The sequence below is a fragment of the Esox lucius genome, chromosome 20 (genome assembly GCF_011004845.1).
Source record: "Esox lucius isolate fEsoLuc1 chromosome 20, fEsoLuc1.pri, whole genome shotgun sequence".
NCBI lineage: Eukaryota > Metazoa > Chordata > Actinopteri > Esociformes > Esocidae > Esox > Esox lucius.
Window position 1 is genome coordinate 36041614 of NC_047588.1, and position 109441 is coordinate 36151054.

The following is a 109441-nucleotide window of genomic DNA, read 5'->3' on the forward strand; positions in this document are numbered from 1 at the left end:
ACATGTTAAGTTTAGGGATAAGGTTAGTAGGTAGTTAATATATTATTGGTAGTCAGTAGATAATCTGTAGAACATTTGCTTATGTGTTTTGGTGCAACTATTTCAATCCCATATCTCAGGCAATTACCAGGATGAGGAATAACATACAGACACAAACAGAGAAAAGGAAACTATGAAAAGTACTTGTGCTCTGGAAATATAAAAATACTTTGATCGTTTGATACACTGAATACAGTGACTTTGGCTGGGATTCACTTAAACACCCATACCAGTGTTTGCCCAGTGTCTTTATTTACACTATTCATTCTGTGCCCACATACTTCTAATTCTGAAATGGAAAAGCATACCTGAGGTGGGTTGCCCTGGTAGTAGTTGTCAGTTTTAAACCAGAACTCAAGGCCAGTTTGTGAGTGAATTTGACCTACAGAAAAAGAGAGAATGCTGAAATATTACAATGCGGGATTGACTGTACTGAGCCATACGTTTCAGTAAAAAGACCAAAACCACGTGTTCAAACCATTCCATTGATATCCACTGTTTTATATTGCAGGCGCACAAGGCTTGGTGGGGGTTATCTATTTTTGAAACACACAGAAATCTACGAAGAGTGCTCCTAAATGTGGGCGACATGATCCGTCATTCTGATGCAAACACATTTGTGTAAACCTTATTTTATGCCACTTGTGTTGACCGCAGCTTGAAGGGAATTTATAGGCCAGGTTAGTCATTGTTGGTATGACTCATTCCCATTGTAATGCAGACAGTATCCCACTGTTGAATAAAGAGCAGGGAACCAGCAGGCATTTCTGGAGCAGCTCATAAAATGGATAACACAGCTTTGACACCTTTTATAATTCTGACAATTTATTATACAAACACTTGGTGTAAATATTGTTTACTGTACACCTCTGCACTGGGACCATTATTTAGTTGATGTTTGCATTGTATGAAAGCCTGCTTTAATTTAGACTTACTTTATTCATCATGTGTGATAACATGGAGTTTAACTATGATCTTGTGAAATATGTTTTAAATTATTAATATATGTACAGTGTCTTCAGGAAATATTCACACCCTTCACGTGCTCCTTAAAATGTTTTTTAATAGATTTAATTTATAACTGATAAATTCAGTATTTTTCCCGACCATCTATATATTATACCCCGTAATAATATAATGAAAATACATCTTTAGTATGATTTGAAATGATATGACATTTGAAACTGAAAGAACTTGATTAGTGTCAACCTGTGTCCGAATCAGTTGATTAAACACACCTGTCTAAATAACGTGCCGCAGTTCACAATGCATGTCAGAGCAAAAACCAAGCTATGTGCAAGGAACTCTACATAGACCTCAGAGAATTGAGTTGAAGCACAGATCTGTGGTAAGTTGTGAAACAAACATAGTGAAATCATTGAAAGTACTCTGGAGCACAGTGGGCACCATCACTGTGTATATGAAGAGGCTTGGAGCCACAAAGACTTCCAATAGCTGGCTGTCTGGCCAAACTAACTAACCATGCTCATCAACTGGCTAATATCATCACTACGGTGTACCCTATGGATATCTGGTGGTGGGAGCATCATGCTGTGGGTATGCTTCTCAACATCAGGGACTGGACAACTGGTCAGGATTGAGAGATTGAGGGTAAGATTAACTGAGCAATATAAATAGAGGTGCCTGTGCAACTGAAATGCAGGGATAGCAGCAGTGAGGTTCCCGAGGTAGACATGTACCTGTAACTACTGAAAACCATTATCAGACTATACAAGGCAGTGTCAGAGTCCAGTGGTACAAAGGGAGTAGTGCAACAAGGTCCCTGAGAGGTGGTTGTGGTGGAAGTGGGGGTTGGTTGGTTAGTGATTGGTCAGAGTTCAGCACGGTTGCAGTAGATGGAAAGAAACTGTTCCTGAGCCTGATCTAGAGCACACAGGACCTCAGACTGGGATGACGATTTTGGTATTTCAGCTTTTTTCCCCAGTAATTTTCCCCACATTTCTGAAATAACATTCTTCTTCAATTTGTTATTGTGGGGTGTGTAGATTGATAATTTAAATGAATTATAATTTAAGTCTATAACAAAAGAGAATGAGGAGAAAGCAAAGTGTTTTGAATACTTTCCGATAGCACTCTACATACTACATATTGAGAAGGACCGCAAAACTAGATTGCAGGTATGCATGACACGTGGATGAAACAGGGTTTGCTTGTACAGAACTTTCAAGTATGGCCTTTAAATTGGACACCAGCTGGTTAAAGCCTGTGTCCAAACCAACTCCACTGACCTGACAATACAAACAGCAACATTAACCTGGAAATAACATCACAATATGACAAGACTGCAATATTACCATACCCCAAAAGATCCATCAAATCCAGAGCCATTCAACGAAGACCACAGCTGAAGGACTCCAATTCAATGTTCAATCCCTCCAGAATTTTCTAGGAAATGTTGCATAACAAGATATCACACTAAAGTTAACAAGATGTTCTTAGAGGGGGGATGATTTAAGACGCTCCATCATCTACCCTTTAGAATATCCTTTGGGACAGTTTAAAAGGTGAACTGATGTTTTATTCAGTTCTTCCCATTGTTCAGTTTGCTTTGGCTCTGTTGAAACTGGGTTAGTCTCTATGAGGACAAACAGCTGCAGTCTCCTTTTGCGCTGTGCTCCCCATTAATTTAATATTAGCATCTTAATTGCCTTCATTTCCGAGCTTAGGGCAGCAGGGCAAGTGGACAATTGTAAGTAATCCCTCCCTTGTTTATGGAAAGCTATTATCTAATATACATGCAGGATATTGCATATTAGACTCATATGTTGTTGAGGTTGTTGTTAGTCTCCAGGCACTTGAGAAAATTTGAACTTGTCTCAATAAACCTAGAATATAAACACATTTTATTCAAGCAAAGGTTTGTCGACATATTTTCTCAATCACATGCAAGAGTTTCTTGGAACAATGTTGCACATTTTCAAAACGGCATTATTGAAACAGAATGTGTGTGGCATTTGCACAACAGTAAATGCCTTTTCAAAATCTCTGAACATAAATACATTATGCAAATTAAATGACACCACTGAAATACAGTCAAAAAGGAACATGACTATAAAAAAAATACATACATCTTTTAACTGAAGCAAACAACATCAAGTTTATCTGCCTTTTTTCATCCAGGTATATCTGTACGTTGCTTAATTATGATAAACAATTTACAAAATAATATGAAATGCTTGAGACTTTAAAATTATGTTTAAAAGAAAATTATTCCTTTTAAACATAATTTGACCAATAATTTAAAAAACAACAAATCCACTTAAATAAAAAATGGAAAACAAACACTTTCTGTGCAGGAATCATTCATCAATGTCACCTTAATCCATTTTGATCTATTCAATATAAATAGGCTGGTCTGCTGTTATGTTTGTAGACTTTCCATCATGAAACTGAAACACTAGGTGAATACAATGGAGGAGCACACCTGACTTTAAAGGAATGATGGATTGTTTGATTAGCATTGGCATGCCAAGTCTTGCAAAGAACTGAGACCACAAACCACATCCTGTTGATTTTCTTATTTACATATCATTTCAAATGACATACTTGTCAAGTCAGTATTATGCTGTTAGGATATGTTTTGATTACAATGGACCGCAATAGTACAGTAGACAGCGGAAGAATTTATACTCTTTGAAAAATTTGCATGGGGCAGTTTTTTTTCTATCGTATAGCCTCAAGACATGATTGACCTTTATAAGAGTCTATAGGGAGGACATAGCCTGATGAACGTAAGTGAAGACAAACAACAGCTCACCGGTGATTTCCCACAATCACCGGAAGATTTCCTATATGGCTGTCGACCCCATCACTTCGTAGTGTTGACTGACCTACACTGATATTTCCTCATAGTGCAAGTCACCATTGTTACTGGCAATCAGTCCATTGGCTACGCATACATGTCAAGTACTGACTTTCCCCTGGTTTTCTCAGAGTAATCACAGCAAATGGTGCTGTCCACGTCGTTGTAAGACATCACAGTTAAACCATGCGCTTGGAATTATCTACACTGCTCCAAAAAATGTAGGGGACTCTTAAATTAAATAAAGATACATACAGTGGGTATAGGATTTAATTTGTGTCTGTCTTCATTTCACGCTGCAAAGCAACAAAATGTGATTATTTTAAAGGGGGGTGATTCTTTTCTATACCCACTGTATAAAATAAAGATCAAAATCTTTACTCTACATTGTGTAGTTGTAAAGATTTGACAAAATGATGCAACAACAGTCAATGAAAACCAAAATCACCAACCGACTGAGGGCTGGATTCAAACTCACACTGAAAATCTGAGTTAACAACTGGAATCACAGGCTGTTCCAACTTGTGTGAATTTCATCACGGCAACTCATGATGACTCAGCAGTGTGTATGGTGCCCACGTGCCTGTATGCACTCCCAACAACGTCTGGGGCATGCTCCTGATGAGACGGTGGATGGTGTCCTGGGGGATCTCCTCCCAGACCTGGATCAGGGCATCAGTGAGCTCCTGGACAGTCTGTGGCGCTACTTGGCGGTGTCGGATGCACCAATACATAACGTGAAAGAGGTTCTGGGGAACGTGAGGGGCTGTCAATGGAATCAATGCCATCCAGGAACTGCCTACACAATCTGGCCACATGAGGCTAGGCATTGTCCTGCACCAGGAGGAACCCAGGGCCCACTGCACCAGCGTAATGTCTGAGGATGTGTCTGAGGATTTCATCCCGGTACCTAACAGCAGTCATGGTACCTTTGGCTAGCACGTGGAGGTCTGTGTGACCCTCCAAGGATATGCCTCCCCAGACCGTCACTGACCCACTGCCAAACCGGCCATGCTGGATGACGTTGCAGGCAGCATAACGTTCACCATGGCATCTCCAGACTCTTTCACTCTGTCACATGTGCTCAGTGTGAACCTGCTCTCATCTGTGAAGAGAACGGTGTGCCAATGGCGGACTTGCCAATTGGTGTTTTCTGGTGAATGCCATTCGAGCTGCACTGTGCTGGGCTGAGAGTACCGGTCCCACTAGAGGACGTTGGGCACTCATGCCACCCTGATGGAATCTTTTTCTGACAGTTTGGAGGTCATTTTGTAGGGCTCTGGCAGGGCTTTCTGTTCCTCCTCACACAAAGGAGTAGATACCTGTCCTGCTGCTGGGTTGATGCTCTTCTGCGGCCCTGTCCCATCTCCTGATATCTCCTCCATGCTCTTGGGACTGTACTTGGAGACACAGCAAACCTTCTTGCGACAGCATGTATGGATGTTCCATCCTGGAGGAGCTGGACTACCTGTGCAACCTGAATGGGGTGCAGGTATGCGACCAGTAGTGACAAGGACCCTCATGCTACCAGTAGTGACAAGGACTCTCGTGCTACCAGTAGTGACAAGGACACTAGCAAAATGCAAAACTAGAGAAGAATCAGTCAGGAAGGATAAGGAGAGAGCAATTGTCTGTGGCCACCACCTGCAAAACCATTCCCTTTTTTGGGGTCATTGTGCTGTTCCCTCTCCAGTGCACCTGTTGTCACTTTAATTTGCACCAGAACAGGTGATATTGATTCACAATCCCTTATGCTTCCTAACTGGACAGATTGATATCCCTGTAGTTTCATCGACTATGGATCCCTAGGAGGATCCATCACTTATACCAGAAATGCATTGAATTACCCAGTACCATCTACAGCCATACAGTCCGGTGCAGGTGAACTCTGTAAATATATTCATCCAGTGCGACGCATTCACATACTGATATGTGATCCACTGACTTATGTGTAGAGGAGTTACCGAAGTATTCTGATAGATATTTTACAAGGAGGCGCAGACATGAGAATTATTGTTTGGAAAAAGACTGACGCAGGAAATGGAACAGGAGCCGTTGGTGTCAAGCTCATTGAGCTCTCTGATTTCCCGGGCCGCCGTCTTCATGACTACTGAGTCAGTAACTCTGCAACGCAGTGGGATGACCCGTGATGACTGAGGTTTAAGTTTGTGTTATCATCCTTCTCACTTTACATGAAAGCATTCCCAGTGGTTTGGTCGGTCACAGAAAGTGTCTGGTCGATTGGAACACAACCGTGTGTTAACTCTTTGGTTTGGGATCGTCTTTCATGATGCGTAAGTCTAAGCTGATGTCTAAGTCAACAACTTACATTCAGTGGCAGTCTCAATTATACCCTTATTTTCTGAGGACGACACACGCACACGCACACATGCGCGCTCACACACACACACACACACAGCTCAGGTTATCCACACGCAAGAGAAATCTCCTGACATCCTTCTCTTTTCAATTTGAAGCCTCTGCATACACCTGTCTTCTTTCTGTTAACGGAGCCTGCATTACGATACACCCGTCTTCTCTCTGCCAATCCTTTCAGGCTGACAAAAGTTGGCCGATGCTTTGGAACATCTCTGGGTTGGATCTCGAAAAAGGCTTTTGGCACGGGTGATTCATGCATATAGGATTAGACTTGGTGATAAAGGGCCTCGTTAGTCACAAATTATTCCCGTGACAGTCCAGGTCACACACACTGCCTGTGGAACACAGAACTATTCAGGACACAGTGGTTGTTGGCTTCCAGGTCTAATCCTCCATAGATATCCCATTCCTGTTCCCTCTCATAATAGGACAGACGGGCGGTGTGTTGTTTGGAAGCCAAAGCCATTAAAGAGGAATTGCTGTTGATCGCTCAGCAACCAGCCTCACTGGGTTTCGTTCTCAAGGCTCCTTTTCTACCTGTGTCCATTCTGTCGCTGATATGTATTAATGGAACTCTTTTAAACTCTGGGGACGAGGCGAGCGGTCAGGCCTGACCTTGTCGCTGCCATGTTTCCAGTGCCGGGGGGATTCAGTCGACCAGTTGCATTAGTGAAACTGTCTCTGGTTGTGGAGTTGTAGTCTTTCAGGCGGATGACACTGTCTCTGGTTGTGGAGTTGTAGTCTTTCAGGCGGATGACACTGTCTCTGGTTGTGGAGTTGTAGTCTTTCAGGCGAATGACACTGTCTCTGGTTGTGGAGTTGTAGTCTTTCAGGCGGATGACACTGTCTCAGGTTGAGGAGTTGTAGTCTTTCAGGCGGATGACACTGTCTCTGGTTGAGGAGTTGCAGTCTTTCAGGCGGATGACACTGTCTCTGGTTGAGGAGTTGTAGTCTTTCAGGCGGATGACACTGTCTCTGGTTGTGGAGTTGTAGTCTTTCAGGCGGATGACACTGTCTCTGGTTGAGGAGTTGTAGTCTTTCAGGCGGATGTCACTGTCTCTGGTTGAGGAGTTGTAGTCTTTCAGGCGGATGACACTGCGCTGATAATTAACGGGCCTATTCAGAACTCTCCAGCAGCCATTGTAATTACAAACATCACTTGTGATATGACAACCCTTGTATCAGCTAGTGATATAAAGTGAACCTGTTTCGCACAGCGGGAAAATAATAATTCAGTGAACGGAAATGTGAATTACTGCGTGCATCATTTTTTCTAATGGTTAATACAAGGGCAAATCAATTCTGATCGGGTAAATAGACATTTTTAAATATTCTGTACAGTATAGATTTGCATTTCCTGCAATTCTACACCTTATCTGTATTACATGCATCAATGTCCAGAAGAGTCTAGCTACTGTATATTGGTAATTCAGTACCTATTTAAAGGGCACTGCAAAATAATGACAATGCACATTGGTTCAGATAACATATAGGGTTAGAATAGCAAATAAATAAAATTGACAAATAAACAGCGCACTGCCTTGGGTCACTTCACACCAAAGACCTCTTGGGTGTGTCTACAGGCATGGAAAGAAAAGACACCCACCGATCGGACACTTCCCTGCAGCTGTGACCCCTATAAACGGACAGAGGGTGACAACCAAACACACTCTCAAATAGCAGCACCTGTCTCTGTTGTGTTTCTGGGGCATCCTGAGAAGGCAAAGAGTGAGTGGGAGATTGAAAGATGGATGGAGAGAGAAAGTGAGATGAGCATGCCCTGCTGCTCCTAGAAGGTCAACCAATGAACAATCCCCAAGAGTGTCCCCCCAAATTCAGGCCTATCTCAGGCTATTGTCACCGTGCTATGTGTCACCGTGCTATGTTGGACATTTTTAGAGTTTGTGTTGTTTTATGTTGTAAATGTTATTGCCGTTCTCTTCAGTGACACAAAAATGCCAAGTGACAATGGAGTGAAGCACTGGAAGATGTGTCCAGTATTATAGAGGAAAATGTTGCATTGTAATGAACAGCACCCAATCAATCCCTTTTAACTGAGACCCTTTTAATGTGCTTGTCAGTATGTGCTTTCCTACTTTCTGCCAAACTGTTTTAAGTTGGATGCAGTAAGTATGGGTTTTTGTCCTTTCAAAACAAATTAGCTAAGCTGAAAAAAGAGTGAATTATCAAAGAATTGTACAAAAACTTAAACAGCCCTTTCACAAGTTTCTACAGTAATAGTAACCTCTCATCCCTGCTTGTGTTATGGCCAGAACGGCCAATCAAAACAATCCCAGCATAATCTAACAATCCCCAAAGTTCAGTTGCACTCAAGCGCTCTCTCGCTGTTTTTGATCAAAATGACTGATTCGGTTTACTGTTTATTTTGCAGATAGCCATTTCTAAGTTCGGCAAATAAACAGACAATGTCTCTCAAAGAAAAGTTGGCTCACTTCCTAAGGATACACTGGAGCTATCAGCACAGCGCCTTTGTAATGGTTTTTATTGAGCACAGACCCACCCTTTGTCCCATTTCCTCTGCTATCATAGAGGGGGGTGATTAGATAGAAAAAGCACATGAGTTGGCGCCGTCCCTGTGTAGCCTGCCCTGAAGCTCTCCAGAGCCTGAGTGGGTCAGGAACTCTGAGTTGCGTTGCATACATTTCAACTCAGACTTCATCCTTTGTATTCCTCTGTATCAAGGGATTTCCCAAAATTTGACAAAGAACATTAAGTACAACGTGTCTTCGGCAGGGGGTTTGGTTGGGGTCCTTCTTATTCAGTGTCAGGAGTGATTGATGGCCCATTTCTGAACGTTTCCCCACTCTTCGATATGTTTTGTTATCCTAGGGCTTGGTAATGTTGGACCTCCATTATCCCCACTTAAGTGGTGCCAGACCTACAAACACTGGGTCTTCCTGTCCGTGCTGTGATGGTGTTGTCCGATTGTTGATGGAAGAAATTAGCGGTTGGTTCTCATGAGATCATGTGTTTGCTTTGGCCAATTGTCAACAGGTGAACATCTGTCAGGCCAGAATTCGCTGAAGTGTCAATCTATCATTAATCGTTATTTATTTAGCTGAACATATTTTTTATTCAGACCTATTTTCAGCTTGGAAAATAGAAGCTGTCTAAAGAATGCAATCAGCATCTCAAGCTCCTCAGTGAACATACCTGGGTGGTGGTGGGGTCAGCAGTGCCATAAAGGTCAAAGCCGGCCGCCACAAAACATCTTTCCTGTCACTGTTCCCCTTCTCTAATGTCTCCATACCTCTACCTCCCTCCCTCTCCCCCACTCCTCCTCTCCACCTTGTTAGTGAGCCATGGAAGAATCAGAGCACTGGTCCGAGCAGGGGGGCACTGTGGTGCCCTGGCCCATTTTAGTGGCACCCGTACTAGAATGAGAACAGCCTGAGAGTAACAGGTCAGTTGCGACAGTAAGGGCACTATTGCATAGCTGTTCTGGTGCATTGTGGGTGAACGCAGTTTTAGCGACCGTTTAAGCGCATGTTTTGCTTCGGGTTTCGCAGCACTTCGTGTATAAGTGACAGTTGCGTTAATGATTAGGGAATCAACTGAAAAAGACCTGCACTGCAGTACTGGCGCAGAGGCTCTTTTTTTTTTACTGAACCTACCTGCCTTTGGTGTGTTTTGCGGGCAGGAAGTAATCTACAGTGACCCTGCGGTCGAAATCTGTGAAACACGTGTTACCGTCATATTTTGAAGTTAAGCTCAGGTGACAGTGGCTCTCAAGCCACCCTGTCCTTTTCCAACACACCTCATCAGTGATGAAGCAGACTTGGTATATTCAGGTTATACCAAGATGACACCAGGTCCATTAGACAGGCATAAAAGCACAGTCTCTAAGGAAATATAATGTGGAAATGGACTCAAACAATGTGTTGTGCAAGGTTGTTTTTCTCTCTCTTCTTACCTTTTAAAAATAAAAGGTCTACAAACCTACCCTATTGGACTGGTATGAACACGTGACTCTTGAATAATGCCTTAGCTAACCATGCGGAAATACAACTTGCAAAGGGTAATTTGAAATTCCAGCCGCCAACTCCGGATAGCTGCAGCCAGTCAAGCAGCAGTAACCCAGATGAACAGGAGAGTTATAATTGGATAATGTGATTTTGAAATGGGTTGCTGGTGAATACCCCTCCTTTGGAATTTCGGAACAATATCCCTAAAATACAGTGGTACAGTGGCAAACCTGGGTTTAAATATTAATTTAAATATTTCAGCAGTTGCTTTTGCCTTTTAGGGGAGTCATTGTGATTTGGAGACTGTTCTTTCGGTTCTGAAGACACGCAGAAATTGAAACGATTTAAAATATTTTCTGAACCCAGGTCTTGCCAGAAGAGTGTTGAACTGTTGAACCCCCTTAGAGACTATTTGTGTCATGAAGAGAGATTAACACATTCTAGCACCTTGTCAGAAACTATTCGGTTTTTAGACGTCTTGGGTGGATTCAATGTAACTACATGTGACAATTGTTTTCCAATGATTTTAACTGTAAGACCTAGTATTTTTGCCACCTGTGTGGTGGCTTCTTTCCAACCCCCTGGGAAGACAGGCCAGCTCAAGGTGCGATAACTTTTGTTATAATCCCCCTTTAGCCAGAGCTTTGCTTCTTTTATACTACAAACAATGTTGTGGAGTGTTTGACATTATTATTTCCTGCCAAGTCAATCCGAAGGTCTATTTCTGGTTGTAAAACAAACTTCAATTGAGAAGTTTTGTGCTTTGTCTTTTTCTCCGCTCGGTTGCTTCCACCCAAGGCAAAACCGAATGGAAAGAAAGAAACAGCTAAACGGTACACAGTAAGCACTAATGACAGTGGAGCTGAGCGTCATGCCCAATACACTTTTGGATAACAATATTTCCCTGAAGCATTTCCTGATGCCTTTGGATAGAGCCACAAGAATGCACATGGTACCAAAAGTTAGGAAATTAAGAAAGGAATAGGAAAGGACTATTAGCATTTATTGCTGGAACAACATTCATCTATTCACCTCTGTCTATTGTGGTGGGTCTCATTCATTGGGTAGGGCAGAGGCTTTTTTATTGGACAATGACAGACCCATTTGACTTTATTTCAAAGTTTCCTCCTATTTTGCATAATGAACCTGGCAATGGTTGTGGGTTTCATTCCTATTGGGGGAAGGGCCAGTACAACAACATTATGCACTATGTATGTCTGTCAAATAACTCAGAATGTGGACTAGACCAAATGATAGATGTCAGCACAATGTATAAACAAGGCTGCAAACATTTGGACAAAATAAGGACAGTAAAGGACACATTTAAAAACCAGGTATGAATGGGACACAGATTGACCTCAAACCATGGGTCTGGATTGGTTAATGTAATACGTTAGCATATGTACGCTTCAAATCTTCCCTGTTGCTTTTGGCACAGTCCAATGCTACGTGCACTATAATACGTGGAACTCATAAAAACATCCATTGAACACATTGAGGCGATTATAGGTTCTGTTTCTCAGAACAGTTTGTCAGAACTGCATGTTCACAGGAGAGTTAGACAAATCTTTTTTTTTTATAAACAATGATTCTGTTTGAGAGAGTGACGCATGCCGGAGTTGTTGAAGCCCCCACAATGCCTTTAGTTGCAACATAAACATGTGGTGAGACAACTGCATGTGGGCAGTGGGCAAGGCACTCATTCCATATTCGTCGAGTGCTCTCTGAGTGCTCTCCGTTTTGGATGCATGTAGAATTGCATCCAAATGCTCCTTGAACCCACCCCGATATTTTCAATAGGGACTGACTTCTATCAGCGTGTTTAAAAAAATATACATTGATAACCAATTAATTGATTAATTGAGCACCGGGGATGAAACCAAAAGCAGGGGATGAAACCAAAAGCAGCAAGCCTAGTTCAGCCGGCCTGCAATAGAAAGGGTTGTCATCTTGGGATTCCAACCCTGGTAGCCCATGTGAAAGGCTGTGTTGTTTAACACTACTGCACCAAGCTGTACATCTGCAGGGTATCAATTTAACCTCTTGTCTCTATCAGGAAAAAAAAAACGCTATTTAACAAGGGGTAGTCAGTCTGTCAGAACAGTTCTTGAACAGTTCACCTACTCCACAGTCTAGCAATAGCATATCGTTATTTATCTGCTGCTCCCTTCCAGATTTGATGGGATAAGAGAACAGAAGGCAGCTTCTGAAACAGATGTTTCTCTACTTTGGCCTGACACCAAACCACAAGTTGTTCCCAGGGCTGACCCTATCCATTTGAGGGCACCAGGCCAGATTTGTTTTAATACCCCCCCCCCCCCCCACTCTTTGTGTAATTTAGAAAAAGATGCCATTAGTTATGAATGATCTCTTGCAACACTGACTAACAAAATCAGCCTGGACGGTAGGTCCCCTGGGCAACTGCCCTGTGTGCTTTGTGGGTATGGTCACAATTCGAGGTGCTGGTTAGACCAACCACCAATCTAAAAACTGTTATCTGACATGGTTCATTGAGTCACTGTCAGACATAACAGGATGAAAACTGCTGATGCACAACCCAAATTCTGCCTCAATATTGTGTAATTAGTCAAAATAGTAAGTTGGGACTTAAAAAACACACCTGCATTGAATTTAAATGTAAATGATGACGAGCCATCTGTTACATCCATAAACGCACATCTGTTTTGTTTTGCAGCTTACTAGTTGTGTTCTTAAGCGCTCTGTAATTCAAAGCTGCATGGTAATGTCAGGTTTATTAGAAGAACAAGGGGAATAGGAGATCTCAAAAGGAAACCAATTTCTTAAATGTGTCTAGCTTAAATGACACAAAAAGCACTGAAGCCTAGATATTCTAGAATGTAATGTTTGGGGAGCCAGTTTTTCTCTATATGTTATTGCTCCATTCCGTATACCCTGAGATTCTGTACAATGGCGTAGGTTTGTATTGCCTACTGGGGGGTCAGAGTCAATGGATCCTGGGATTTTCAGTCTATTGCTGGTGGTCAAACTGACCTGTCTGGAATATTGGGAGGTCATGACCCCTCCCAATCTACACCCTTGTTTCTGTGCATTTGCTCCTACCACTCTATCTACACTCTGACCTAAACTAGGAAGACGTTGTTTAAATGTTTCGTAGTTTGGTTAACGATCACTTGAGAACTGACATTTTGGAGTTTGACAGTTGTGGTGTCCTTTTACGGGAACCCTGTCCAGAATTTGGCAGCGGAACTAAGCTCTCATGAGCCGTGTCCAGGGAGGAGATGTTAGGCAAGGTCAGCTTTGAAACATGCGACAAAAACATTCATCATACAAATGTATACAGCACGGACCACAATCAGCTGGGATTCACGTTGTGTTTACCCAAAGACGGAACATTTGGGTTTCACGTAGACATTGTATTTCTGGCGACCAGTACAACCACATGTGCTAGCACAGCCCTGCTCTCCATGAGCCAGAGAGTTGCATGAACAGGGAGACCGTCCAACAGGTTTTTCTCATAATTCATGAGCCTACAGAAATGTTAGTTTTTTTGTCGTTACTCCCCTCTAAAGTGTGGAATAAGAATACAGTCTTGCCTGTATCTGGGTCACCAGTCAAGAGGATGAGCAAGAACCGCGAATGAAAGAGGTACAGCTAGGGGAAACCGCGCTTTGGCTGTCAAGAGGGAAGGAGAGAGCAGGCGTCTGTGTCTTGCGGCCGCCAGACAAGTGGGAACTCGGCGAAAGGTTTCCAGGATGCGTGCAATTTCTAGAGGCAGCTACGGAGCTTTTAAACAAACGTATGTTACCGCAGTGACCAAACCACCAGTGCCTGTGTCCTGAGGGAGGGTCTTCACTCTGTATACTACAACAGTTTCAGTTCATCACTTACAGACCACACTGGGGTAGAAAAAAGAACTGTTATGTGGAGTTGTTCCCGAACAGTTTTGTTCAATATTTTTTAATGAAATTTGAATTTGAAGGTTCAAATAGGATTAGAGGTTTGATTTTGAAGAAAGGTTATAAAGGAAATTAACCAAGGTTTATTTTGAAAAGTCTGAAACAATAATAGCTGAATTTGAATTGGTTTAGAACAAGGAGAATTATATCAATAGATATGCCAATTAGATTATAATTGGTTTTGGAAGATTGATTTACAAAGAACATTATGCTTTGGGGGTGTTTTTCTGAAGTTGTGGACAGGACAACTTCACCCCATCAAAGGGATGATGGACAGGGTCATGTACTGTCAAATCTTGGGTGAGAACCTCATTCCCATTGAAAATGGGTTGAGAATGGGTAGTCCAGCATGACAATGACCCAAAACACAAAGCCAAGGCAACAAAGGAGTGGCTCAAGAAGAAGCACATTAAGGTCCTGGAGTGGCCCAGCCAGTCTCCAGACCTTAATCCCATAGAAAAGGGGAGGGAGCTGTAGGTTCCAGTTGCCAAACGTCAGCCTCTAAACCTTAATGACTTGGAGAAGATCTGCAAAGAGGAGTTGGACAAAATCCCTCCTGAGATGTGTGCAAACCTGGTGGCCAACTACAAGAAACGTCTGAACTCTGTGATTGCCAACAAGGGTTTTGCCACCAAGTGCTAAGTCATGTTTTGCAGAGGGGTCAAATACTTATTTCACTCATTAAAATGCAAATAAATGTATAACATTTTTGACACGCGTTTTTCTGGATTATTTTGTTGTTATTTTGTCTCTCACTATTCAAATAAACCTACTACTAAAATTATAGATGTGATAATTTCTTTGTCAATGGGCAAACGTAAAAAAATCAGCAGGGGATTTTCCCTCACTATTTTCCCTTGACCTGTTACACAAACTGAACTAGTGTGTATATATATATATATATATATGTGTACATCGCTGTGGGATGCAGGAGTGAGGTAGCTCCCCATGATGTAAACGTAACATCGGCACAAGTTGTCTGTTTTTCGGTCGGCGAGACTGATGTCATTTCGTCCGACGAGAAATGGTTTATGCTCTAGACTGACGCATGGTATTACTGCCAACAGACACGTTTCTTCTGTGCGTTCGATATCCCTTCAAATCCACCACGCAAACAAAAGGTGTCAGCAACCCATGCACATATAGCTCTGAAAACCCTTACCAACTAAAGAACAAAACTCAAAAAATCTGATAAAACAAAGACTTTGCTAGTAATTTAGTACAATCTAATAGAAATTCATGAACAATAGGAAAGAAAAATGCATTTTACACAAATATATATATTTTCACATCCAAAGAATAAATCACATAGAAATTACATTCATACAGTAGAGTGTAGTCAGGATATACAGCTCTGGAAAAAATTAAGAGACCACTGCTCCTTTTTCTTTCCTTTCCAAAAAAAAGTTGAAAAGGAAAGTTTTTATAGAGGAACAGAAGCGTTCAATTGTAACTCCTCACTCAAAACCTTCCGTTTTTACTTTTTTGGAAGGGAAAGAAAAAGGTGCAGTGGTCCCTTAATTTTTTCCTGTGTTGTGTGTGTGTGTGTGTATATATATATACACAGTACAGTTGTAACATACAATACAGACATTGGCTTTGAAAATACTTTCCTACATAGCAAATGCTTTTCCAAATGTCAGTCATCCAATCTGAATAAACCAAAAACTTTGAAAACAGTTTTAAAATACGATTAAGTTCTTTAGTGAGAAACTGTCCGGCAGTCCGCGTCACATTTTGACATGTTACGAAACAGCAGGCATGGAATAGACTTGCCATTAGTACAGGCAGCTAATACACAGCTATATCTGACAGTTGGTACCGACATGTTGACTTGTCCATATGTCAAAAACATACAAAAACACACACAGTAGGATTAGGAGCTGTACAGTATGATTGAGAGATTCCGGTTCCTCATCCGACAATTAAAACCACTCGAGTCCTTCATGGGAAATATACTGATGCCATATAGGCCCCATCCACTCTTCATCAGACAAGGTGAGGAAGTGGCTTTGTACAGTTGTGCAAAGCCAGCAGAAATTGTACACAGATCCTTCACTTGAATGTCAGTTCAATTGGTATGGCCAGTATGCTTGAGATCACGCTTCCTTTAACATCAGCAAAAGCATTGCAAACGGTACGAACTAAAAACGTCCACATGGACAACTTCCGACACTCTTCTACATACCACAGTTGCTTTGTGTTTGAATACGTCAGGTACACGCACGGCTACTTTTTAAATATAAAAAATGAATAGATGAAGCACTAGTGCCCCAGCCTGCTCCCTCTTCAGAATGCAAGATTTACAATGTATTTACATATGATGGGAGATGTTTCCAGCATTTGGATGAAAAATGTGTAATCCAAGGTGATTCACGATTCCAATATTGATGAGCTGAAATAAAAAAAATGTAGGCAGTTCAAGATTCCCTGGTTTTTCCAGATACAAATCAGGTTATACAGGTATGCAGTTAGAGGTGAAAGTAAAGTTGATTATTTACTCATTCACAAGATTTTAAACAGTGCCAGAACTAAACTTTATAATTTAAGAAACATGCAGTTGTACAGGGTAGATATTGGCATAAATGAGAATAGTGGATTAAGACAAGAACCATTCACATGTTGTTAATGATCAAAAAGTACTACAGTATATCTCAGTATCTTTGTTTAAAAGGTAACTTAGCTTTTGAGCTTAACTTCAGCTTGAGAGACACAGATGCCAGCCTAAGAGAGTGTTGTGTTCTTAATGGCATGGATCGTTTGTGTATAAAACCAGAAAAGTGCTTTCCTTGTTTGGCAGCTAGGGTGTTGCACATACATTTCTATTGGCAAACAGAGAAATATAATTACTAAACAACTGCGTAATATTTGAATACATTAAGAGGAATTAACATAATCTACTGGACACTGTATATTAAGCGCCTTCAAAAAGCAGCAGAGCAGCTTTGAGGATGGCTACTTGAAAAGGGGTGGCTAAATGTTATTCTCAAGAAGCGGATAAAACATCTAGGTCCTTATTGAAAGTAGCAAAAATTAAAACCCCTCCCCCCCAAATCTGTGATTATGCAGGAAAAACTGTGTGGACAGTTCAGTTCTCCAACCATTGGACAGTAAACCGGTAACCATAGTAACAAAGCCATTGCATTCTTCCCCTCCATCGCCAGGCGCGTTGCCGTGTTACTCGGAGACAGCTCTTCTCAGGCGAACGGGTTGTCAGGTTTTATGATGGAGGTCTCAATGTCAAGGCAGCCCCCCTTGCCGTTCAAGTGTTCTGTGTGGCTGTCAATGCTGTAGCAGCCCTGGACCTCGGTGATGGAGGAGGCTGTATATGACGCAGATCGCATGGCGTCCGAGTGGGAGAAGGAGCTCCCGAACTGGATACGGTACTGGTTCCAGTGTCTCCTCAGAACTCCCTGCACCTGCCGGGACATTGTGGGGGACTATGAGATTCAGCGCACAGAGCGAATCAATGTAATTAGACGTGAGAAGGAATTTCATCAATGACTGTTAATGAACCCTAACTGCAGTGCTGTATCCTCATGCAACATTTACTCAGATATTTATTCCGCAATCCCAATTTTCATCTTAACTGCTGAACGATTCATATTTTACGTAAGCCTAATGACACAACCCCCCCCCCCCCCTCCCCCCCCCCAAAAAAAAAAACCAAATTTGCAACAAAACCAGGCGCAGCTGAACTCACTGTGGACTTTCACTTGACTCACTTTATTCTGACACAATCCTTCAGAGGTCAACAAGTTCGCATGCCATGTTCTGGAAGGTCAACAACCCCCAGTCCCTGGCTGTACCAGGGACTGTGCTTAATGCTGGTCAGAGGGTCAAAATCTTACCTCTCCGTTGAAGAAGCAGAAGATGGTGGCCACTAGCAGCCCCTAAAAAGAATGCAAAGAATCAGTCAAGTGAGGGCTTATCAGTGATAAATGCATTGCTTAAATGATAGCTCAAGCTCTCCGACACCTAAACCAGTTGAAGCATTGAGCAGAATGCTGAGTGTGCTACTTTGATGCAATCTGGCAGCCCTCTCGAGGAGAATTTAAAATGAGGGTGAGAGAGACAGTTCCAACAAGGATAAACAGTGAGGAGAGAGAGCGAAGGGTGAGAGAGAGTGAAGATGGAGAAAGAGAGTGAAGAAGGGGAGAGAAAATGAAGAGGGAGAGAGCACGGGGGAGGAGGGGACAGGGGGGGGGGGGGTTGTGACTGAGTAAGTGCCTGTGCAATGTAGGATTTATTGAGCTGATTCAGCCTGGCCCCACAAGGCAGTAACCATCGCGTCGTAAGTTGCAGCCTCCAACCCTCCTCCCCAGACCCTCGTTACTCATGTTCTCCTTCCTTCTGTTTCTCCACAGGCCATGGGAAAAAGACGCACAAGTCAAAGGCAAAAACAGCGTTGACCTGGTCTTAAAGAAAACTTACAAGCCAATGACAGACTGTAACGTTCTACTGTGGCACTGGCAATATCGCCACAGTTCTTACTGAGTAGTACGTCACTCTGGGCAACAGCATTTGCCAGATGACTATTGCGCAACATACAAAACGTATGCTAATCTTGATGGTTTTTTAAATTTTTTTAAGACAAATCTCTGTAAGCTTAGAAATGTATCATTATATATACATTATATATCTGAGCTAAGGTGACTAGACCTTAACAGTCTTATGTTCTTTATTTAGCAGTTATTTAACCTGGTAAGTTGATTAAGAACATGGCCAAAGACATTCGGTTTTATTTATTTCAATAAGAAACACAGTTTCTTGTCTTCACACAGTGGACACAGTATACGAAATATACATGTAACACTCTCCAGGTTTCCATACACGTCATGTACAATAAGAGCATGTCTGACGTGCCACTCTGGACCAGACCACCTGGTCTGCAGACTGTTCCATAAGTAAGGAGCGTAGCAGGAAAAGGCAGTCATACCCAATTCTGTGGAGATTGCAGAGGCTTCGAGTGTAATCCAGGCCTGAGATCTGGTTTCGTGAGTTACCTTTCTAAGGTTGATAATTGATGATAAATAAGAAGGTAGTTTATTTAGAAAGGCTTTATAGACAAACATGAGAGCATCTTGTTCTTGTCTCAAGGCCAGCGAAGTTGATCCCACCCTTTGATATGAACTACGGTGGTGAGTTCAGTAGCTAGCCCCCGTAATAAACCTAAGTGCATAATGATAAGAAGCATCCAGTGGTTTAAGTTTTAAGATACCGTAGCATGAATTGAGATAATATCCTCATAGTCTATAACCAACATAAAAGTAGCTTGCACAATTTGTTTTCTATTTGTGTAGGACAAACACGTTCTGTTTCTAGAAATGAAGCCTATGTTGACCTTTTGCCTTTTACATCAGCATGTATTTTAAAAGACTGTTTATCATCCAGCCAAATCTGTAAGTATTTATATACAGAGACTTGATTATTTCGAGAACCATCTAAGCATTTGAGTGCAAGTGTTTTTCAGCCAGCTTTTTGGACCTATTAAAAATCACAATATTTGTCTTCTTTGCATTTAAAACCAGTTTAAGTTGTAGAAAGGACCCTTAAAGACCTTTCAAATCTGTCTCCAGCTACAATAATTCTTGGTCAGCCGTCTAGGCAGTAGAGAGAGTGTCGTCAGTGTTTAGATTAATTCTACTCTTCCTTATCTCATCATCTATATTGTTTATGTTGAGAGTGAACAGTTATGGACCAAGTATAGAGCCTTTTGGGACCTTTTTAACCAACTCCAGTGGCTTCGACTGGATGCCATCTACTCTAACAGTCTGACTTCTTTCCCTAACACAGTCATGAAACCAACGACAAGCATGCAGTCCCAGTCCTATTGACGACATCTTACTCAAAGGCTTTAGACAATCAGCTGCAAGATGAGCAATGACACACCGGACAGCATTAAGTAAAAAATAAATAAATAACGGCATTCAGCAGTTTTTGAAAGGCAGGGCAGGACTGGCCTATAACAGTCAGGGTCAAGTGTTTTGTCCGCTTGAAGTAAAGAGGAATGACGGCAGCAGCATATAGGTAAAATATAGATGAAGACATAATCGAAGAGGCTAGCAGATTTGTAAAGGGTCCAGATTAAGCAACTTCTTATTCGTACCTGATAATGCATCAGGATGTTCATGATGTAGTCGTAGATCTCAGAAGAAGCCCGTCCCGCTGGTTTATAGGGCAACAGCACATACTGAATCCCCAGGAGAGGGACAAGAATCAAGGTGGCACGCACTGCTTTCATGTACAAGCTGGACTCAGCCTGGTGGGTCACCTTCAGCTTGGTAATCAGGACTCGCACAATGTTCAACAGGAAGAACAGGTTTACCTTGAAGGAGAGACAGAGAGAGAGAGAGAGCACATTTCAGAATACAACCTTTAGAGCACGTTTATACTTCAATAACCATTCAGAAATATATTATATACAGTGGGGAGAACAAGTATTTGATACACTTGCCGATTTTGCAGGTTTTCCCACTTACAAAGCATGTAGAAGTCTATAATTTTTATCATAGGTACTCTTCAACTGTGAGTGACGGAATCTAAAACAGAAATCCAGAAAATCACATTGTATGATTTTTAAGTAATTAATTTGCATTTAATTGCATGACATAAGTATTTGAGAAAAGCAGAACTTAATATTTGGTACAGAAACCTTTGTTTGCAATTACAGAGATCATATGTTTCTTGTAGTTCTTGACCAGGTTTGCACACACTGCAGCAGGGATTTTGGCCCACTCCTCCATACAGACCTTCTCCAGATCCTTCAGGTTTCGGGGCTGTCGCTGAGCAATACGGACTTTCAGCTCCCTCCAAAGATTTTCTATTGGGTTCAGGTCTGGAGACTGGCTAGGCCACTCCAGGACATTGAGATGCTTCTTACGCAGCCACTCCTTAGTTGCCCTGGCTGTGTGTTTTGGGTCATTGTCATGCTGGAAGAGCCAGTCACGACCCATCTTCAATGCTCTTAATGAGGGAAGGAGGTTGTTGGCCAAGATCTCGCGATACATGGCCCCATCTATCCTCCCCTCAATACGGTGCAGTCGTCCTGTCCCCTTTGCAGAAAAGCATCCCCGAAGAATGATGTTTCCACCTCCATGCTTCATGGTTGGGATGGTGTTCTTGGGGTTGTACTCATCCTTCTTCTTCCTCAAAACACGCTGAGTGGAGTTTAGACCAAAAAGCTACATTTTTGTCTCATCAGACCACATGACCTTCTCCCATTCCTCCTCTGGATCATCCAGATGGTCATTGGCAAACTTCAGACGGGCCTGGACATGCGCTGGCTTGAGCAGGGGGACCTTGTGTGCGCTGCAGAATTTTAATTAATGACGGTGTAGTGTGTTACTAATGTTTTTTTTAGACTGTGGTCCCAGCTCTCTTCAGGTCATTGACCAGGTCCTGCCATGTAGTTCTGGGCTGATCCCTCACCTTCCTCATGATCATTGATGCCCCACGAGGTGAGATCTTGAATGGAGCCCCAGACCAAGGGAGATAGATCGTCATCTTGAACTTCTTCCATTTTCTAATAATTGTGCCAACAGTTGTTGCCTTCTCACCAAGCTGCTTGCCTATTGTCCTGTAGCCCATCCCAGCCTTGTGCAGGTCAACAATTTTATCCCTGATGTCCTTACACAGCTCTCTGGACAGCTCTCTATAGTCTGTTTGATTGAGTGTGTGGACAGGTGTCTTTTATACAGGTAACAAGTTCAAACAGGTGCAGTTAATACAGGTAATGAGTGGAAAACAGGAGGGCTTCTTAAAGAGTCTGTAATCATTTTTTATTATTTAAAAATCAAAATTGTGATTTTCTGGTATTTTTTTTTTAGAATTTGTCTCTCAAAGTTGAAGTGTACCTATGATAAAAATTACAGACCTCTACATACTTTGTAAGTAGGAAAACCTGCAAAATCGGCAGTGTATCAAATACTTGTTCTCCCCACTGTATAATATATACTGTCCATAAGATTTATCATGTCAGAAATTGTATATCACAGGTAATCGCTACTGTTTCATATAATAACATTACAATTTCTGAATTACGGTTTTACTTGTGAACTTTTGTCCAGTCAGAATTGACTTAACATGCAGGCCAAAACTTTCATTGTTGGCCAAAAGACACCAAACATTAAATACATGATCATTCTTTGACCAAGACGGCGGCGCGTGTACATCGCAAGGCTTAGCATCTACCCAGTTTTGGGGACCTCATTGCTACTATCCCTGCATCCTGGTTGCACATGCTACGTTCTTCAATTTACCTCGACTGCACATCTAGAATGCCAATTAGAACTGCCATTTGTACCCGCTTAACGATGACCTATGAAGATAGAATGTCACTTAATAGCATGAATATCCATGAACAAAATGTGTTTTTTGTACCTTTTTTAATTTAGTCTGAATTCAATGATGTTGTATATACACAAAATACAAATAAAATACACCAAGCTCCGTAAAAACAAAGCAATGTCAAAAATGTATTTTACACACATTATACTGTATACAGTACGGTGATACTGACATACAATGTGGTATGGCATTGTAAGTTATCTATATTTAAACTTATATATTTAAACAATATTCTTATTATTGATGCCACAGTTGCCCGGCCCTTCTCATGGACAGGCCGTGATTGACAACATGGTCAATAATTAGGGCACACATTTCAGGTAAATCAATAGTCCTTTGTATTCCACTTTCAGCTGCTCTACAATCACACATCTGAACACCTCAACCCCTGCCTTTGCTTTGTCCTCTCTTGCAAAAAACTCAAAGGTGACCTCTTATGCATGAATAAAGACAGACTGCAGATTGAAACATTTTGCAAATATTTTTGTATATGTAAAGATTGTAAAACATTCAAGAAAGTTGTTTGTATCAGCTGTGACCAAATGTTTTAATTTTGTTTGACTTCATTCACTCAACTGAGTTTTGAATCTTCTGTAAAGAGTTGTATTTATTGTTTTGCAGTAAAGATGTTTTTAGCATTTGTAATTTGTAAGAAATGCCAAACTGTTCTGCAACAAAGAATATTAATGTGTTCATTGGGACCCACGTTTCATTGAAATGAGCTTAGCAATCAAGAAAAACTTTTGAACAAGGAGCCAACTGGCATATTTCCTGAAGAAAAAGAAAGATTTGCATATCTGGATGCAGACAGTCCGAATTGAACCCACAAAATTATGCTTAATTGGCCTGTTTTCTGTGAAGTTTGACCAATACGTTTTGTCAGTTTATTGCTAAAATGCCCAAAGAAGTTATTGTACTAAATGAAAGTTCAGGCAAATTTCTATTCTGGATATGTCTTTCCTTGATTAAAAAAGTGTGGACATCAGTCTTTTCTTGTCCATAGGGTGCTTTCAAGTTAAGGACACAAATCTCTAAACATTTAATTTTACTGAACTATCAGTTTAAGTTAAAACATAAAAACATTATTTTATAGTGCATCCACTTTCCACTTTGTTTGCACTAAAGAGAAGCAAGAATATAGGTCTAATTAGCATGTAACTATATTTTGGACTCACCAAAAGGGCAGCACAGATGGGCCCATGGATAATATACAGGAGGGAAGTGTTGGAGCTTATCCAACAACTGTAGGAGGCAAGAGATATTTTCACCATTCATGGTATGTCACATTATTTTGCAGTTTCAATATGCTTTCCTGCTTACAGATGAAAATTAGTAATAAAATATTAAATAAGGCCTTGGAAGTGTGTATTATTGTAATGGATACATTCAATGGAATTATTTTAGCTGTAAAAATAAACTCAATACAGAAAATGTCTTATGCGGCATAAATAGCTGCAATAAGAAATAAACTGAAAACAAATGTGTAAGAAAGAAATCTGAGCTCACTTGTCGTTGTAGTAGTAACTTCGAGCAATTGCATGTATAGATGCTGGAATTAGAGGAAAACCTGGACAACAACAGACATATTTTGTGTTACTGACAAACAATGTGACATGACATGTTTTTTTTAAAACATTGATTTAAAAAAAATAATAATCAGTTAAGTTGACTGGTACATCATTCTCATTCACACCAACCAGCCAGACAACAACTGCCAGGAAGAGGAATGGGGATAAATGAGCACTGAGAGGAACAACTTCAGCCAAAACCTACCCCAGCCGAGAAGGTAGTACCACATCAAGTGCTGTTTCTCGGCAAACACGGCAACGACGATGAGGGTGTGCAGGTATATCCCCTCGCACAGCATCCAGAAATAGTTGCAGCCGAAAAGATAAAGATGGACGAACTGGAACACTTTGCAGCTTGTCTGGAAAGAGAACACAGGACAGATCTAAGGGAGAGAAAAACTTCAGACGTGATATTCTGGGCTAACAACACAATATTTAATGGCTGTAACATCCACGCGGACACCCGCCCACACTTTACATCTACGAAAACACCCCTGCACACCAATACATCCAAAACACCCATCCCATCCATACATGCACCAACAAACCCCCACCCACCAATACGTCCAAAACACCCACCCACCAATACATCCAATACGTCCAAAACCCCCACCCACCAATAGGTCCAAAACCCCCACCCACCAATAGGTCCAAAACCCCCACCCACCAATAGGTCCAAAACACCCACCCACCAATAGGTCCAAAACACCCACCCACCAATATGTCCAAAACACCCATTCCATCCATACGTCCACCAACAAACTCCCACGCACCAATAGGTCCAAAACACCCACCCACCAATATGTCCAAAACCCCCTACATTCACCCAACGACCCACTTACAGGGTTCCTTTGTACCAGCTCCTGGTTATTAGCAACAGCTGTCAGCGAAATGATGGTTATGACTGAGTTGAGAACAAAGGAGAAGAAGAGGTTTTTGTGGAGGGTGATCCTCTGGCAACTTAGACTCCTATACACAAGGGGAAAGGGAGTGGACGTTGTCATCACGCCGATGATGGGAAAAAAGTCATTTCAACTGCTTGCGTATAATAACATTACGAGGAACACAGCCTTGGTATAGTCAATTAGTTATATTGATTGGTTTGTTTATACTTACTTGAAATGGAAAAATATACCGAGGGATATAAATAAGGCTGTCAGTGACAAGCCATGTCCGATCAGGGCCAGGTAGAATAAATTCATGGCAGTCTGAAAGAATTAGACACAGTAAGCCTTCCATTGTGCTAGCATATGTTTTCTGAATTCCCAAAGCCTAGTTAACAAACCTGTTTCCCTACATCATGGCAATACGCTGAAGGGTCAATACAAACTGCCTTTAGGTATATTATATAGGTATATTATATAGGACAATAGTGGAATGTGAAGTGCTATATATGAATTGAATAGAAATCTGGAGGTTTCGGCAAAGATGAGATGAGAAGACGATATTCCTCACATGCAGAAAGCAATGGTGTTGAACAGTGCCTGCATTGGCCTAAAATAGTTCAGGAATTGCCAAATCACACATTAGAATATGTCTATTCAAATGTATTTGCTAATATGACTCGTTCCAATAAGGCTTGCTCTTTTGCCTAAAAAAGTTAATGGAACGTTGTTTGCTTAAAATTAGAAGTACTGGAACGCCGTTCTGGCCCATTCCGGCCTAAGTCAAGCACTGATGTTGAATAACTACAACCTTAATTTTACATGATTTCAAGCCTAGGTTTAATTCATTTAGAACAAAATCAGAAGAGTAATAAAAGATAGTGCAGGGCAGAACAGTGTTATTTCACTGACATCCTGGTTTGAGGGAATAGAGCAAATATTTTCAGAAAACAGTACCATTCGGCCTTCCTTTGTGTGCTCATTGCATCGTGTGTAGTTAGTCCATGTTCTGTTGCTCTCAGGATGCAGAAACCAGTGGCCATTGTCACTGCAGATTTTTGTAACCATTTCTGAAGAACATTATATCAAAATGTAAGCATAAACACAGTAAATACAGGCTTCAAAATGTAAGCACATGAAGCTCTAAAGTAAAAACATCAAATAAAGTCTGAAAATTGCAATCAGATAACACTACATGAACCACATCAAATGGAGGATTCAAAATGCAATCTGATGATATTCCACAGGAAACTAACCAATTACAGGCTTCAAAATGCAAAGGAATCAGATCACAGCAATATCGTCTTGGTTGAAGAAAATCGTACCAAACCCCCCACAAAAAACTATTATAAAAAAGAGCATGAGATATCAGAAATACCTTGGATAATTGATCTCGATTGAGCTGATGGGAGATGAAGGTTCAAATAAAAAGAAACCTGCGCAAACTGTGGCCCCCAAGAGTTCCCAGGAACTCAAGCCCATGTTGCTGGGATTCAGGGAGCTCACCTGAGGGGTCAAAGTCCTGGAAGTACTCTGGACAGTGTTGCTCCGTAGTGAAGCCAGCCTCTGTATCATCCCAGCACAGCCAGCCATCCCAGGTCCGGTTACACACGGGCCCTGCGGCACAGAAACCATCAGAGAAGAAACTGGTCAGAATAAAGCAGGAGCAATAAGTTCCTATACAGAAGTTATTATACACATTAATTCATCTATCCATCTGCTTCCGCTTATCCGGGGCCGGGTCGCGGGGGCAGCAGTCTAAGCAGAGATGCCCAGACTTCCCTCTCCCTAGACACTTCCTCTAGCTTTTCCGGGGGGACACCGAGGCGTTCCCAGGCCAGCTGGGAGACATAGTCCCTCCAGCGTGTCCTAGGTCCTCCCGGTGGGACGGGCCCGGAACACCTTCCCGGGAAGGCGTTCAGGAGGCATCCGGAACAGATGCCCAAGCCACCTCAGCTGACCCCTCTCGATGTGGAGGAGCAGCGGCTCTACTCTGAGCTCCTCCCGGGTGACCGAGCTATTCACTCTAAGGGATCGCCCAGCTACCCGGCGGAGTGCCGCCTGTATCCGGGATCTTGTCCTTTCGGTCATGACCCAAAGCTCATGACCATAGGTGAGAGTAGGAACGTAGATTGACCGGTAAATCGAGAGCTTCGCCTTGGGACTCAGCTCTTTCTTCACCACGACAGACCGATACATCGACCGCATTACTGCAGAAGCTGCACCAATCCGTCTGTCAATCTCCTGTTCCATCCTTCCCTCACTCGTGAACAAGACCCCTAGATACTTAAACTCCTCCACTTGAGGCAGGCACTCTCCACCAACCTGAAGTGGGCAAGCCACCCTTTTCCCGACTGAGGACCATGGCCTCGGATTTGGAGATACTGATTTTGATCCCCACCGCTTCACACTCGGCTACAAACCGTCCCAGTGCATGCTGAAGGTCCTGGTTTGAAAGGGGCAACACAACAACATCATCCGCAAAGAGCAGAGATGAAATCGTGTGGTCCCCAAACCTTGACACCCTCTGGCCCCTGGCTGTGCCTAGAAATTCTGTCCAAAAAAATTACCAACATGCACCGGGAACAAGTCTGACTTACTGCCGGCAATGCGGACCAAGCTCCTGCTTCGGTCGTACAGGGTCCTGACAGCCCTTAGCAAAGGACCCAGAACCCCAAATTCCCGAAGCACCCTCCACAAGATGCAGCGAGGGACACAGTCGAATGCCTTCTCCAAATCCACAAAAAACATGTGGATTGGTTGGGCAAACTCCCATGAACCCTCCAGTAGAGGGTATAGAGCTGGTCCAGTGTTCCACGGCCCGGACGAAAACCACACTGTTCCTCCTGAATCCGAGGTTCTACTATCAGCCGTATTCTCCTCTCCAGTACCCTGGCATAGACTTTCCCGGGGAGGCTGAGAAGTGTGATCCCCCTGTAGTTGGAACACGCCCTCCGGTCCCCCTTCTTAAAAAGAGGGACCACCACCTCGGTCTGCCATCCCAGAGGCACTGTCCCCAACCGCCATGCGATGTTGCACCGGCGTGTCAACCAAGACAGCCTCACAACATCCAGAGACTTGAGGTACTCAGGGCGGATAACATCCACTCCCGGTGCGTTGCCACCGAGGAGTTTCTTGACTACCTCTGTGACTTCAGCCCGGGTGATGGACGAGTCCACCTCTGAGCCCTCATCCTCTGCTTCCTCAATGGAAGACATGATGGCGGGATTGAGGAGATCCTTGAAGTACTCTTTCCACCGCCCGACGACATCCCCAGTTGAGGTCAACAGCTGACCACCTCTACTGTAAACAGCTTTGGTAGGGCACTGTTTCCCTCTCCTGAGGCGCTGGACGGTTTACCAGAATCTCTTCGAGGCCAGTCGATAGTCCTTCTCCATGGCCTCACCGAACTCCTCCCAGGCCCGAGTTTTTGCCTCCACAACCACCCGGGCTGCAGTCCGCTTGGCCTGTCGGTACCCGTCAGCTGCCTCAGGAGTCCCACAAGCCAACCAGGTCTGATAGGACTCCTTCTTCAGCTTGACGGCATCCCTTACTTCCGGTGTCCACCACCGGGTTCGGGGATTGCCGCCTCGACAGGCACTGGAGACCTTACGGCCACAGCTCAGAGCGGCCGCTTCGACAATGACAATTAATTAATCTAAATTAATCTAAAGTTAATTTATTTAGTTAGTTTTTGTCTTCAAATTAAGTTGTGGGGTGAATTGCTGTAAATTATACCTCAGATGCTTTGGTCATTTCAGTGAGACATTACTGTGGAGAACCCAAACATCACACCACATCAGTTAAATTTCTAAAAATAGAACTGCTTCCGGATTATGTTTTCTATTCATCATAACAGTCTGTTGACTATCATCAGTCAAGTGAAGCATTCTATCAGAGGGCAATGTAAATGTGGTTGAACTTTAAAAGAAAAACATTGCCCTGTTCTCAACACTTACTCCCTCTACAATTCATGTAGTAGTTGAGTGTTTAAAACAGGATGGGCTTTTTAAAGCTTTAAATTAAATTCCCCTGGCTTCCTGGGAATTCCCAATCCCCTGGATTGCTGTGAAAAGGTCGGAATTGGAAAGTGGGGAAAAGAAATACAATAATTTGGCCTTGTACCGAAAGAAATGAGCATGACACACTTCCAGGGGCATCCTCCCAATCAAACATATATACATACATATGTTATTATTGTAACACCAAAGTTAAAATAATTATATCTAATTTTTGCACTTCTCAATGTTGAGTCAAAAGCAAAGTTTTGATATTGCACTAAAATTAATAACTGATTGTGTGATAGTAACGTTAATTAGCCAAGACGCCAATCTAACAACCCCGTATCTGATTGCAAGTGCGACTAAAAAGCTAATCAGGCACAGCACTAGCGGATTAGCAACCAAATGAGAAGGTTACAGCAGCAGCTTCTGTAAAATACACCAAATAACTGCAGCAGTGATATATTGGCTTTCTTCTCAGTCCCCTTGCCCTTCTTTTCTCTTGAGGATTAAAGCAATAAGAGAAAGAGACTTTCCCCCACACCGATTCCAAATATGCCAATGACAGTGGGGAAAACGGGATGCACCTCTTGTTGTTTTACCTATCTTGTTGACGCTGTTATCCTTCATGATCTTCTGGTAGCACTCAAACTGGGCCGTCACGATCTTGTTCCGGGTGACTCCTATATCATTATAGACATTCAACTCTCCGTGCTCCTGGGTGCCGTTAACCTCTGGGCTAGCTGTAACGAAGAACTGCAAGCACAATGGAATAATTGGAATGCATGCACATATGTAATCTGATACATAATAAATACAACAGCATCACTAGACAAAATTCTGAATAAACAAAGGCAAAACCAAGGGCAAAACCAGGGGAACAGTAACAACAGATAAACATAAATCTTAAATTAATGATGTATAATTTGTTTTGCCGTAGTCACAGCATATAATTACCTTATTTATATTTGATAATTAATTTAGAATTTTATGGAACATTATTATTTTCACTTGCCCTAATTACTATGTAACCAACAGTAATAACTGTGTCTACATAGTAGTTAAAAGTGATCCATTCACATGTAAAGCTAAATTAAGTGGAAGGTTTATAATTTTGTCAGTTATGAGTTTGACACATTTAAATGAAAACAAATAGCTAATCAACACAGGTTAATATAACAAAAATATAAAATGTTCTGTATTTGAACAGCATGGGTACAGATTAGAACCATGCGCTCATTCACAATTTCCTTATTTAGGAGACAGGAAGGGACAGTACTGTAGAGAGGAACGGCTCCCTTTAAATCCTTGTGATCTCCATGGGAGTTAAACAAACAACTAAACAAAAATAAACCTCCTCCGTGCTGCAGGATCATTAGGTGACCACCAACGCCAAACAAAACAAAAGCATGGAAAAACTGCTCTCTATTAAATGTGTTTTTTGCTTTATCTTGTAAATCAATTCCCCACACAGCTGAATTGGCATACTGAAAAGTGACAAAAAGCTATTCAATGAAAAAAATATAAACACATATTTCTTGAGCTGAAATAAGAGGTCACAGATACAATATGCAAATATTTTTTGTTGTTGTTGTCTTTACGTAATTTATTATTGACTTGCTGATTGAATGAACGTCCACCAGAACTGTTGTCAGAGAACTTAATGTTAATATATCTATCATACAAGTAATTTTTGGGAATTTAGCCTTAAAAACTCAGACCAGGTGTAATGAAACCAACCACACAGTGAATGGGATATTTCTTTTTTTTATATATATATATTTGCAAAAACATTCATGAACCTGGTTTTGCTTTGTCGTTATGGGGTATTGTGGATAGGTTAAGGAGAAAAGAAATCGACTGAATACATTTTAGAATGAGCCTGTAACATAACAAAAGTGGAAAAGGTGAAGGGGTCTGAATACTTTCCAAAAGCACTGCATCATACTGACCACTTCAGTATTCAGTATCATCAAACTGACATTCAGTATTAACCGTAATGTACAATGGCTGGTGAGGGGCAAATAAGATAACATAATATGAACATTAAGGATAAAATATTAAGGATTTACAGTTGAAATGTAGATAAATATTTCTATGTTCTACATGTAATTTATTGAATATTAATCAATCCACATAAATGTATATTCAGTAATGTCTTGGAGTTGTTCTTTATAGAAAATTATCTGGATGAAAAAAAAGATCAGATAAAAAAATTGCAGAGTATTTATTTGTTTATCTATTTGTTTTACTAGCAGAGTACTCCGTTAGGTCACATATTTTACAGTGTAGAAACTTACGGTGGATAGAAAAAGTCTACACACCCCTGTTACCCCAGTTCTTGTGATGTAAAAGATAAATCATGTCAAAACTTTTTCCACCGTTAATGTGACCTATAACGTGAACAACTCAATTGAAAAACAAATAACCTGGTTGCATAAGTGTGCACACCCTTAAACTAATACTTTGTTGAAGCACCTTTTGATTTTATTACAGCACGCAGTCTTTTTGGGTAGGAGTCTATTAGCATGGCACATCTTGACATGGCAATATTTGCCCACTCTTCTTTGCAAAAGCGCTCCAAATCTGTCAGATTGCGAGTACATCTCCTGTGCACAGCCCTCTTCAGATCACCCCACAGATGTTCAATTGGATTCAGGTCTGGGGTCTGGCTGGGCCATTCCAAAATGTTAATCTTCTTCTGGTGAAGCCATGCTTTTGTGTATTTGGATGTGTGCTTTGGGTCATTGTCGTGCTGAAAGGTGAACTTCCTCTTCATCTTAATCTTTCTAACGGACGTCTGAAGGTTTTATGCCAAAATTGCCTAGTATTTGGAACTGTTCATAATTCCCTTCATCCTGATTAAGGCCCCGGTTCCAGCTGAAGAAAAACAGCCCCAAAGCATGATGCTGCCAACACCATGCTTCACTGTGAGTATGGTGTTCTTTGGGTGATGGGCAATGTTGTTTTTGCGCCAAACATACCTTTTGGAATTATGGCCAAAAGTTCAACCTTGGTTTCATCAGACCATAACACATTTTCCCACATGCTTTTGGGGTACTTGATGTTTGCTATTGCAAACGTCAGCCGGGCTTGGATGTTTTTCTTTGTAAGAAAAGGCTTTCGTCTTCCCACCCTACCCCATAGCCAATTCATATGAAGAATACGGGAGATTGTTGTCACATGTAGCACACAGCTAGTACTTGTCAGAAATTCCTGCAGTTACTTTAATGTTGCCGTAGGCCTCTTGGAAGCCTCCCTGACCTGTTTTCCTCTCATCTTTTTATCCATTTTGGAAGGACTTCCAGTTCTTGGTAATGTCTCTGTTGTGCCATTTTTCTCCACTTGATGATGACTGTCTTCACTGTGTTCCATGGTGTATCTAATGCTTTGGAAATTCTTTTGTACCCTTCTCCTGACTGATATCTTTCAACAATGAGATCCCTCTGATGCTTTGGAAGCTCTCTGCGGACCATGGCTTTTGCTCTGAGATGCAACTAAGAAAATGTCAGGAACATCCTACTAGAACAGCTGAACTTTATTTGTGATTAATCAGAGTCACTTTAAATGATGGCAGGTGTGTAATGACTTCTATTTAACATGAGTTTGAAAGTGATTGGCTAATTCTGAACACAGCCACATCCCCAGTTATAAGAGGGTGTGCACACTTATGCAACCAGGTTATTTTCCCCCCTCAAAGATTGAAGTTTGTTTTTTAATTGAATTGTTCACATTATAGGTCACATTAAAAGTGGAAAAAGTACTGACATGATTTTTCTTTGTCTCATTCTTTTACATAAAAAAAAAACAGGCATTTTAACAGGAGTGTTGTTACTTTTTATATCCACTGTACCACTGAAATAGCAGACTTTAAAGAGCATTTCTCTGCACTTTAATGAACCTGCACAGATTGACAGCTAGAAGGACGGACAGAGAAAGGAAAATGTAAATAAATTGAGTGGAAAGGAAAGAGTAATGGCAGAAGACACTTACCCCAGTGGAAGTCCACAGCAGGAGGCAAATGACTGTCCAACAACTCCCCAAACCACACATCTGCTTTTTCGGCATGTCAGACATCCACTCTTGAACTGCTAATGATCTACTGAAAAGGAAAAAGCTTGATAAAACACATATCCACCGTCTCCTGATTTCTTCCATCAACATTATATGCTTTCATTTCCATTCATCTTTAATCTCTGCATCCTTTCATTACACATTCCCTCCAATGCAGGATACACCAATTTTCCTAACAACATTGTTCGTCAGCCCTCCTGAGTGTATTTAAAGCTACACACCTCACATCGGTTCTTTAGTGCAGCTACGGGCTGTTCTGAGCAACGGCCATTACTTATTAAGGCAACGGAGCATGCTTTCCAGTTCAAATTGGCCAGTGTATAGTAGCCAGGTCAACCCAATCCCAGTGGAGGACAAGAGGAGATTGGAGAGATTGGAAAAACACCTGATCTCTAACGTATTCAGACATCCTAGGCGTATATACTGTGTCATGTCCAACAGCCATTTTCTTCTCTGTAGTACTGGTCTCTGTCCAGTAAACTGCTCAGCACTGAACGTACAGTTACAAAGTCACTGCATCACACAGTTGCTGTTTTGAAATGGTGAATTAGGTGTGGTTGCCGATACTGGTTCAAACAACTGGTGTTGGTACAAACATGTAATAACAGCGTAACATACATCTCACGCTGCGAGCGTATGTGCATGAATCACTGTGCCACGATGGCCATAAAATGGAATATAATACTTGTATAGAGCTATTTGATAAATGTTTACCTTTAACAAGAACCATTTTATATGTGCATAAAAGCTTCATAGGCATAAAAACAAATTATTTGGATTCGCTTTTTTTTTTGGGAAAGCTACCAACACTAAGACATGCAGAGCGGGACTGGAACCGAAACGTCCCTCCCACTTTAACCCCTCAACCTCATTGGACATAACTGACAGTCTCATTAGACTTTTATGGAAAATGTGATCATTTAAATTACGGAAAATAAATGTTTGCATATGTACATCCCAAATACAACTTCCTAAATATGTGTACTGTTCATTTACCATGTCAGTTCTTCCAGGACGAAGCGATTGCAGAATTCTTGACAAAATCAACCAATCCTAGCATTCTATGCTAGTTGTTGCACATTAGACACAAACACCATACAAGTTCTGCATGAATGTGACCAACAGCATCACCACAGCACAAAAGGTAGGCAAACATTTTCAACAAGTCACTGCACATGTATCACATAAAACACTTCTATTTTGAAATTCACATTGGAAATGTAGGGGTGTTTGCTATTCTTTAGACACTCGGCAACAAACCTTTTACATCATAATTCAGAAAACATCTCAAAGGACTGACATGCCTAGCATACAATTCAGGACACATTTTCTGCTTCTAGAGCAGTGTTTCCCAATCCTGGTCCTCGGGACCCAAAGGGATGCACATGTTGTTTTTGCCCAAGCACTCACACACCTGATTCTAATTAAAGACTTGATGACAGGTTGATTACATTAATCAAGTGTTTAAGTGGTAGGGCAACATTTGAAACAGTTGTTAGGGAAAAATGGTCCCAGGGACCAGGATTGTGAAACACTTTCCTAAATATTTTTTTTATGGAATTTGTGTATTTTCTTTACACCTCAGCATACTCTAAAGACAGTCTATGATATCACGCAAAATTGATTGATTATGGATTCATTAGTACTTTTTTATAATAATGTTTTCAATTCCACTTCCCAATGTACAATGAGTAGTCAGTAGTCCTGTTGTATTTTATGTAGTTTTGTTACTTTTGTGGGCAAAGTTTCATTTATATGCTAGATCACAGGGTTTTGAGTATAATGTTCAGTTTTGTGTGCGAAGTCTGGGGTTTGGTGAAAATTGTGAGGAAAAACAATCAATAAGTCACAATAAAATGAGTCAATACATTTTCCCAAAATCCAGAAATATCCAAAGAAGAATTAAAAGAAGCGTGGCAATGTTTTCAAGTTTCAGCATGGCTGGTGCATAGCTTAAACAAAATGTGCACATTTCCCTAAGGTGGAATACATTTTCTTTTAATAAGTGAGAGAAAATCATGGATTTCAAATGTTAACAAAATGGGATAAAAAGTTTTGTCTGCAATGCATTTGGAGCCTAATTCATGAACCCTTGGGGGGCCCGTCTAGCACTTACAAGCAATGATAGATGTTTCCCCTTGGTGGATCAGTGATCTAACATACTGCATCTTTGACTTGGGTTCATTTCATGGTCGCGCCACATGGACTGGCGGGGTAAGTCCCACAAGGGAGTGCAGATTGGCCAAGGACAATCCGGGTTGAAGGGAAGAAAAGTCAGCAGATACTCACGCTCATACAATGTCATCCAGGTAAGCGTGCACATCCTATGTCCTAGAATTTTTTTTTAACCCTTGATTTGTATGTATTTTTTAATGCGAATTTAAAGTGTGCCGCTACATTTGTGCTGTACAGGCATCTTTATAGAGAGAGTCTCCTTTTACCAGAATTGTGCACAGTGGAATTTGTAATAACAGTGATGTGTGAGTGGACATTTGTGTCGTGGTTCCACTTTGTTTACCCGCCGCTTGTCTCTGAATCTGGCCTTATCGCCAGTACACTTCAACATTAGTAAATGCTGTTTCAAAATGTGAGAAATTTCCTGTATAGGATGTTTCCTGTGTGTGTGTGTGTGCGTGCGTGTGTGTGTGCGCGCACGCGCTGTGCACAAGTGGATGACAGTAGACCAACTAGATTCCAAACCGTAGAATGGCTAGTTCTTGTTTCTTGTTTATTTTGATAGCCATTTGATCTTGCTTGCAACTTTTTTGCAAGAAAGAACATTAGCTAGAGTGGAAAACATTCACCTTTCCACCAACATATACAAATCTAAATTCGGACACATATTTGAGTAAAGGTAAACCAATTTAACAAGTCACACACAAAAAAGCAACAATTTTGAAACCAAGCAATTCTAATTACATTATTCCACTGTCCGACAGTTCATCTACAAATTGAGAAAAGGCCTCTGCCCTCTAAAAATAATATTAAGGCATGACTGACTTGGGTAAAAATACTTGGGTAAAGGCCAAAATTACTGGAATAATGTCCCCTGGACAGATAGGGTCAAATGCTATGGAGTGACAGAGTCTCATCGAAATGCTGTGGGAAAACATGAAAGCAGACTGTGCATGCTAGAATGCCAGAGGACAAGACACAATTGAAGCAGTACTGTAATGAAGAGAGGACAAAAATTCCTCACAGTCAACGTAAGAAACTGATAGTGACAGTTACAAGGGTCATTTCATCCCAAGGGGACGGCACCATAAATGCGAAGATTACATGTCCATCTAAACACGTAAAAAAAAAAAAATCCAGAGGATCTTTTAGTTTGAAGTACAGTAGTTATCTTACGCTTTTGATCCATGCTGCAATATTTCCTATTTCTTATTTTTCCTATTTTCCTATATTTCTTATATTTCCACCCAGCAGCCCTCCCTGTGTCACACAGGGGAGGTAGTGCAGTTATTCTACTTGGTGGGGAAGAAGTGATTAGGTTAAGAGCACAACAGCAGAATAAAGGACTGTGAGACCAGGAGACGTCTACATGAGCTACTGTACAAATAGACGCTGGCAAGTATTGTCTAACAGACAAAAACTAATGTCACAGATTGTGCATTTTTGTAAGACCCGACCTATGTGAAAATGAACACATTTACTCCCCTATTTTAGTGAGACCTGATTTTTGTGCAAAAATCTGAAAATACATATATTGTTTTTGTAGAGAAAAACTGTATTGTACTTACATATGGACAAAAGAATACACAAAAGAGGAACGTAAAGTGGGAGGGGGGCTTGTTGGTGAGAATTTAATATGAGTTTGTGTTGTTTATAACAATATGTTAGCTAAATATGTTTGTTTAGCCTCAAGTGCTATGAGATTTAAACTGCTTTACACTGGAGTGGTAGGTATAAGTGAATAGAAATACCTGTCATTTCCTAATGAAGTATGTAGGACCATTTACCCATCAAGATGCCTGGTTAATTTAATTAAACTGAATACAATTGACCCAGGGGACTAGCAAATACTGAATGACAATGAAAACATTTCTGTCTTCATGTCTTATTTTTTACAGACATAAAAAAAAATACATTTTTTTTTTTAAACATGGCAGAAATTAGTTGACATATGTATGCTAAATAGAATGTACACAGAAAGAATATGAATTTATACTAGCATTCACAACACAAATATATACTGGTCTACTTTCGGCTTGGAGTCCAACTAACAAGGTGAGGGCTAACTTCACTTCAACTTATGATGAAGTATATATTCACAAGACCATAAATCCAAGCTGGGGACATGGTGGTGGTGGGGGGGGGGGCTTGTCTCCCAGGTCTGCTTGGACTTAAAACATCATTACACTAGGGGAATGCTGGAACTGGAATTGTAAAACATTATGGCAACTTGTAAATTGGAAACAGACAGGAAACTATCAGCTGCACTGCCACACACTAATGGTTCTTTGTGCCAAATTCCCCAGCTGTATTGTAAGGGCTGACACATGCTTCTTTACCAACAAAGGCTACAGTCAAGGATGGATCAGCCTAGTGGCAAAACAGGCCTAACGCCTATTACTGAACACATCCATGGTTTACCTGGGTAGGATTTAGACAAGCAGGGGTAAAACAATGCACATCTGTTTTGGGATTGACTGAGCATTTTGAAGCGATGTGACATATCATTTGTAGATTTACGATGTGAAATACTTAAGAGTTATGTCGAAGACAATATATTCAAATACACAGTCGAAGAATAAAATACTCATTGAAATGGGCATGATTATATAATCATTCAATAACCTGGATATTCAAAACAGACCTTCAACTGTCATGTCGTACATTTCCGCAGGGTGAATGGTCGTGCCTCAAACAATTCTAACGATATATATCACACAATACATTGAGGAGAATTCTGGGAATGGGGAATACAGTTTGGCGCAATTCAGTATGATATCATTCTGTATATGAAAAAGCACAACCCACAGGAAGTGCTGGCTATTAAAGTGCATTAGGGGGACTGGCTAGCCCCACCCTCTTGACGACACACATAATGCTCACATTAATGTTGCCATGGACAGCAGGCTATTATTTACTATGATGGAAATAGACAGAGTATCCTATGACTGGAATTGCGCACTATGAAAGGAACACTTAACATATGTTTTACTTTCGGTAACCCACAGTTAATAGACAGAGATCAAGCTGAGGGCCTTACACAGTTAGCTTTTTTGGTATTTTGGTAGGACAAGAGTCCACAGAGGGCTCATTCAACAGGGTGAAACATGCGTCGATGGACTTGTAAACAGAGATTGTCTTTTCGTCGTGTGCAGTATCCAACCATGCGCTTTCCTTTCAATGCACGTTTACTTAAACAAAGTTACATGTCTGGATGCAACCTGAAGCTAAGTGAATAGCCTTCTGCAGGCTTTATGTCCGCCAATGACCCGTTTGGTTACTACAGTTGGTTATCCATGTAGCCACTCGGACACAACCACAGAGTGGGAAAACAGTGAGCGGGTGGTCTTCTACAAGCCACACAGCAGCCGTGTGTGTGAGACTCAGGGACAACATCACTTTCCTAGATCTGAATGCCCACGGAGACGAATGTGTGTAGAACAGTTGTGCGTTCTCGCACACGGCAAACGATTGAACAAGCCATCAAGCGAGCAGCCTCTGCTTATCAACTCCATTGTCCGTCAGTGCGGGTTTCTGTTGTAAACATCCTACAAACATCACAGGATGTTTGCTCCTCATCCTTCCCACGTTCCTCTATATGGCTTTTAGAGAAGCCATTTATCTGCCTATTTAGAAAACATTCAAACATTGCACTGTTTTTCTCACAATGTGCCTTTCTGTGATTACAGTTATCGCTCAACAGCACACAAATGGACCATTTGCAAGGACACAAACGTAAACATTGGCCAGATACAGTGTTTACACAAATTTCCTCACTGTTTAAGAATATAAATAAATAGTAAAATGGCTACTGGAGTGCCTAGATAAGAGCTGTGAGCGTACCTGAAATGAAAACAAAATTCAGCTGGTGAAGTTTTGCTGTAACGTAGCTGGTGAAATACTAAAATGAAGTTCATATTCACATTCCTCTGTTGCACTGTGTTGCATTTGACCCTGGCTTTCAACGTGCCATTCACATGTTTCGAACACTGAGTTTAGAAACTGTGACACTTGGACTCGTATGGGGCTACTGCAGGCAGCTGCACTTTATCTCTGACACAGGCCTTGACGAAAAGTCACTGCACTAAATCACTGGACAGTGTGCAGGTGAAGGACGTCAGTGTCCTACGCAAGACACGTCCCGTGCCAGGACAGTGTTTCCAGGCAGCAGGTGGCTGAGAGCACAGGCATTATCAGCTGTGACCACGAAACCCATTTCTTGAGACCAGACATATTGATTGCAGGTGTTGGATGGTGTGTCTGAATGAAATGACTCCTGCTTCGTGGTGAGCAGTGAACACGCATCTAGCTGAGCATTTTTTTTACTTTTGCATATGAACATTCTGGTTGTATAAAGGAAGGGAATGGGTTCAGGCCAATCTGTATGTTACAATGATTTATAGCAAGCTGTTTCTCTCAACAGAGGCATGGAACCTGTTGCAAAGTAGAATATTGGTATTTTTTGTACCTAGAATGTTTCTTGAAAGGTAATGATCTTCAATTGCTTGGATGTTTCTAGATAGAAGAAAAGACCATGTAAACTAATTTAATTGGCTCAGATGTTTCTTTTATCATGGTCCATAAACAGTCCACCGAGCAGAGGAGACCTTTTGGGTGCAACATGTCAAAATTACTACATGAGAGCATGCCGAGTACCTTTATATCCATTTCCTTCAAATATTGGAATTTAGCAAGGTATTTGTATAATTACTTCAAGATATCTGACTAATTCATTACATTCATTCAGGGAACACTGTCACAGTGCATTATCTCCCAACCAACCCATGAGCTAAAAAAACATGGAACATTTACTGTAATTTCTGTCATGTTTTAGAACATCTCTGAGAATTCTGTGAATGTTGTCTAGGGCTGTTAATAAAACTTTGGCATTTGACCCTTTGAGAAATCCCTGATCGTGGGAGTTTCTGGGCTCTGGAAATTTCAGCCATTATAGCAGGACCTGAGAACTTAAGGACCTTATGACGGCCTCTACCTCAATCTGATGCCAGGGCTTACAATGACAAAACAATGGGCAGTGCCGACTCACTGTAAAGGAATGGGAAGTGTGAGAGAATCCACCTACAGTTGTGCTCTAAAGTTTTTTATACCCTGGCAGAAATCGTGAAATTTTGGCATTGATTTAAAAAAACAAAACAATTTATCACCACATAGTTGTTTGGCTCCTTTATAAATCAGAATGAGAACAGAAATCACCCAAATGGCCCTGATCAAAAGTTTACATACCCTTGAATGTTTGACCTTGTTACAGACACACAAGGTGACACACACAGGTGAAAATGGCAATTAAAGGTTAATTTCCCACACCTGTGGCTTTTAAATTGCAATTAGTGTCTGTCTACAGTGGGGAGAACAAGTTTTTGATACACTGCTGATTTGGCAGGTTTTCCCACTTACAAATCATGTAGAAATCTGTAGTTTCTATCATAGGTATTATTCAACTGTGAGTGATGGAATGTACAACAAAAATTAAGTTCTGAAATTAAGTTCTGCTTTTCTGATGTAGCAAATACTTATGTTATGCAATAAAATGCAAATGAATTACTTAAAAATCATCCAGTGTGATTTTCTGGATTTTTGTTTTAGATTCAGTCTCACACAGTTGAAGTGTACCTATGACTTTGTAAGTAGGAAAACCTGCAAAATCGGCAGTGTATCAAATACTTGTTCTCCCCACTGTAAACAGTCAATGAGTTTGTTAGCTCTGACATGGACGCACTGAGCAGCCTAGATACTGAGCCACGGGGAGCAGAAAAGAACTGTAAAAAAATCTGCGTAACAAGGTAATGCAACTTTATAAAGATGGAAAAGGATATAAAAAGATATCCAAAGCCTGGCAAATGCCAGTCAGTACTGCTCAATCGCTTATTAACAAGTGGAAAATTCAGGGATCTCTTGATACCAAGCAAAGCTCAGGTAGACCAAGAAAGATTTCAGCCAAAACTACCAGAAGAATTGTTGGGGATGCAAAGAAAAACCCACAGGTAACCTCAGGAGAAATACAGGCTGGTCTGGAAAAAGACGGTGTGGTTGTTTCAAGGAGAACAAAATTACAATACTTGAACAAAAATGAGCTGCACGGTCGAGTTGCCAGAAAGAAGCCTTTACTGTGCCAATGCCACAAAAAAGCCTGGATACAATATGCCCGACAACACCTTGACACATCCCACAGCTTCTGGCACACGGATATATGCAAAATATATTAAAGATCAATATATTAAAGATGCGCTGGGACGGTTTGCAGCCGAGTGTGAAGCGGTGGGGATGAAAATCAGTACCTCCAAATCCGAGGCCATGGTCCTCAGTCGGAAAAGGGTGGCTTGCCCTCTTCAGGTTGGTGGAGAGTGCCTGCCTCAAGTGGAGGAGTTTAAGTATCTAGGGGTCTTGTTCACGAGTGAGGGAAGGATGGAACGGGAGATTGACAGACATCGGTGCAGCTTCTGCAGTAATGCAGTCGATGTATCGGTCTGTCGTGGTGAAGAAAGAGCTGAGCCGCAAGGCGAAGCTCTCGATTTTCCAGTCAATCTACGTTCCTACTCTCACCTATGGTCATGAGCTTTGGGTCATGACCGAAAGGACAAGATCCCGGATACAGCTTTCTCCGCAAGGTGGCCGGGCGATCCCTTAGAGATAGGGTGAGAAGCTCGGTCACCCGGGAGGAGCTCAGAGTAGAGCCGCTGCTCCTCCACATCGAGAGGGGTCAGCTGAGGTGGCTTGGGCATCTGTTTCGGATGCCTTCGGAACGCCTTCCTGGGAAGGTGTTCCGGTCCCGTCCCACCGGGAGGAGACCCCGGGGAAGACCTAGGACACGCTGGAGGGACTATGTCTCCCGGCTGGCCTGGGAACGCCTCGGTGTCCCCCCGGAAGAGCTAGAGGAAGTGTCTGGGGAGAGGGAAGTCTGGGCATCCCTGCTTAGACTGCTGCCCCCGCGACCCGGCCCCGGATAAGCGGAAGAAGATGGTATGGTATGGTATATTAAAGATCTTTACTGTACTCACACGGAAAATCTAAGTAAACAATTGAAATCACAGGCTGTTCCAACTTGCTTGAATTTCATCATAGCAACTCATGATGATGAACTTCATCATGGATCTCCTCCCAGACCTGAATCAGGACATCAGTTAGCTCCTGGTCAGTGGTGCTACATGGCTGTGTCGGATATGCCTCCCCAGACCATTACTGACCCACCGCCAAACCGGCCATGCTGGATGATGTTGCAGGCAGCATAACGTTCACCATGGCATCTCCAGACTCTTTCACTCTGTCACATGTGCTCAGTGTGAACCTGCTCTCATCTGTGAAGAGAACGGTGCGCCAATGGCGGACTTGTCACTCATGCCACCCTCATGGAGTCTGTTTCTGACAGTTTGTTCAGAAACATGCACACCTGCAGCTTGCTGGGGGTAATTTGGTAGGGCTCTGGCAGTGCTCCTTCTGTTCCTCCTCACACAAAGGAGTAGATACCTGTCCTGCTGCTGGGTTGATGCTCTTCTGCCGCCCTGTCCAGCTCTCCTCATGTAATGGCCTATCTCCTGGTATCTCCTCCATGCTCTTGGGACTGTATTTGGAGACACTGCAAACCTTCTTGCGACAGCATGTATGGATGTTCCATCCTGGAGGAGCTGGACTACCTGTGCAACCTGAATGGGGTGCAGGTACCACCTCAGGCTACCAGTAGTAGGACACTACCAAAATGCAAAACTAGAGAAGAAGCTGTCAGGAAGGATAAGGAGAGAGCAATTGTCTGTGGCCGCCACCTGCAAAACTATTCCCTTTTTTGGGGTCATTGTGCTCCTGTTGCCACTTTAATTTGCACCAAAACAGGCAATATTGATTCAAATTCCCTTATGCTTCCTAACTGGACAGATTGATATCCCTGAAGTTAATTGACTTGGTGCTATACTGTGATTGTGTTCCCTTAATTATTTTGAGCAATGTATGTATACCGTGTAAAAGTTGGCCATATTGGCCATATGAGGAAATTGTTTATAGCCATTTATCGTGGCAGTGAATTTGCATTAGTTAAAAAAAAAATACAATAAATCATTTTAGTGTTATATAACATTATATGTACCATTATATGAAGTAAACAAAGAAACATGAAATGTGAAAATGATATGTAACAAAAACCTTGTCTATGTAACAAAAACCTGTCTTGAAAACATGTCAGTATTTTGTGTGGCCACTCTTAGAATACAAAACTCCCCATTTGCTTTGGTAGACTGTCACGTAATTCTTTCCCGGTAGTCCTGTGGTAAGTAATTCCAAGCTTCTTGCAGGATTTGCCATAACTCCTCGTTTGACTTCAGCTTTAATTATGTTGAGGTCGGGACTATGAGGTAGCCTAATACTGTGAGTGCTACATCTGAAGATTTCCACTCCCAAGTAGGTACAACTCGTTCTGCGGATTGTTTGTACTCTGGTGCCAGATGACTCTGCCAGATGCTGACCAAGCATTTTAGTGGATTTCTTTCTGTCCTTCCAGGAAATGACTTTTGCGTACTGTTCATCAGAAGCAGGCAGCTTTTTTTGGGTCTTAATCTGCGTTTTCTGTCTTCAACTTGCCCAGTGTCTTAAAATGTCTTCATGACATTTTACCTAGCCATCTCAAAAGAAAGCAATTGCCTTTTGGAAAACACAAGAGACTTTTATTACTTTTCATTGTATTCATGTATGTATTCATTCTAATTTTATATAGTGTTATAAAGTTATTGATTTTTATAATTTGTTCTTAAGAACATTAGTGAAGACCCATTTGACTGTAATCTTAGGTAATTGTTGCATAACAAAAATGTGGAATACGTTCATTCAGTCTTTTAACTCCATGTCAAATTGCAAAATGATCTATACCATCTTTATCATGAAATATTTCCAAATATTCACTAGAAATTCACAAATCGCAATTTCAGGGAAAATGAATTGCCAAGACTTTGCAGAAATTAACACAGCAAAGAAGATGCTTGTGTTAGGAGGAGAGAAGACGCTTAAAAGTGAAATACCTTAGGCCCACATCCCTCCAGTCCCAAATGACAAACCCAGATGCCAAGCCGGTCTTTTCCCACCCTGGCTACAGAGGGTTTGAAAACCCACCCAAAGCTTGGCATGCACACACTCAAGAATCTACCCACCATTGTGTTACCCACTAAGGGCTAAGATAAGGCTAGCAAAACCAGTCCCCTCAGGAGGAAGTCTCAAGGAGTCAACACTGGTGCTGAATAGCTATTAAACACGCAATGGTATAGCAGGCTATTAGTCACACAGCATTGCAAAAACACATGCTAAACTACTAATGGCCTGGACTAATATGCTAATGATGTTTGCTATTTTGAAGAGGAATCACATCCATTTTCCTTTTTTTCCATTAACTAAAATTCAAAATCACAAGTGACCTTCTATGGTTGAAACTAGAGATCTGGACATTTTGATGAGATTAAAGTACAACGTCAGCCAGTGTTTCAAATATCGTGCAATGTATCTTGCTGAATCAGGACCCTACAAACAACAGCAACCATCAGGACAGCAAGGGTCTACTGGCCATCTTTTCTAAAGAAGCCAGTAGCCTACATTCTATGTTTTATTGTGTGTTGCCTTGAGGATCTGTGTGTAATTCACAGCGGATGTGTAGCTGTAAATGTATATACTGTATGGATGTGTATTGTATACACAGGCCCTGAGATCCTTAGATTTAGCAATTTTGCTTAAATTAAAAGAAAAATACAGATTAGTGGATTCCTGATAAAATAAAGGTAAAAAGACAAATACAGATCAATGTTTAACTAAGGTGACAATCACTATGGAATCCATTCAGCCCAATGTATCCACTTGTGTTCATGCAGTTTTACCATATCGTTTACAATGAGTCTGCTATTAAATGCAAAGTAATAGGAAAAAGCCTGACATTTTGCATTCAATCCCAAAGATAAAATTGACCTTGACCTTGTCTTAAAACAGTAAACTAATTTTAGATATCTTCAGTGCCAACCTAAACATAAAGCATTGCCTTAAAACCTTCAATTACTCAAGCAATACAATAATTAGCATTTTTAATTAATAACAACTCATAAAAATTATGCTCAGTTACACTTAGCCTTTTATCGGCAATGCTATGTGCTGCTTTCAATGTCATGTCTCCTTTAAACAAGGCAATGTGTAATCACCCAGTTTGTTTACCAGGCGAATATGAAAAGGGAACTCTCCTAAGGGAGGAACACATACACAAACAGACACACACAGACAGACACAGACAGACACACACACACTGGGACACACACAGGATGGCAGTAGGAAAGAATTTGTTTTAACCCCTCCGTGCTATGTTGCACGGAGGGGTAAAAGTACAGGAGTAAAAATACCTGCTTATAAATACAACAAGGACGAGCAACACTGCACAAGCCAACTGAACATTTAATAATTTACATGCATATCAGGTGGAAATCTTTAACATAGCTTTGCGTTACAGTATACAGTAGACAAGTGGAACAATCCTTTTCTGATATGCAGTAGCCTCGTTCTTTTTAAAGTTAAAGAAACCTGAGACAGAGTCCTGTAGAAAACCAGCTCATATTCCCACATCCTTTCCAGTGGGCCGTACCACATTTCAACAGGTCACTTGATGCTCAAATGTTGTCAAGTGCCTTGGGTAAACACGCACATGCCGAGCAGTGTTGTGTCTAGTGATTACACTAAATGTCATCCGCCAGGGGTCCTCAGGCCAAACGTAGACCTTAATGATGTGATCACTATCTCTGTATTTAGTTTGTTTATTGGAACCATAAAAAAATGTCCGCCCATCCGTCCATTTCCCTCCCTAGGCACATCTTCTAAACAAAGATGAAGAAACCCACCTTCTTCACCAGATGCACTTCCTGAGGAACCCGGGACGAAAATGGGGGTCAGGAAGACGTTGCATATTTTGATCCTACGATTTGCTGATTTCAAACTGGTCTGGGTTATGTCAAAGGGTAATCTTAGGCTGGGATTCATTGAAACCCACCATAGATGTGGTTTACTTATGCTCTGTAGTTTTTCACTGCTATGTGTGATAGCCTGTTACGTGTTGTTACATGTCGTTTGTCAAGAAATACAGTATGCACCCTTTCATTTTTAAGCCAGTGTGTGGCTGCAAGCCAAATAGTGTAGCACTTCTCTTCTTATCTGAGTTAAATGTAGCTACGCTATAACAAATGCTGTGCATTTGTGCGTTTTGTGTGATGACAAACTTGCATTTCTGCATGACATTTCTATATGCAGTATATTTTTAAACTGCGCTTTACAGTAAAACTCCAGGAGAAATTGTTTAAAACTGATTGTTTTTGATCTTCTGGGTTTTGCAAACAAATTGCTGAAAGCTAATGTCACCCCCCTATATATCCTATTTTGGGTCTGATAAGTGAGAGCATACCTGTAAGGGAGGTTTGAACGGATTAGAATTAATAGAAGGTTATTATGCTGAAACCAAGATTACTGTGAGATCATTTCACTATGAGTAGAAATAGCTACAGCATAAAATATTGAATTATTTTGACTGAATTGAAAAGTGCCTAATCTTTCTACCAGATTAATCCCTGATCTCTTTGGAGGCTAGTTGGCATGTTAACTCCTCGGCCTGGATGTAGAAGGTTTGCAACACGCCTGGCGGTGACCAAAATAACCCTGAGCACTGGATCCATTTCAACTCTGTTTTAAGACATCTCACAGAGGCCAAATACACCCCCCCCCCCCCCCATGTGCGGGCCACAGCACAGACCCCATAGTAGACCAATGGGAGCGTTTCCCTCACATGTGAGAAACTCGCGTAGACCACTGCAGTACCAGTGTTGTTGCACGTCAACTGGAAAAGAATGTGATACGCAAAGTATATACATTCCGGTATGGAAATGAGATGCATACAGCAAACAGGCACTGTACAAAGCATTACAAAGGGTAAGCGCAGTGCAACATCGAGAACGCCAACAACTTGTGATGCACATATGCACATAGATGGTGAAGCCATGCAAACACTGATATCTGAGTGGGAGGAGAATGTCATCAGAGTGCATCAAAACAAGTATGCCCTACAATAAAGTATGTACTATGCAGACCACAGACAGCTCTCTAAATACATAGGAAGTATATAGGAGATACAAGAATAGGGTTCATAGGTGTTTTCACCTCTACTACTCTGCCCAGGGCAGGGCAGAGGTGGGCCACTGGATGGTGAGGACATGCATACTAATAGTCCTTCCACCTTAGTAACATCCACCTCAGAGCTACTTCTACCTCAGAGGAACTTCCACCTCAGAGCAACTTCCACCTCAGAGTAACTTCCACCTCAGAGTAACTTCCACCTCAGAGTAACTTCCACCTCAGAGTAACTTCCACCTCAGAGTAACTTCCACCACAGAGTAACTTCCACCACAGAGTAACTTCCACCACAGAGTAACTTCCACCACAGAGTAACTTCCACCACAGAGTAACTTCCACCTCTGTTACTCCCAAAACACACTGGATATTGCAGTTTTTGTCCCTCTATATTCAGCAGTCTACACCGTGTGTCTGTGTACCACAACTTAAAATGTTACTCTAATAGATACTGCAGTAAAGGTGGACACAGGCTGACGTACACTTGTGGATCTGATGGTTTGTGACCTTGAAAGCTCGAGATTCGTGGTGCATCGGTGTTCTATATGCCCTGGTATAAACACGGTCAGAGATAACTTGTACTGCAGCTTGAACACAGAAGAACCTGATATAGAAATGGAAGAGACTAAAATGAATAACTGTTTTGAACAGTGAACATAATTAGTAACACAGATATTGCCATGTGTTATTTATAGAGAAGTTGGATGATTTATGATATTGCTGCTAAAGATGTTCTATGAAAATGTTACAAGCCAATTTGCATGAGAATTTACATTTTCTCTTTTGCAATTCTGAGTAGTTCTCCAGCTATGTGTAAGCAGCTGGTTTGCTGCTGAAGAATAATTCATACTTCCACTAGAGTGTGCACATGGTAACCATGGTAATTTGTGCATTCATTCTGTAAATTGTTTTAATTTTGGAGGAGGTTTGTGTGTCGACGAGGGGATTTTTGTGAACGTCATTTATTTTCTAGTCCTTTTCTTTTTGATTAAGTTCACATAATTCAATTGGTCAGAGGTTTGTGCACCTTCCTTTGTTCCAGCGTACTACCGTTCTTCTCAGTCCTCCCCCTTAAACTCCAAGCGAAAGATGTGAAAGATGTGAAGCACTCCGGGTTTGGCTGTGCGACAGAAATAGTCCAATGAGCCATGCGACCACCAAGGTCCACCAAGAATACATTAAATAACTGGGTGGAATAAACTATTCTCCAAGCCACAGCTTCATATCACTTGTCAAACACACCTGAAATTGTATACTAGTCGTTGGGGAGAACTTCACCATTTTATTTTTATTCTTTTATTTTTATTATATGTCTTAGTTATGAGTACATGCTTTTATCCGAAGAAGACTTTTGTACTGTTGCATAATACACTCACCTAAAGGATTATTAGGAACACCATACTAATACTGTGTTTGATCCCCTTTCGCCTTCAGAACTGCCTTAATTCTACGTGGCATTGATTCAACAAGGTGCTGAAAGCATTCTTTAGAAATGTTGGTCCATATTGATAGGATAGCATCTTGCAGTTGATGGAGATTTGTGGGATGCACATCCAGGGCACGAAGCATTTAGGGGTGTGGTCCTGGTCAAGACAATCTCCTGAACTCCAAACTGAATGTCAGAATGGGAAAGAAAGGTAATTTAAGCAATTTTGAGCGTGGCATGGTTTTTGGTGCCAGACGGGCCGGTCTGAGTATTTCACAATCTGCTCAGTTACTGGGATTTTCACACACAACCATTTCTAGGGTTTACAGAGAATGGTGTGAAAAGGGAAAAACATCCAGTATGCAGCAGTCCTGTGGACGAAAAGGCCTTGTTGATGCTAGAGGTCAGAGGAGAAAGTTGCAATAACCATGATCACCATCCACACCGTCAAACATGGAGGTGGAAACATTATGCTCTGGGGGTGTTTTTCTGCTAAAGGGACAGGACAATTTTGCCTCATCAAAGGGACGATGGACGGGAACATGTACCGTTAAATCTTGGGTGAGAACCTCCTTCTCTCAGCCAGGGCATTAACAATGGGTCATGGATAGGTATTCCAGCATGACAATGACCCAAAACACACGGCCAAGGCAACAAAGGAGTGGCTCAAGAAGAAGCACATTAAGGTCTTGGAGTGGCCCAGCCAGTCTCCAGACAATAATCCCATAGAAAAGGGGAGGGAGCTGTAGGTTCCAGTTGCCAAACTTCAGCCTCTAAACCTTAATGACTTGGAGAAGATCTGCAAAGAGGAGTGGGACAAAATCCCTCCTGAGATGTGTGCAAACCTGGTGGCCAACTACAAGAAACGTCTAACGTCTGTGATTGCCAACAAGAGTTTTGCAACCAATTACTAAGTCATGTTTTGCAGAGGGGTCGAATACTTATTTCACTCATTAATATGCCAATCAATTAATAACATTTTTTTTATGTTTTTGTTGTTATTCTGTTACTCACTGTTCAAATAAACCTACTATTGAAATTATAGACTGATCATTTCACTTCAGTGGGCAAACGTACAAAATCAGCAGGAGATCAAATAAACCTCACTGTATTCCTTTTTTTGTCTTTTGTCATCGTTGACTAACTAGCGATGTGCAGCGGTCACTAGCACTGATCTCCTGATCTAGTGTTTTGCACTGCACATGAATTAAAACCGGTTGATATTTTTTTATATAAATTGTGCACCCATGCTCATATTATCAAGACGTTATCAAGACACACTGCTTAACCAAACAGGATATTTTTTTCTGCTACACACGATGAGGAGAACACATTCCCCACCCAACATGCAGGTCATAGTCACAGGGACAAGGAGGGGCTGGAGTGCGACGGGACAATGACAAGGCTGTGGATGATACAGTATTGTACAGTGAGGTGCCATCATTTGCACAAATATTTTTTGTGCAAGTGTGATTTCCAACTTTCACCAAATATCATTAGAGATCATTGGTTCAATTTGGATACAAATAAAACCAAATATATGGTTGTCACTTTGTTAACAAACATAAGTTTGGATCATTTTAACATGACCACACTGTACAATTCGACACTTTACTTATTGTATTTTCAAATCTGTTTTAAATCTTTATTTTGTATATGTTTTTACTGTTTATTGTTGTAATACCGGGCACCACTGTAAATTAGATCTTAGTCTCAGTTGGTTTTCCCTGTATAAATAAAAGAAAAGAAAAATTTCAGAACAATAAGAGATGGTGGGTGTTTAATTTGCTGAAATGAAATATTGTGACCGAGCAGGGACCCTCTCTCTCTCTCTCTCTCTCCCTGTGGTAAAAAATATTGAGTATTTCGTTTAGTAAGCATCAACACAGAACATCCCCATAAAAGGACACAAGTTGTTCCTACCATACCATATCACATCTTTCACAAAGCATCATCTCAGACCAACCTGGTTTCAGGGGACTAGGCAGACTATTTTACATAAATCTTTGACAGCCAAATTAATAAGATATATTACATTAGGTAAAGTAATGTTATAATAATTTTTTTTTAAGTGAAAGACCATGTTTCAAACCCAAGGCCTTCTGCTCCACACACAGGTTCTGTACCCACTGTTCCAAATAAGAACTTCCTGAGGCAGCAAGTAATGGTGTTACAATGGTGTTATCAATATGTTACATGTTTCTTTCTAACCCTAACCCAAATCTTAACCCTAACCTTAACCCCAGTGCTGTGATACCTAACCCTAACCCTAAACAAACATTAACCTAACCTTTTTCATTTTCTAACATTATCCCAAACCTAAACCTTACCTTTTCTTTTAAACCTAACCTTAACCTCAGTGCTGTGATATCTAACGTTAACTGTAACAATAAAATGCATTTATTACATATTGTCGCAACCTTGACAAAGGCCATTACTTGTCCCCCCACATCCATAATCCCTGTGTGGAGTAATGGGTAGGGCGCCCGCCTTCAGAGCCTTATGTGACCTGTTTGAAACAAGGCTTGGATGTTTTCTGCAAATTCATAATGTATGATACGTTTTCGTACCGTTTGTAACATATGATACATTTTTCTGGCGTTCGTCCCATATTGTACGTTTTATTAGCATTCATAACATATGTTACGTTTTAAGCAATTAGTAATGTATAATACGTTTTTGGTAGCGAACTGTAATGTAACCTACCGTAACATAACATATCATAAGAAATCGGGGGCCATGGATTTACGTAAAATAGTCTATGTAGTCCCCTGAGATCAGGTTGCAACCCAAGGACAGAAAACATATAAGCATAGCACCAGCAGTGCAAAGAGCCCGGCTGCTACAATAGCCCAGTCCAGTCAGCCGCAGTAGATATAATCAATGACACGGCTAACTGAAAGAAACCTCTGCATATATATTTGTACCATATTCGTGCAGCGGATGGTCTATGTAATGTCATTGGAACTGGACTTGTAATTAAATCTAGCGACTGAAAGGGAGGTTTGAGTGAATGATGCTATCAGCCACATTGTAGTTGTTGAGTGTAGCCTGACAGCCGGGGCCCAGGGAGAACGGAACACATCAGACATGATGCGTTCCAAGGTTGTTGTTTGGACAGGGGGGATTCAATAATGGCCCGATGCACTTGAATGCATATGAAGGGTAATAAAATATGGAGACAGGATATGAGATTGTGGTGTTATTAGCCTGCTCACAGGTTAATGACTAAACCACAGGGCTGGAGAGAGAGACAAAGAGAGAATGAGGCAGACGGAGGGAGGTAGAGGGTAGAGAAAGAGATACGGAGAGAACAAAAGCAGAGAGATGGAGAGTGTGCATGTGGTGGAGAGAGAAAGCTATATATACTGTGTATTCCGAAGAGCGGTCCCATGTCTTCTGGACCACCTGAGGCCTCCAGCATGATGAGAGCTTCCTCAGGCATTTGTGAGTGCATCCCCACTCCGAAACGCGGCAGATGATTTACTGGTAACGGATAAGCAGTGGGCAGAATCGTCTCTGCAGATCAGAAATATGTCTCTATCAGCTCCCTAGGGACAGAATGATCACCCCTTGCCAACATACCCGCCCAGAGGAGGATATGTCTGGGAGAGGGGAAGGATGTCTGAAACTGTGTGACAGCTGTCACTTCAAATGTTTTTTAGATATTTACAAAGTAAGGAGAGGCCCCAGTTTTGAGAATTTGTTTGGAATTGTCTCTATAGTTTGCAGGCTTAACTTTTGAACAGTATTATATTTTAAGGTAACTCTCAGTATAATACTATAATATAATATCATAATGTTTGTTTGTTACTCCTGCATTGTGGATGGTTTGCATTACATTTCTTGACCATGTGCAAGGGGTTCACATTCACATGTAGTGGAGGGCAATTAGGGCAGCTCTTCACGTTGACTCCTCTGGATGCTTCAGCCTGGGCATTCTTTGCACCGCGGCGACTGCCGAGCCTCTTGAGGCAATGTAACCAAGTCATGGAGGCACCTTTGTTACAGTGACATTTGATATTCCATTTCGAGTCTGGCCTGGAATACCTACAACACAGGATTGTTTGGGGGAGCGATCTGAAACAAATGCTTTACATTCAAAACAATGCTTACCAAAACACTTTTTTGTGGGTTGCTTCTTCTACATGAGCTCATATATTTACGTAAACACTTGGCCAATGAAGATGTTGAGTGCAAATCATGGCGGATTTATTAGACACTTCTGCCAGCTGGCTTCTAATGAGGTATTTAGTCCCAAGAACACTCTCCTGCTGTCCTCTATCCTTGAGGCCATTTGGTGAGACAGCAAAAAAAAATCTTAGCATATACTTTAAGGGATAGTTTGACATGAAATAGGTGAACACCCCTGGTGTCGCGTCAGAAAGTCTATGGTATCTAGTTCCACAACAAGCCATTCTTTACTTTTGCCCAGCCAGGAGTTAGCATCATTAGATTTGTCCAAATTCATGAACTGAAATTGTCATGCCTGATAAGCAAACGCTGCACTGCACGCAAAAACTGCATGGAAAACTTGCCTAACTTTTCTAACTCTTCGAAGTTTAGTAATCTGTCATGATAGCAGCGATTTCTGAAATTAACCACTACAATTTGCTGGCACTATTTTCCCTAACCACAGCATGTGTTGCTCAGTGAAGATGTCATGAGAAGAATGAAAACACTACAAGTGAGCCAGGTACCGCGGTAATAAGGCTATTTTCCTCCGTGGACTTTAGAATTTCAGAAACAATGTGAAGAGGTTTTTGGAGTGAACACACGTAGTCCAAGGCAAGTCGTAGGTAAGATCATGAATTGCCTCAAGGATGAACACCAACCTACACTGCTGAATTAGCTTCTCATCGACTTCAGCCAAATTAGTCTATTTATTCTACTACTGTATAGCAATGCGCATTTCATGCTATGTTGAGCAGTAATAATCAGATGCATACTGTATATAGACCTCAAACCATTAGGCTATATATTATTTTTGTCACTGATCAACTACTTTACACCTAGCAATGTATTTGACCACAACCATCGATTTGTGTATGCTACCAACTCATGGAGTTTAGCCATAGTAACTTCCTTTCTCAACCTGAAAATAAGAATTTAAATCGTCATTGCAGCAAACAGACAAATAGCTAAATCAGACTTCAGCGACTCAACTGTGGGTCCATTACAATACATGAATCATGATGAGATATATGTTTTTTTTCTAACATTGCCATGTACTGTAACAACACAGATTTGTGCAATTATTGTGCATTGCCAACAAGTACCATGATGCTGGAGTATCAGCTGAGGATTGTAAACATATTTCAAAGCAATATTTCACTTCATATCCTGTTTTTCTATGGCTGTAGGTTATTGTGTATGTTTAATAGGTAACCACTCATGAGAGTGCAATATGCTAAAGAGCAGGGGAGGAATCAACCTGGTCTCAGAAGGATTACTCAGACTATTTTATGGAAATTTTAGCCAGGGGATTTCGTAAGATATATTATGTTCAGTTAAATAACATTAAGAGTCAGAATGGAGAAAAAGAAACAGAAAACTGTGTTTCGAACTGACAAACTTCAGCATCCCAGACATATGCGCTACCCACTGCTCCAGCGAGGAAGCTGTAATCAGCAAAGGTGAGTGGTGGTATGTTTTAAATTATTTTCTTTGTAATCCTAACCCAAACCATAACCCTAACCTTAACCCCAGTGCTCTGATACCTAATCTTAACCCAAACCCTAACCTGAACCATAGAGTTGTGAGACCTAACATTAACCAAACCTTAACCTAACCTTTTTTGTTTCCTAAAAGTAGCCCAAACCTTAACCCTAACCTTAACCCCAGTTCTGTGATATCTAAACTTAACCCCAGTGCTGTGATGCCTAACGTTAACCTAACTTTAACGATAAAATGCTTTGATAACATATTCTAGGGGCAATGGGTAGGGTGACTGCTTTCTCATCCAAATGTCGCCGGTTGGAAGCACAGGTCAAACATTAAAAATGTGTCATTATTTACACATTTTCATAGCGTTCATAAATATCATATGTTTGTCAGGGGTTCGTATGTTATTTTATGTTTTAATAGCGCTCGTAACATTTAATATGTAATAGCGTTCATGAGATATGTTATGTTTTAATAATTTCGTCATGAATCGCACGTTTTGGTGGCGCATTGTAATGTAACCTAACGTAACATCACATATCATACGAAATCGGGTGCCATGGATTTTCGTAAAATAGTTTACGTAGTGTCATGAGACCACGTTGCAACAATACAGTGTCAGCAAAATACATCTGGAAGGGTTTTACGATGATGGGACTTTTGATGTTCAGTTGTACTTTGTACTAATGTCTAACCAATCATTCCCTTCACTGATAAATAGCTCGGCATTTGTCAGCATATCATGGCAAAATCTGCCAAAATGTGAGCATCATCATCTTTACAGTTTTCATTACGTTTTTCCCCATAGCTGCCCCACAACATTTCATAATGTCTAATGTGTGTCTTACATAACCATGCGGATGATTCAACAACTTCAACTAACACAGGTGAAAAAATATAGTGACCACAAGGCAATGCTGTCAGTTAATATCAGTTCAACTGGATGTGCCACACCATGCTTATTATTTGATGGCTATGTTTGGCGTTTTTATTAATATGGTTTTCGAGCGTATCAGCGTATCAGCGTTTTCGAGCTTTCGAGCGTATCAGTATCGGTGGAAAAACAATTTTTTCATGCATCGGAAAAAACATTATCAAATAGGTGGCTATCTTAAATTTCACCCAATGTTGACCAAAATAAGAAAAACTCTCCAGACAACTCGTTATGAAAGAGCAGTGCTGGTGACAGGCTCTCACTTGTATAACGTCAAGGCAATCGTTTTTGTTTTGGAATAACACGTTTCATGTAATGCACGCACGTGCATTACAAAAACGTTGTTGGTAGCCAAATACTAACCCTTTATGTGCAGGTGCCATTATAAAGTTCGAAGAGATTTCCAATAAGCAATCATGCAAGGTTGTAAAAAAACGCAATGAATGGAGCCCGAATAAACAAGTTCATTTTCCCAGAGTTCTAATTGTCTTGTAAAGATGTTATGCATGTTGCTGAGAAACCTTCCAGTCACCTTGCATTTGTTTTCTTTAACAATCCTTCCAGTTACTTTAAACATTTTAAACGTTTCTTGGAAAGGCTGTAATAGGTCAACAAATCCGTCAACACCATAACCTAAGCCACCGATTAAATATTCAGACTATTTGGAATTGCTTGTAGCCTACTGCTGTCTACAGCATCGTAAATGATCAAATTAGCGCTATTCGTACACACAGCTGCATACAGCGATATCCAACATAGCCTACACATTTTTCTGTAGAAGTATGTTAAATATTAATGCACATTACTAGCCAGTATGATATGCGCATTTGTTTATGCATCACTACAATAAAATACACTAGGCTATCTATATAAACAGTGCACAGAAATTAAACCGGTAGATTTGAAGCCAGTTCAGATGGTCTATACATTTATCCGACAATGCGGCTTGTTACAAAATAACTATTTCTGATTATCATGGTCTTCAATTGGATATTAATAAACTATTGATTTGGTATAAAAACAAATCAGCTTTGCATAGATTCAACTATGAAATAGTCACCATAAAACATAGGCTATGCAAATATGTTTATTATAGGCTACTCGAATGGTTCTTACCTGATTATAATAGTTTACAATCCAATGCCAGCGCGATTTAGAAAGTAACATTAGCCGACAAAACACTCCAGCGACAGACCAAATGCAACGTCCGCAGCGATGATTGTGAACCAAACCCAACGGTTTCCAACGCTCAATGAATAAAGTGTCGGGCTGGAACTGAAGTCAGGTTGTGGAAAGCTCTTACTATCGTTAGCTACTTCCTGTTACATCACGAATTAGCCAAAAACTCTTCGGGAGAACCCACCAGGCTTTAATATGAGGGGATTCGATTATCTGGCCCTGGCTACCCAAATGAAATCGCGTGAAATCGGTGATGGATATGTATCCTAGCCAATTCAGAAGCGTTCTTCCTCGCAAAAGCGTACCAGGTGATCTATTTAAAATGCACGTTTTGGTGTTTGCTACACAGCTGATTTCAAATAGGCAATGCATGATTCAAATGTTCAAGTCATCATTAAGCATTGCTCAGGCTATTTGAGTCAGCTGTGTCAAGCTAGAGCTAAAACTACAATGCTCAACCCTGGGAGGCCCTATATGACAGAGTTAGGGAAGCTCTGGCCTAGGTTGGTTTGGGATATGGGTTAATCCTAATGAATACAATTATGTGTTTGCAATTTACTTAGGTTTCCCATTTCGGATTATTTACCCCACTAATTGCTCTTCTGACCAATCACATCAGATGTACTCACAATCAATTCGACGTAGCCTTAGTTGAAAAAAAAAAACTATCATAGAAAATACAAGTTTTATGTTTATGGCCTTTGCATCATGTTCCCCAGTTAACAACGTAGCTGAGCAGCGCAGATTACCTACTGTCCAGCAGAGCGGCGCACCGCGACATAAAACCCTCAGAATAGACGCAGACTGCTTGTAGGTTCCTGTAACGGACTCAACTCAGATTGTATGGCCATGATATGGTTTTGCAACATTAGTTCATCTGGAAGTTTCATGGAAAATATTTCAGGTTTTTTCTTCATTTTCGTTCATTAGCATTAACCATTAGGACAATAATGGACAATGGATCAAATTAATTCAGCAACGTTCCCGACATTTCGTCTCTTCTTGGAAGGGCATGCTGTCAAGTTTCCAGAAGGCAGTCGGGCTTATATGCACAAGACAACTGAGTGTGCGTATTAAGGGTGCAACTGAATGGCATAGACTAAGACTATGCTGTCATTACTAACATACACACACAAAAAATGACAATGATAAGAACCAGAAAACGAATGATTAATTTGTCCATTTGCATTCCCCTTTATGGGTGAAGGCCAGGGGGCAAGGTCATTTTATATTATACTGACAATACAACACTGCCCTCCTGTGTCTGAGACCTGCACTACTCGGTGAAGTAAATTACAAAGAGGTCGTTTTTCAATATGAACAAAATCAGAATTGTTGTTCCACCTTAGTTAAACCAATGAAGTATTTATTTTTTCCCCAAGGAATGACATGATTCACATGAAGAGGTCATAACAAAGACAATGTAATAGATCATACAGATTATGTGCCTTATTGTAATGCATGTGCAGAGCAGTGGAGTGCTATGTTTTCCTTAATGTTCATCATTTATCAATAAAACAAACTTGTCTGGTGTCCACAAAAAGGATATAGCAATTATATACCAATATTTATAATGTGATTTTCTTCTCGTTTCTCTGATACCACAAAAAACTCTTTTAACATAGGTTCCCTAAATGTTTTTAAACGATACAAATAACACAGTAGACCAAACAATTTTATACAGTTATTGTAACACTACAAATTAATACCAAAGTCCAATAAGAATGACATAAATAAAGATGAAAAAGTAGTGTATGTATGAATGCTTCAACGATAAGGCCTTGCTTTAAACAGATCGAAATAAAATGTTTAAGTTCTTCTTCTTTATCCGGATGGTATTTCTTTTGTCAGTGTACCCTGAAAATGGAACAACACAAATGACAATCTGCCAATATGTAACACTTCTCTACGGCAATAGTCAGGAAATAGACCTTTCACTTGTGAAGTTAATGTTATTTAGTAAAAACACACCTAATTCAAACCAGCACATGCAGTCATTTTACAAGCAGTGTTTCCCAACCTTTTTTGGCAACTGTGTCCCCTACTGAAATAGCGTTGAGTATCCCTGAAATACCCCTTCATCTGGATTATACTAGTAAGGTTATGGGCTCATGTGTCTTCGGAACTACCACGCGTTGACAAGTACCCACAGGAGTCCCAGTACCATGGGTTGGGAACCACTGCTCTACAGGACTGGCATTTGGAGATAATAGATAACTAAGATCTTACCCGGCTTCATGCACATCTTTATGCAGTGTCTCTTGAGGACAAAATTGTTCTTGTTACCACCACAACCACTGTAGCGTAACCACTGGCATCTCTTCGTCTTGGGGTTGTACACGTACCTCCTCTCCATTCTTGCCTCCTCTCCTTCACAAGTCGTGCCCCTGTCAATGCGACTGAAACAGAGCTCCGGAGGAGTGAAGTCTGAAAGAAATATGCGCAAGCAGTTGTGAGCTAGAAATGATGTGCTGTCATGATGTACAACTGTGACTCAATGGAACCAAAGATAACTTTAATAAAGAAAGTGTGTCTTTAGTGTTACAAAAGTTGTCTTTGGTTCTATGAAGTCATTGTTAGCTAATAAGAAGGTTATTATATACACAGACAGTACCAGTCAAAAGTTTGAACTCTTCTGTATATGACAATATTCCCAGACTTTATTCTACCAACCAAACAGATTATTTAACACCTTCCCTCATGTGTCTTATCCACCCACACACTAATCGCCACGATGTGACGTTGTAACTCTGTAACGTTGTAATGCTATGACCTTGTAACAATTTGATGTTGTAACTCTGTAACGTTACAACTCTGTAACGCTATAATGTTTGCCGTTATCATTGTTATTGGTAGAGCAGTACTGCTCAGCTGTCTCTCTGCCGCATAAAACTCACTCCATTGAAACCAGTTCAACGGTGAAATGAAAGAACATAATTTAGTGTTGTATTACATTGTTAGCTTCTCTTTTGTAATACCAAGTGGTTGGCTCAGACTGGATATAATGGCCAAGTGTTAGTTCATATCATCAAATGTTGGAAACACTTCTGCATTTGGAAACATGCCTCGCAATGTTTTGATTCATTCAAATCAAATATGGCAAATACTTGACTCCAATAGAATGAAATGGTCTCTCCCACCAATGTGGTTGCCCCAAGTTGTAGCTTACATCCTGGGGAAAGTTAAAAACTCCAAAAATGACCACTTCATTAACTTATTTTACTTTGTAAATATAGAACAACAAAATCAAGTTGTTTTTGCCAATGCAAGAATTAAACTGTGGAAAAATCCACAAGATGTCAGAAAGCATTGACTAACAAGCTTGTATACAGAACATTCCTGTACTGGATTCACTGACCTGGGTGAAATTCTTTAACATGAATCATAACAACTGGTCTGTGACAGAGCGAGGGAGGACAGACTCTCTGTGCCCCTTTGTACTGTGTTGGCGACCTCCTTGGTGGTTAATGAACACCAACACAACCATATAGCAGCGACTCCCACTGAAAGGCCAGTGAATCACTGTCAGTTGTAAAGGATGAAAAGGGAGGAGGTACAGGTGACATGACCGTGCTCGTGAAAATTTTCAGTTTGTTAATCCACAGTTAAACGGTTCCTGAGGTGGTGGTGTGACTGTCCCCTCTTATCAAGCTACAGTGGTTCACGGCGCTCTCAGGAAATGACCTGATTTGGTTAATGTGCTCACTTGTTACTTGGAGTTGGGAATGGTTCTGTTGCATGTGTGAGTCACTCAAAGCAAGTTCACCTGAAAAACAGGACACTCAGAATTCACAGGCTTCTATCTACTCATCGCAAAATTGTTAGCAACCAACCCCTGTTTGGCCATTAGTATGTTTTAAAGTCAATTTCTGTCTAATTACCTAATATTTAACTCATTTCCTGTCTTCCTTTGAGGCGCTTACTTGATTACTCGGCTGACTTTTGTAGGATGACAGAAATTATTTAAACGTTCCCAAAATCCTTATCAAAATTACAAGGTTGACTTACCTGGCAGAGGTATATTGCGTAGTATCGTAATTAATATCATTGGGCATTTGTATAAAATAGCAGTAGGCTACAGATTCATCATAGACTAGCACATTCCTCTTTTGCTTGATGCACAATTTAAGAGGCTGCAGCACTACAGAAGCGGAATTACATAGACGTCATCGTGTTTTTATTCTGATGTGACTTGATCCACAAAATGAATTCAGAACATCCAATTTCATTTGAACCCTTCATGAATAACTAACACATTCACGGGACATTCAAAACAAAATAAAAAACTACAAGAGTTTGGGCTATCTCTGTAGAACTTTTCCCTCAGTCTTTTCCTCTTTCTTTTGAACATGTCTGACAGGACATCAACCCTCCAAACTTAGTGTCTGTGGTTCATGTTCCTCAGAGGCCCCATAGTCTCCTATTCCTGACCCTGTCAATCAGAAAGCCCGACAGGAGGGCTGACAGGCATACAGGGAAATAAAAGGCTGTCTGGGCAAACTGGGTAATATCCTAGCCCAGTGAACTTTAGCATGAAAGAGTAGGCGTACATTACATGCAACGGTTGTTATTGAAACCTTAGATGAATATATGGTTATTGGTTAGGGACATCCCTTTTGTGAGATCAGATGAAATATATTTTGTGATACTGCATAATACATTTTTTTTTTACATCTCTTTATTGAGGTGTCATTTTGTAATGCCTTAAGGATGACAAAAACATTAACCTCAACTACATTAATATGAACATGCTGTCTTACCAGTTGCTTTGAGGATCTGAACACTGATTTCGCTGGTGGGTTCTTTAATTTTGATCTCCAAATTAGGGGACTCATCCACTTTTGGGGCCACGTCCACTTTAAGGGCCAGAGTGCTGATTTCTGCCATAGAGCCAACAAATGTTATGGTTTATTTATATCAAAAGTTATAGCATGTAATAGAAATGTTTTAATTGTTTACAACAAAGATTTCTTAACACCTATTTCAGAAGAGAAGTCACTACATTCATGACAATCATTTTGAGCCGAAATAAGTTCTATGGTCTTTTTTGGTAAATTGGAAGAATGTAAAAAATTATTCAGCATTGTTTGTTATATTACTTCTGCTGGTTTTGGTCATAATCAAACACTTTGTCTTTCATTTTTTTAGACACATTTAGTCAGTTAATACATCTACTTTTCAATGTATTAACTTTTAGAAATTAAGTAATGGCTATCAAAATATAATAGCCACACAACTGAAAATACCCATCTCCACTATTAGGGTTATAAGATCTTTAAATCAACTACAGCTGTATTGAAACGGCCAGGAAGAGGACCCAAATGTATTTTGCCCCTATGCACAATGAAGACAATGGTTGGCAAGGTAAATCCAAAACTACAATACCACGCAATTTCCATGCCAACAAGCTATTTCAACGTCTCAAATTAAGACCTAATTATCCACCCCAGGAGTTTACTAAACTGCATTGGGGCTTTAAATGGAGCTGGGTTCTTTGGTCAGGTGACACTATAAGAGTTTTTAACAAAAACACCAAAGAGAAGGTTTGGCATAAAAAAAGACTCCACTCCACTGCAGTATGGCCATACATATGTCATGTGGTGGGGCTGTTTTGCTTCCAAAACCACAGGGACCAGGTTAGGATCCATGGCATTACTACCAGGAGGTTCTAGATTTTTTATATAGTAATAATATACAGTGGGGAGAACAAGTATTTTTTTACCTGGCGATTTTGCAGGTTTTCCTACTTACAAAGCATGTAGAGGTCTGTCAGTTTTATCATAGGTACACTTCAACTGTGAATGTCATGCAATAAAAGTATGTTTATTGCATGATATACTTATGTCATGCATTAAATTAATTACTTAAAAATCATACAATGTGATTTTCTGGATTTTTGTTTTAGATTCCGTCACTCACAGTGGAAGAGTACCTATGGAAAAAATTACAGACTTCTACATGCTTTGTAAGGAAAACCTGCAAAATCTACAGTTTATCAAATACTTGTTCTCCCCACTGTATATTATCTACCACTGTACCCCCTTAGGCCACAAATGCAGTGTTTTTAGAGGTATTTGTCAATAGCAACGCATCACCTGGGTTCTGGCATCGGGCCTGGCACTCTTTCATACTCCTGAAGTTGTTGGCATTGCCAAAGCAGCCTCCGTAGTAGAAGTGCTTGCACTCTTTGCTCCGGCTGTCAAAGAAATAGCGGCTCACCAGACCTCGGCACGGCCCAGGCGCCTCCTCGAGATGACATGGACTCTTGTCAGCTGGAGGGGAGGTGGGGGGGGTGGGTGACAGATAGAAGGAGAGAGGTGGAGAGAGTGACAGAAGGAGAGAGGGATGGTGAGATGAAGTTGCGACAGAGAGAGGAGAGGGAGAGAAATAACAACTTAGTCATAGAGGAGAACATTGCCAGTATGCTGAAATTAGGAGATAATGGTTAATAGCTAACAAGAGTCATTTGAAAAGATGCCAGCAGGAATTTGAAAATGTGCAGTACAGTGAATGGTCTACTGAGACATCATGTTCACTGAAATCTAATGCAAAACACGCCAAGGATTCTTGTACCACACGCTGAATCTCACAGATATTTTTAAATAACAAAACGTAAGAGTTCTGCAGGCGCTATCCGAAAAGATGGGAGAGAGAGCAGGTTTGAGAAGAGAGAGGGAGAGAGAGAAGAGAGGGAGAGAGAGCAGGATAGATTAGACCTACTTTGGCACAGAGGGAGATAGCGGCTGGACTGCTGACACAGTCATAAATAAAAATGCAGTGGCAAAAGATTGGAGAGAGCTGATGTGACTGGAGACAGGGAGAGTCGAGAGACAGGTAGATGGAGAGAGACAGTGAGAGTAGAGAAACAGGGAGAGAGACAGGGAGAGAGACAGGTAGATGGAGAGAGACAGGGAGAGAGACAGGGAGAGGAGAGAGACAGGGAGAGAGACAGGTAGAGGAGAGAGACAGGGAGAGAGACAGGTAGATGGAGAGAGACAGTGAGAGTAGAGAAACAGGGAGAGAGACAGGTAGAGGAGAGAGAAAGGGAGAGAGACAGGGAGAGGGAGGAAAGTAGGAAGTGTACATGCTGTGTAGAATACTCCGTTCATACTAACCCGCCAAAACTAACCTGTGAATTATTTACTTGAAATGTATCCAAATGGATATTGGCAACAGAACTGATACTTTTGTTTCCTGCAGCCAAACTAGTGATGATTTCAGGAACGTTTTGACTCCGATTTGACAGGAATGTCACCGCATTACGTTGAGGATAAACACAGGGAGGGAGGCACCGAGGTGCAAAGTTTAGCATCTTGGTGGAGCTACAGAGAAAAGCTCTAGTGTCAATTAAGCATGTGATAAGCAGAATGGAGTAGGCAGATCTCATAGATAGCCCAGATCCCATCCTATTCATCATAATAGCAGCGCAGATTTACCTCTGTTGGAGGAACAAATATCCCACAACAACCTCTCACCAGGGGTTTGCAAGGATGGGTTCTGGCTGAGCTATTCGCTTTTAGTATCAACGTCCCATGGGCAGGTGAAATCATATCCCAGTATCACTGCCAACAAATTATGTGAATAACTGTATGAGTACATGAACCTTTATGAAAGTGTGAAATACCATCCATAAATTAAACAATACTTATTTTGGTTCACATACTGTACCTTTACAAAGTCTGTCCACAGTGGACTGAATTACAGACCTGGACACTTTTCTAGCATATATTATCCAGGAGCGAATTAATCAATCCCTGCCCCCATCTATAGGATAATGTATGAAATGATTGGCACAGGGCCAAGTCTCCATAGATAAAAGTCATGCAATATCCCGCCTCATCATGGCTCCGCTCTGCCATTTATTTATAAAGGAGCCTAATTAAAATATTTCAGTAAGTGGGCATCCATCACCAGGAGAGATACGATCTAGATGAACTGATACAGCACCAGAGTCACCCTCAAATCTGTTGCGAATCATCTTTGTGCTTTTTATAGTCTCCCACTGTCAAAGCCTTTAACGGTGTATCAGTTCCTTTCTGTGAACAATGATTTACCTGACTCTGTAAAAGTATTCCAGAGTGCCACTGACCTTAACACTAACACAACCAACAGAGAGAAGTGTTTTCTTAATTGTATTTTTTAGATGTGAACTATCAGAATGTTGAGTAATTCAAAAACATTTCGACGATTGAAAGGCCTCTGAGGTGTAAAATGTGGTGTGTTTTGGTGGGGAATTACTGGTGAGCCATCAGAATAATAATGTTCCTCTTCCGCTCTTTCAAGGATATGGCTGTATTCCATGACATATTCCCTGGAAAACTGAGGTTGAAAGGAGAGGGTGATTTAAGGCACAACAAATCTGTACCATGCACTCGGATTCAGACTTTTACGAGGATCCCCATTATCAAGTGCCAAAAGCAGCAGCTACTCTTTCTTGGGTTGACACAAAACATATAACTTATATAATACAAAACATGAATATACAAGTCTGGGACTAAAGCATTAATAACCAACATTAAAAATGAGAGTATTGCATGACAAATACAGATAGTGAAACCATTCATTACGTCAGGGTCTGATATTCAATTCAACCTTGAACAAACAGGTTTTATTAAGGAGCAACAGGGAGATACCTCAAGCACAGAAGCTAAGGTAATGTCTCCCTTGCCTTCATTGAGCAGACCCATTTATGTTCAAATGCCCTGTGAACGCAGAAAAATAAATTTCCCCAGCAGAGGCACACAATCTTCCAGACTGCAGCAAGACAGTTGAGGATATATAGTGAATAGCTCTGGACCAAATTCATGAAATGAACTGTGTCCCTTTGAAACATGACCTTGTTGTAATATGCCACCCTTAACACTGTCTCAGATGATATTCTGCGGGATGATGGACCAGTTAATAATAATAAGGGCGAGGCTGAGTTAATTAGTTAATTAATAAAATTAACAGGGTTCCCTTGAACACTATGTGTATATACACTGCTCAAAAGAATTAAGGGAACACCTAAACGTTCGGGTCTCGATGATCAAAATATATTAAAGACCAAAGTCTTTACTGTACACTGTATAATTCTTTGAGAACAAAATGACGTAACAACGGTCATTGGAAACCAAAAACACCTACCAATTGAGGGCTGGATTCAAACTCACACAACATCAAAGTAAACAATTGAAATCACAGGCTGTTCCAACTTGCGTGGATTTCATCACAGCAACACATAATGGGACTCAGGAGTTTGTTTGGCCCCCACATGCCTGTAAGCACTCCTAGCAACGTCTGGGCATGCTCCTGATGAGACGGCCCAGATCACACCCACTTCTACCCAGACCTGGGTCAGGGCATCAGTGAGCTCCTGGACAGTCTGGGGCGCTACTTGGCCGGCGTCGGATGTACTGATACATAACATCCCAGAGGATCTCAATTGGATTCAGGTCTGGGGAACGTGAGGTCCAGTCAATGGCATCAATGCCTTCATCATCTAGGAACTGCCTACACACTCTGGCCACATGAGTCCGGGCATTGTCCTGCACTAGGAAGAACCCAGGCCCCACTGCATACGCACCCCTCCAAGGATTTGCATCCCCAGACCATCACCGACCCACCGCCAAACCAGTCATGCCGGATGATGTTGCAGGCAGCATAACGTTCACCACGGTGTCTGGTGTTCTCTGGCAAAAGCCAGTCGAACTGCACGGTGCTGGGCTGTGGGCACAGGTCCCACTAGGATGTTGGGCCCTCATGCCACCATCATGGCGTCTGTTTCCGACAGGTCAAAAACATGCACACCAGTAGCTCGCTGGAGGTCATTTTGTAGGGCTCTGGCAGTGCTCCTCCTGTTACTCCTCGCAGAAAGGAGCAGATACTGGTCCTGCTGCTGGGTTGGTGCCCTTCTATGGCCCTGTCCAGGTCTCCTTGTGTAATGGCCCGTCTCCTGATATCTCCTTCATGCTCTTGAGACTCCATCCTGGAGGAGCTGGACTACCTGTGCAACCTGAATGGGGTGCAGGTATGCTACCAGTAGTGACAAGGACCCTCATGCTACCAGTAGTGACAAGGACACTAGCAAAATGCTAAACTAGAGAAGAATCAGTCAGGAAGGATAAGGAGAGAGCATTTGTCTGTGGCCATCACCAGCAAAACCATTCCCTTTTTGGGGGTGGTCTTGCTGTTGCCTCTCCAGTGCACCTGTTGTAACTTTCATTTGCACCAAAACAGGGTACATTGACTCACAATCACTTATGCTTCCTAATTGGACAGATTGATACCCGTGAAGTTAATTGAATTGGTGTTATACTGTGATGAATACGTGTTCCCTTAATATTTTTGAGCAGTGTATATTTAGTATTTGAAAGACGAGCCCTTTGAAGTAATCTATAGTGGATTTACTAGTGATATTCCGACATGAAATATTGTTAGCACACGGGTGTTAGAATACAACATTAATGGAAGTGATGCAGGAAGGAAATGCATTCCAGTAATATTTCGAATTGCAGTAAAAAACAGTGGCCACTAGGTAGAGTTATTCTTCAATAAATCCTACGGCAGGAACAACTTCATCAGGACAAACAGAAAGAACTGATATCCCTGCATGTAAAAAAAGGACGTAGGAGGTTTTCAACCACAAAATAAAACCGGTGTTATCCTTGACACTGAGACCCTTTGAAATGCTGTCGCTCTCATAACTGCATACAGTAGAACCACAGATGCCCGCTCCCCTGAAGAGGCTTTTCAGAGGCGTTACCACAACAACATAGATAGTTCTATGGAATGGCGGGGCAGGGTAATGATTTATACGCAATTTACGCACCAATGTCAAAAAGGTTATGGTCTTTCATAGTTGGCAAGATAAGCTTTGACAAGACTTCAACACAACCCGGGAATTCATGATTAGGGACCCAAACCAGTGTAGATAAATACGCGTGAGTAGGAAATGACTTGGAGCAACAACAAAAAAAAAAAAAACACTGAGCTCAACACTAGAATTAGATCTTTTATCTTTAGACCCCCCCAAACCTTACAGCCCCCGTTATTCTAAGCTCTCATATTGTTCAGCCTGTCAGTTGTAATTTAGTGCGGGAGGGAGGTTTATTTACTATTTCCTGTTTCATATTCATAGTGAAGTCCGCTCTGAGGGCAAGATGGAAGCAAGGAGCCGGAGGAGGTTCCACTGTCTGTTTCTGGTTGATTATGCTTCTGACCTGTCATAGTGTATTTGTGTGTGTGTGTGTGTGTTTGGGAGTGGGTGTTTGTGTGTTTGGGTGTGTATGTGTGCAGTGGTGAGGTGAATAGACCATAATGACCTGACTCAGGATGGGTAATGAAACTCTGTATATTCCGGCGTAGTCACACAGCCATAAACCAATGAAATGGACAGGCAAGTTGTTGAATAATCCCGCTATTCTTAGGCCTATTCTGCACATTTAGATGATGACTAAGCCTAGTCCCAAGCCTGGAACAGTGTGTGACTGTTGTGACCGGCCTGGAGTCTCAGATGTGGGCTTTGTGTTGGTGGTCAGTGAGGTGTTTCTTCTAAACAATCTGAAATGCCTTGAAAACCTGGAGACGTGTTGTACACATTCACTGTTATCGTACACCGTCTGAATTTCAAGGCAGTTTGACCACATCCCAAAAGGTTGAAAGTACATTTTGGTCATTTTCACTCAAATGGGGTTCCCTTCAGTTTTTCAGTATTCCTTTCAGGGCTTTTAGGCAATATGATGTCCAAATAGACATCATTCATTTTACATGTCATCTTCAGTTTTGGACCTATTCCACTTTTTCTGTATTCCCATTTTGATACCTACACTACTGTTCAAAGTTTGAGGTCACTTAGAAAAGTTCATGTTCAGGAAAGAAAAACACATTTTGTGTCTAGTAAAATAACACCAAATTGATCAGAAACACAGTTTAGACATTGTTAATATTGTAAATGACTACTGGCTAGAAATGGCTGATCTTTAATGGAATATCTAAATAGGCATTCAGAGGCCAATTATCAGCAACCACCAGTCCTGTGTTCCAGAGATGTGGACTCGAGTCAAAACATGGAGAGACCATATTCTGTTCAAGGAATTTCCTGGTGATTAGTACAGCATCAGTCATTGGGGGTTTAAATGGTATGTTCCTCAATTCACATTTATCATGTTGACTAACCAAAAACTCATTTGATCACCTCCATGTTTTCTTAACCATTGACTTGCAAAAAATAGGCATTTGATCTTAGCTGTGGAACTTAGGACTTACTTGAGCCTTGCCCATCATTACTTGGGACTTGACTTGGTCCCATGTCTGTTGTGTTTCAAAGGCACGTTGTGTTTGCTTATCTAAGTTTATAATTTTAAAAGGCAAACTGATCATCAGAAAAGTTTGTTAGCACAGCTGAAAAAAGAAGCAGTAAAACTAGCCATCAGCCATCTAGACCATCAGCAATTGTGGGTTTGATTACAGGCTCAAAAAGGCCAGAAACAAATAACTTTCTTCTGAAACTATTTATTTTCTGAGAAATGAAGGCAATTCCATGCGAGGCAATTGCCAAGAAATAATGTGTGGACTACTCCCTCCACAGAACCGTGCAAAATGTCTCTAACCAGAATAGAAAGAGTAGTGGGAGGTTCCCAGTGCACAACAGAGAGAGAGGACAAATACATTAGAGGGTCTTGTTTGAGAAACAAACACCTCACAGTTTCCTTAACTGGCAGCCTCATTAAATAATACCTGCAAAACACCAGTGTCAACGTCAACAATGAAGAGGCAACACAGGGATGCTTTCTTTTAATTGGGCGGTCGGAGATATGGCTTTGTCTTTGTAACTCTGCCTTGAAGGACAGCATCTCAGAGTCGCCTCTTCATTGTTGATGTTGAGACAGGTGTTTTTGCAGGTACTATTTGATGAGGCTGCCAGTTGAGAACCTGTGTTTCTGATCAATTTGATGGTATTTTAATAGGCCAAAAATGTGTCAAGAACAAAGACATTTCTAAGTGACCCCAAACTTTTGAATGGTACTGTAAACGGCTGCTTCCATGCCTTCCAAACCTTCTCCATACTTTGTTCTTCCCATCATTCTTGGTACAGGTTGATCTTAGTTTCATCTGTGGATGGAAGCTTATGGACGGAGGTGAATGTCATGTATGCCAAACGTCAGCATTGAAACCTTAATGACTTGGAGAAGATCTACAAAGAGGAGTGGGACCAAATCCCTCCTCAGATGTGTGCAAACCAGGTGGCCAACTACAAGAAACGTCTGACCTCTGTGATTGCCAACAAGGGTTTTCCCACCAAGTACTAAGTCATGTTTTGCAGAGGGGTCGAATTACTATTTCACTGATTAAAATGCAAATCAATTGATAACATTTTTTACATGCGTTTTCAGGATTTTTTTTGTTGTTTTTCTGTCTCTCACTGTTCAAATAAACCTACCATTACAATTATAGACTGATAATTTCTTTGTCAGTGGGCAAACGTACAAAATCAGCAGGGGATCAAATAATTGTTTCCTTCACTGTATGAATGAACTGCACCTTGTGGTGAACCCTCTGTATTTGCTCTTGTGAAGTCTTATCCCTATGGCATACTTGGATAATGATATCCCTACCTCCTGGAGTGTGTTCTTCACTTGGCTGGATGTTGTAAAGGGGTTGTTATTTACCATGGAAAGGATCCTACGATCATCCACCACTGTTGTCTTCTGTGGACGTCCAGGCCTGTTTGTGTAGTAGACCTTACCAGTGTGTTCTTTTTGTCTCAGAATGTACCAAACTGTTATTTTGGCCACTCCTAATGTTCCTGCTACGATATCTCTCTGATTTTCTCTCTTTTTTTTTGCAGCCTAAGAATGGCCTGTATCACTTGCATTGAGAGCTTGCATGGTTCACCTGGAATCAACTCCAGAACTCCTTAATGAAGAAACAACGAAGGAATTGCCCACACCTGTCCATGAAACATCATTTGAGTCCATTTTTCAATGAAAAAAAAAAGGGGGGCTGTAATTCTGAGAGTCTGACCTTTAATCCTATTTTCATGATTTAACTGTAACTTGGATTTATTTTGGTAAACATTGTGTCAGGGTCTAATTATTTCCAGACCTAACTGTATATGAAACACCTGCACCCAATGACGCAGATTTGCACCAGCACCCAAAAGAGAGGAATCTGTCCACTAAGACAGTGGCTTCAAGAGCCCAGACACCCCATACCGCCACCTGGAGGCAGGGACCGCACTGCTTCCCCCATCACACAGGTTACTCTTTGTTTTAATAAAACGCCCCCCAGGGCCCAAAACACCTGTCCTGTGTCTAGACCCTGTGTCCTACCCTGTTACAAGATATTTAGTGATGCGTCAGTCCCACAGGTTAAGGACCATGGAGGGGTGGACCAATGGAAGAAGAGACACGGTGGCCTGCAGGAGACATGGGAAGCAGCTGGGGGGGACAGCAATCAGGAGCACCATAAGAGGAGTCGGACAACCGTCCAACAACCCCCAATGGAGACGAGTTCAGCCTTAGTTCCATTTTGACACACTACCTACCTTGCTGGTTTGGTTCCGTTCTATGTCTTTCTTTTGTTTCCTGTGAACTAAAATGTCCTTGGGCCAATACCTGACATCATGTGTCCAGGGTCCTTACCTTGCCTTACTACAACACTATAAAAAGGAAAAAAATATATGTGTTAACCCCCTTTAGTTCATAATTGGCAGAGGTACTTTTGGCAACAATGACAACCATGGGTCTATTTGAAGAGGTCTTTACTAGCTTCTTATTTACTAGCTTCGTCTTTACAAAATTGCTCAAGCTCTGACAAGTCGAATGGAGACCTTTGGTGTACAGGAATTTTCAACTCTTTCCACATATTCTCAATTGGATTAAGGTCTGGGTTTTTGACTGGGCCAATCAATGACAAGTCACTCCAGCGTTTTCTTGATTGGCTGTGTGCTTTGTTGTGCTGACAGATGACTCTTCATCCCACGGTGGATCAGGTTTACTTCAAGGACCTCCTGTATTTTGCTTCATTCAGTCTCCCCTAATCCTGACCAGTTTCCCAGTCTCTGCCTCTGATAGGCATTTCCATTGCATGATGCTGCTACCACCATGCTTAATGGTAGGGATTGGATGTCTGTGTTAGGCTTGAACCAATGTAGCCGCTTAGTGTTGAGGCCAAAAAGCCTAAATTATTTTGGTCTCATCAGACCATGCAATCTTCTTCCATTTCATCTCAGAGTCTTCCACATGCCTTCTGGCAAACTCCAGCTAAGATTTCTTCAACAATGTCTTTCTTTTTGCCACTCACCCATAAAGGCCACTTTTGTGTCTCCCAGATCAACCAGGTAATACTGTAACTCATTTAACAGTGCCATAGGACTTTTGGTGGCCTCCGGATACTCAGTTTTTGAGGAGGCCCTGTCTAAAATGAATTCACAGTGGTGCCATATTTTCTCCATTCTTAATAATGCACTTTACTGTGCTCCAGGAATATTCAGTGCCCTGGAAATATTTTTTATGTCCTACCCATGATTGTTGGTTTTAAAGAACCATATTCATATTTGCTTTGAATGTTATTTTCATCTTCATGATGTTGTTTTTGTTAGAAACTGGACTTACTGTGCTACCACCCAGAGACAGGTGTATTTAACATGAAATCATGTGAGACAAGCTTGAAAACACCTTGCACACAAATGGACCTCCATTCAACTCATTATGTGACTTCTAAAGACAATTGGTGGTGCCACAGCTCATTCAGGTGTATTTTAGCAAACGGGGTAAATACTTATACAATAAATTGCTTTCTGTTTTTTTAATAATGATTTTGGATTTAATTTTTCACTTTGACATTGTGAACTTTTTTTTTTGTTAATCAGAGGAGAAACCCCCTAATTTAATCCACTTTATTTTAATGTTTTAACACAAATTGTGGAAACTGAGGGGGCTGAATACATTTGTGAGGCACTGTATTTCTTTTATTTAGACAGCAGGAAGGAGAGGGAGACGGGTATGTAGAGTCAGATGAAGAGAAAGGGTACAGACAGTTGGCTGAGCTGGAGCTTGAACCCTGATTGCCAGGGGGCATGTGTGGTCCTGAGTCGGGAGCTTAGACCACTACACCTTGATAAGCCTATTTCCTGACCGTGGCATATCACTCATTACAGAGTAACTTTAACACCCTGATGTCTACATTGAATTATTTTTTTCCCCCACTTTTTCCTTTCCTCTTTTGACCTCATTCTTCCCTACCAGAAGGCTGGCAATGTGCTTGACACAGCAACCGCCCTCCAGCTCTCTGATCACTACTTTGTCTCCTGTCTTTCTGTCTCCTCCCAGCCTACTCAGTCAGGCTGTACCCTGATTGATCTAACCCATACTACTCTTCCCTCTTCTGCCCTTTTATCTCTCCTTTCTGCAAATCCTTCTCCCATTTTTCTCTTGATTTGGCTTTGGCGGTATGTTCACTGTCTTGCTGGAAGATGAGTTTTCTCTCTAGTCCCAGGTCTCTCTGCAGGTTTTTACTCCATCCATTTTGCTGTACATCTTCACAAGCTTTTCAGACCTTGATGTAGGGAAGCATCCCGTAGCATGATGCTTCCACCACCATGCTTCACCGTGGTGGAAGATGTGCATTTGTGTAAGCCTCATTAGACAACAAATATCCCTGTCAAATCTAACCACGTAATAACATATAATAGAACAGATTTACTTTAACGGGAGGTAAAAGTGACCATGCCTCTTCTTAGCCTCGCCCTTATTCTTCTGATCTGACATTCTTGGTCATCTCAAATACGTAGCATCAATAATCCCACAGTATTTGAAGAAAACAACCTGACTAAGTGACCCAACCCCTTCAACCCAGCATTTTGTCACCAAATAACCAATCATTTTCTGAAGTGCAATAAAACTACATTGCCAGACTTGAATATCAAGGAACACTGGGAACTCCCTACTATTATTCAATAAAGCTGCATGCCTTAGCATCTACAGTGATGACATCAATTTGTTGATTGACTCATGGATATAATCTACTGCAATACATTTTTATATTTGACATAGCAGATTATTGTTTTGAACTGAAACAAACAACACAGTAACCATAACACAGTTAACCAGGGAACATCTTATCTTTCTAATCATTCCTAGGAATGTGAATATATAGGTAAAACATCCCGAAGAAAACACATTTGCGGCATCAGTTGTCTAAATTATATAAATAAATCACATTCTCAATATGTAGAAAGCTACATTGTAGAAAAGGGAAAAAAATAATACATACACCATTCATTTTACATCGAGCTCCAAATATATCAGAAAAAGGACCCATGAACTCACCAGATACCAGGCACATTCGCTCACATGCCTCCAAGCTCTCGAAATTGTTGGCATTGCCTTTGCAGCCACCAAACTCGAAGACCTTGCAGTGGCCTGTGTCAATGTCAAAGTAGAAACGCTCAATAACCGCCTTGCAGGGCCCTTCATCTTTCTTCAGGGCACACAACTCATGGAAAATGAAGAGCTCAGGCTGGGATCCATTTCCTATTGAGGGAAGAAAGCCAAAGTTAGCAAAATCCTATGCACAGATTCACAGCATTTATGGAAATGATCTGGTGTAACTTGGGCCAACCCTGTAAATCTAGAATATCTGCATTACAATTTAAGAAAATGTCTTTAGAATTACCGCAGTAATAGTTATTAATAATAACAGTGTTTTACATTAGTGCCCTGAATTATTGGCACCCTAGGTAAATATGAACAAAAAATGCTACTTTTTTTTTTTATTGTTGTTTATATGCTTGAGTATACACATCCTATGAATCGATTGTTAAATCGAGGGAAAATTGTTCAAAGAAAACAACTTGTTTCAAAATTGTGCATGCTATAAATGGCACCGCTGCATTTAGTACTCTGAACAACCTCCCTTTGCCAAGATAACAGCACTGAGTCATCTCCTGCAGTGAATATAAAAAGTCAACACACCCCTGTTAAAACGCCAGGGTTTTGTGATGTAAAAGAATGAGACAAAGATAAATCATGTCAGAACTTTTTCCACTTTTAATGTGACCTATAATTTGAACAATTCAATTGAAAAACAAACTGAAATCTTCGAGGGGGAAAAATTAAAAATAAAAACCTCACCATAACCTGGTTGCATAAGTGTGCACACCCTCTTTTAACTGGGAATGTGGCTGTGTACAGAATTAACCAATGTTAAATAGAAGTCTTTACACACCTGCCATCATTTAAAATTACTCTGATTAATCACAAATAAACTTCAGCTGTTCTTGTAGGATTTTCCTGACATTATCTTATTTGTATCTCAGAGCAAAAGCCATTGTCCGCAGAGAGCTTCCAAAGCATCAGAGGGATCTCATTGTTGAAAGATATCAGTCAAGAGAAGGGTACAAAATAATTTCTAAAGCATTAGATATACCATGGAACACAGTGAAGACAGTCATCATCAAGTGGAGATAATATGGCACAACAGAGACATTATCCTTCCAAAATTGATAAAAAGACGAGAGGAAAACAGGTCAGGGAGGCTTCCAAGAGGCCTACGGCAACATTAAAGTAACTGCTGGAATTTCTGACAAGTACTAGCTGTGTACTACATGTGACAACAATCTCCCGTATTCTTCATATGAATTGGCTATGGGGTAGGGTGGCAAGACGAAAGCCTTTTCTTACAAAGAAAAACATCCAAGCCCGGCTGACGTTTGCAATAGCAAACATCAAGTACCCCAAAAGCATGTGGGAAAATGTGTTATGGTCTGATGAAACCAAGGTTGAACTTTTTGACCATAATTCCAAAAGGTATGTTTGGCGCAAAAACAACATTGCCCATCACCCAAATAACACCATACCCACAGTGAAGCATGGTGTTGGCAGCATCATGCTTTGGGGCTGTTTTTCTTCAGCTGGAACCGGGGCCTTAGTCAGGGTGGAGGGAATAATGAACAGTTCCAAATACTAGGCAATTTTGGCATAAAACCTTCAGACGTCCGTTAGAAAGATGAAGATGAAGTTCACCTTTCAGCACGACAATGACCCAAAGCACACATCCAAATACACAAAAGCATGGCTTCACCAGAAGAAGATTAACTTTTTGGAATGGCCCAGCCAGAGCCCAGACCTGAATCCGATTGAACATCTGTGGGGTGATCTGAAGAGGGCTGTAAACTGGAGATGTCCTCGCAATCTGACAGATTTGGAGCGCTTTTGCAAAGAAGAGTGGGCAAATATTGCCACGTCAAGATGTGACATGCTAATAGACTCCTACCAAAAAAGACTGAGTGCTGTAATAAAATCAAAAGGTGCTTCAACAAAGTATTAGTTTAAGGGTGTGTACACTTATGCAACCAGGGTATTGTGAGTTTTTTATTTTTCCCCCTCAAAGATTTCAGTTTGTTTTTCAATTGAATTGTTCACGTTATAGGTCACATTAAAGGTGGAAAAAGTTCTGACATGATTTATCTTTGTCTCATTCTTTTACATCACAAGAACCAGGTATTTTAACAGGGTTGTATAGAATTTTTATATCCACTGTATAATGTTTGATTAGGCCAGAGAACACAGTAAGGGATTTAAGATAATTCCTCTATCCAGAAACACTCCAGATCCCTCAGAGTCCTCGGTCCTCGCTTGTAGAATGCTTAAAACTCCATATGCTTAGAAACAGTCTCAAACAACCTAGTGGTTAACTGTAATGGTATACATTTCAAGTTTAGGGCGTGTTGGTGATATTTTATGACTGCGAATGACCGAATTTACACCAGTCCGGATTTTTCATGACAATTTTCTAAATCAAAGAAATAAACATAATTGAGTATAGTGATGCCTTGTAAATGCACACGCTTATGAAATCATTTTGTATTTCAGACACTGTGTGCCATGGGACACTGAGGTTTGTCACAAACTCCAAAACCCATCACTGTACCCGTTGTAGGAGAGTGGGCTGGCTTTCACTAGCTCTACAGAGAATAACCCATTGGTACATATTAATTCACAAGGCCAGTCTTAGGCAGCTAACTATGTTCTTACCATTTCCAGCAGACTAATTATAAACAATGTCTGTGTACCCAGAACTATATATATTTTTTTTGGTGCCTTTTATGGTGCCATATGGAGAAAGGGAAAGCAATGTCCGGTGCTGGGATCCCACTACCGGGAATAAGCTACAAAAAATGTAAACATCTAGTGACTTTGAATGATTTTAAATCTATGATAAATTCTACAATGAATAATGATAAGGAGGGGAGCTTCAACATTTCCTGGTTCCAGCTGGCGTATGAATGCAGTTCTAGATTACCACTAGGTCATCACACAGGGAGGGCAATTTTAATGATTACCTAACACTTGAAGAAAAAAAATAAGTACTTTAGCACATCCATTAGCTCATCCACTGAGATGAAGGCATACCAACTGAAAAAAAAGGTTAACTAATGAATAAAATGTAAACTCCACTTCGCAAATGGCCTTCGTAAAATTACAGTTTTGAAGATGAGAGTTTACAAAGATTCCTGATCATTCTGGGAGTTGCCCAACAAGATTGATTTAAAAGGTGGTGAAAATGTTATTAAAATTAGCCGCCACATGTGGCCTGTCAAAGGTTCAGCCCAACGTTATTGCGACTTTGTTTTTGGCTTCTCCCTAGTGCCTGGGTTCAACAACACTTGCTGTGGTTTGGTTGTGACAGAGGCCATATGAAGTATTTTAACTGCTACTGGTGATGCTGAACTGTCCTGAGTAGATCTTTCTGATCTACTCAACCAAGCAATGAAAAATATGATGTTTCAGAAAAGAAAAAATGAACACTTGGGGAACACAGTTGTGTTTTTCAAATGGCTTTCTGCCGACACTCATATTCTACAAGACATGGGGACTGGATAAGTGAAATAGCATCAAAATCCTTCTGGGTCTCTTAGAGCACACCACCACAACTGGGATTTCTCCCATTTCTCCTCTCTCTCTGCCATTCCTAATTAGATCCCTCCTTCTCTCTCTCCTTTTCTTTCCCCTCCATAATTACATCCCTCTTTCCCATCTCCTTTTCTCTCCATCCATCCATCCCTCATTACTCCCCTATACCCCCCCCCCCCCCCCCCAATTATATCCATATTTCCCCCCAACTCTTCTGTCTCTCTGTAATTACATCACTCCTATCTCTCCCTGTCCTCTTCCTCATCCCTTCTGTCATATCTCCTATTTCTCTTATTCCTTCATTACATCCCTCTCTCTCCTTCCCAGTTTCCTTCCGAATTACATATCTGCTCTTTTCTCCTGTCTTTCTCTCCTTTCCTCTCTCATGCACCTCGCCAATTACCTCCTTCCTTCTCTAACTCACCTTTCTCTTCCTTCTCTGATTAAATCCTTCCTTCTCTCTCTCCTTTCATTCTTAATGACGTCATTCCTTGCTTATTACTCCACTTTCCTTCTGTCCTACATCACATCCCTCTCAAATGTCTCCTCTTCTGGGCAGTCTGGGTCTGGATTCAGCCCACTGTGAAGGAGTGCCGTTCTGTCAGACCCCATAGCAGAGTGTGATCTCTGCCTGACAAGGGATGGGGCTTGGCAGCTGGTGGCAGGGTTGAGTGACAGGCTCCTTCCCAGTGGGAAGATCACTTAGCCTTCAACATCCTGATCTTTATCTGCCCACAGGGACTGGGTTTTCCTTCTCCACACTCCAGATTAAATTAGTTGGCTCCTCTGGCCTATATGTTGAAAATATAGTTTGTTATAAATTTGTATAGTTTGTGTGTACCTTTCATGATAAGCAGCCACACCTACAACGATATTATTGACCACGTGTGTCAAAGCAAGTCCAAGAAATATTTTGGTACTGAACCATGGTAAAACGTCATCCGATTTGTGGTTTTCTTGGTGTGAGTTGCTTTGGTGGACGAAAGCCCGCCCCACCATTAAATTCTGTGAAATTCCCTGTTGCATGGCCTTTTCGGTACTCCCAATAGGAACACTGGCACTGCATTCCGACCTGCTGCTTCATCCATGGACACAGTACCTTCGCGTAACGAAGCGGGGAATATTAATCAAATACTCCAGGCAAACCTGAACCCCCAGGCTCATGGCAGTTTGCTTTTGCAGGAGAGATTAAATGTTTTCAGAGCATGGCTCCAGATATTTTTATTTACATTCCTCTGTCCGGGCAGAGAGGTGGAGAGAGAAGCGTCCCAACTAGGGGGAAATTAGGCAACAGAAAGGCAACCCACTTGCTGTCTCTGTACCGCTAGGCCCTATTTGGCTGCGTAACATGTATCTGTGCTTAGCCTCCCTAAAAAAACTGCACAGGGCAATAATGATAAGTTCAGGATGTCTAACTGGTTTTCCCCCTGAAAACCCACACGGCACCGGGTTCATTCCTAAGATATGTAAAAAGAGAAAGTGGCCCAAAAAGTGACCGTTTCTTTCTTTCACTGTGCTAGATTTAAACGGGCCCTGAAAAACAGCTTGATTTATTGGAAGATGTGCAATAAGCAAGCACAAGTTTTCCCGAAGTAGTGAAAACAGGATGTTCCTATTGATTTCCACAATCCCCCCGAAACCTCGCTGGCCCCTGGTCAGACCAAGAGCAACTCTTCCACTTTGTACAGACTAGTGTGAGCCATCCAAAAACAACACTCCTCAAGACAACCATATTGCCTTAAACAGTTAGTATAGGATCAAATCACTCACATGCAACTCAAGTCACATGCATTTTCATTTCTCACTAGAGGCTTTTTTAAACGTCCATTATATCATAAAAGAATGGACAAATAAAAGAATAAACAAATATACAGTTGTGCTCAAAAGTTTGCATACCCTTGGAGAATTGGTAATATATGTACCATTTGTAAAGAACATCAGCAGGCAGAACACATGTCTTTTATTTCTTATGAATTCACATTCAACTGTAGGTCATATCAGAATGGCACAATCATAAAACAAAACATGGCAACAAAGAAAAAAATTAACTGACCCCTGTTCAAAAGTACTCATACCCTTAGTTCTTAATACTGTGTATTGCTCCCTTTAGCATCAATGACAGTGTGTAGTCTTTTTGTAAAAATAGCAACCTTATTAAGATAAAGCCTTCCTCCACCTCGGTCACAAATAAAAATGACTGTAACACCTCGCATCTCAAAATGGGACTCCTAAATGTTAGATCCCTTGTTCCAAAGGCAGTTGCAGTAAATTAATTCATATCTGATCATAAATTAGATGTTATTGGCTTGCGTGAAACGTGGCTAAAGCCTGATGAATTCACTGCCCTAAATGAGGCTTCACGTCCTGGCTATACTAGTGATCATATGCCCCATGCATCACGAAAAGGAGGGGGTGTTGCTAATATTAATGACAGTAGATAAAAATGTTCTCTCAAACACATCACTGGTTTTCATTCTTTGGAAGTTTTACTCATGAACGTTAACCAGGCTGATAAATCGTTTTACATAGCTACTATTTACAGCCCCCCCGGGCCATACACAATGTTCCTCAAAGAGTTTCCAGAATTATTGTCTAACCTTGTAGTCCTGGCAGATAGTGTTTTTGGCGATTTCAATATTCATATGGAAAAGTCCAATCACCCTCTTCAAAAAGCCTTTGAAGACATATTTGACTCAATGGGTTTCATCCAACATGTCTCAGGCCCAACACACTGCAACAATCATACCTTACATTTAGTCATATCACAATAAATAGAAATTGTAGATCTAATTATGTCCCCCCAAAATCCTGGAATTTTGGATCACAGTCTTATTACATTTACCATTAAAACAGAGCCGTAATTCTTACTGGTTGGTAGGTGATCAAATACTTATGTCATGCAATAAAATGCAAATTAATTATGAAAAAATCATACAATGTGATTTTCTGGATTCCGTTTCTCACCATTGAAGTGTACCTATGATAAAAATGACAGACCTCTACATGCTTTGTAAGTAGGGAAACCTGCAAAATCGGCAGTGTATCAAAAACTTCCCACTGTATATTACTACAAATAGATTTCTTGATATTCTTACAAGCTCGCTCATCAACGACAGAGTAAATAAATCCGCAAACGATCAAATAGAGGATCTTAACTCAACACTGCAAAATACTTTAGATATAGTTGCACCACTAAAAACAAAAGGAATACACAACAAGAAACTTGCTCCCTGGTACACAGACAATACTAGAGCACTCAAGGAAACCTCCATAAAAATTGGAGGGAATGTGTCGCTCCACCAAGTTGGAAGTATTCAGACTAGCCTGGATAGACAATACACTACAATACCGAAAATCACTCACATCTGCTCGATCAGCTTATTTCTCCAACCTGATTGAGGTGAACAAAAACAATCAAAAATGTATCTTCGATACAGTTGCAAAGTTAACAAAAAAGCAACGCTCAACAAGTGAAGTGTGTCTTCACTTTTGCTGTAATGAATTCATGAACTAGTTTGATGAAAAGATCATCACAATTAGAAAACAAATAACTGACTCCTTAAATAGTTATAGACCCCAAAATCTCGGTTGTCCTGAGAATGTCCTGAACCTCCCAGACCAGGTGTCAATCAGGACACTTGAATTTTTTTATCCTGTATCGCTCGACACATTCACTAAATTTGTAATGAGTTCTAAACCCACAAATTGTCAGCTAGACCCAATTCCAACCAAATTACTTAAGGAGCAATTTCCTGTGCTAGGTCAGCCATTGTTGAACATACTAAATTGCTCCCTTTCCTCCGGATGTGTACCAAACTCACTAAAAATAGCGGAAATTAAGCGTCTTCTAAAAAAAAATATCAAATCTGGATCCTGACAATATTAAACAATTGTAAGCCATTATCAAACCACCCGCTCCTCTCAAAAAAAATTGAAAAACAACTGAATGCCTTCCTGAAGAAAATAACATTTATTTAAAATATATATTAAAATGTTCCAGTCCGGTTTCAGACCCTATCATAGTACTGAGACAGCACTCATGAAGGTATCAAATGACCTTCTAATGGCCTCAGACAAAGGTTCCGCATCCATTCTGTTAAACTTGATCTTAGTGCTGCTTTTGACACTATTGATAACTCTCTTCACTTAGAGAGACTAGAAACTCATATTGGGCTACGTGGACATGTTCTAGCCTGGTTTATCTGAAAGATATCAGTTCGTATGTGTGGATGGCATATCCTCTGACAAGTCAAAGGTATGTTTTGGTGTTCCTCAAGGCTCGGTTCTGGGCCCATTATTGTTCTCACTATATATGCTGCCTCTGGGTGATGTAATCCAGAATCACAATGTCAATTTTCACTGTTATGCTGATGAAACACAGTAATATATTTCAATAAAGAATGGAGAAGCCCCACAAATAGCTACTTTGGAAGCATGTGTTTCAGATATTAGGAAGTGGATGACAGAGAACTTCTTGCATTTAAACTCAAGAAAAACAGAAATGCTTGTTTTAGGACCTAAGAAACAAAGAGCTTTGTTGACAGATCTCACTGTGAAACACGACGGCTGCATGGTCGTAAAAAAATAACTGTAAGAAACCTCAGCGTTACCCTTGACCCTGACCTCTCCTTTGATTAACATATAAAATACAAATCAATAAATAAACTTCAATTAGTGCTGCACACGACTGCTATAATCCTAACTAGAAAAAAAAAAAGTAACACATTACTCCAGTACTAGCCTCTTTACACTGGCTGCCTGTTAAGGTTAGGGCTGACTTTAAGGTTTTATTTTTAACCTATAAATCAATACAAGGACTTGCTCCTACTTCCCTCACTGAAAAGATCCAGCCATACATACCTACACGTAACCTTAGATCGCAAGATGCAGGCCTTTTAATTGTACCTAGAATTTCTAAACAAACAGCCGGGGGCAGGGCCTTCTCTCATAGAGCTCCATTACTGAGGAATGATTTGCCAATTAAGGTTAGAAATGCAAACTCAGTGCAAACTTTCAAGTGTCTACTAAAGACTCATCTCTACAGCATGGTCTATGATTAAGTGTAGGCTGGCCTAGGGGCGTGAAGGTGACCAGAAAGGCTTGATACTGTCCACCCTTGCTGTCTTGCCAGGTGGGATCTCATCACCACTGGGATGCCCTCCCTCAAATGCCATTCGGGGGCGGAGTCACTGGCTTGTTGTTGTCTCTCTGTTGCGCACGTGTGCAATTGGGCTGTACTCTGCTGGCAATACTCGGGCCTAATTCATGGTGGTTGCGATTGGTGGGTGTCCCTTTGGTTGATGCTTGGCAATGTGGGAGGATTGATTTCTTGCCTGTTAGGCCCTGTCCAGGTCCTCTCCCAGATAGGGCCACTGTGTCACCGGACCCCCCTGTCTCATTCCCAAGGTCTTACACTGCTATATTATTGTGCTGGGGGAGTAGGGTCAGTTCTCCTTCTCCACTATAAATCCTTTTAGATCTAAGAAATACATTTTCTTAATGTTCCCTGTCTCCTGCCATTTTAAACTTAGGAGGACATGAGGTCCTGGCCCACACAAGTCCTCCTGGTTGTGTTGCAGATCAAGACGATACCTGACGAGTTCAGCTGCCACTGTGCTGACACCTCCTCCTCCCCCGTGTTGTCCCTGTCCTTGTCCATCTGGTCATGCTTCTGATCTGGACTAAGTTTAAATAGACTCTGGACTCAGCCCACATGCATTTATTAATTATTACATTTTGTACTCTTAATATATTCACCCTTCACATCCAGAAGAGGACTGGTCACCCCTCTGAGCCTGGGTCCTCTCTAGGTTTCTTCCTAAATTTCGGCCTTCTTAGGGTGTTTTTCATAGCCACTGAAATCCAACCCTACTGTTGTTTGCTCCTTGGGGTTGAAGGCCGGGTGTTTTGTAAAAGCACTTTGTGACAACTGCTGATGTAAAAAAGGCTTTATAAATACATTTGATTGATTGATTGGAGGGTCAACTTGGCCTTGTGCTTAGGGTAAATTTCATGCTGGAATGTCCAAGAGCGTCCCATGCCCATTCTTTCGTGCAGAAGAATGCACATTGTCTGCCAGTATTTTCTGATAACATGCTGCATTCATCTTGCCATCAAATTTCACAAAAAAAAGCTCACACTCCCCCAAAACATCAGTGAGCCACCACCATGCTTCACAGTGGGGATGGTATTCTGTTCACTATAGGCCTTGTTGACCCCTCTCCAAACATAGTGCTTATGTTTGTGGCCATAAAGCTCTATTTTGGTCTCATCACTCCAAATTACAGTGTGCCAGAAGCTGTGAGGTGTGTCAAGGTGTTGTCAGGCATATTGTAACCAGGCTTTTTTATGGCATTGGCACAGTAAAGGCTTCTTTCTGGCAACTCAACGATGCAGCTCATTTTTGTTCAAATATCGTCATATTGTGCTCCTTGAAACTACCACACCATCTTTTTCCAGAGCAGCCTGTATTTCCCCTGAGGGTTCTTTTCTGCTCCCTACGGCTCAGTATCTAGCCAGCTCAGTGCATCCACGTGAGACCTAACAAACCCATTGACTGTTTATACACAGACACAAATTTCCATTTAAAAAGCCACAGGTGTGGGAAATTCACCTTTAATTGCCATTTTCACCTGTGTGTGTCGCCTTGTGTGTTTGTAACACGGCCAAACATTCAAGGGTATGTAAACTTTTGATCAGGGCCATATGGGTGATTTCTGTTATCATTATGATTTAAAAAGGAGTGATAATAAATTGCTTTAATTAAATTCCATTTTGCAAAAGTAAAACAGACCAGTGAAATTAGTAGAAGTTTTTATTGATTAGCATGAATGATAATGTGCTTTCTAATACAAAGCCCACAATTTTGCAGTGTCAAAAAACTCATCCTTTCACAGGAGATCATCATACTTTTTAAACATCAGAAACGCTAAACTAAGATGCTTGAATTATTACTTAGTATCTGGTATTCAAACACATTGGCAAAACGCTATTTAAGACTGTGGTTGGGGCTATTTATGTTCATTTTCCCACAATATATCAAAAGTCTGATGGATGCCAACTAATAGATCACATCTTTGCCCAAATGAAAATATGTACTGTGGACATATTTTGGGCAGTGTCCTCTGGCAGCTTTTCTCTGTGGCCCTGCGGACAGGTTCTGCTTTGCCAAGACAGCTTCCACACACCTCAATTTGGATAATGCGCTGAATTACTCAGTGCTGGCGTAATTCCAAACTTCTCGGTAATGTGGGCAGGTTGCCCCGTGTAGAGGCACAGTTGAGGCTTGTTTCCAGATATGTCTGAAAGAAGGCAGCCTTGAACGGATGGAGATAGGATAATTTAGCCATTGACAGGCATGAATATCAATCTATATCCACAATCCACAAGGGAAGACCATATTATAATTCCATAAAAGAATATGGTGAAGATAATAAATTGCACTGACCAACAGGTTTGTCAAAATGACAGTGATACTTCAAAATACTTCTAAACCCAGATTTTTTCACAATGAATCACGAATATATACAGTACCAATCATTCACTTGAATGGGTAACTGTGTCCAAACATTCGACTGGTACTGTAATGGTAGTGGTCAGTGGTGGTATGTCACCCTAATGACGGTTTTAAGAAATGGTTTAAGCGTAGTGTCACCATGATTTATTTACATGACCAAAATACAACTTGTATAGATGTAAAATAGGACAAGCAACCACTTAACTATTATTAGAAGTTGTGTATAAAGGGTATACATATTCAGTGTTAATCAGAGCAAAGGCAATTGGGAGATTCATTTTGTATGCGTTCCGGGGTTTCTTCCCCAGAGTATGTACAGAGAAGTCCTTCATGTGGAGTGCAGTGACGCCAGCACAGACGTTTCAAGCAGAACCACTCTCCGCTAGCTGAAGTTCATAAAATATGTTTTGTATACGTATCAGTTTTTTCCCCCAACACATTTAATTTGCTGTCATTACTCTCCCTATCACACAGAACATTTCCTTATGACAGCATGTGATAACATTGCCTAACTTAATACACCAGTGGCTGTATTCACAAAACATCTTAAGGCTAAAAGTAGCTTCTAACTTGTTGATTTAGGAGTAACTGTTTAAAAAAAATTGGCGTGTCAGTCCTAACTTTAGGACTCCTAAATTTTTGGTCTAAGGGTATTTCACAAAGCATTTTAGTGGTAAAACCAGCTCTAAAAATCTGTGAAAAGTTAGGAGTAGTCAAGAGGACTCCTAAGTCACTTACACCAAGTCACCAACCATCCTAAAAGGGCTGCTGCCGGCAATCCGCCTCATAATCAGGTCGACGTTTTAGAAATATTTTGAGATACTGAGCTTTTAAAAAGGTATCACCTTAATCACCAGGGTATTATGATCATATTAGAGCATGTCAGGGATGCTGTCACTTCACTAACAAACAGAAACAACCCAAAAACACTGGAGATCAAGGATGTGACAACTCTACGTTACATGGCCACAGGGAAAATGCAGCTATGCAGTGCAGATGAACAATGTATATCTCAGTCATCTCTCAGTTGAATATTACATCAAACAATAAATGCCCTCCCCAGACCCCATATCGTGCGACAAATCATTTGGTTTGCTCATGATGTTCACCAACTACAAAGAAACAAAGTCGACTTCATGGCCATAGCTCCACCACCCAGTGTAGTTAATGGTGGGACACATATCTGCACAAATAATTTCAGAATAATTGCAGAATTTCCTTTGGAAATCAAGGTCCCAGAGTCAGGAGGAAGAGAGGAGAGGCACAGAATCCACGTTGCTTGAAGTCCAGTGTAAGGTTTCCACAGTCAGTGATGGTTTGGGGTGCCACGTCATCTGCTGGTGTTGGTCCACTATGTTTTCTGAGGTCCAAGGTCAACGCAGCCTTCTACCAGGAAGCTTTAGAGCACTTCATGCTTCCAGCTGCTGACCAACTTTATGGAGATGCAGAATTCATTTTCCAACAGGACTTGGCACCTGCACACAGTGCCAAAGCTACCAGTACCTGGTTTAAGGACCATGGTATCCCTGTTCTTAATTGGCCAGCAAACTCGCCTGACCTTAACCCTATAGAAAATCTATGGGGTATTGCGAAGAGGAAGATGCAATACGCCAGACCCAACAATGCAGAAGAGCTGAAGGCCACTATCAGAGCAACCTGGGCTCTCATAACACCTGAGCAGTGCCACAGACTGATTGACTCCATGCCACGCCGCATTGCTGCAGTAATTCAGGCAAAAGGAGCCCCAACTAATTATTTAGTGCTGTACATGCTCATCATTTTCATGTTCATACTTTTCAGTTGGCCAACATTTCTAAAAATCTTTTTTTTGTATTGGTCTTAAGTCATTTTCAGAGATACTGAATTTGGGATTTTCATAAGTTGTCAGTAATAGTCATCGCAATTAGAATAAATAAACATTTGAAATATATCAGTCTGTGTGTAATGAATGAATATAATATAAATCAACTTTTGGATGATATTCTAATTATATGACCAGCACCTGTATAATGTTTTATCTTGAAGGCAGTGTCATGTAATCTAATAAATAGCTGCCTAATCTATTAAACAATTCCTATTAAAGTAATTCAGTGCAACTCGTCCTGACTGTGTTGCTTGGTACATTTGACAAATAAACCTTGAAAGTAATAACACCAGGTAGACCTATTGCCTATCATTGTTCTGAGAATTATGCGTTGAGTAGATAACTAGATAACATTTTATATGACTTGGCTAATATTATTGAAGATAAATTCTGTTTTTACCAGCCATCCAACCAGAACCGGAGAAATTTAAACTAGCGGTTCCTCCGTCATTAAATTGGTTATGCGCGTCCACCTTTGCGCGCATGATGATCAGACACACAAGGCACGCAATTCATATTTTGGTTCAAATAACAATGTTTTTATAACATTAAATAATAAACTCAAACATACAACGTGTCATAATTATTTTGCGCACCTATTCTTAATCCAAAATAAATTTAAAAAAATCTAAAGTATCTGTAATCCGATTACAATATTTTTGTTGGTAACGTAACAGATTACAATTAATGTTTTTTTTAACATGTAACATATAAAAAAAATATATATAATCCGTTACTCCCCAACTCTGTTTAATCAGTGACACCCTACATTTTCATTTTAATATATTTATTTCAATATGGCAACATTACAAATTGTTCTACGGTATTGCTATGATAAATTCACTGACAGAGACCCCTCCCCTATCACCCAGTCACAGTGGGCATAGTAAGTAAGCTTGTTTGTGGAACATGACATCATCCATAGCAACCGGGTCAACCCCGCCCTTTCTCTTAGCTTAAGACTTCCTAAATAAAAGTTGGTCTTAGCAGCTTTGTGAATAGGTTTTAAAAGGAAACTCTTGACTAGGAACTTTTAGCGCTGTTTAGGAGTTATCCTAGTGGTAAGATAAAATCTTTTGTGAATACAGCCCCAGATTCACAGGCTACATTATTCCACTATCCCAATCAGCTATTGGCAATATAGCCCCATTCATTGTTATTATGGCGGTAGAAAAATAGCAGCATTAAACTAGAATGTCAGTAAAGTGACTAGACCATATTACAAAATAGTTCTTTGCCCAAAAAGATTGTAAACATAAATGGGTAATGTAGGGTTTTGAGGGGACAGTACAATTAAAATATAATTTGGGTGTAGAGGCAGACTTGACAATGCTTTATAAGATTTTTTTATCAGTACATTTGCCGATTTAAGTCCTTAGACAAATTCCCATTCCATACAATGTTCTAGAAAATAGATGTATTATGGAACTTGACTTGTTGGGGTAATTAAGCCAAAGAGAGTTTTGAGGGAAAAAAAACTAAATAAGGGCTGTACATTTTCTAAGTCTTTATGAACAGTATTTAACAGGCCATGTCATAGCAACAGGCTGAATTCAAATTCTAACCTTACATTTTGCAGGCTGTACTCGGGGGCTGAGCCCCATTTAGTTGACTGGTTTATCATTAGGTTGGTGTGCTCATTTCTTACCAGAGTCCTCATCGATCCTGTTAACCACATCATCTCACTGCAGCGTTGGCTTTTTTAAATGTTGGCTTTTAAAACATCCACAGTGTGAGTGCATTGCTGAGTTGAGCTATTATTATCTACACCGTAAAACCGATACCAAAACAAACTGGTCAACCGCGCATCACCACAGCCATCAGCGGTAGCACTATCAAAACATAAACTAAATTCACTGCATAAATGACACATGGGTAAAGTACGTTTTGACCCAGCACCTACAGTGAATGCCAAACACAATAACAAACACCTGTGAATCCAACTGTCCATATACTCAAAAATGGTGGGGGAGCTATGTACGACATATTCTGTGTTTTCTACATGGTTTGTCTGTTACGGAGAACAATACCCTTACATTAAATCTGACATTCAGCACTTTAATCCCATTAAGCCAGCTGACCTGACTGTCAAACACACCACAACCTGTAATGTTGAGGACCCACATGTGATACTAAATCAAAGAATTAGAGAAAGGTTAGCACCACATTACCACAACATTGTTTAATTCAAACAGCTCCCAAAGGCTTTAATAAAGCGTCACACATTTCACAAAAACCCTAGCCCCCAGGGATGCTTCTCTTGCATATTGAATCACACTGGTCTGAGAAACAGTACCCCCCCACACACAGTCAATTAATGACACCACAATTAATGACATGGAGTGAACTACTGATACTATTTATCAGACTAGCTGTGCTCTAGGCACACAACAGTCCACAAGGTGTGACTGTGGAAAGACCAGGGTGATCAGGAATGGATTGCTAATTCACAAACTGCACATAACAGTTTTACATACTCAAACATTCTGAGGGCAGAAAGAAATGTGATTGGTAGAGGAGAATGCCCAACTGAAATGGAGAGGATGCGGTCCTCACGAACACTTCAAATTACATCAAGAAGCACGCAATTCTGCTAACATCTGCGAAAGAGTTAGTAATAACGAACATTGCTTGATTATGTGCTAAATGTGATGTAATGTAGCTAACATTCAGTGTTGAAGTTTTGGTCTAGATAACATCCAATTGCTCTTTCCATCCAGCTTGAAATACAGCTCCTCTCCATTTTGATTGATTGTGTTTCTTCTGCCCTCAGAACATGTTGGAGTAAGTAAAACTTGTATGTGCACTGTTTTGCTAGTGTGCACAAAACTGGTAGGCTAATCTTACTTAAAACTAATGTTAGCTTACCAACATTTAATCGTTTTCTGATATAAATTATACCATACCTTGCTAGTATATCTAGCTAGGTCATTAGTAAAGCTAATAGTACTACAGTATGTTCAACCAAAGCTTAACACCTTTAAGACGATGCAATGACCAAATTCTTAGCTAAGCAGTCAACACACTTTTCATAATAACTATTAATGATATGTTTAGGGCATTTCAGACTTACAGTGTGGGAGGACAGATTAGCAGGAGAGAAAGTAAGAAAAGTTGAGACAGGACTTGAACCCCTGTCTCTGGGATGGCTTACATGTGCTTTGCCAACCAGACCAAGGGGTTGCATGAGGGGATTCCATTTTGAATGAATTGCAAAATCACATTCCCATTTTGGTTATATAAGTAGGTAAGAGAATATTTGTGTTTGCTTTCCATCCTCAGGTGCAGGAAGCTGTGACCCTTATTGCTGACGGTCGTTAATTATAACCATCACCGACCAGCCAAGCAAGACTGTCGTTAAGTCTGCCTAAGTTTCCCAAATATTATATTACTATAAACTGAACGCAAACTGAACACCATGTAACAAAAGTATTGCTCACAACAAATGCCAAATAAGTCATTCCTACCATACAGTGCCATACTGTCCCCAGGAAAAATAGAATCTTCAAATAGTGTCAAATAGTAAAAATTTAAATTCTCAACGTTTTTTATCATTATGGCATGTGTCCTTAACCTTAAAAACAAGATGCCCCAAGGTGTAACTAATAAACTTTTATGAGCAAAGGCATAAAATACAAAAATATATACAAGGGTGGAATATATGAGTGAAACATAGACTAACCTCTAAACATTGAAAAACAGACTAAATCAGGGAGAACTCATTACTTAGCTTGGAGCTGTTGTTTTCCTACACAAAGATTAGTATACACCCCGAACGTGATGTCATTGTGGTAACATGCTTTTTAATTACAGGGGAACTACTACAAACTAACAGGATGGAAAGTGATTTCAGGGACACAGATAAAGTGTCAAACATAATATTAATCAATACAGTACTCATCGGAAAATAACTTATGCTGAAAGATATTAACTAAAAAATAATGAAGACTATATTATACGGAAAATGAATCATTATAAAAATAAAAAAAAGATTGATAGAGAAGTTTGAATCCTGTGTTCATCATCATTCTAACTAAATATTGTTCACTTACAGCGATATTGCAAACCTTGCCAAGAAATGTTAGGTCCCAACGCGTTAGGTACATGCACATGTACCTAAAAGGGTGGAAATATTAGAAAATATAAGCAATATACTACTAATGTCATGATTGTTCAAAACTTGAGGCCCACTTAAAAATGTCCATGACATTGAAAGAAAAGCAGATTTTTTGTCCATAAATTGATCAGAAATGCAGTGTAGACACAGTTAATGTTGTAAATGACAATTATACTGTAGCTGGAAACGTCAGATTTTTTATGGATTATTAACATAAGCGTACAGAGGCCCATTAACAAGCAACCGTCAATCCTGTGTTCCAGTGGCGCATTTTATTTGCTAATCCAAGTTTATAATTTTAAAAGGTTAATTATTTTGTAATTATGTTAGCACAGCTGAATAAAGATGAAATAAAACTGGCCTTCTTTAGATTAGTTGAGTATCTGGAGCATTGGTTGTGGGTTCAATTACAGGCTCAAAACATTTCTGGGTGTGCTGTCACTGACCTCTTTGGCTTGTGGGCACTTTGACCACAAAAAAATATGAACAAATAAGATAGCAAATGGTAGGCCCAACAACAGATTTGGGTCGAAAACAAAATGCCACTTCTGAAATTGGGAAACTGATAGACAGGTCTAGCCTATTTATAACATTACATCCAGGGCTTTTTTCCCGTTTATGGTAAATTAAGTTCATCCGAGAATATATATTAGGTCAATAAGCAAAATGTTCTAGCATTTCTTTTCCTAGGCCTAGCTGTTTAAGCCTATCATTACACCCACTATTTGCAATTTTTTTTAAATGTATTGGCATTATTCATCTGATATTCTGAGAACATAATAGTTGAGTCAATAACTTGACAGAATTGCGTCCGAACAGACGTTCCTCGGTAAGAGAAATTCAGAGCTGGGAAAACCCACACGCTACCGCTGCATCCTCAGAGAAACTCAACTTTATCCATATCCATTCATTTCTGGTAATAACACTAGTTGATACAAATATATGGACTATGAAGCAGAATGGAATAATTTGGGTTACATCAGTGCATTTTTGAAAACTGAAATATCTCACGTACATAAGAATTCAGACCCTTTGCTAGGACACATTATTTAAAAAGACACACCTGTTTATATGAGGTCTTACACTTCAAAGTGTATGTCAGAGCTGAAAATGAAGCCAAGATTTCTGTGATTTAATTATGCTGATGAATAGATCTGGGAAGGTTATCAAAATCTTGCTAGAGGGTTGAAAGTTCCCATGAGTACAATGGGCTCCAGCAACGTAAAATGGACAACGTTTGGAACCACCAAGAGCCTAAATAAAGCTTGCCGTCCGGCCAAACTAAGTAACCAGGCAAGAAGGGCCTTTGTCAGGGAGGTGACAAAGAACCCAAAAGCCACCCTAACAGAGCTTCAGAGTATCTCTGCAGAGATGGGAGAATTATCCTGAAGGACAATCATCTCTGTAACATCCTATCAATCAGGGCTTTGTTATGGAAATTTAGTGTGCTGATGTATTGATAATTATACCATTATGTAGGACAGTGAAAAATCACTAGCTAAGAACTGTGTGATAGTAAAGTACTGAGTCCATGTATTTAGAAAACAGAAAAATGCAAGATGAGCTAATGGAGAGCTAACCTAATTAAAGGAACAAGCCTGGGCTGATTGAGACCAGATAGACATGTTTTGCACACACCTTCTTGCCTATACAGAACGAGGTCTTTCTGAGCTGTGTTCCAGAGACATTTCACTGGTCACTCTGTTGCTATGATTTCTCTCTCCTTGCAAGTTTATTAAAACTGCTAATGTGTTAAAGAATATTTTGATCTCAGTCTCACATGCCTTAAAGAGTTTCTGCAGGGTGTACTTAACATTTCCATCACAGCTTTATGGTAGTGACTGGACAGAAGCCACTCCTGAACAGAAGGCATGTGACACGCTGTCTGAAGGAATCTGAGAGCATGCACTCTGATGAGAAAAACAATTACGCCTGAATGCCAAACGCTACGGCTGGTGACATTCAAGTAACTGCTGGGTAATGATATCATGCCTATTGTGAAGAATATTGGTCTGCGCATCATGTTTTGGGGATGCTTTTCAGCGGCAGGGACTGGGCGATTGGTCAGGATATTTAGGAATGTACGAACAGCAAAAATACAGTAAGAATGCAGAGCACACAAGACCTCAGACAAAACCCAGAAGCATCAGGCAAGGCAATGCAGGAGTGATTTCTGAATGTTTAGTGGTCTAGCCAACCCCAGACTTGAACCCAATTGAAAATCTACGGGAGAACTGAACATTGCAGTTTACACGACCCAATCGGACAGAGCTGGTGAGGATCTGTAAGGAAGAATCTATCCAAATACAGGTGGGCAAAGCTGATTGAGGCATATCCAAGACTCTGTGGCTGTGACTGCTGCCAAAGGCATTTCTACAAAGTACTGAGTAAAGGAGCAGAATACTAACTGTATGAACTTGAGATATCAGGTTTTAGTTGGGCCGTCTAAGAAGAGTAAATGTCTCTGATTGTCTGACAAACTGATAAATAGCATATTGGTTAGTGACGCACATAGACCAGGTATTGAATCCAGCCAGGTACCAAAAAATGTGGATTAGTTGAGGAAAACAAACTTCACTGGATACAAGCGTCAGTAGCTAAATGTAATAAGCTAACAGTAAAACAGGTTATGGTTATTTTGTAAAGAATGAACTGCAATGGATAAGTCTAACATCATAAATAGTTTGAAGTGTGGTTGCTTTGTCTTAGAAAACGCCACTCTCCCACCCAGGAAGAGCAGTTAAGAGTGAAGGCAAGGAAACATTTCTCCTTCCCAAGTAATCTACTAGATAGAAATGTGGGAAAAAATAAATAAACTATGCGAAAAAACCAACAACTAAAATATATTAGTAGCATACATATTTTTCCCATCACTGATGTTCTTAGAGTTGTATACAGACAATTAGCCTTTTCGTTTCCGTTCCTCTTTGGTCTGTTTTTAAGTTCAACTGTTTAAATAGAACAAGTGAATACAGTTACCTGAAACCAAATCATTACAAATAACTAGTTGATCGCCATTGTTTTCAATATAGGTACCGTGCAGCTATTAGCTAGTGATTTACAATAATCATTGTCATATTTAACACGTTAAATGTACATTTTTGATATTCAAACGACGTGCCATACACTAGGTTTTGGAATAGCACAGCAACAGAGTATTGGCAATTTCTCACAACAAAGCTGGCAGTGGCCCATAAATAGCTGCTCTTCAAACCCCCCCTCTTGTTTACCACAATCACTTCTACTAGCGGCCCGGCCAAACTAGGCTTGCCTAGGTTTTCTTTTGTTGTTTTCTATGAATAAATTGGCACACATTTCGAAAAATGTCAGTCAAAATCTGAACCACCGTTCACGGCATCAAATTTATTTTATTACTAGAACTGCAAAGAATTAATCATCTAACAGGGTACAATTAAAAAGCTAATTATTCAAAATCCCTGTTCCTCAGACCCATTTCCACTTTAGGTACTCTATGGAGACCATAAGAGAGCCGATAATTGGCACTACACAATAACTTGTCGTGTTTGTCCGTATTTCTTCAGTCTTTAGGCTCAAGGCTTAGCAAGTAATAGACCTTTCTCTCCGCTTCTCCTTCGCTACTAATTGCTCATTTGCTACATTTGGCCTTGGTAATTTCCCACCCGCCAGTTTATCGGGTCGAATTCAATGTCCCATATTGACTCTCTGGGAGAAGTCTCCCCACTACTGCCTCTTCTGACATGGTCTTATCATTCTTACCTGATATCTCACAGAAGCCCCTACCTGTTTTCCCCTGACGTTGTGAGATAACAAACCCTCCATGTGTCAATGCCCCAGCAAATGTGTATTGGTGGGTCTGACATTTTGCAAGTCTGGGGTCCAGCGAACCAGACAATCCAACACATTGCCAATTAGGGAGTAGGGACCTTCATACCAAATGTTCAGCTGTCAAATGGGGTAGCTGGATCTTTAACTGAACGAGCAAATGGTTGAACTACAAATGTTGATGTGGACATGCTGTACACGGGCAAATGGACTTCAATGACACCAGTCAATTAGTCTTTTGTCTGGAGGATCAATATCCTGCATTAGAAACGACATGGATAGGGCATATTGATGTCCTTGTTCACCAGTGGTTATTGCATTCCATGCAAAGAATGATGGGAAATGTATTATAATTACATTTACAGTAAAGATAATTTGCCACTTACCTTTCATCATATTTGGTTGGAATATATGTGGAAATCCTTATCATTTTCATGGTTGTATAGTAGTGTGAGTAAGGTTTTATACAAAACAAGCCAGAACAAAAAGCCTCTATGCACACAGGAGACCTTGAGCAAAGAACAGAGTAATGTCCTGTTGATACTTGTTTGTGTTTTTTTTTTGTTATAGATGAATGCAAATGCACACGTACTATCACGGGACCTCTAAATTTCAACGATATCTTCAAGCGGTTTTGTCTGCTGGAAGCACATCCTCAGAAAAGGTCCGTAAATTATGTAAACCAACTTTATTACTGCACAGTTAAACCCACAGAATATTCTAATAACATTTAAAGTGCCAAATAGGCACGTTTTTATCCTGAGCTCCAGCAAACAACATTTTCATTCATCTGAAACAAAGTTTACAAGCAACCTGAAGTAAAAGAGCAAGACAAATATGCAGCTGAAATGTCTGAAGCACACCAATGTTTTCTTGACATTAGTTGGTAGGGCTGATTTTGGACAGAGATACCTTAACTACAAGTTCAAAGCATTCAATTTAGATGCACCTAAAATACCATTCATCATACATGACACAGAATTGCAAGGGCACAAGAGGACGCAGTCGACTATCCATGCAAGAATGTTTTCAGCCGACCAACGCGAGTCCTTCCTTAAAGAGAATGTGATTACACTGTAGAATCAATGGAACGGATAGAAACCCAGAGAGCTCTTTGTCTCATGCCACACTGTAGGTGCACTGTTGATTAAATGAGAAGATCAATATGTACTTCTTTTCTGCAGCACAGGTTATCAACGTTCAAACATTAGAATTGAGATAAAGGGACCCCTCTTATCTTTGCAGCAGTAAACTGCAGTGGAACTAAGAGATTAAATACTACCTAGTTACAGACTTGGTTCTCAACAGGTGGGTTGCGACCTATCATTTAATGATCTGAATACGATTACTTTTCAATATGAATATTTTCAACATCCAGCTAAGCTCCATAGCCAACAGAATATTTGTTTGCAAGTAAGACAACCAGGCTCAATTTGGGACCTGAGGCAAAAACAGGTGAGAATTACTTTGACATATCAACAGCCTAGAGCAGAACACGGCTTTTTCAAAAATAACACATGTATTTCCCCTCATATTTGCCCAGCTTCATCTCCAGAGCCCCTAAATGGAACTATCATTGTTATTGTAAGTAATACCATTCTTTTATTACTTGGTAAACCCATATTGCATAGTCCAAACACACATCTCCAAAAGGGCCCTGGTGCTCCATCACTCTGTCAGTCTAATTATTGTTACTGAGATCCCCATAGAAGTGATTAGCAGAATCCAATCAGACAGCAAGCCCTTTTCCTGCACACTCCGCCCCCACTAATCAAACCATTCAGTTGCTAAATACTGAAAGATGTTGAGCAGGGGGGAAATCATTTTATTTTTTATACAGATGTATATTCTGTGACAGACAGCCCTCATCATGTCACCCAATATGATTTTCATGTTTCCAATCTGACAAATGGATGTCCATTTCTTCAATGTGACTACGATGTCCTCATCAGCTCATGATGCACTTGACAAGTGTGGCTATTGGTGAGAGAAAAATACATCAAGGGACACAAGTGTTCAGTAAGTGTGACATGAATAGCAAAAGGTGTAGGTTCTAAATATGTTCTGGCAGCAGGAGAGGAGCTTTAATGAATCACTATAGCGTGTCCAGGTGGTCTTCAAATTCACCAAAAGAGAGGGGGGGTTAAAAAGTAAAAAAAAAGTATAAAAGCAGGAGAAGCAAAATAGGACATCAGAAACTAAAGGTTGACTATGATGCCAGGTAACTGATAAACCACTTAAACGAATATTTACCCAGAAAAGGTGACCTTTTTTGTAATGTTTCTAGAATGCAGGTTCTCACCAACACATATACATTTGTGTATTTCTGTCCCCCCGTTCACTTCACACTCTCTGAGGGGAGCTGGTGTGTGAATTTGAAGACATAATTTGCATAGGCAGTGCAAGCTCAGATTTCCAAGCCTATAAGGACAAAGAATTGATCTGATCTCAAAGCGGAATAGCCCTTGAGTAAGTGTGTTGATCTGATCTCAAAGTGGAATAGCCCTACAGTGTGTTGATCTGATCTCAAAGCAGAATAGCCCTACAGTAAGTGTGTTGATCTGATCTCAATGAGCAATAGCCCTCAAATAAAGGTGTTCTCAAAGTGGAATAGCCCTACAGTGTGTTGATCTGATCTCAAAGCGGAATAGCCCAAAAGGAAGTGTGATGAGCAAAATGAAAGGGAATAGCCTAGAGAATGCAACAGCGCTGGTTGCATCCCACTATGATGTACACACATTCGTGTCGGCAGCCAGGGGCATATATTCGTAACTGTGCAGTGCGATACAGGGGGATCTTTATGGTTTGCACATAAACAGTTGACCACAAAGGTGACGGACAGAGATTAACTGTAATTCACCACGGCTTCACGAAAGTAGCCTACCCAACTGTTAACATCCCAAACATGTTGACACATCCACATCCACATCACCCCATTATTCAAATCCCCAGAGCAACATGGAAACGCAAAGAAACATTGTCTAGCAAATGCATTCAAGTAGCCCTTAGAAATGAAATAACAAAACCTTGACTCCATAATGCATTCGAGCAGCCCTTAGCAGCAGTCCGATCAGGGTGAAGAAATTACAAGATGAATGGGGTTGTGTAGAGCCATGGATGTGAACCCGTAGAGAGAGTTTCAAGGTGCTTGAGCCATGTTACTAATGTCCCTCTACTAACAATTTCAGCAAAACAGGTAGTACGCATAAAACGTGATTATAAAAAAAGTTTGTTCCACATTTCTACATATTGCACATTGTTTTAGATTGTGCTCTCATCAAGCATTATATCCTCCATTATCATAGCATCTTTATCACCGTAAGCTAAAAATGTTCATTAACTTTTGTGCTGTGACAAAACTGTAGCGATCTGTGGCCAAAGAAATGCTAAATATATTGTACTGCGCGTATCGTTGCACTCCAATTTGTAAATTTTTCAACAAGAATGGGGTGAGTTCTATATGGTTCAAAAGCATGCAGCATTAATAGGTATTATTAATGGCCACCTCATGAAAAATAATTACATTCAGGCAGCTCAAGGTCTTTGCGCAAATCATTTAACAATTCCTTACCCATGCCCTAACATGGAGAACATGATCGGACTTCTACCCCTCCCACACCATTATAAGGAAATAACTGAAAAGCACTTTACATGAAGAATAACTAATCACCAGTATTGCTCACCAGTATTGCTTGGATACCTTGTGAAAGGCAAGTGTCAACGCAGCTCACCAGGCCTCTTTTCCACACCTTTTGTACACTTTCATATCAGCTGTCCTGCATGACACATTAGTGTAACATTGCAAAATACTTTGTTATGACACCTACCTAGTTGCGTGTTATAATTTCATGTCATTAAAGGTCTTGAAGGCTACACTTCACAGAATGTCAGGCTGATTGTATCGTAGATCCATAAAAGGCACGTGTCTGAACAGATCTTTTTATCACTGGACCTTAAGAACACAAACTGGATTTGGTGATGTCGTGAGAATTCTCCTCTTCATAATGTGTTATTATAGTCATAGATTTAGAGTGCTGTGACAATACTGTTTTGAACGTTTGTTTGGCAACCGATTTCCAACAGACCACAGTGTTATGAATGTTAGTAACTGGAGAAAACATGTGCAGTGGGGATGACAACAACACTGACATCCAAAGTAGTGAGGCCACATGTTTACGGCACTGGACCCCAAGAATGAAACCCAGAATCCTGATGTTACCAGCGCCATGCTCTGCCAATCGCAGCACACAGGATCTACAATATAACAAACATGTTAAGATGGTAAGTCATACTAGATCTTCTGAAATCTTCTGTGAGGGTTACGACAAACACAAGCACCACGTTTTGCCACATTGCTATTTCACTGTGTCGTCACAAATGAATACATTTGTCCTTTAAAAACGAACTGTGTAATGTACTCATTCTGTAACAGTGGTGGTTGATGAAGGAACCAGGCGCAGTCTTGCTTGCATTCGAATGTCAAACAACAAAAAAAAACAATGGCAAACATAAACTGACACAAAGCAAAGAGCTGACATATTACAGCAAACAGACATAGACTCACCAGGACATTCAACAACACAGGACTAGCAGAGGACACATTCACACAAACACAGAACGAGGCGAGGGGAATCAGGTGCGAGTAATGAATGACAAGACACAATCAGTCCGGGATGTGTTCGTGTGTGGATGGGAGCCGGGAGTGCATGGCATGATGGCGCTGGTCATCACCGTACTGTGACACATACATTATGTGAGATTTATTGTTTAATTGGCTGATAAGTTGATGATACATTTTTAATATATCTGCCTCAGTGGCTGGTGCATCAAAAAGATGCCAATGTTTTGGTGTTTTGTATTTCAGTATACAACGCCTTTATTATAATAAGCATGTCTTACTATTTGCTATTCCTCTCTATCAACATTAAGACCAAGCGGATAAGCTAGAGACCACATTCCTTATCAAACACAAACCATCAAGATATCTTCATTTGTTGTCACAGTAAAAAAAATAAAAATAAGAAAAAGCTAAACTGTTATGCAGGTGTCAAAAAAAAAGTCAATCAACGCCCCTGCTGTGACCGGACCTCTAGGGGAATAAACAGAATCCTGTAGAAAACACTGAACCAAGCCAATCATAGAGGAAAAAAGACCCATGGCCTCAGTGTGAGGCTGGAGGGGAAAATCCAGTTCATGAGCCACGTTCCTGGCACTTACGTGTTTCATATGTACCCTTAAAAAGAAGCTTGGAATGTATCCCATTCATTAGGATTTGCCTTCCAGTAACTCAAGCCACATCTCCTGTGGAAACGGGGTCATCTACAGACCATGGTTGTCTTACACACACCCCTGTACAGTGAAGCAATCGACCTCAGTACTGAATCATCAGCCAGTCAGACAGGAAGGACCACCATCAGCCTATCTGTTCACAGATGTTTAGTCAATCCTGATAAGCCTAACAGACTTGAATAGCCAGCATACACTCCCCGAAAAATTCAGAACAAGGAAAATGATATCCCTATCAACTAAGACATGCACCAGCCGGTCCTGACTCAGAAAGTGCATTACACTTGGGGTGGGGGGGGGGGGGTTGAATGCAAAAATACAACTGAAACCATACAGTCTGTTACCCTGGCAACTCTAATACAATGTGTCATTTGGCACATCATTCGCTCCTCCCGAGCTGCATCCTATTTATATCAACTTTAAGCTACTACAATACGCACAAACCCACATCACAATTTCCTGAAATGACAGGATCGGCATTTATCGAACTTCAGGAACAGAACCACCTGTAAATTAATGAAAGCAGTTATGTAATACAAACTTTTATTTCAATTTGAAAAGTGAGAAACAGTATATTTTTTCTTAGCTTCAGCTGAGTGGCATGTTATTGTAGGCAATGATAGCCTAATGCTAGCTAGCCAGGTGCTGATGGACAGAATGTGCACGGAGTAGGCATTCTTCGCCCCACATTGCATCACTGAAGTAACAGCACACATTTTTCGAAGTGACAGTGGACAGGGCATAGGGATTAACCTGTGGCTGTTTCTCTGGCTGAGCACATTTGTCATTTCAACCCTGTATCTCACATGCTCCACAGATTGTCATGAAATCCCAATGAAACTGATAGGGTGCAAAGAATGTATGTATTTTTCTATTTCTCAGACAGGAAACTTCAACAATGAAGACAACATCTTATCTTACCCATCTAATCCCACTTTAAAACAGTTTTATTCATGTTAAAAAGTGGGGGAAAATGTGCATGGGGGGCAACAAAATAAAATGAATGCATTCACGTTACTTAGTAGACTCTGTCATCCAAAGTAGTGAGGCCATATGTTTTCGGCACTGGACTCCCATGAGAATCAAACCCAGAATCCTGATGTTATGAGCACCATGCTCTGCCAACCGCCGCACACAGGATAAACATTATAACAAACATATTAAGACGGTAAGTCATACTAGATAGTCTTTATCACATCTTTAAAAAATGTTGGGGGCTGAAGAGTAAGCATTGAAATCATTATACCTTGAAAGGACTGCCACTCTCTTAAAAAAATCTAAGCATTTGATCTAGACTACTATAAATCCTATACTCACAACAATTCTCTGTGACAGAGCTACAGAAGACTTTCCTGATGTCAAACTGCTTATTATAAAAGCTAATTAAAAATGCAAAGTAATTCCCTGTAGCATGTGGGACCACATCAAAGACTTAATGAACAGCTAATTAAATTAATTTCCTGAAAAATGTATGAGTGAGACATTGTTTATGGTATTCGCCTCCACCAGACGATTAGAGAAGCCTTAAGGGTCTGGATCCATTTCACAGCTTATACGTTAATGTTGCGTTTATAAAAGGGCAGGTAACCCCTTTAACCGTTTTCCCTCTAATACTTCCAAATTGATATCCAATTAGTGGTCGACAACGATCTTTCATAAACACCATTGCATAGTGCAGATAGCAAACACAGCTAATCAGTTTTCAAGCATATTTTATGCTTGTGTGTTTGTTTGCATTAATCAATAGAAGTTAATATACAAACAGGTACACTGTAAGCCAAGAGAAAGTTTACATGCAAACAAGAAAATCAGTTAAGACCAAACTTATGGGGCCTCAATATACATACTATATTGAATTCAGTGCATCTGACGACCAGTTTGCGATTACAACCTTGCCTCTTCACAACAAGTTTGCAGCAAAGAACTAAATGTTTCCGCCAAAGCACATCTTACAAAGCCTTCCTTCTTATCCTACTGCTCTCCCAACCAGGAGATTTTCATTAGTACACACATGCTAGAGCATTCAATTACCCAGCCAACAACGATGATTGAGCTCACAGGCAGCAGGCCAACCACAAGTCATCGCAAGAGAGCGACGTGACAAGGCATAGGCATCCATCATAGACATCCACTACAGGCATCCAACCACCATCTGACCCAGGAGGCACTGTGTCAACTCGGCATTGTCGCTATGCCTCGACCTGGATTCAAACACGTGGCCAGAATGACTTGGCTGTACTGCAAGGCAGTTACTTAGACAACTACGCCCCTTGACAGCCCCCCCCCACACACACACACCCAAAAAAGGGCTACTGCAAGGATATGGCCCTACAAATCCACGTCTGAATTATAATTACTTAACAGAGCTCGACAATAACGATGGCCCTGTGCCAGTCAAAAATCAAGTGGGGACTAACAAAACTAGCAATTCACTGTCCCGAAATTTGAGATTGAAATAAATAATAATCGCATTATAAACTCGACCTCCTGCTGTTTCGTAATCTGGCACACGCACAAATAACTATTGCAGCCCCTTTCGTGCGCTGTTGGCCAGTCAAGAGTCGAGCAGTGATGTGACGCATGGCTGTCTGGTAAAATATTTAAAAACTTGCACGAGTCACTTAATTGAAGAAGGCAGCGAAGGATAACTGAGCTCAAACGAAAGTGAGATGCACTGAAAGAGGTCTGTCGTAAGTTCCCGGCTGCAAATGTGGGTCTTTTTACAAAGTCACTGACAACTTACGCAAGCAGTCCCTGACCAGCCATGGCAATGGCAAACAGCACCTGGCCTGCATGACAGCCAAGCGGGTGCCTGACAATCCATCTTCAAGGCCCTTGACCATACTGGTCAGGAATTTAAATGCAGATGCCCATTGGGTGATTGCACAACTTATAACAACCACATACCTAGTAACTAAGACGGGCCAGCCAGTTGGAGTTAGGGTTTTGTTTAAAAGTCAAATGTTTTGTTGACTGCTATCTTTTTATACATTTTTATAATTAGAAATGTGATGAAAGAAATATAGAAATATTTCTATATTTTATATATCCAGAATGCATTTAATAAATGACTAAACATGTTAAGTAACAAAAGTATTTGTTTATATGTATTAACACTGATAAAATACAACTTTTGGAAGGACAGAGAATGACTTGGGGGCCAGTAAGTTCCAATGGGCCAGTGGCAAAAAAAATTATAGTTCAGCCCTGCTTTAGGTGGCACACTTGACATGACAGCACATAATGAATTAGCAATAGCTTAGTAACAGTACAGTAACAAGTACAAGTACAATGCCATACACTAAAATTGGCATTTGGGAAATAAGAGCAAAACCACCTGGGAATGAATTATTTTTGCTATTCATCCTCTTGGTCTTTCAATCAAAATATTCACAAAAACCTAACCCTTAATTGAAAAATACATTGAATAAATATTTTTTTTCACACTTATTGACATGCCTAGAAATGTTATGAGTAAAATCTAACTGAAGTATATACACAATTCATATTTATGTTTTTAAGTAAACTTTTAGTGAACTTCAGGGGTGTAAGCCATGAGGTCCTGTTCCAATGGGGTATAACTATGAGGTGAAACAAAGGCCTTATTCCCATAGTCCCATCCATCACTATGGGAATGACTGATGTGTGACAAAAGGTTTTTGGGCTGCACAAATTAGGAAATGGCTGTAAGAAAATAGTATGTAACGGTAATTAAGAAGGGAAATAATTAAGAAGTTTAAAGTAACTGGAGAGGATGTGGATGTGTGTCTATATTGACCCCACTCAAAGGGAGGATGATGGCCGAAGAATCCCCAAGGATCACCGCTGGATGTTAGTTTAGACAAATCTTTTTGTGCAAACTGTTCCAGTTCTCCAAGATTTGAATATATTTTTAATGCACAATGGCTGAAGGAGGAGAATAAATGGATTTGGCTGTGGATTTACTGGCAAAGCCTTTTTTGAGAAGGACTGGAAATTGTGAAGCTGGAAATTGTGAGGAAGGATTGGTTGACCAACCCCGCAGCTAAGCAGCCCTGTCCCAGTCAGGGCAAGAATATATTTGGCACTCTCAATCGAGAAAATACAAAGGTACATCTGGCTTCCATGGTCAAAGCAACATTGAAAATTGTATGGCTGAGAGTGCCTGTTTTTTGCAACCGACCAATATGGTGTTTGGTTTGAAGCCACGCTGGGTTTGCAAACCTGAATTGCCTAACCAAGGCAGCAACCAGACCCCAAAGCACAGCAGGACACTCGAGAGTTTGTTCATGTTTTCTTTGGTAATGACATTGACACACGGAAGACAGTAGATTCTCGTTGAAGGGTCTTAATTCTGGCAAACAATTAATCTAAAATGTTTGAAACAATGATTTGAAATGGTTCTCAAAACGAGTTCCCTACATTGGCTGCCATCCAAACCAACAACAGGTATAACAGGGTCACTACACTACATTCAATGCATTGAATTAGTAAGAAATGACTGTACTGTAGATGGCTAGCTAATAGTTATTGAGTACCTATATGAAAACCATTACTCCAATCACTCCATGGCTGGATAATTTCTTTAGAAAACAATGACAGTCAAACAGCTAACCCATACGATATATAAATCGAAATTAAGAGAAATAATGCTCCGGAAAAAATGAAGAGACCACTGCACCTTTTTCTTTGCTTTCCAAAAAAGTTTAAAAGGAAAGTTTTGAGTGAGGAACTGAATCGTTCAATTTGCAGTGATCTCTTAATTTTAACCCTTCTGTTCCTCACTCAAAACCTTCCTTTTCGACTTCTTGGGAAAGGTGCAGTGCAGTGGTCTCATTTTTTCCAGAGCTGTATGTCGGTGCAGTTCGTACATTGCAATATAACCGTAAACAGTTTTACTTTAGGCTTACAATAATGTAGCTACTGAAGCTTGCAGCCAGCGAAATTGTAGTCTATCCTGAACAAACCCTAATGCCTAATTTGTTTTGTCAGTGGCAAGGACCAAACCCCGGTCAACAATGTGTTAGTCCGCGTCTCTAACCACTACAATATTTAACAATGGGTCCTCACTCACTCGCTCAGAGAAATTCGCTCTTCTTGGCCTGCTCCACTTACGCAGTCTGGCAAAAACCTTGGCGTACCTTGTGTCTGAAGTTCAGCTTGAATCTGTTTGATCAAGGTGCTTTTTCATTCAAACAATCCTTTGCTGTGGTCTACCATCCCCATGCAAGGAGGTGGGTCACAGAAGCACGGGCCTTAACCTTCTTGATAACATTATGTACAGTGGAAAAAGGAACACCAAGATCTCTGGGGATGGACTTGCAGCTTTGACATTGTCCATGCTTGGCTACAATCTTGTGTCTGACCTCCTCAGACAGTTCTCTGTTTTTTTGGTCGAGTCTTATCGCTGTACACACAGTGACACAAAACAGGAGAATGGATCCTTTTCTCTGTTCAAACTTATGGAATTAGTGATTTTCATATTGCAGGCATCAGCAACTCAATTCAAAAGCAAAGGACAATCACCTGCTTAAAATCCCATTAGTTCTACATGGTGCTGATACTATTATCTGGGCCACTTTAGGATTATTTGGGGGGGGTTCCAACTGCAAACCACAGAAATACAAATCTGAATACAAAAATATTTAAAAATGTCCACTGTTTTCTGGAACAAAATTATGCATTATTTGATCTCATATTTACTCTCTGAGATACAGAGGACTTGACCTGCTACCTTGACAACATGGCTCAGTGAACTGTGGCAACTTGGACTTTGATAGTCACAAACGGGATGTTTCAGATCCACACGCACCTACCTGGAAGCAAGGGTTTTCCCAAACAGCCATGCCTTAACGAGACAATGCGTTATTGTTGGAGATAACATCTGTTTGAAAAACATGATTGACAAACTGGACACCTGGTTGTTTAACAGCTAGTTTTAAAAGTAAATAGGCCAAGGGCCATTTTACGGGTAATGTGGAACGCACAGGCTTGACAAAGGGAAACAGAAAATAAAATCCCTAAAACTGTATAGTAATAGTAGCCTATCTCACCTTATTTTAAGTGTTAAGGTCAATGTTGTCGAATTTTAGGCATGTGTGATGCCTAACAACAAACACCTACGATTAACTAACAACATTTATGAAATTTCTATCGAAACAAATAAAGATGCGAGAATAGAAAAATTGGCAAAAGTAGCATATGACACCGTTTTCATTTATTACATTTGAAAATGTCACGCGCCAAAATGGTGATAGAAGTATTACAATAACGCACTGTCTTTTTGATACAATAAATCTATTCCCGCAAAAAAGCAACACGTAATAAAACACAATGAAACAACTACACCGTGGCATGCAAAGTCCAACACTAACACATGGCTACATAATGGAGAAAATGAAGCCATATAAAGTAGAAATACCTCTTACCTATTCCGTAGTCGGACTCCAAATCACAAGATCCCAAATAAGCGGAATGAACCAAAACAATGCATGAAATCCACCAGCTACTTATTGCAGCCATGTCAGCGTTTGGAGTATTGACTACAGTAAAGTTTTGGTGAAAACTATATTGTATGATGGTGGGTCGCACCCACGTACTTCCGGTTACTAATAGACTACACGATAGTTACTATGACATAGTATATCCTAATACCTAATCATTTTTATATTAATATTTTTTGAAATCAATAAACGTAGCCAAAGATAAAATGTTAAAATTATATGCCAATCTGCACGAACAAACTCAGGAAATTGAGTTGTAACACTTATGTATGAATTGAACACTGCATGTACGTAATTTGATGATAGAAATCCATTATTCTTAATGTACTGTGTTTATACAATTACTAAAGAAAGCTACAAATTCGTCAACCCGTTTTGGAATGTTTCTATGAGATGATATCGTTGGATGCCTTCCCTTCTCTATAACATTTTTCTTGTTTACCCAACATTTGTAACCTATTATATGCTACAATGCTTCATCTGAATCACATTAGCCTTAGCTTTTGGCAGAAACTCCACCAACAAGTTCATTTTAAGGGCTGTTAGTCTTTGGGGTAACTTCAGACAAAAAGGTAATCCTAGGTTTCTTTTAAATCTGGACTCTCTCTGTGAAATTGGATTGTCAGTTGTTTTACAATCAACATTGAAATGACAATTTGCAATCTAGGCCTGTAACTTACTGGTGCATTTTAGTTGTGTTTAATATATTAATTATACCACTTTGTGATCTTGTACATCCATCTCTCAATCCTACATTTTTCTGACCAAGGTGGGGGCTTATATAAAATTAGTATTCAACAAACCTCTTTAGGCTACAATATTTAGAAAATTATTATAATAAGATTATACCGGTCAATCTACGTTCCTACTCTCACCTATGGTCATGAGCTTTGGGTCATGACCGAAAGGACAAGATCCCGGATACAGGCGGCCGAAATGAGCTTTCTCCGCAGGGTGGCTGGGCGATCCCTTAGAGATAGGGTGAGAAGCTCGGTCACCCGGGAGGAGCTCAGAGTAGAGCCGCTGCTCCTCCACATCGAGAGGGGTCAGCTGAGGTGGCTTGGGCATCTGTTTCGGATGCCTCCGCAACGCCTTCCTGGGAAGGTGTTCCGGTCCCGTCCCACCGGGAAGAGACCCCGGGGAAGACCTAGGACACGCTGGAGGGACTATGTCTCCCGGCTGGCCTGGGAACGCCTCGGTGTCCCCCCGGAAGAGCTGGAGGAAGTGTCTGGGGAGAGGGAAGTCTGGGCATCCCTGCTTAGACTGCTGCCCCCGCGACCCGGCCCCGGATAAGCGGAAGATGATGCGATGCGAAGATTATATAAAAATGTATGAAGTGTACAGCTAAAGACCAAGGTTCAATAAGCACTTATGGCACAACCACTCACTTGTCTGTCCAGGTCAGCAGTTTCTACACATAACTTTGACACTATTAAGTTGTCGGACCATTGAACTCTCTCACCTCCCTGACCTTGTATTCTGACCTCTGATCAGTTGATGTACCCCGGCAATCATGATTCTGATCTCCAGACAGCGGTTGAAAGGGGAATGCTGTTTGTGCACCTCCTTTTCCCGTAATTCTCCTGTCCAAGACTATGTCTGTTTATTGCTAAAACCTCTGGACTGGGGTATTACTGGGGTATTTATAAAGCCCAGCAATTGTCACAAAGTGCTTTTACAAAACACCCAGCCTGAAACCCCAAGGAGCAAGCAACAACAGTCCTGATGCACAGTGGCTAGGAACAACCCCCTAAAAGGGGCCAAAACTTAGGAAAAAGCCTAGAGATGAACCAGGCTCGAAGGGGTGACAAGTTCTCTTCTGGCTGTACCAGGTGATCATTTTAAGAGAACAAATTGTAGTAATTAATAAATGCTTGTGGGCTGTGTCCAGAGTCTATAAAACATAATCCAGGTCAGAAGCTTGACCAGATGGACAAGGACAGGGACAGTCTCAGGGGGAGGAATGGTCAGTGGAGTGGCAGCTGGATTGATTAGCAGCTATTGATCTGCACCACAACCAGGAGGACTTTGGACTGCTACAAATTATTACGAGCCTGGTACCCCTGAGGTGTGGTCCAAGACCTCATGTCCACCGAAGTTTAAACTGAGCAGGGATTTACAGTGGAGAAGGACAACTGACCCTTAATCCCCTGGCACAATAATATAGCGGTGTAAAACCTTGGGGCTGTACAATTATCCTGGGTTTTATTCGGGGTAAACACAGTTACCTGTAATATATCATACTAGCCATCTATGGCACCAGCAGTCGAGTTACAAGTAGTTCGACATCAATGTAGGCCTACTGTAACTAAACTCACTTTGCCACTGTTATGCTATATTCAGTACAGGCCAAAGTTAACCACCGGTAATTGACCCCATAATCTTGGTGACGCACATGTTACCTTAATTAGCCACCTGATATTCTTTCTTTACTTGACTTTAGTATGTTAGAGTATTATGTTAGATGTTTGCTAGTAACTTACTAGCTTGTCCTGTGTACCCTACTTCCTTACAGCCTACCCTTGTAGCTTTGTAGTATGTTCTCTGGAACACTAATACTGTACAGCTATTATTTTGAGCCTCATAAACATTGGTATTTGTCTTCTTCACCGTCTGGCAAAAAATAATTGCTATCTATTTTGAGCTCATGTTGCAACAAAGATCTGGAAAAGTGTAAGAGGGTGAATACATTTGAGACTTGAGCACTGTAAATGCTGTAGCTATATTCTTAGAGGCGGCCTGTTGAAGTAGACAACTCATTCTTTAAACCCACAACCCAGGTCCTTTTAGCCTCTGTGGCGATTCAGATTAAACTCTATTCAAACAGAGAGACATCAACACGCCAAGACCCATTTGGTTGATGTGAGGTTTGAAGTGGCTATTAGCAGTGGTCTCTTGAGGTCTCCCTAATGCGATGG

The 109441-nt window shown here is 40.8% G+C and overlaps 2 protein-coding genes across 7 annotated transcripts; both read right to left on the reverse strand.

Moving 5' to 3' along the window:
* Positions 1–15664: 15664 nt before the first annotated feature.
* On the reverse strand, positions 15665–56844 carry calcrla (calcitonin receptor-like a). 2 transcript variants are annotated; one of them, XM_020041543.2, is made up of 13 exons: positions 56495–56844; positions 32961–33066; positions 29570–29723; positions 26473–26583; positions 25924–26036; positions 25199–25290; positions 24925–25051; positions 24288–24441; positions 24021–24081; positions 23690–23756; positions 20275–20493; positions 18017–18058; positions 15665–17584 (listed from the first exon to the last, which is right to left on the reverse strand). In XM_020041543.2, the coding sequence occupies exons 2-13, from the start codon at positions 33042–33044 to the stop codon at positions 17363–17365; spliced, it is 1446 nt and encodes a 481-aa protein (XP_019897102.1). In that variant the 5' UTR covers positions 33045–33066; positions 56495–56844; the 3' UTR covers positions 15665–17362. The 2 variants fall into 2 exon arrangements, with proteins under 2 accessions (XP_019897102.1, XP_010888228.1); XM_010889926.3 differs by having other exon boundaries at positions 32961–33069; positions 56495–56843.
* A 1057-nt stretch (positions 56845–57901) lies between these two features.
* Positions 57902–106584, reverse strand: tfpia (tissue factor pathway inhibitor a). Of its 5 annotated transcripts, none has more exons than XM_010889922.4 (7): positions 106449–106575; positions 73870–74073; positions 62653–62829; positions 61318–61437; positions 60264–60323; positions 58787–58984; positions 57902–58414 (listed from the first exon to the last, which is right to left on the reverse strand). In XM_010889922.4, exons 1-7 carry the CDS (start codon positions 106540–106542, stop codon positions 58344–58346), a joined length of 924 nt encoding a protein of 307 aa, XP_010888224.2. In that variant the 5' UTR covers positions 106543–106575; the 3' UTR covers positions 57902–58343. The 5 variants fall into 5 exon arrangements, with proteins under 5 accessions (XP_010888224.2, XP_010888225.1, XP_019897041.2 ...); XM_020041483.3 differs by lacking the exon at positions 57902–58414 and adding an exon at positions 59916–60079 and having other exon boundaries at positions 58916–58984; positions 106449–106584; XM_010889923.3 differs by lacking the exon at positions 61318–61437 and having other exon boundaries at positions 106449–106577.
* Positions 106585–109441: the final 2857 nt, after the last annotated feature.

Coding starts and splice junctions, on each gene's coding strand:
- tfpia (XM_010889922.4), bottom strand. CDS start 106,542: ATGGCTGCAATAAGTAGCTGGTGGATTTCATGCATTGTTTTGGTTCAT. Junction 61,438..62,652: donor GGCCCGATGCCAGAACCCAG/GTGATGCGTTGC, acceptor GCTCTATGGCAG/AAATCAGCACTCTGGCCCTT. Junction 58,985..60,263: donor TTCCCAACTCCAAGTAACAA/GTGAGCACATTA, acceptor TATTTCTTTCAG/ACTTCACTCCTCCGGAGCTC.
- calcrla (XM_020041543.2), bottom strand. CDS start 33,044: ATGTCTGACATGCCGAAAAAGCAGATGTGTGGTTTGGGGAGTTGTTGG. Junction 24,082..24,287: donor GTACTACCTTCTCGGCTGGG/GTAGGTTTTGGC, acceptor GTTGTTGTCCAG/GTTTTCCTCTAATTCCAGCA. Junction 18,059..20,274: donor ACATCCTGATGCATTATCAG/GTACGAATAAGA, acceptor CATTCTTTTTAG/GGGCTGCTAGTGGCCACCAT.